Source organism: Uloborus diversus, chromosome 1 (assembly GCF_026930045.1).
Source record: "Uloborus diversus isolate 005 chromosome 1, Udiv.v.3.1, whole genome shotgun sequence".
In the NCBI taxonomy this organism is placed as follows: domain Eukaryota; kingdom Metazoa; phylum Arthropoda; class Arachnida; order Araneae; family Uloboridae; genus Uloborus; species Uloborus diversus.
This window is the reverse complement of record NC_072731.1, coordinates 155,091,317-155,235,495: the sequence shown is the minus strand read 5'-3', so window position 1 is coordinate 155,235,495 and position 144,179 is coordinate 155,091,317. Positions and strand designations below refer to the sequence as shown.

General features: G+C 32.3%; 1 protein-coding gene across 1 annotated transcript; it reads right to left on the bottom strand.

The window, feature by feature from the left end:
* Positions 1 to 27,613: 27,613 nt before the first annotated feature.
* LOC129222303 (transcriptional regulator ERG homolog) lies at positions 27,614 to 95,752 on the bottom strand. The gene is made up of 5 exons (XM_054856793.1): positions 95,686 to 95,752; positions 83,526 to 83,576; positions 59,207 to 59,287; positions 32,551 to 32,598; positions 27,614 to 28,155 (listed from the first exon to the last, which is right to left on the bottom strand). Exons 1-5 carry the CDS (start codon positions 95,750 to 95,752, stop codon positions 27,614 to 27,616), a joined length of 789 nt encoding a protein of 262 aa, XP_054712768.1.
* Positions 95,753 to 144,179: the final 48,427 nt, after the last annotated feature.

Here is a 144,179-nt window from a genome sequence, read left to right as displayed (position 1 = left end):
GGAATTATTTTTCATTCGAGATTATTTCCCTAAACATAAGTTAGGATACCTAGGGCTAGTATAAAAAGTAAAATTTTGTATTTTTTCACTCGGTTTTATTTTTGCTTCAAACATTCGATGTTTTAACTCTGCATCTGATGTTGAACATTTTTGGAATTGTATGTATCTAGGAGCAACGATTGCGAAAATAGAAATCTTGTAGGCTAAACCAGAACATCATGTATCACATTTAAATAGGCTCTAATAACATACGCAACAAGTAGCGGTCTGCCTAGAATAACTATATGACATAACTATATGTATAGGTTTTTGGCAATACTTGGTTGAAGGTTGTGAAGGTTTGTTGCTCCTGGAATAAAAGCGAGATCTAAGGTGATTACTGATTAGTCTACTAATGATTGTTTGCTCTTGCCAACAACATTGAAGAGACAAGACGTCTTCCAGAATAACTATATGATATAACTATATGTATAGGTTTTTTTAGAAACCGCAAATAATCAAGAATATGGCTGGTAGAAGCTTGGACAATACTTGGTTGAAGGTTGTGAAGGTTTGTTGCTCCTGGAATAAAAGCGAGATCTAAGGTGATTACTGATTAGTCTACTAATGATTGTTTGCTCTTGCCAACAACATTGAAGAGACAAGGCGTCTTCCAGAATAACTATATGATATAACTATATATATAGGTTTTTTTGGAAACCGCAAATAATCAAGAATATGGCTGGTAGAAGCTTGGACAATACTTGGTTGAAGGTTGTGAAGGTTTGTTGCTCCTGGAAAAAAAGCGAGATCTAAGGTGATTACTGATTAGTCTACTAATGATTGTTTGCTCTTGCCAACAACATTGAAGAGACAAGGCGTCTTCCATCCATGATACCACTGGTGAACAGGACGGTGCGGTCCAAGCAGTAGTTTGACAGTTTTATATTCAAAAATAATTCCAGGTGTTACCGAATTAGAGATATCTATGGACTCACTAGGTTGTTCTTTTTCCGCCAGGCATTCCCTTTATAACCTTTGAAGACTTAACCGATTAAAAATTCAAATCTCATGTTGCTATTGTGAGAAACAAAACATGACTAATTACATTAAGTTGTACTGCAAACACGAAGCACTGCAGAATTTTCTCTAGCGTCTTTGAGAAAGTGTAATTATTCTCATACCAAAAAAAAAAACAGAAAATTATGATTGTCCTGAAAAATGATTACCTTATAAAATAAGCAGTCAAGGGAGAAACAGAGTAAGAAAAAAGGTGCAATTTACGTTGAGTATTATCGTGTGACCTACTACGCGGTATTTGCATTGCAAATTTTGAAGATTGCTACATTCTTTCCTTTTATGCAACGTTCAATGTTGGGTACTTCAGTTACGAAGCAATAATTTGTAAATGCCTCTCAAACAATAAAGCTGCATTTCTTGGGTTTTTAACCGACTTCAAAAAAGGAGGTTATAATTTCGTCTGAGGCTTTTTATGTATGTTTTCGTATTTTTCGAGGAATACTGGACCGATTTGAAAAAATCTTTTTTTTTTTTTTGTTTGGAAGGGTATACTTTCCAGATGGTCCCATGTTAATTTTGTCTGGATCTGATGAGGGGCTTCGGAGAAATCTAAGAAACTTTAAATTTCATACGTTGTGGCTACATAGAACAGCTTTTGCCAGCTGCGCGACACGTCACAGGTCACGTGGTTTTGGCATGGACGGTGCTTTTTTTCGACGGAGGAATCTTGTCTTGAACAATGTTTAATTCTCACGCATCGGGATGTTTGTTTTTCACGGCGCCGCCTGTTAATTTTAGTTATATTCTTACTAATGTATTTATTACTCAAGTAGCAAATCAATAAATTTATTGTATTTTGCTACTAAAATAGTTGAATTAATTAATTTAGTATAGTTTTTTTTGCTGATAAATAACTTCATTTAATCATTAAAGTTTTTTTTAATATTTCAGTTTTGAAATATATTTAGTGTTCAATTCAAGGGGAATTGAAGCCAAAAATCCCCCTCCCCCAGGATCCTCCGACAATTAAATTTATATTCCTTAAATATATCGTAACTGGTGTCCGATTTCTGAAGTTTGACAGAATTCTAGATTTAATACTTCATGACGCCGTCAGTTTAATTTACAGTTATGACAATACTAATTAAGACTTCGTTGGAATTTTTTTATCTACTATGTTCTCCGATTACTAGAAGACGCCTGGCCGATTAGGAAAATTATTTGTATGTTAGAAACGGCATAGTTCTCCCGGTTGTCTAATGGTCTTCAGGTGCGGATATGAGGAATCGTGGAGAAATCGAGGGAACTATTCAAATTTCATACTCGCGCTTTGTTGTTTGCAAATTCATAGCGTCTCACTTAGTAAAACGATTTTAATGGTTTTTTTGCTTAATGGATAGGAGTGATCTAACTTAGATCCCAAACCTTTGTTTCACAATATGTGTTCTTTAGAAAAAAGTTATGAGCAAAAAACAATAAACTTCATTTAATTTCAATATTAAACAATTAAATATAAAATCAATTGTTAAAGAAAGTGCCATAAAATAAAGATACTTTCTTTACTCAGTGTTAAAGAAAGTACCATAAAACATTAATATTAATCAGGGGTTCCCCCTTAAGGGCGGGGGGGGCCGGTTTTTGGAGGGGTATTTTTCGTTTTTAGGGGGCTCTTGCTTTTGAGGAGTACCGCCCCCTATAAATATTTCCCCTGTATTAATCATGAGTAGTCATATTGCAAATTTTGAATAAAGAATCCTCTGAAGAAAACAGGATATTCATTTAGTATCATTGCTCTAGTAGTGTTTGATCTTCATATATACAACATCACAGTAGATACTCTGCTTCTAGTGTGATGTTGATCTATAGCGGGGCCAAGTAAAGAAAAATGTGACTTTTTTCACGAGTTACGTGACAAGTATTATTGTGAAATATAAAATAGTTCGGAAAATTATTGACATTTAAACGGTTCTAATTAAATTAGTGCACACATAAATCCTGGAGAGGAACAAAGATCAGTTTTTAGTGCCATTCGTATAAAATGTTGCGCATTAAGATTTTTTTTTTATAACCGACTTCAGAAAAGACGTTCTCAATTCGTCAGAATCTTTTTATATATGTCCCCCGTAAACTCAAACACGGATAGACCAATTTGGAAAATTCTTTTTTTTTCTCGTTTGAAAAGGTATGTACATCCCAGGTGATCCCTTAGTAATTAGGTCAGTATCTGAAGATGGGATCCTTGAAAACTCAAGAAAACTTTTCAAATTCTATGGGCAAAGTGAAAGCGATTTCTGTTGTTTTTTAGTGACTCGTGATTTTTTTCGGAAAGCATACCTTGATGAAGTCAAACTGATGATGAAAACAATTTTATTTGTAAATTATTGCACATTTGAAAAAGCCTTTATTCACAGTCTTCGGAAGTTTCCAAGACGCTGTGCTCTATTTCTTTCTCTATTTTGTTCATCTTAGCTGTTTTCAGATTCCTGTGCTCGACGTTTTCTCACTCGAGATGTACGTAAGGAGTGTTCCACATACCTACCCTACGTACTTATTTTACATTTACACCACTAAAAAGCAAAAAATAAATTATTTTCAAGTAAAAAAATAACAGACTTCAAAAAACGAAGATTGACTAAAAAGTAAAAATTAATTGGTCATACTTACATACGATTTTCTACCCAAACGTATTAATCAAATTTATTTTACAATCCCAGTACAAAAATCAACTATACTAAACACCCAATTATAAACTAAACACTGATTTTAATTACTATACGATGAATTATTTTAATACCTAACTAATTATATGCGATCTCTTACTTTTTAATAACCATTTGAAATCGGGGCCTCCTACAAATTACTAGCAAACGTAACTGACAACCCACCAAATCCTGAGCTAAACATTAATTTAACAAAACGCGAAAGTCTTTAAAACTAAACCTAGTTACGTTAGGTAGTAGTTAATAAGAGGCCCTGACTTCAAATGGTTATTACAAATTAAGAGATCGTATACAATTAGTTAGATATTAAATTTAATTCATTGTATATTGTAGTTAAAATCAGTGTTTATTTTGTAATTGGGTGTTTAGTTTAGTTAATTTTTTTACTGGAATTGTAAAATAAATTTTATTTGTACCTTTGGGTAAGAAATCGTATGTAAATATGATCAATTATTTTTTAATTTTTAGTACCTCTTTGTTTTTTGAAGTCGGTTCTTTTTTTATTTGAAAACAATTTATTTTTAGGAAAAACACCCACCAGATATGAATGTTTAACACGAAAGAGAAAGAAAAGAAGCAACGCCATCATCCCTGTTTGACAACTAATAGAAAGCGCCAAGTCTTGTGAAGTTATTCTGGCTTTCAACAGTTTGTAATTAATTTTATTAATAAATTAACATTTATTATGAACCTAAAACTCTTATTAACGTTATGTGTGCGTGTATAATTTATTACTATTAGTGCATGGGTTATTGCATTTCTTTAGCACTTTACAATTTAAGCAGTGCGCGAAAATTTATTCATTTCCATTTTTTTCACACTATAGGAGAGAGTGTTGTACCTTGGGACACTTTTCATGTTTTAATATTTAACGTCAATTACTTGCATCAAATTTAAAATCTAAAAGTCACATTAAAATATCCCAACACATTTCTATGCAATATATATATATATATATATATATATATATATATATATATATATATATATATATATATATATATATATATATATATATATATATATATATATATATATATATATATATATATATATATATATTGCAACTAATCAACTGAATTTTATTTTGTTACAAAAGAGAAGTAATTTAAATATTTTGGTTATGAGAAAATAATGATAGTGCATCTAGATTGACAACAAATTTGACTTTTCTTAAACCACGTGGTGATTCTACCTTGGGACAGTCAAACATATTTTACCTTAAGACACGTTCCAAGATACAACAAATGCATGGTTCTTAACAATTACGATATGTTTAGGAACATGGGACAATGTTCTAGTCTTATATAGTGTTTTAAACACATTTAATGTTAGATAATAATTCATAATTCATTATTCATGATTTAATTCATTACCGTGATTTTTTTTTTTTTTTGGTGCAAAATTGGTTCAATTATAGGGCTGTTTCCTGAATCATGAAGACTTTTCCATAGTACAACAGGATGTGTCCCTATGTACAAATATATATATATATATATATATATATATATATATATATATATATATATATATTTAAATTCACAGTTTGAAAATAAAATATTGCCAGCCTTTTAAAGTTAGAGTTCCAAACCGTCCCAAGGGACAACATCCTGTTGTACATAGGGACACATCCTGTTGTACTATGGAAAAGTCTTCATGATTCAGGAAACAGCCCTATAATTGAACCAATTTTGCACCAAAAAAAAAAAAAAAAAAATCACGGTAATGAATTAAATAATGAATAATGAATTATGAATTATTATCTAACATTAAATGTGTTTAAAACACTATATAAGACTAGAACATTGTCCCATGTTCCTAAACATATCGTAATTGCTAAGAACCATGCATTTGTTGTATCTTGGAACGTGTCTTAAGGTAAAATATGTTTGGCTGTCCCAAGGTAGAATCACCACGTGGTTTAAGAAAAGTCAAATTTGTTGTCAATTTAGATGCACTATCATTATTTTCTCATAACCAAAATATTTAAATTACTTCTCTTTTGTAACAAAATAAAATTCAGTTGATTACTTTTACAAATACAAGACAGAAAATAAAATGAAAATGAATAACATATTTACTTTGGAGTCATGAAATTTTCTTTTTCTCTCAAAATCGTCATTTTCACTCATTTTTGCTGATTTTGCACCATTTAGTGGTGAAGGTTTGTATTAGACATTACAAAAACATGGCTGCTAAAAATAGGTTCTTAGAAATTACCAGTGTCCCAAGGTACAACCCTCTCCCCTCTTACTGTGATTTTCTGATTTACTGAGGTAGAAAAACAATTTACCATAGATACACGTTTAGCTCAGAGTGATAAGCCAATTTAGCAAGATCGTGCTAAAAAAAAAAAAATGCAGCTTGATTTTAGAGAATAGTATTGACTTTTAACCAGCACTATTTAGAAATGGTAAAACATTTACCAGGACGAAATGCACTCAGCGTCCTTTGAAAACGATATTTTGTACCGTGAGACTTTATTGGCGATATTGTTACCAGACATAACATTGAAAATGAAAACGCATATTTCTAAAACTGTTTCCCCAATATTAGCATATAACAGTTGGAATTGAAAATAATAACATCGTCATATTTTCAACCAAGTAATTTTGTAACAACGGCACAGCGAAACAGAGGGACGCGGGGAGGGCAATCGGTCGGAACTCTTCCTTTCAGCATATATTGGCACTCCCAATACGACAGCTCATATGCATACAAAACTGTTATGATCAACCTTCCCCCAACCCTCTCAAAGTTAATCTAACTGCTCCAGTGCCTTGAACTAGAGTACAAGATAATTTTTTTTTTCGGATAGCTTTTGCCACTATTCATCATCCTCATAGCTTTCTTTTTGAAAAGAATTTACGCGTGAAATAGTCTTCGAAACCTACATAAAGACACAAGGAATACATCTTTTCTCTTTTCAAAAGGGCTATAACTACTAAGCAAAAGACCAAATCCATTTTTTACATTACCATATGCTTTTTCTCTTATACTGATTCAAAGAAATGTAAAATAAAATAATCATCTAATGAGCAGCAAAAAATTCTTTCAAAATAGAGAAAAAGTTTAAGAGAAATTATAACTGCGAAGACACTATGAATTATAAATTTTGTGTTATTCCAGCGTGAAATGTTACAGTATTTGAATAAAAGAGCATTTTGGTTTTAAAAAGGCAAAAAGCGAAAACCTTTTGAATTCATCTGTAACTTACAGGCAATGATTGTTCTATTTGAACATTTTAATCACAGAATATTTTCTTCTTTTCCTTTAAGAACCTTACTTGCAGTTTACTTTCTTTCCCCCTTAGTGGTTCAAAACAATTTTCCTCATATTTAAGCAAATTTTAGAGAGCGTACTTATAAAAAAACATTCTTTAGTTCCTCCCACTATTTTTGCTTATTAACCTTCATATCATCATTTCAGAAATTTAACATGTTACGGTTACATGTTTTTCGTAATTATTTTGGAAAAGAACGCTGGAAGAAAACGACGCAAAAAGCTCGTTTTGATTTCGAATGAAAAAAAAATAAAAAGACTACGACTGTAACTTCAAAGACTTTCGTTTCTTTAAAATGGAAATATCAGTTACTTTTAATTTTCTCTCAAAAAACGCCTCTTCTATTTACTTCAGAGCAAAGAGACTTTTCATTCGCATATTTTTTTTTATACTTCATTCCCAAGTTTTTCTTGCTCTATTTCCGCATTAAAATTCAGTAAAAAGACTTAAACGTAGCTGTGATATGGCAAAATAAAATAAAATAAAAAAAATGGCGGACAAAATAAAAATGCTCCAAAAGGAGCAGGGATGAGAAAAAAAAATTAAGAAAATGAAGAATACGGCAAGTCTGTTGAAAATGAAAAATGTTTTGTGTGTAAAACAGTTTTTTATTAAAGTTGGATGAAAGAGCAGCTTAGAATAAATAACAAAGAAAAAGGCAAAGAAGATTATAAAAAAATAAGAGCGACAGGAATAGGAGATAATTTTCTGTTCGAAAGAAACAAACGTACTTACGTAGAGTGAAAAAAAAAGAGGCGAAAACCAAATAAAAAACAAAGTGAAAAGATGGCAGAGAAAAAAGATCAAAGCCGTTTTTTAAAGCATTAGCAATGCTTCAGTCATTTATATCTATTGAAGTGTTGAAGAAGGGGAGAAAATCTAGGATTCTGGAGAACATATGAACTGAGAGGGGCGGGACTGAGATGACGTCATAGATGACGGAACAAAGAAAGACGTAAAGAATTAACTGTTTCAAAACGAAGAGTACAGACTTCGCCATCTTGGTGTTCGCACTCATTGGTTGGTTTTAAGTAGATGTAATTTAACATAATATTTAATAAAAGTCAAATGTTTAGACAGTTTCTTCATTTCAGTAGCTCTATTTGTTATCTTCTTAAAGGTAATTCAGAACACAGCTCACTTCAAACCAATCAGACGTCTCATACGATTATTTATTCTGATTCTGTGCAGGAAAATATATATTTTTACGGTAACTTGATGTAACGACTTGTTTCAAAACAATAAAGGAAAATTGTTACAACATATTATTAGCTGTTTTTGGGTTGAAATGACATTGCAAAGAAGCAGTTAACTACAAATAAATAAACACAACTTTTGCATGCCTTCAAAAATACAAACTGACCTTTAAATGGTTGCAAACTACTGGAGACAACATAGTTTCGCTGGCCTAAGAATTGTAGCGCAAGGGGGAACTCAGTTTTTAAAGTTACAGAAGAGATGGTAAAATCTCCAGAGGAGCAATTGTTTGCAAAGACGGAAATGAATATAGAAGTTAAAATGATCTTAATTCGTTATAGACAAATTTGTGAAGCGAATATTGTGCACAAGTACCAAAAAACAAAACGAAAGCAAGAAAGAAAAAGGAGGGAAAAAAGGGCGAAGTGTAAGCATAACAATCACTTATTGGCATGAAAGAGACGTTGCTTTTCAAGCTGGGGTAATCATATCAGGTAGTTGACCAGAGAGATCTACACTTAAGAAAATATAAAACAAGTAACACGTTGCAACATGTACATGTACGAATCGATATTAAAAAAAGAAATAGCAGTATGTGTTGAAAGCAAGTCTCAAGAAAAGTAGACGATACTTGGACGAATAACTTCATATGCGGAAGGACCAGTGGCCTTGTGCGACATTCTCAGACAGCTTAGTAGTCTCAGATGAGAGAAAATATTGGTGCCTCAGATCCGATCGATTGGCAGGACATTAGGAGGGAAGAGGAAGTCTTCTTCATAAAGCATCAAGGTGGTAGCTCCTTAGCAGTATGGACAGTCTTCGACTGTGGTGATAAACTTAACCTGGTTTTTCCTTTTATCCGAGCAAAAATATCTGATTACAAGAAATGATCGACACCTTTTAAATTTCATCCTCAGAGCTAAGTCGTTGTAGGAGCTGAATTTTCAGCATATCAATGCCCCATTCACATTGCAAAATAAGCCGGGGTGTGGGGTTTGAATAAAGAACAGTATGTCAAAAACCAAGTTGCCATTTTCTCCCAGTTTAAACCCTAGAAAACTATGTTGGGAATCAGGAAACCTAATAGTGTATACCAAAGGTCAACAGTGTCAGTTTATGGCATTAATGAATGTTGCCTTCGTTGAGGACCGCACACTTTACATGAAACATACCGGAAAGTATACTATTCATACTTTCCAGAATGTTATTTATAGTGAAGGTAAAGTTCGTTTCTTTGTTCTTTATGGCTTCTGAGGCTGATGTGGAATCAGAGACGATGACTAATCCTGCTGGCGAATCCGTAGCTTAGGAGTTAGTCTGGTATAAAATGAGGGCTTCCGTGATAACCAAATCTTCGCTAGTTAGTTTAAGACAATCAGTCCTGTGTTGAGTTTGTAAATAGAATTTTCTCTTTCTGGAAGAAAGAAAAGGATTCCTGCACTACTTTTGTTGAGAGATTTGTTTGAGGAACCTTCGGTGACGCTTTTTCCCATCCTCTTTCGCACGAACATTTTTTTTAAAAATTCTTTAACATTTTTTTTAAATACACTGGCTGGCCAGAACTGAGTAATTCCTTATAAACAGGCGTATGTATATAAGAAATCGTTACATTGTTTCATTGGTTTATTTAGTGTCCAGCTATGGCACATAATCAAATCGGACTTACTTCGGTGAGACGTGTCTTAAGCACAACGCGCGGCAATATAACAATACTCTTATGCCATTTCTTGAGCGTCGCTCTGAATAACTTTTACTAGACGAAGAAAAAGAAAAGGTAGCTAGGCATTTCAACGCAGTGTTTTAGCTTTATTTATTCGTCACCTAATAAACTCTTCAATTGAATTTCAGTGAATTAGGATTTATAAGATTGAAGAAACTAATAATACACCACTTTTCATCAACGTGCTTAATGAAATTGCCATTTTTATTTCAAATATGATAAAAAAATACAATGGGTTAAATACTGTATGCGCTCTCTTAAAGGTTGTTATTTATTTAATTTTAAAGACTATTATTTAAAATTTTAAAAGCAGCAACTATAGTTAATATTTAAATCTAGTTTTCAATAACTAAACTGAACGAAATTAATGTATAAACAAGAACTCATATGACTTTTCGTAATTTTGCTGGATATTCTCTTTAATGCATGAACATAAATAGATAAGAGTTTAAAACACTAACCCATGTTTCGTTCTATTTCACTCTAGAATTGATTTTTGTATTATGACCTCAGATTCAGAATACAATAAAGTTTTACAATTATTGTTAGTTGAGTAGAATAAAATAGGGAAATCACTTATCAGGAAACGCAAGGACAGTTGGAAAACATGCATAATAACAAAATCACATCATCGTTCCTCGATACAACACTGAAATCACAAAAACTGGTTTTAAACAAACAAATGAAATAAAATAAATAAATAAGTAACCCATTATTTTCATAACACAAGTTTTTTTTTTGAAGTGATAACTCTTTGAAGTGATAAATTCTTATGGGAGGCTAAACCGATTTGTGACATGACGTGTAACGGCGCAACTCTCGTCTGGCACTCCTTTCGTTCGCGCATACGACAGAAGCGCGCATACTCGGGGAAATTCTGTTTCTTTATTCTTTGGGTCAGCTTTAAGCGTTGATAGTAGAAAAAGTAATGAAACTAACAGAAGATGGATGATCGTCGCAACATAACGCAATATCCTACCGAAAGGTGAGTTTAGCAATACAATATAATGCCAATAAGCGTTGTGAACAATATATATTCGAAACAGCCTTAAATCTTTAAATTTATTTTCAAAACAAAAACATTTTTGCAATTAGTTTTTCTAAAAATGTCTCGCTTCATTTAGGGTTTTGAACTGTGATAAGGTGTACGCATTTTAAACGAACTTCATCCGCGCAGACTCTGCAATGCGAGGGTTGGGGACGACCGATAAAACAAAAAATAATAAATAAACATTCAATTCGTGCATCACACAATAAAATCTAAACTGACCTTAACTTTAAAACAATCACCCGTTAAAATGTTGGTTATTTTTTTTTTGGGGGGGGGGGATCCAATAAAGTGTGCGGTTAGGGTTCCTGATGATTTTTGCAGGGGATAGGGGCAAAATATAGATCCTAGCCTGGTCTTAATAATACACCAATTTTATCGTTTCAGATTTAAGCTTAACCTTGTGGTTCGTTTATGGTGATAACATTTATTTACAATTAACATTTTAAAACAGTATTAAATCTTTAAATTTATTTTCAAAACAAAAACAGTTTTACGATTAGTTATACTAAAAATTTCTCCCTTCATTTAGGGTTTTAAACTGTGATAAGCTGTGCATATTTCAAACGAACTTCATCCCTGCAGACTGCAACGCGGGGGTTAGGGATGGCCGAGAAAACAAAAACAATAAATAAATATTTAATTTGTTCATCACAGGAATAAAATCTAAAATGTTTTGTAAGTTTGAGTGTTTTTTCTGATAAACGAAATATTTAGAAACGACGCGTCATTTAATCTATTGTTTTTGCGCCGACATCAAAACTTATGTTTAAAAGTAGTCTGAATGGTGATCAAAGAATTAAATTACTTTTCATTTAGAGCAATTTTGAAGTCGTCTCAATAAAGCAAAGCAAAAAATTATTATTGCCAACATATATGCATCTCCAAACTAAAGTATTTCAAGTATTATTCAATTTATTCATAAACAGCTTTTAAATTATACACAAGAAGGTTCTGCTTTAGCTAATGAAGATTATTATGCAATTCCTTTAATTTTAACTGGAGATTTTAATGTTAATTTTGCTTCTGATCGAGCTAAAAATTTAGTATCGTTTCTACAATCCAAATTACAATTACAAATGATTAATAAGCCAGAAGAAGCCACTACAAGTCACGGAACTGAACTTGATGCAGTCTTTGCAAGATTTTTAGATAACATACAAGGCAAAAATTTCGTTGCTTATTATAGCTACCATAAGCCAATTGTTACTTTCATAGGATTAAAAAATGAGGATAATTTAATCCTATGAAAGTTATTACTTCTGCCAAACGTCCCGTGACACTCATTTTTCTTTAAATTTTTTACAAAGTGATTCAGAACACAATAAAGTAGAAATTATTATTAGTTGAGTAGAATAAAATAGGAAAATCATTTATGAGGAAACACAAGGACGGTTGGAAAATACGCATAACAACAAAACCACATCATCGTTTCTCGATACAACCCTGAAATCACTAAAACTAATTTTAAAAAAAACTGGAGATAAATAAATAAATAAGAAAATAACCCACACTGAGTGCCGCAGCATCTCATATATAGATGAATCACGTGGGCTAGAAGAAAAATAAAATGTAAACATATTTAATTTATTTCTAAATAAAATGGGAAAACATGGAAAAGGAAAGATATTACTTTTGCTTGTTGCAAAGGAAGAATCAAGAGAAAAGTTGAAAACCTTTTAAAAACTTAGGTACAAAAATCAACGAATAGAGACTAAAGTCAATTGCAAATATTTTTTTTTTCTTAGCAAATACAAAATGAAAACTGTCAATATTTTCAATAATGAATAATGTCAATAATGAATTATGACCAATCAAGTGAGAGTTTTAAAAATTTACTTAAAATTTACTAAAAAGTTTATAATTCCAGCTATAAATAATTCGGAAGTTCCAAACAAATTATATCAAACGGAGAAAAATTAGAACTTTTGACTGGTACGTTTATTTCAAATGTACAACTAAATTTTTACAAAAGAAGGCCGAAAGAAGGCTAATTCACTTTTTCGGCAATCTAAGTATTAAAAAAATGAGATTAGCTAAAAATCTCGATCAAGTCACCTTTCAAACAAAAATAAATAAATTTGCTTGAAATAAATATTTATTTATAGATTAAAAAAAAGTACGAAAAAACGTTGTTAAGAAAAAAAAAATAAGAAGGGGAAAGATAAAATAAAGTCAAATAAAATAACAACGCTGAACTGGGTAAATGGAGTTTCTGAAATGTACTCATTTCTAATAAATTAAGACCTCATTCAATAAGAACTCATCATCTTCGACAGAAGTGTTTCAATCAGAAAACACGTGTGTAGAAGAAAAGACAACCATAAAAAAAGACCCTCTCGACTTTACACAATCCTCTTTCGGGGGGGGGGGGGGAATCAGCATCCAGCTCACAACAGCCAGCATCCTGCAAACAACGTCCAGCATCCAGCACACAACATCCAGCATCCAGCTCTAACAATCCGATCCTTGGCAGTAATTTGAATGTTGATGTCTTGAATTCAAGTTACGTTTTCGTCAATAACAAACTGCAACAGTACCCTCCTCGTTGGGTTTCTTGGTGATGGGCGGTTGAATGAACAAATGGTTCCTATCGCAATCATAATGGAAAATATAAATTAAGTACAAAGTGTCAAAATTCAAATTAGTGCCGAGGGCTGGATGCTAGGTGTTGTGAATGCTGAATGTACTGTGCTGGATGCTAAGTGTTGTGGATGCTGAACATTGTGTGCTGAATGCTGGATGTCGTGTGCTAGATGCTGTTTCTGTCTAAACAGGACTGTGTTAAGTCAAGAAGGTGGGGTGTAAGCAAAGTGGATTCCGGGGGACATGGGAGAGGAAGAGGAGCCGGAGGAAGAAAAGGAGTCGGATGAGTAATCGTCGCGGGTCTCGCCACCTCCCAGGAGGAAACCTGTTAACCTCAAAACCTCAAAAAATATAGGAGATCAACTACAGTTAAGTGAAAACAAAAAAGAATCATGATTGCTCAATAATAAGTAATTCACGATTGCTCAAAAAACAAAGGAAAAATTTTAAAAATTGGTATATCCGTTTAAGAGTTATAATGCCATAGACTGACTCACAAATACGAAGATGCGCCCAGTAAATTTATTATCCCTTTCGTTTTTGCGTCGGGGGTTAAATATACGACGCTTTATGTTACGAAGGAAAATTCGTTTCACTTTGGTTCCGAATATAACGAATCTGAGCTACCTGTTGTCGCCTGTTTAAACGGAATAAAAATCCATAAGGAAGTCTCTGGTTTAATCTCTGATGCCGTTTTTCTATTATGATCCCTCAGACTCTCATTTTAATTTCCGTTTCCTGTTCAGTAGATTCTCACTTTTCATGCATAGATTAATACATTACGAGAAATCAAAATGTAAATCTTGCATAAAACCCATTTATACCTTTCGTAAACTGGAAATGAGTAAAACAAAACAGTAAATTGAATATTTAATTGAATTACGCACAAAATGTTTATTTGAGAAATTAAAACTTGTTATGTGTTCTCTTGATTAAACAGCAATATGCAACACACTATATTTCCTCATAAATAATTTCAAGTAAAAAAGCAAATGAACTTGAACTGCTCTTTATCCTTTGAGCATCATGAACAAAACTCATGTTATTTGCATTTTGATTCCAAAGTAGTGATCCAAGTGGGCAAAAATGTGTTCTACTTGAGACCGACTTATCTACTATAAGTCTTAAGCCAGATACGACTTCAGTTCTTACCTTCATAGCTGAGTGGCTACCAGTCCGGTTGGTGGCATCTTTTGAACTTAGTTTTCTAACAAATTAAAGCTCAAAGTCAAAGTCGAGTATCACGAGCACAAGAAGAAAGTTTAACATCTACGTTATACTTTTGTTTTCAGAACGTTTAATAACTATAATTATGAATATTTTTTAGTAAAAAAATTCTAAATTCTACGTGGGTAAGAAAACTGGGAAGAAATATACATACTACTGTTTTACTGTTAGCGAATTAGCTAAACAAATGGTCGAAGAGAGAGTTAAATCTTAAAAGTATATCTTTATACTTAGTGGCATAAGAATATTTAAATATTATCTTAAAAATTTACATTTCATTGGTCGCAAATAATTGGTAACAAAATGGGCAGTAAAATTTTGTTTTCATGTCAAAAAGCATTTTCAGATTCATTTTTGATGTTTGTAAATTTTTCTCAAAGAGATAAAAAAATCCTTGCTTTGTAATAAATGACATACGTTGTGCAAAGCATTTGCTTTTTATTTGGACAGTTATCATGAGAAAATCAAGAAAGAAAAAATTGGTACTAGGAGTTTAAAAAATATTTTATTTTGTGCCCAAAAATGTCTGATATATCCATTAAGCACATTCATTGAGAATCGATCTCTCTCCCACCCTCTTTCACCTTTTTTATAAAAAAATTTCAAACTTTTTACTTTGCATTAGCAATTCAAAGTACTGCTCTAGAAGAATTCATGCAAAGTAAATACAACCGGAAATCAATAAACGTACCCAAAGCTTTCTAGACAAATCTTTAGAAATGAGAAAAAAATAAAAACGAAATTGAACCTTTTATCTTTAGCAGATTTTAAAGCAACTCAAAATGATCGAAATTTAGGGGACGTAAAAGAATTTTCTTCTCCTTATAATGTTTTCATTTTTGCGTATTCCGGTAGCTTCTTCTGTAGATTTCGCATGCAAATACGTTACAATTCTTTCTCTTTTTTCACAAAGAGTATGACATTGCAAAGGTAAATATATTGCATTTTTTTGAAGATGTAAAAATTTTCTCATAAAATATTTATCTTTCAAAATTTACATTAAATGTATCTTTATTATCAATCATTATAAATCAAGAACAATTGAAAGCAACTCAAATGAGTGAGTATTTTACTCATTTGCATAAAGCAAATTGGAATAACTCAGCACATTTTATTACTCTGATAAAAATCTCCCTTGAGCAGGCAATGATACAACTAGTCATGAATTTAGGTGTTAGTTTATCAAATTTTATTTCGAGAAAACTTCAGTGAGATGCAACTGAGAATTTTAATAATTTGAAAGAAATTCTAATTCAAATAACTCGGAATATTTATTAGGCTTAGAGACGATATTTGCTTGAGAGAGCAATCAAACAAGTTAAAATATGAATCTTTTAGTATGAGTTAATTACATTACTTAATTTGTCACAATTGACTTCCGAAAAATATTAGCCGGGTGCAACATATAATCGTTAAGGATTGATATAAAATGATTTTAGAAAATTTACATTTTCCGAACCTGTTGCAAATCCCGGGAACATAATTGCTCTCAGCTGTTTGTGACGGAGATCAAGCAATTCAAAAGTAGTCTTCAAGGTAGACCAGCAACAGATAAGTCGTAATACTTACTATGAGCCGGAAAAAAGGCATGCTTGAAAATAAAATTCTAAATTTAAAAAAATTCGAAACGAAGGCTAAAAAAGCTTCAAAATAAAATTGAAAACTGAGGCACAGGTAGCTGGTGGAGCTATTGCTTTTGACCTCTTAGCCACTGAGAACTCTTACCTTAATATAAGCCTTTTTTTGTTTTGTTTTTCCTTGTTTTTTATATTTAACTTTGAACTCTATTTTTCTCTTTTAAATTTGAGAAGTTCGTGAAGAAAGAAAAAAAAAAAATCCAACTCAGAGTAGTCTGAAGACTTTCTTAAAATCTGCTACGGGCGTCACAGTGGCATGCTGTTTCTGTTACTGGAGCTGTGATCCTCAAAAATTCAATATATTTCTTAAGTTAATGATTTATCAAACGCTAATATTTACAAAACTATAAATTTTCTATATATACATATAATAAAATAAGATGTTTGTGTGTGTGTGTGTGTGGCGCGCATCCCGGGAAAACGGTAAGGCCTAGAAAGATGAAATTTGGTATACTGGTGCAGTTTTTGCTGAAGGTGTGCACCTCGGGCTTCGATTTTTGATATTTTAATTAGAAAAAAAGTTATTTAATGTTTTATGCGTTTTCTTGCACTTTTTAGTACTTTTTACCTCACAGACCCCGAACCAATCGCACCACATAAATATTTTTTGTACTATAGTGTAGAAAATTTAATTTTAAATAGGATGAAGGAAAAAATTTTGAAGATAGAGCAATTTTTGTATTTTTTATAAGTTTTTGAAAAAACCTTTATTTCGCATTTTTTTCTGGGTTTAGTTTTTTTTGAAACTCATCCTGCAAAAAGTATTGAGCCCTCAATTCCAAAATTTTAGTTGGTAATAGTAAAAACATTCCGCCCCCTTCAGAAGAAAAAAGTTTTTAAAAATACGCAAAAGTTTTTAAAAATACGCAAAAGTTTTTTTTAATGCAGAACACGACGCGACTTGTAAGCATTGCCGGCTGAGTTCCGCACTTCCTCATCACGTGACCTAACTGAAATCGTTTGCTTTCTCTTCACTTTTTTTTTTTTTTTTTTTTTTTTTTTTTTTTTTTAACGTTCAGAGATTTCTTAGATCTTTATTTTTCCACCTTTCTTTTTCTCTGGACTGTTTGCTATATTTATTTTTGATCAAATATTTTTGCGCATTTTAATTCAATAAAAGCGGTGATTTTTTTTAACTTTTGCAAGTGCTGCTTTTTGGACACTACAGGCAACATAGAGCCTTTTTTTACGTGTAATTTTAAGTAAATAAATAAAGCCCGCGGTTTTTTTGCATGATTTTTGTAGGGATTGGTGGTTATGTTTGGTAGATAGAGAGATGATATTAAGTGGGCAAAAAATGTTTTTTTTTTTTACATATAAAGGATTGTAAATTACTATCAGAGGTAGATATGCTTGGATCATATAGATAGATAGATAGAGAGAAAGAAAGGTGGACAAATATAGAGGTGGATACAGTAGATGGACAGTAAGAAATAGAGGAACTTCAACGGGGGATCAATAGCCCCCCCCCCCACACACACACACCATGGCTTTGAAAAAACAATGCTTTCACATAAAAGTGGAAATGCTTTTTGTTATTTTCCGACAAAATTTGCATGAAGAGTATGCCTTTTGTGCCTCCCCTCCCCTTCCCTGAAAAATATTCCAAAGGACATAACGGGAGATAGATCTAGAAAATACTTTATTCAACACAAATTTTTTTTAAGCAGCCGCCGATGGTGGCAACCTTGGCGTAAAAAGGCAAATGTTAATATTGATGTATAGAGAAAAAGATTGATTAAAACCATCGACAATTTTTTTTTAAGCAGCTGTCGAAGAAGTCAACATTGGCGTAAAAAGGCGAATGATAATATTGTTATATAGAGAAAAACATTGCTTAATACCGTCGCTAAATTGTCTAAGCAGCCGCCAAAGGCGGCAACCCTGGCGCAGAAAAGCGAATTGCGTAAAAAGGCGGACCAGCTGGTCGCCGCAGGCGGCTAGTCCATAATAAGATAATTGTTGGGTGAAAATCACAATTTTCATGAACAAATGAAATTAGCGTGGCGTCTATTCATGATTTAAAAAAAAAAGAAAAGAAAAAGAAGCGTGGTAAAAGCTTTGACAAAATATCTTCTCTGCAACAAACTCGTAAGAGTGCTCTGCTCCTAACGGGACTTAGTAAAATCCCATTTTTATAAATTACTAGTTGAAAGTTAAAACTATTTAAAATAACTTTTCAACTTTTCAAGTGGCAGTTCACTTACCTCGTAAAAACTTTTCTGCAGTTACTGCCGTTTACCTGTCTACGGCAGTATAACACTGGTAAACTACATTTTCAGTTTCATTTGCATAAGCTTTACAGTAATTTCTTTTCACTGTTAACATAGGCAGCTTATTTAGCTTAATATTGCATTACAATAAAACATACAACATGGATGCAATACTAAAAAATATAGATTAATATATTGCACATGCAATCCTTCTCAAAGCAAAAAATATTTTTTTTTAATATTTATTTTTCGAAAGCATAAAAATAAATAGCTATTAATTTTTTATTAAGAAGTATTTAAACGAACTTATTATAATGTTAAATAAATTGTTTTTTTAGTTTTTTAATTGTCTAATGAATTTTGTTTTGAAGCGAGTATATCAATTAATAAAAATTAAGCATAATAATGTCTTTATACAAATTTGTCAAAGTATTTTTCACATAATGCAGTTTATAAACTACTTTTAATAACTATGTGTTTCAGAAAATAAAAACAATTTATGTTAAAAACAGAAGCAAATGTTTTTTCATTGTGTTTTTAAGCAAATTAACCCTAATTTACCATTTTAACAGCCAATATGATACAATAGCCACAAAAGGTTTTATACGCTAATAAATTTTTACTAAATATGGTCGTAGATTTTCAGCTAAATTCTCTAATTTGGAAATTACTCTGAATGTCTAAGCAGAAACGAATAACATTCTACCGCAATTATGGTAGTTTTAAGACAGAACAAAGACTTTTGTAACTCTTGTTGTTAACTGGCCAGAAAAACAAGGAGAAAGAGAAAGAAAAAGCGCTAAGAAAGTGTTTCATTAATTATTTTCAAAACATTAAGTTCTGGAAACTTTATGGGGATCCTTAATGACCATTCCAAGAAATGGTAGACAATTAGCGTTGTGAGAAAGAGCATTATTTTTCTTTTACCTGTGTTGTAAACATAAACTAAATGTGTCTCAAATTACAAAACCGAAAATGAACTTTTCAAGCAAAGAATTCATGTTAGCCATGTGCTGTGTAAAAACGGTAACTAACAAACGATAATTAAGTCGTGGTGTTTCCTAATAATTCAGGGATACCTTTCCTTTTTGCACACTGCCCAGCTGAGGTTATTGAGTTTCAAGATTTATTTATTTACAACATGCGAATTAGCTAAGCTATACCGGAAAGTGCTTTTAAAAAGTGCAATTAAATTAATGTTTATGCTGAATACAGAGTAATAACAGGAACATGGTGTTAATTGGATAATAAAGAAAATACAAATACTTACTTCTCAATGCGTTCTTCTAAACACAGCATAAGATGGGTATGTCAAATAAGGCGATGTTGACAAATATGGCCAACACCATTTTTCTAGGTACTATAGCAAAAATGAGCTAGATCGTGATTTTATCATTATCAGAAGACCTAACTGATGCATTATCAACTATCAGTTTATTATCAACACTTAAAAGTGCAGCCACCGTTATTACAAAGAGAGTCTTCTCAAAATTGTCATGTCAAAATTGATCTTGTCACAAAAAAAAAATCTGATCTTACTTTACAGTAAGTTTTGTTTCTTCATGGTTCAATGTATTTTACCAGCATACAAAATGTTGTTTGTTCTACTAGAAAGCCTAATTTATGTAATTGACGAACTCAAAAAGAAAATGTCGCTGCGTACCGTCATTTTTTCCAGTGATTTGATAACCCTCAAAAAAGTAGAATGCAGCCTAATAAGGTCATGCTTGGCCTTATTAGAACTCTGGTGTCTTTTTTAAGATACTGAAGGATCGGGTGGAGATATGACCCTGTGCTACATATGTACGAACCAAAAAACAGAAAATAGCGACTTGTGAGTGCCCAAAATGGGACGATTGATTTTTCTCCTTTCCGTTGAAGTAAATATGGAATTTATGAAACTTTTCGGTTTAATATGTTATTATACTGACAATAAAGACTTTTTCGACTTTTTTAGTTTGTAGTGCTTTTTGGTGATTTTACAGAGTTGCTCTCATTGGGTACCCGTATCTCTAATAAGCTCAATTCGCAATTTTCTTAAATTGCCTCTAACGTAACTTAAACTTAAATTTTCCCATGGAATGATTTTTTTCTTAATTTTTGGAAAGCATTTGATGAATGTACAAGTATTGGAGTCAGTTGGTTCATAAATGAGCGAGATATTAGGTCTTGAACTGTAGATATGTTTTATTTGGTCAATTACCTTATCATTTATCTGCCTTCACGTAAATATATTTTGAAAAATCAACTAAAATTACAAAAAGGAATGAAAAGTTTTATTGATGAATAAATATTCACATGGACAGTAAAACATAAATCATCCAGCTTTTAATTTTTAAGTTATTATTAATGTTTTTATTATTGAACTTTAACAGAAAACATTTTCTTGATTATTAGCACCACATTCTTTCCAAAAAAGTAAAAAAAAAAAAAAAGCTTTGTGTTTTTATCTCTAAATTTCGTGTAAATTTTGTAGCAACGTTTAAAAAAATCTATACAGTACTATTGTTTATATTTTTATTTTTGGGGACTACTGAGTCGTGAAAGAAAAACAAGAGCAAAATACAAAACAAAAAAATATCTATTTACTCAACATTGACTCTACATTTGTGACCAAATTGCAAAATTTCAAATGCATCATATGTTTTGAAAACGATGATAAACGCAAAAAGTTGTTATAGAACAATGAATGGCTTATAATTTTAATGAGTGTAATCATCCTCAGGGAACGACCCTTTTTTTAGAGAGTGACGCTCAAAATGAATTTTAAGATCTCAAGAGAAACGTATGCCAAAATTTTCAAAAACAATTCCCTAATTCAGCTACTTTGAAAGGGTAATTAAAACAATTATTCCGTACTCATAACTAGTGGTACCCGCACGGCTTTGCCCATAGTAGAAAAATTAAAAAGTGATTTGATTCGCCTGTATATTTACAAATACTGGATGATGAATTTCTCGCCAATTTGCTATGTTCAGTTGCTTGCCCCTATTACGGTTCCACATTATGATAATTTGGTAATTTACTCGTTCACGTTGCGATGATTTGCTCGGTAAAATGTTCTTAAAATTATAATAGAAAAAGAACAAAATTGAATTTTTAAAAAATCGCTTCGAGATGCCCACCCCCATGCTGTAAACTAATTCTGTGAAAAATTTCATGAAAATCGGCAGAACGGTTTATTTTTATGATCACAAAGATCCTGACATATATCCAGACAGAGATCCAGAGAGACTTTCAGCTTTATTATTAGTAAACAAAAATGTTTGAATTAAATCATTTCTCAGATTAACAGCGACATTATTCTGTCATCTATTGAAACTTTACCCAAAATTAAGTGATTTTTAAGCGATTTGATCTGAAAGGATCATCATTTGAATTGACGTAAATGATATTTATACGCTTGTCATTCATTCAACTGACAAAGTGCTGCATCGAGAGTTACGCTCCCTGTAAATGAGCAGCATGTGCGTATAGCTTTGTTCACACCAATGAAAGAGATTTTACTAACAGAAGATTTTTAAGAGGTACATTTTTCATTTGGAGCCTATGCTTGTTGTCAACAAATTTGTATTTCCTTCTCAAGTGCGAGTAATTTGATGGATTGGTGAGAAGCATACTGATTATAGATCAGAGTATTATTGGTTACAGAAAAAGGAAAAAGAAGCAGTTAAAGGTTTAAGAAGCAGTGTACGAGCATTTTTATTTCCAATGGCAAAGTGCGTGATATGGAAGCTATATAAAATAAAAAAGCTACAGAAATTTGTGATAAAATGATGTCTTCGACGCATGCGCATTCTTGCAAACAAATATCCCTCTGTCTCAGATTTTTCCCGCATTGTAATGCTCCATCCAAAATGTTCTATGATGCTAGTGATGCAGTAACAGTTAAGTTGGTCGTGGCAGAACACCAATTCGAAACAGGTGCGAAGGCAAGCAATCATGTCCAGTAATTAGGCACAATGCCACCACGGCTGTGGATGAGGTCAGTCATGGACATTGACTTAAATAGTTTTATAAACAACTCTTTATGGAGGATTCATTACTACACATTAGGCCTTGATGGCGGTTCTAGTGTAAGTAATGATTAGCATGAGGATACATTTGAAAATTGAAAGATAAATTTAGTTTTGAAACCATAGAACCATGTATCCTCTCCAGCAAATCTACTTGTTAGCTGCTATTAACACCACAGGTTGTTTGAAATCCGTTTGAGGGTACCATAGATTTATTTCCTCTTGAACTGTTTCAGATAAGTTCGATAATGTATCCAAGCATGTTACAGGAAAATCAGAAGCTGTGTTATTTAAACAGCTATCTTCGAGTCAGGTATATTACAATCCCAATAAAAGTTAAGGCCCTTAAACAATTCTGCATTTCCAACGGCTGTTTGTACAGTTTTAATTGTTTGTAAATTTAGGATCGCATATTTTTTAGAATATTTTGAAACCGAATATGATAGTCTGACTACTCTTATTTTGAATCTTCCTGTTATTCTACTTACCTTTAATTCGTTCTATGAAAATTGAAAAAAATATTTATATTATTATAACTATGACTATTAACTAATATTAAAATTGCTACGCTAAGAAGACGGCGTTCTACACACTTGAAATTCACTCGACAAGAAAATGATGGTGTGATATGTAAATGATTAGATTTACAACGCAATCATGTAAAATTAGCTCAAATAGCACCCCCTACAATGTCTTTGTTTGAAAGAATTGAGTAGCAGAATTCTCACATTTAAACAGCATTTGGGCAATGTTTATGTGGAGAAAAGTTGCTGCAATACTTCGTGTATAAAGGACAAATGCTTACCAGTATTTTTTTGGCTTTGGTAGAGGTTTAATTATAGTTCACTGGGATTGAGATTTATTGCATCGCAGTATTGCTGCTGACATCGGTTTAGATCTTTTGACTGTCTGCAGAATATGAAATCGGTAGGTTCAGGAGGGTCATAAAAACACCGTGCTGTACCTCAGAGGGCTGAGATTACTAATCGTCATCGTGCCCGTGGAGTCTAAATGAATCATACAGCCACGTCACGAACCCCGCGTTAAGAGGCGGGGTGATTTGCAAGAAGCAAAAGTATGCACAAACATTTTTATCACATTTGAAGCAGCATGTTATGCCATATATGACGCAGCATGGTATGTCAAGAAATGGTATCAACTGCTATGGCTTCGGCCATCTTTGGCTCTCTTCCCGGCAAACAATGCTGTCAAACACGAGAGTGACAATCATGATGTTGCAAGCAAAGATGGTATTCGCCTGGAAACATGACGTCACGCCATTCCTGCTTCCAGGTTTGTCATGGATAACACCAGTAAAAGCGTTTCTGTCTGTGACGTAGCGTTAGACGTAGTCTAAGACATAGCCGTAAAGCTGACGTATCATGCTAATGCAAGTGGTGTAAAAATGTTAATAGAGACTCTTGTTGTCTTGTTGCAAATGGCTCCATTTCTTAACTCAGGCTCGCGGCGTGGCTGTATACAATCTATTTAGGTCCAACGGGAAAGATGTCCGTTATCTGCGTTATTAGTAACACCGGACCTCTGAGACTTTCAAACAACTTTTTAATGGTTCTCCTGAACCCGGCGGACATAGGATTTCAACTGATGCCAGCAGCAAAACTGCGTTACAACAAACTGCAATCCCAGTAGATCACGATTCAACTGCTATCAAAGTCAAAAACGTAGTGATAAGCATAAGTTTTAACAATTGCTCAAACCTTTTTTAAAAACTGAAATGCTGCTTAAAATTGTCTTTGTGTAACAAATTTGTGACCTGCAGCTGCATCCATCAATTTCTGGTTTTGCGTGCATGTAGTGAGTCAGCATTGCGACTCTATGTGCCACATGATTCTTGCTTCTTATCGCCCTATCTTTTAAGTTTTTCCCAAAAATTTAGACTCACCCTGTATATACCTGCTAATTTGAGCAAATTTTAAAAACGTTTATACCACTAAGTGGATTAACTGTTAAAATTTTCATGTTTTCGGTACTAACTAAAATATTTTAGACTTAATTGACTAACTGTTAAAATTTTGAAGATAACATTTAAAATTGACCAACTGTAAAAATGTTTCAGACTATTGGACCTTTTGTTAAAACTTTCAGTCTATTGGCCTGCATGACCAACATACTGGCATGGGACTGAAATTCTCAATATGCTACTTAAAACTGGAGACAGCAAAATTAATATTGTTAAAATTTAAAATTAGACATTTAATTTTTAAGTAAAGCTATACATTCAAAAGACTAATAGAAACACAGAAAGACGAAAAAAAAATTCCCTCTAAAAAAAAATAATTAACTATGACTTTAAATGTATAAACTTCAGTTGTGTCAGAAGGTCTATGTAACTGTTTGATCTCTTTTAGCCTTGATGTGCTTTTGATCATTTCTCTTTGTTTATTTAGATTTTAAATTCATTCCCTAATATATTAATACTATTATTTTTATTATAAATACTATTTTTGATGAACTGTTAGATCTGCTCTGACTTGCAATTTCAGGAAGGTGTTCGCAATAAATAGGTTCATAAGGTTCGCAAGCCTTATGAACTAAGATTAACCACATAAGAATTTAGGGAAAAGAAGAGCAACAAAATAAACATTTTCATTAAGATTTATTGGACAATATTTTACATATGTTGTCCCGTTGTTGACTAGATATAAATTTGACTAGAATATAAAAATTTTCATTGACTAGATTTTGTTAGGAACAATAAAAAACTGAATTATTTTGAAAACAATCATAAAATAAATGCATTAACAACAAATACATGTATCAACTAAAAAATCTCAAAACTCTTACAAATGGAAGGTAAATGCTAATAATAAATAAATTGGGTTTTCCGTAATACATATTTCATGCATTAACATTTTAATGGTCAATAACATGATGACAATCTTCACAATTTATGTAAAAACTCCATGAATATTATACCACATCTTTAAAGCTCTGTAAAAGAGGTTAATAAACATGACACAATTTTATTCAGAATCTATATCAAAGATTTAACGTGATATTACTCCCCTTTAAAATTTGAATAAAAATGATGAGCTTGATGTTATCCTTTTTTGCAAAACATGCACCAAATTTCAAAACTGTGTATCACACTTACGTTTATTGTACCAAAAAGAATCTTAATGTTTTTTGTTAAATGCATACCAATCGAATATGGAAGGGACATAGCCTTTATCATAACAAATGTTGCGTTTTTCAAAATGAAAAGACCGAGAACGCCATATCAAGTTTTTTAAAGTATGCCTAACAAAAACTTGAACTTGATTTTGAGTTTTTGAAATCAGTGCCGACAAAATTATGAGCATGATATATACAAGTAATATCACAATTACAATGAGTTAAAGTAGACTTTAAATGGCTGGTTTGACGTTCTAGTATCTCTTTCAGATGCGATTTAAATATATTATGAAGAATGTGTTCTCATGTTAACGTCAATAAAAGCGCAAAATTAAAAAATCACTGTTCAATGTTAATGCATAAAACAATATTGATACATGGCATTTAATTCGTTACTTAGTTGGGTTTAGTTTCTAGTGATTGCTAACGTATAATTAAGACGAAAAAAACGTATCTTATCTTTTAACACAAAAAGTAAACACTTGAATAGGTTATTTATTAAAAAAAAATTTCATGTTTTTATACTGTAATGTTTAAAAGCAGCACAGCATAACACTACGTTTCAGTAAATCATTTAAATGCTAATGAACTTTATGAGCAAAAGCAAAAAAAAAAAAAAAAATTGTAAGACAAAATTGTAAAATCTTTCCAATTTTATTATAATAGTTTCCCACTTTCTTAAAAGTTTAACTTAGTTCAAAATGTCTCGATATTGTTTTCAATGATTTGAAGTTTCATTATTTATTAAAAACTGTATAAGAATTAAAAAGCAGATATTACACTATAAAAAGATTATTTGTTTTTTAATTTAAAATTCAAAACTTTGTAAAATATTTTTGAAAATGTATTATCTTATTTTGCTCACGAGCTAATATTATGTTTCTCTTATTTTAATTTCCTGAGGTGCATTATTCTGAGTGAAATCACATGATTTATGTTCATGTATAGAAATTTTGAAACAAATAACTTATTTGTGTAAATAACTATAACATAAATTGCAATTTTTTTTGTGTCTTAAGAGAATCTTTAAAAAATATAAATGTATTTGTAAACATTCACAAATAAGGTTTTTTTGTTTGTAAACGAAATAAAAAAAGGAGTAATGATAACATAAATAACGAATGATAGCTATAATTTGACAATTAACGAATGATAAACCAGTTTTAGACTCCACTTTCAAAACAAAAACAAACAGAAGTATCAATACTATTTTGTCAAAACTATTTAAAAAAACCTTACACAACAACTGACCAGATTTAAATTTCAAGGGACATTTATCACAGAAAAAGTTATTTCTGTTTAAGTAAGTTAGTGTGAGAAATTTACATTTCGAAAAGCTCAGTAAAAGTACCTATCCTTCAAAATTCTCCTGATGTATAAAGTTTTCAATTCGTCAAAAGCACAGGAATAATTTGTTTGATAAAATCCATCTATCTCTGTCTTTATTGACACTTGAGTTTCTGATTCTTTTTTCAATCATGAGCTGCATTTCTTTTAGATTTCAAGTTTAAATGTTCGAAACGTACATTTTGTGAAATTCTTGCCATGATGAAGTCTCTCCTAAGTTGAAGAAGTTCCACCTTATGCTGTTGACAAAAGTCTGAAAAGGATTTTTCTTCGTCGTTCTGTTGGACAATGCCTTTATCAAATGGCTTCATCGTCCTTGAATACAATATCTTGAAGCACTGCCAACCTTTGGACAGAATTTTAGATGCAATTAGACTTCATATGGCATCTGCAGTGAACAAATCACTTTTGGTCATCGAAGGACCAATGGTAGAAAATAGCCAATCTGTAGACCATTCGGTCGACATGTGGCTCGGATGATGTTGTCATGCATAATGCGGATACGATCCGATGTGTGACGTCACATGACCTGGATGATGCGGCATCGTGTGAGTCGATGCAGCTGCAATGTTCGAATACAGATTGGCACTGGGATTTGTCCAGTAAGATGTCGGGGCTGGGAAAATGCTACCCGTCGTGGAAGGTATTCCCGTATGAGCCCCGACGAAGTTCAGTTTGGGACTGTGATGGTAGCCTGACATGAAAAGGTCCGACTGGTACTTGTAAGTAGGGTCTGCCGCAGTGGGCTGTGTTGCTTGTGCCAGACCCTGGAAATCAAATTTGTAGGCATAGCGTTTGCCGTGCACTTTGGTCATAATGTTCTTGTCGTAGTAGTATCGGAGGGCCCGACTCAGTTTATCGTAGTTCATGTTGGGCTTGCTTTTTCTCTCGCCCCACCTCCTGGCGACTTCGTCTGGATCTGTTAATTTGAATTCACCGTTGGTCCCTTCCCACGTAATGCAGTTCGCGTTGCTGCTGTCTGACAGGAGCTCCAAAAGGAACTGCCACAACTGAATTTGTCCACTTCCTAGAAGGGAAATAAAATAGAATTATTATGATAGAAAACCAATTTAAAATTCAGACAGCAAGAGGTATTGCAAAAGATAATAACACGACACATGTATGCAAACTTTCCTGTACATATATAAAATCAAGGATTTCTTGATTTGAAGAAGTTTTAAACGAGCAGTTTAAATATTAACAAGCAGTTTGAAACTGCTCGTAATGATTTTATGATTTGGCTAGAGTGATAGAACATAACGTTATAAAGTAGAAATACTGTATGACAAAGTAAAAATAAAGCTTACGAATTTAACATTGATTATGGTTTTTCTAACTTGCACACATTTGTACTAAAACGTGACTTTTAGCTAGTAATAATGCTGTTAATCACATTTTCTGGTACTTAGTTCTCCTCTATTTACCTCTGATGCGTTAATCTTAGATCGAGAAAGAAAGGCAGTGGAAGTATGTAAGAAGCTGTTGGAAGAATTGGTGTAACCAACTGTGGTAAAGGAATGAAGTTGATGAAAGGGAATGGGCCAAAATCGTGAAGGGAGGCGAATGTTTCTCAACAGTTATAGTGCTAGTGATGATATGAAAACACATTAACCAAATAGCGAAAGATAATTTTTGGCATTGATACTTTTTTTTCTTTATTTTTTTAGCAATATTTTGGGACATGCTGCTTTCAAAAGAACAGGGTTTTGTTTTATTTCTTTCTCGTTAGAATTCATAAAAAAGTTAATGAAAGAAATAAAATGCATTTTGAACTAAATGATTGAAGTATGCTGAACTTGGAAATTTTTGGGCATTGATTAATATCTCATGGTCCGTCATAGAATCCTCCCGTCATTAAAAACTAAATATCACCTTTTTTTTTGTTATTTTTTAAAAATTTATTTCTAGATTTTTTTTTTTTTTTTGCTAAATTTGATTTATTGACAGACCTGATATCATTAGTGGCTGACAAAGCTGCTGATTTCTTTATTATATGCCTTATTATCACCTGGTTAAGTTCCGGAATGAGAAATTTCATTCAGGTTCTTAGTAGTTGATAACGGTTTTACACTGCTAATTCCAGGTTCTACATGCTGTAGGTTGGTTTGAGAGTGGATATGATTAGTAGGTACTTCTTTTGATTTATTTGCCTCCTCTTGTGTTGTGTTTTTAATACCAGCCCTTACCTGTCCGCCAATACATAAACAAATGATCACGAAGAACATTGTTGTTAAGAAAAAATATCATAGCATTAACTAAACCGTAAAAACTTTTCCAGTAATATAAAAGTCAGTAACATGGTAGAATAAGACATTTTTAGATAAAGTTCAGTTTTAGTAATAGCGGTATCCCTCAAAGAAAACTGCAGGTATCACATATCATACGGCTCAGAAGCCACACAACATGGTTGCCTGTCCTTGTAATGTTGAATGGTGTATTCATTCATATAGTACTCTATGCAAAACTTTGCACTTAGTTCTGACCTCAAAATCATGTATGGATACGATACTTGAAGAAGACATTTTTTTTTTAGTCTAAGCTAATAAAAGTTTCGATAGGAAAATTATGCACTTAATTCAAAATAAAGATTGCACAGCAAAAGATAACCATTAGTACCTATTTACTTGTTAAAAAAATCTCGTTTTTCACCTGTACTGTGCGTCTGACAGCATTCCATCAATAATTACAAGAAATGCAAGTGACACGGCGATTACCCCCCTGGTTTATCGGACTCAAAGAATACTCAAAAGTTCTAACATGTTTTCGATGAATTAAAACTTTACTCTGCAAAGAGCCATCAACTTTCTCAAAATGAGTGGAGGCATTAATAAATATCATTTTTCAAAAATTTCACAGAAAAGAACTTACAAATAATGAAATAAAAACGGATGATCTAGGAGGAATAAACGACATTAGACCATTAAAAACCAACAAATAAAAGTTGGCATAAATGTCCTCTCCGGAACTAACACTTTTCAAATTAAAAACAAGAAGTTCTTTAAAAAGAAAAATGCGCATTGACGAATGACCGAATCAGAGATTATGAACTAAAAAGGGTTACTATCATTTATATAAAAATATTTAAATACGTACTTTTTTCATTTGTTCAAAATTTGTACATTATGTTATTAATTCTTCTATGTGCAAAATATAATTTTTGTTCAAATCATTCTGATAAACATTATTCATTTTATGAGATCATTGAGAAACTTTGATAAAAATAAACTTTCTTGGTTATCTTGAAACGACAATCTGAAATTATTTATGCATTTTGAATCAAGAAATATTTTTTTACAAAATTATGTATCAAATATATTAGTTTAAACATCGTAAGCTTACAGCTTCTGTTGCAACGGAAAAAATTTAAACTTTCAATCAAAATGTATTTTCCAAATTTTTTTTAGTCCCCGCATGGCAGGAGTAGATATCGGCTCTTATTTTATAAATCATACAACGTTTTACTTGGAATGGTGAACAGAGACCACTAAAATAGTCTTCCAAAATCTTTTGTTATTCCAATCTCGGTTTCAAACACAAACAAATATGCTATTGCAACCAATTTTATATGAAGCGCTAGATTTTCGTTCAAGATATTCTAGTAGCTGAGCGGGACCCGGTTTCAGTCCTTCGCACTTACAGCATGGCCCCTTGACCTTTTAATGCGAACAGAAAACATCTCAACCACCCTCCCTAACTTCATCTCAAAGAGAGGGAGCTGGAGATACTCAGTGGTGGTGGGCAAAGAGGCCTTAAGCCTAATGACACCGAGCAGAGCGAAAATTGCGGCGACATCACGAAGGCAGGACACGTGACGACATGTAGAGACAATTAGCGGCCATCAGGCACCCCTGTCTGCACCCCCAGAGAGTCCTCCAAGGGAGATAAGACAAAGGACTCCCGGCGAAAGAAGGGATCTTTTCATTTTGTGGATCTTTTCAGGCTTAGCTGAGGGAAGTAGTCACTAAGAAGCATTAGAGATGTGTGACTTACTTAATAGGAGGTTGAGCGACTTGGCGACCGTCTGGTTTTGGGTTGGAAGTTTGACCATTGTTCTGAATGCCTTTTAATTCGAATTGTTTTGGTGGTTTAATTGACTATTCTAGCTCTTTGAAGTCAAAGACGTGCTTGACTATACTTAAGCATTTCCTCTCGGCTAACGAGTAAATTTTTGCAAAATGGATGAAAATTTGACCCCTTTTCCACACCTCATGTAATGCTACGTTGTAAAATCTAAATAAAAAAAATTTAAATGCGATCCAAAAAGTGCACCAGTGTGCAAGTTTCGATCTTAGTTTATTGTTACATTATTAACATAAAGAGCAATTGTTTGATAATACATTGCTAAAAGATAAATATATTTTTTAATTCTCTCTTTTTCTCTTATACTACAATAGTCACTTCACAATAATTTCGTGTTACCATTCATAACGAACTGAAATCAGTTCACAACTGATTACTTTGTTTTTCGCCCCCCCCCCCAGTCTTATAATTCCATCTTTATCCTAATATTGAATCCAGCATCTTGGCCCCAACTCAATAATGTAAACATTTTATCATCCTACTACAACAAATATAAAAAGAGGACTACTTCATATGACGTAAACTTCTCAATTTTTTGTTTCATTAACGGCATCGACCTTCTGATTTTAGGCGATAATTGCAGGAAAAGGTCAGGACAATGTCTATTTGTTAACATTTTGTGGAAGTTTTGAATCTCCAGAAATGTTAGAAGACCTTATTGTAAAGAGCTTTAATTTCTTAAGTATACAAAACTACGAATTAACACAATATTTCTTTGAGTAAATGCCTGTTTTTTGCTATAAATTTTTTTGAGATTTCAAAGCAAGTTTGTTATTAATTTAATAACTGATAAATACATGTATCAGATACTAAAGCGAAAGGAAAACTAAAAGAAGTAAATAATTTTAATTATTTTTTTTCGGTATTTTTCCTCATCATTTAATTTTATATTGAATTTTAAAGCTCCCCCCCCCTGCACCTGGGAAGAAAAAGTAACGGAAAGCTAAAATTGAGTTTAATAGTGTATGTTACTCATCCCTGAATAATTTAACATTAACGTGTTACAAATTAAGTAAAAAAGCCAATTTTATTTTCTTTCTCAATGATTTCGGTAAAATATCAGAAAAACAATTCATATTTATTGCTCTGTAATATGCAAGATACATATTCGTTAAGTAAATAATAATAATAATAATAATAATCATTGTTATTATTATTATTATTTCTATTATTACTATTATTTACATTTAATAATAATAATAATAATAATAATAATAATAATAATAATAATAATTGCTATTATTCTTATTGTTTTTGTTGTCATTTATTATCACTATTATTATTATTATTATTAATATTATTAATAGAAATGGGGAAATATTTTTAGATAGCAAACATTTACCTGAAGTAGCTAGCCTACTGCTGGTGGGTCCAAACATTTGATAGGGATCTGTAATAAAAAAAGGAAAAAATTACTTTAGGACTGTACATATGTTTTTTTCTGAAAGCTGCTAAGAAAAGGAGAAAACAGCATTACGCTTCAGCTCAATTCGTATATCCCTCCATCTACGCAAGATACGCGAAAGAGAAATATACAACTAGCACTTCTTTCCTTTAAATGCATTGTAGTAATGAGATCTCTCGGATGAACTATCTACGTCTACACAGTATTAAAGCATTAAATTTCAAAAACAACAGCATTCTCACATAGTTCATATTTTTCTTGTTATGCTACTCATTCTTCTCATCATACTGAAGTAGCAAGGACAGCTACAAGACAGCAATCGACTCTAGTAACTGCCTTTGGAGTTTGGTAATAGAAGATTAAATACGTTTTGTACTTGAAAGTTATTTTTGATATATTGAATGTATTAAAAATAATGCACTTGTGCACTATTAAAAGTAGGTATTGGAAACCAGCATTAGGAACAAGCACTATAATATTTTATACTCTGTATAAACCTGCGTTAGAATCAACTTTTTTTTCTATTTACTAAACAGGTACAACAAAGTAATATTCTCAAATATAGGAAACCGACGCTGTAAAACTGAACCTGTTTTTAATGGAATTATATTTTCTAAAACAGCATTATAGGGGAAAACATTTTTAATATAATAAAATGATGGATAACTCGGAAAAACAAACTTTTTACTGAAGTCATCAAAATGTCGTGTGTACTGTGAGCTTTCGTGACCAGAAATAATTTTTTGGGCATTAATTTTCTGATCAACATTTCAGAGTTCAAATTTACATCGCGAATTCAAAAAAATCGTTACTTTTTGATTTTTGCCACTCGAGAATGTTCACTATTATAGCTTATTTAAAAACAGGTTGAAAATGAGCATTTATCGAATTGGAAGTATAAAAGAAGAAAATGAAAAAACTTTTTTTTTAGAAATATTTTGGCCGTGTGGTGTCTTGCTACAGAAAAAAAAGAAACTTTCCGCCCTTGTTCACGGAAATTAATTCCTGAAATCATACATTGGAGTAGTATTTCTGAAAAAGAAATATAGTTTTTAATTTTTAATTAAACCTTTGGAAGCATTAATCTTAAAAAACCTCATACAATGATTTTAAAAAAAAGTTATTTATAACAAAGTTTATAATAACTTGGTATCACTTGCATAATGAATAATTAATCATTGAAGTTAGGTAATAAGACTTTTATTGATTCGTCATTTTAAAATATTTTTTAAATAAATAGTTATACATGATACTTATACGTATTGATAATTATTTTTCGATATTTGTGAAACATTATTTTTTATTTCATTTTAATATACTATTACTAATTTTATCTTTGTAATTACTATTTTTGTATTTAAAAAAAATATTTTTTTTACTCCGTAATGAATAAATAATCACTATATTTGTATAGTAAGAGTTTTATTATTTGTTAAATTTGCAGTTTTAACTACAGTTTAATGTAGTTTTATTTATTCATTTCGTTGTTTGACTCAACGTTTTTTTTTTTTTTTTTTTTCAGTTTCATCATTTACAAAATAAATTACCCATCGCTTAAAAACACTACAACAGTAACTAAAAATCATAACTATTAATAAAAAAGTACTTTCAAATCATTTCAACCGCAATGAAATTACCATAAATATGTATACTTTTTCCATTGACCTAAACCCACATTTCACCTCCAATCCAATAACCCACTTGCTCTCTCCCCTCGTTTAATATATATCTATATTTTCCAGAGTCTGGATTTGCAAGCATAGCCCGCGGGCTTGACTGACATTTGAGCGGCGCAGAGCATACGGTAACCGTCATGGTAGAATATTAATACTCATATGCGGCATAAGAGTGTAACATCAATATTAGCCATACGCTCCATGTCGGCTTAGCATAACGACTTGTCGTGTTTATTTGGCCGTAACGCCCTCTATTCCATGATCTAAGAGATGCCATTCGTGACGTTGAAATAAATACATGGAAGCAGACGAGAGCTATTTTGGGATTGAAGTTGGATACCTTTTTACAGACGATGCGTATACGAAAGAATAGGGTGGGCTTTTTTGGAAGTATTTAAAGTTATTGATTCCGCTCGTTTGTGTGTGTGTTTCGAAGTAAAGTGACTGCAGAATTGTATTTTCAACCAAATATAAATTAGAAAATACGTCATGATACATGGCTAGAAATTGTAACATTTTGAGATATTTAAAATATAAAGAAAACAGTAAGAGTACTCGAAACTGAATTCTTCAAAAAAAATTAATTTAGTTTCAAAATATTTTTGTTTGATTTTAGTGTCATTTAATTTTCTACAGTATTGGGATCATCAGACAAAAAGCTTTTCGGGTTCTGCCGTTGATGAAATAAAAAAAAAAAAGATGATGGAGATTGCCAAACTTTAGATTTAAAATTAAAGAAAAGAAGCAGAAAAAAAAAGAAAATGCTCATACCATACCGTAAAAAAACGTGATAATAATGGGATTATTAAAAGTAGAGTAAAAAGAAAGAAATAAAAAAAACAGAAGAGTGTTAATTGTGTTCAGAATTTAAAGATAATGAGAAATGGTGAACGAAACGGATAAACCAATGTAGAATTTTACTTCGTTACAGTCGATTAAAAATATCTCGATTTCTTTCCGTAAAGGACGTTATTTTGGTTATCTGAAACAAATGAAATTTGTAAGGTAACAATTTCTAAGTTGAGTGCTTGTAGAATGCTGATGTGAATATATAGAAGAGTTTTTTGACGTTCTGTAAACCCTTGCAAAGTGCTTTTTTTTCTCGGTCAGCTCATGGCTGTCCAATATATATAAAGAATAAATATTGAAACCCATATCACATGAAATACATAAGGGTAAAACGCATGAGACGTAAAATATAATGTTAAAAATAGAATTCAAGAAATATATTTAATTTGCTCCAGTTGATTGAAATTTAATAGTTATGTTTGAAAAATATTATACATTGCTTAAAAATTTTAAAAAGAAATAGAAAAGGCAGTGCATAAGTAATCAGGTATTAAGTACAAATATTAAGTAAATTACTTTTTAGTACGTAAAATAAGGTAAATACTCTCAACTGTAGTAAGAATTTTGCAAAAATAATGCAAATGCAATCGATAGCCAATTTACCATATGAATACAAAGTCAGCAATTTTGTTTTTACTCGATGAATGCAAATGAATAAAAGTAAAAATGTCGCCAAATCAATATGTCATTCATAGTTCACAGCAAATTCGGTTTTATTTTGATAGAATGTATGTTTGAATTCAGAAGAATTCACTCCTTATAATAACAAAATAATAATAATATTAATACTATTTATAAAATAAAAGGTAAATTTTAAACTGATTTTAGAAAGAATAAAACAACAGCACAACCATTTGCAATTCTTGAAATTGTATCCGCTAACTTACGGTTAATTTTAAAATTAACCAAAGAAGTAAAACAGTTCGTTTTATGCAGACAAAGTAGATGTCTCATTGGACAAGTAACGTTAAGTCCTACTTAAGTGGGTCGGTCCTGGTTTTACCTCTTTCAGCAGCCATTAGCTGGAGACTGCAGCGCCTCCTACAATTTGTTTGAAGTGAGAATTTAAATTTGCACGCGAGAATTGAAATTCATAATAAATTTATCCGAATTGCACAGAGAAAAAAATAAAACATTTGAATAACATTTTTAGAATTACTTTAAATAAGGTAGAGGAGTTTACTCACTAAAAGAATTCATTCAAATGGGATTAAAAGGCACAATCGAACGACGCTCTTTTTCTTTTCTTTCTTTCTTTTTTTTTTTTTTTGTTTACTTCTCGCTATACCAAATACGACAAATATATTTCTTGGTCCTTATAAATACTGAAATCGTTCTTCTATTAGGCTTAGAGCTTATTGAGATCTAAGCCTAATTTGTATCTTGTGTAACAGATACAAATATCCTAAAGCAATTTGTATCTTGCGTAACAAATTGTGATTTCAGTTTGAAGGAAGTAAAAGACTACCTGTTGATAGATTAACTTTTGCACAAAATAATTTTTTATGGAAAACTCTTCATAATCAAATGTTGTTAATGTAAAATGTCATCGAATGCGTCAAATTTACTAAATATACGAATCAATGTGATAAAAACATCACCTTCACAAAGGTCATAGCATAAGCATAGATATTTAAAGTTTTGCTAATCACATGTATTACATATAATGCTTCATAATGGCACTTAAACATGGCTGTGTTATTCATAAACTCCCTTTATGCACCCGTATTTAGCTCTTCCCGAAACAAAACCTTGCTTTTGTGCCGCGGAGGGAAAAAATGCAAGCTTATCAATACCAACTCCAACAACTAAATATGTACTTCCGCAGTGTTTACGAGGAGACTCGGCAATTTCAATGCAAGAAAGTGAACAATGGAAGAATTGAGAAGAAAAATAGCCGCCCTCGCAAACAAATGTCTTCGTTCGACGCACATTAACAGAGGAAAAATTTGACTAATGATTGCTGTTTCAAGCAGTTCCGAAATCTTAGCATAAGGACGATTGAAGCATTCTATTAAGGCTCATAACTCATGCCGAGGCTCAGGGGGTGCATTCACAAACCGTGGAGAAATCATTTTGTCTAATTAGATAAACGGAAGCTTGATGCTGAATTTTTTAAATTCCTCTTGAAGAATTTTAGAGTCCCTTTAGTTAAGTATCTTCAAAATTCATTTTGTTCTTCGTTTTGCTATGTTGTTCAATATCGCGTATAATAATGAATATTGCATGTATCCCCAATCCTGATTGGCAATAATTAGCTCTGGTTCGTTTATCATGCAATTTATGTAGTATAAACATTCAGAATATTTACACTATGATACATACTTATGCAATTGAAAGTTTTTATTTATTTATGAACAGCAACAACATTATTACTATATTCGTATAATAAGTTAAGTTTTTTGACAAAATTTCTTGGATGGTCATTTGGAAAGCTATATCCAGAAATATATCCAATGAGGATGAGGGATGAGGAATTAAGTTAAAGAAAACTTAGTTTAGACTTTTGAACTTTTAACAATATTATGTATAGGTATTGCTTCAAGATTTAGTTATTAAAGTATCTTTAGTGATTAATTGAGTAACAGTACTGCTGCTGTTTTAAAATTTCCTGATAGGGTAGTCCAATCAGTAAATGATCATTTACCAGGGAATGAACACTTCGAATTTTTAGCCAACTTTATTGTAACATTGATAACAAGATAATGTAAATATTGTTCCAAGATTTAGTTATATTAAGTGGTAACAACCAAATGAGCACCAGAGTTAATTTCAAAAAACACGTAATAGAGTAGTCCAACCTGTGACTGAATGCCACTCCCTCCCTAAATAAATGAACATTTCGTAATTTTCCGTCATATTTATTGTATTTTTGTTAACAATGTTACACAAATATTGCTCCAAGATTTAGTTATTTTATTCAAGTAGGTTTAACATCTAAATGAGCACCAGTGATAATTTAAAAGCTAATTATAGGGTAGTCCGACCAGTGTACGAAAACCTATCAGTGAATGAACAATTCGTTTTTTCTTTTAAAAAATAAGGTTTTTTTTTCTTACTTGAATTGGCAAAAGTAACTACCTTCTATACAATTCCAAAAAGAAAATGACGGGAAAATTTGTGTTTGTCCAATAATTTGGCTTTTTCATTCACTGGGATGTTGGAATTTTTTACTCTAAACCCCTTAAAAATCATGAAGCAGTTCCGTGGAAAGTTTTATCTTAATAATTATACATCTTGATAAAAATGTTTTTAATGTCGTGCACCCAATGCTTCAGATTTTAACGATATTTAATCCTAAAACGTAAAATCTTGCTTAAGGGTTTAATCACTGGTCAAACTACTTTATTGAAACATAAAAATATCAGCTAAGACCAGAATTAAACGAGCTTACATCCACATCAGTTTAAAAAAAAAAAAAAAATTACGACTTATTTTTTTACTTTTATCTTGGACTCCATTTTAAAGGTTCATTTTTTCCCACCAAACAAACTGTAACTCTTTTATGCAATAAGAAAACCAGTAGTGATAAAGAATAAAATTTAAAGCGATTCTCTCGAGCTTTTTGATATTAAATAACTTTAGCAGTTTAAGCATTAGGCTTTAAAGGTATTCAGTAAATTTCAGCTATAAATTTTTTTTTTACAGAATCAATGTTTAACTACTAGAGTAATTTAAATTCAATGATTCATTTTAGATGCACAATCCTTATTTTGAGGTTAGCTCTTGATTTCACTACGCAATCGTTTAAGCACCTAAGGCTAAAACAGTTTTTTCCCTTTAATATTGTAATCATGCATGATTTCGAAGTCAAAACGAATTTAGGGCGTGTATGACGTGATGTTTGTTTGGATACGTCATTTTTCTTTGCGATGGCAGGTATGTATGGTGTGCTACTTTTGCATAGTACAAGATACAGCACTGCGCTCAATATACAATATAATGCCTCTGTTAGTAAAATTTAAATTTATTTAGCCGTCTCTTATTTTACTGGGTTATTGAACATTTGAAGGATCTGATTAATATATTGAACTTCCGCTTCTTTTTCTTAACTACAACCAGCTTCCGGCCATTCGCTTTAGGCATTGTGGACAATGAAGTACTCACACAAGGCACAATAGGAGACCAATTCATAAAGTGAAATACCAATCAACCAAATTTAAAGAAGGTAAAAAAAATAATTTAAAAATAACAAAGAAGATACAATCTAATTTTGAATTAGGTAAAAAATCTCATGACGTTTCACCGGATCTTGATGAATGTTTAAATAGTATCAAAAATACCACGCCAAAAGCAACAAAAAGAGGAGGGAGAGAACAATGTGAGAAGGCGAAGACGATGCAAGCAATGATAACAATGAGCCGTTTGTGCAAGCAAAGTGACATACATAACTTTGCAGGAAAAAATCAGAGAACTACTATAAAAAGAGAAAGTTGCATCATGTGTCGAATGCAGCTACATGAAGACCAACTGTCCACAACCCAATTGAACATACATAATTTTGCTTGAAAACTTTGCAGATGAATCCTTGCTTGAATCGATGCTTTGCTTGAATACTTCGGCTATTTCTGTATGTATGTTTCCCAAGTTTTAGTTACCAAACTTTTTATTTACTTTTTGCAGATGGAGCTAAAATTGTAGCTGGTCGTTTTCACAAATCTGTACCTCAAAACCAGAAAGCCGTGAGTCACACTATGGTGATTTTACAGGAGAGTAGAAAATTTTTTTCTGGTGCATCTAAAGGATGGGACGCGGATTTGTTTTTAAGAATTACATTCACATGGCTCGATGCGGATTAGGTTTCTACATACAGTGTTCTAATAAACAAAAAATCGCAATTTCTGGACTTGCCTAAGTCTGGCTATAAGGTACATATATGTAACTAATCTCTTTTTACAGTGATTTTTTCTTTTAAACTTAGCATACAAGCATATACCCCTTCACGTTTGTATTGGGAAGTTCCATATATCTTATACTTGGATCAGAAAAGAAAGTAATCGATTACAACCTAGAAGTAACAAAACTAACGAAAAAATTGAAGTAAATTTTTGCTGAACTCTGATCGTGCATTGAATTCCCGGAATCGGTGTCAGAAGGTCTTCAAACATTAAGATTCCAACAAAGTACAACCCCCTTCTCTGGAAAACAGCGCCAGCTAACGAAGTGGAAAACACATCGAGGTCCCATCGCAGACTGTCTCCATGTGTTGACTTTTTTGTGTATTTCCTGGCATCCCCCAATATGTCGTCAAGAAGCCGGATACAATCCATGAATCATTCCCAGCTCTTTGCGCTCGGGATACCTCTTGCCTTGTTGCGAGCGAGATATATTAATGGCGGCGGAGGCAGCTTTTGTCTTCTCTTGCCCTTCAGCCACGACGTGGAATGTTTTAAGGTGAACTGAGCGGAGAACGAGGTTTTTCCGTTTGTTGTTATTTTCTAGGGATTTCTAAGGAGGGCCTTTTCTTTCGAAAATATCAAATGCTAGAAAGTGAAAAAAAGAAACCAAAGAATACTCAGGGATTTTTTTTAAAAAAGCTATTAAAATTCCCTTCGCTGGAGGTTTTCTGTGAAAAATTTTACATTGCCGTATTCTGAATATTCCATCAGCGTTAAGCGTTCAAATCGTGAGTTTAAGATAAATTGTATTGAAAAATTCAAATACCGTTTGCACAAAACGTGACATAAAACATTACCAACAGTTTCAGAAAAAAAATCTTAAGAGAAAGGGATTGCATTAATCATTTTATCTGAATTATATTTATGTTCACTGGGTTTTAATTTAACTTTTTTACGCACTTTAAAAAAATTATTGCGTAGAAATCAAGTTGAAGAAATTTTATGTAGTTCAGTCTTCATTTAAGAGAGTGTATGCATGTCGAATTCATACTCAGCTTAAATATATATACTTTTTGGGTGCAAACGTAATAGAAATATATTCAAGCAGCATTACTAAATCAAACAGCACTTCAATCATTGAAAATTTTAGCACTTTCAGAATAGACAATTGCAAACTATTGCTACTGAAAAATTTCGTCATTTCCGTGGCTCTTTCTAATAGAGTCTAGAGTAGACATGCAAAATTATTTATAAGTCTCAACACCTAACTATTCCATTTAAAAAGTATACGCACACATCCCCCAAAATAGTAAATTCTTATCTTCAGTTCCGATTCAATTGGTTCTCTATTATTCTTTTCCCATTTCTCGATAGTTTAATTTAATTCGCTATGTCAAAATTTTTTCCGTCTGCACTGTTAAAAATCATCTGCTTAGAAATGAAAACATTTATCTTCTTATATTTTTCGAGGCTGTTTCGTCTTTGAAACAAGTAAATGACAAGTTTAAATTCAAGTAAGCAGACCATCCCAAAAATACTGCAATCACAGAAAAGACAGCGGGAGTTGAATTTATCAGTTTTTCACTGCAGACTTCTATATGTTGTGAAAAATATTTTTTGCTCCCAGTTAAAAGATTAACTGAACATATTTCTAAAGTGCATCGGATTCAGTTCGATTGCGGCCTGTCCAGACTGTTTAAGCTCCCAACGGGAGCGAATAAGTCCATGGACTACTTAGCTTTGCAAGAATTACAGGCGAGCAAAATACCATACTCACGAATGGTACAAGTGCTTATTTTTGAGACATTCGTATTCTCACACCAATTCGATATGATCTTTTTTTTTTTTTTTTTTTGAAGCATCCCTATTCTCAGAAATGATACCATCTGTAATTATTTCTGAGTAGAGCGGTTTTTCAAAAATGAGAAAATGGTGAATCGTTTTTGAGAAGAGTATTTTTCAAAAGTAAGAACTCTTGCTTTTTAATTCTAAGTCAAATTGTCTCGGAGCCATTTTGAGTAAGTGCTGTTCTCAAAAATAAGCGATTTTGTCTCAGTTTTAAGAAATCTGTTTTAACAGTGTGTTTAGCAAAATATTTTAGTTACGTAAAAAATTATGCCCCCCGCCCCTAATTTACTTCTCATTTAATGTATTTCATAATATTTTTTCACCTAAAAATACAAAAACCGAGATATTTCTTTAATCTCTTTCTTCAAAAAATCCTTAAATATGAACAAAGCAAGACCAATTTAAGTCAGACATAAAGGAGACTTTATGCATCAAATTCAATGTCTGTCCTTCATCTTCATTTCATTTTCAAAGTAAAGAGTCGTTTTGACCCATAACAGCTCTTGTGTGTTTTTATCGAGAGGATATTTAATTTGCACATTGCTGAAGTTGATTTTGCTTTTTACTTGGTGCTTACACAAAGTGCTAAAGTTCTTTAAGGTTTACTTTGTGCGACGTGCAGTACGTATACCTCAAAACACTGATTTTTAACAGATCATTTTGCACAGCATTATTTTCAAAATTACAGAATTTAATCCGAACTGCAAAGTTAAAATTAATCCAAATCTACAATTCCGGACAGAATTTAGTTTCAATGCTTGAATTCGAAGTTTAAAACATACTTAATTACCGTATCATATTCTTTTCATAACATATCGTATCTTTTTTGGTCCATTCAATGCAATAAACTGTGTAACTTTGTGAATCAAGACAATTATTTAAAAGCAGAACATGATTTACTGTTGATAGTTTTGAAGAACAACAAATGCTTAGAAAAGATACGGGCCCAATGAACTTTTAAAGCAAAACTAAAGTTGGGTAAAACCTAATAATGCAGCATTGTGAATCTAATCACAGCATTACGACTCTAACAGGTTTGGTTTTCCCCCAACTATAGTTTCTGTTCCAACAATTTCTGGTTCTAGTTGCAAGGTAAAAAAATCATTTACTTTGGATGCTTATTTTGTTTGTTTTTAGTTTGTAATATCACAAACTAAAATAGCTTCACAAAGTACTTATACAAGTGTTCAATAGCACATACTTTAAAGTACATATTTGTTAAAAACAAAGTATAACTAGCACACCCAACATGTCAAGGTTATTTTTTATCATTTTTTTTTACTTTAAAAAAATAAACACGTCGTAGTAATAGGGTGAGTAAAATATTGATTTTTAAACAGAAACACTATACAATCCTACATATAACTAATTATGAACATTATATATTAAAATCAATCAACTTAATTTTTATTGCATACTACTTTCGTTCCATTCAAGTTAATTTAACTTACTAAATTATTAAGTTATTTTTTTTCTTCTTTTTTTTATTTATGAATTGGGCTTTTAAGCACGTAAGTAACAAAAAAAATGCTTGAAATTTGTGTTTTTAAACATTCGATTCTACCAAAAAATACTCGTATAAAAGTAAAATACTTAATTTTATCCTACTTCACATGCAATAAATAAATTCAAAGTAATCTTAGCCGGAAAAGAACAAAAAGGGAAAGTCAAAAAAAAAAAGAAAAGAAAAGAAAAAAAAAAGAAAAAAAAAACAGAATCGGGATCGATCTTTCATCTCCCTCGTTCCCGTCACCAATAATTACAGACGAATCGAATTCTGCAATTACTGCAATAATAATTCGCGCCACTAATTTTTCAAGTCTGTAAAAAAATAAAAAAAAGGCGAAAAATATGGAGGTCTTCTCTCGCAACCCCATTTATCATCTATTGGCTGACAAGTTAGAAAGGGATGAGGGGGGGGGGATTGGAGAAAGGAGGTTTGGCTTGCCTTTGCTGCCATAAATGCAATAATAAGAGCAGAGGTTTCAAAGTGAAGCAAGTCAGTCATTTCTTTTCGATTGAGTTCGAAGAAATTTCATTTCGAATTCGTGTAAAACAAGTAGAATTGAGCGATACAGAATGATGATTAAATCAGTGTATGATTAACTCAGTGTTAGATTTAAAACGTGTTGTGTGTTGTTTTGAAAACGAAGACCATGTAGGTTAGTTTATAAAACACTTGGAATGTTTAGATGCATAAAATAAAGTTTAAAACTTTTGCGTTGAGAGGTTTTTCAAGAACATATGTTAATACAATGCCAACAATGACATAAGCATAGGGAACATGTTATAAGATATTTGAAAAAAAAAATGTTTCATTGACTAAAGTTCTCACAAGCTTCTGGAACATAGTAATAAGATCAAAAATAAACTTTCAGATTTAGATACCTTTTTTTTTTTTTTTGGTTAATGGTATTTATTCTTTTGGGGCAAAGATTCACAGCTAATTGTCTCACTGTCTTAAGATTATTCAACAACGGGAAGATTTTTAAAACAATTGCTCAAGGGTTAAATATTTACTTCAAATATATAAATGTTGAGGTTAAATAGCTAATCTTTAATTGTACTTTATGGATGTTCTGATAACAATATACTTTTTATCATAAATACTATGATGTACTATTTTAAATAAAAGTTGTTTTATGTTTCAAACATAATCCTAATTTTATTTCTTTTAATTTCCTCCCTTTCCTTTATTTGGAGTCGTAGTGTATTGTCCTGATGTTACTTTAATCAAGAAAAATATAATTACATTTTATATATGTTATAGTTACAACTTATGTTTTTACATTTTTTTAAATGTTTTCATAAAATATATTCTTCCACCTTGACTTCAAGAAATAAATGACTTTTTTTTTGAATTAGAACGCAGGAATAAAAAAAAATCAAAAATTTACCAGTGGTGGTGCAAACAAGAAAACCAAGCATCAATTAATTAAATAAGGCTGTTAAATATTTCAAATTCAAGCTCTAATTTAGTAAATTTGCAAATTTCCGGTAAACTGAATGTCATTTAAAATGAGATTAGTATTTTCAGATGTGAAATAAAACAGATTCACAGATGTTTCGTTCAACAATTTAAATTATAGTTAGTAGTACATGATTTCATCCCAAATGATTTCATTAAAAATAAAACTTTACTTTCAGCATGTCACTTAATAGGCAAAGTACGATAGTCCACTTGAACTAAAAACTAGCTAGTCAAGAGGGAAAGTGCAACATGCTCTCAAGTAAACACATGATATTTTCTCAAGTAAGAAATTTCACATAAACCATAATCAAATTTTGGGAAAGGCTGTTACCTTTTACATAATTCTTTGTGAAAAGCCTTACTTGAAAGAATCGTGTTAAATTTTATCAAGACATATAAAAAAAAAAATCCGTAATCCTCTTATGTGAAAGAACTTGAGAAACTGTAATACGGTATCTTGTTAAACAATTTAAGCGACCATATACAGTATGTGGTTTCAGCACAATTACCTTCAATTTGAAACGAAAATGAACTTTAGTTTCAGAATGTCCCTAAATTTACGAAGTATATATTATTTGTTCAATAAAAACTGGTGGAATGAACTGTAAACAACTGACACAAATGGGCAAAACAAAAAAAGATTAACGGCTACAGTGTTAATATTAAAACATACTTCATATATAATAATACAACACAGTGGATACTAAACAAAGAAGCGCAAAACAGTTAAATTCAAAGTAAAAATTTTGAGGGTAACTTAAGAACGTCGAGGTGAAGGTGTTCGCCTCGACTGTGTTTTAGTCGGGTTGAACCTGTCTTCGTTTTTAATTGCACTGATGATGGCACTTGTATTTTAGAGTGCCGAAACAGCTGTTTGCTGGTTTCTTAACCTTTTTTCATTCTGAATTTGTACTTTATATACGTTGTCATATTTTATTCACAGTTATTAAAGGAGTTCATGCATTATTAAATGCAATACGCACAGATGGGATAGGTTAGTGGGAAAATGGAAACGGAAACATAGCGTAAATGGAAACAAACTGTATTATAATATTTGCGGTGATTTTGGAACAATTCGAATTGGTGCTATTAGACAAGCTAATATGGTAATGGTTTCTGTTGGTAATGGTATCTAGTAAATGGTTTCAACATTTTTTTAAAGTTTAATTTACAAATTTACTAAAAACTTTAGTTGTGAATTTCCGCTTCCCTACTATTTTTGATGTGCAATTTATGCTCCATTAAAATCATGCAAACTGTACTTTGAGACAATTGGAAGCAGCCGAAATTGTCATTCATCTTATTTTTTCCCATGGGTAATTTTTGCTGCAAATTGAACTTTTAGTGGTATTTTCCATCATCAAAAATGAATAAATAAATAAATAAATTATTCATTTCAAAGGTAATGATTTTTCTTGAATAACTTTCTTCTTATTTGATGTCTAACTACATTTGGAGGATTTAGAGGGTCTCAAGCAACTATGGGCCACACATTAAGTGTAGCTGCTGTAGGATTTTAAGCCACTTTTCTGATTGTGTATCTCGTTTATCTGCCTACTGCAACCTCATGGGGAAGGAAATCACTCTTTCCATTTATTCTCTAGTATCTAGCGAAAATAGAAATTCGTTGGGAGTAAAGGAAATAGTATTTCATTCCTTAACATCTAGCCATAAAGTCAAATTCTTCGTACGTAGTTGCTCTCAAGGAGTGCTGTCTTAGATACAACGTGCCAAAAGATTTTCCCACAATTCATCCAAAAAGGAAGGAAAGTAACCCGGACTGACTCCATATAGCATTTGTGTTCGGTATAAACTTATATTTTCAATATCATTACACGCAATTTAATCATATCAGAGCTGCCTAAATATGAAAGTTAAGTAACTTATGGTATTATTTAAAATTTTTATTACTTTTCCTCAAAGAAATTCAGAAAGAAAAACAGACCTTGTAAATTAGAAGCCAATCTAACCTGATAAGTATTAACTTTTACTGCAAGAAATGTTTTTAATTGTGCCTGCTTCTAGAACATCTGTTTATGTTTTGTGAAGAAGGTGGATAATAAATAGGCTCAGTTCAATAGTTTCTTGAACTTAGAATTATTCACTCGACATGGCCGTACAAGAAGCTTGTTTAACTTTCAAGAGTTAGAAAACCTGTGATATTTTGAAACTTCCCTTTAATCTAACATCTCTGATCTTCAGGAATATTAAGTCCCGGACTTAGACCTTTAGAGCTTTCGCCGCACCTGAACAAACGCGAAATCTCTCGTAAATTGATTTTCATTCTGAATACCCAAAAGCATTTAGGCCCCGAAAAGGCCAGGGCGAAATCTCATAATTAAGTGAATGATGATTTTTGCGTAAAGCCCTCCTCTCTTGGAAAAGCCCAAGGAAAAGGAATACGGCAGGTGTGCAGGAGGGGGTTCAAGGAGAAGGGGGAGAGGAACTCCCGGAAATTGCTTCAGTCGGGCTTCTATTTTGTGTCCCGTGGAAATCGGCTGTGTATGCGCGCGGAGAAAAGGCCCTTTTCGCTAAAAGAGTTTGTTAGGTGGAATAATATTATCAATCTCTCTTTTAGAAGAGTGGGAGGGGCGAGGACGCAATTTCGGGTTCTCCTCAGCAGAAACGTAGTGTTCGGAGACACGTTCAAAAGATGATGATTTTTAGCTTTGGGGAAGCAGATGGCAAATGAGTAAAGCGTTCTAGGTCGAGACAAATTGGAATGTTCCCATCGTTTTCATTTAGAAATTACTCCTTTCACCGAATTTTCAATTAAAATCAGCGCAATTAAAACGTTATCACTTTGTTTAAAAAGCTGGATTTTATACCAGTTGCTATGGTTTTCAGAGTGCTAAGTGTTTGAAATGTACTTACAAATGATAAAAATGCACTTCTGTCATTCATTTTGTTCAAGTTTGTTAACACACTAAATTTTCTACCAATTAAGAATTTTTTGTTTAAATTAATGACCGTTATATCATTGTTTTTGCTTTTAAATAGCAAGTAACAAACAAAGACTATATATATTCCTAGTCGGTAAAAGCACTCACAACTCAGCAAGAACGAAAGAGGCTAACCATGTCTGAGATAGATTCTGTAATTAGTACAGTACTACCTTTCATCTACATCTTTACGGGAAGTAATTGACTTAAGCTGTAATAAGTAAATAAATTTATCATCAAGAAAGAAATCAAGATTAAATAAAGTTGAATGAATGGGTGGTAAAGCGAAGTTATTAAAAGCTCGGATACTATTTTATGCATGGTTTTTCGGAAAATATTGATTGGCGCCTTTAATGAGACATAGGAAAAGAACATATCAAAAGTGACATTGAGTTATAGTAATCACATTTACAATGCCCGAAAGATTTGTTTTTTGAACAACCTGTGTTTTTATCTGGAACTAAAACAACCTATCGCATGAGCAATGTAACTGTATTGAAAATTTATTTAAAATTATATGTACACTATTAAAAATTCAGGAAAAGGTTTTGGTAAATATTACTGTAAGGTGGAGAGTTTGTGGTGCAGAAAAAAATACCGTAAATTGTACTGGAAAAAATAAACGATTGCAGCGCCAATTAATACACCACGTGACTTACGGTGCGAAGCAATTAAAACCGTATTTCCCCTTCAATCGATGTGTCTCAGCTCGAATGGTGTTCAGCAAAGCCCCCTGCCAATACGAAGGTCTCCAGATCGAATCTACTGCCCACGTTTTTATGATTTTTTACTCTCGTTTATTCTACCGCAAAATTTTAAAGTAAAAAAAAAGGATTTTGCAGTAAAAGTTACTGGCAACATGGATGCCAGTAACTATTATCGTAAAATTTCAAGATTTTTTTTAACAGTGCATATTCTAAATGCAGCACGAGACAATAGTCTCTTGAAGTGTTCAAATTTCAGCTGGGTTCAAGCGCGAAAGTTAAATAGAAGACACTGAACAAACTTTATGTTCTCTAATATTTTTGACATTATGTGCTGATATTCTCAATTACAGATATGTATATTAAATAGCGTCAGTGGCATGAAAATAAGCGAAACTTAGAAGTTGAAAATTAAAGTTAAAATTAAGTGTCAAGGGATGTATTAAAAGCTATTTTTAAGAAATGTTCCCAATTTTTTTTCTACAAACAAATCAGTGATTAAGATAATTAACAATAAAAATATTATTTCTAAAATTTGAATACGAAGGACGTGCAGTAAAAATTAATTTTCCTCGTTCTTGGTTTGCCCAATTTGACCATAAGATTAAATGTCACTTTGGTGAGTACGGTACACTGCAGGTTTGTAGAATAGGATCTTTTATGCTTTATTGATGACTGAAACGGGAAAAAAATTTTACTTCATTTTAAAAAACCTCAAAATAGGGTTAATGAAGCAGAAATACAGTAGCTCGTTTAAAACGAGCTGATGTGTGCATCACATGACTTCCTTTTACGCCAATTTAATGATAATAGCGTCTTGGTGTAAGCAAGGAAACACTAAATATTTTCACCCCTAGTTCGTTGCGAACCGAAGCAAATATTTCCCAATATTGGCCATTTTAATGTGATTCAGTGGTTAACTCTTTAAGTATCACCATTATTGGCCAAATTAAAACCAGATTTAAAAATTAAAAAAAAAAATCGCCAAATTTGTCTTCAAGTTGGCGACAAAACTTGGCGGCCAAAAGCTTGGCGATATATTGCCAAGTGTTTGACGAATTATAACACCACTTGAGTTGGCATTGAAATTAACAATGATTTATCCCCCATAAAGGTGTAAAAGACCCGCTTAGGAACATCCAAATGCAACCAAAAGGGAAGATGCACAACTAGACCCCACTAGGAGTCTACGTACCAAATTTCAACTTTCTAGGACATACCGTTTTTGAGTTATGCGAGATGCATACGCACATATGCACATAGACACATACACACATACACACATTCATACGTACATACGGACGTGACGAGAAAACTCGTTGTAATTAAGTCGGGGATCGTCAAAATGGATATTTCGGTTGTCTGTACGTTCCTAGGCATGTATTCACATATGGTCAGGTCGTAAAAAAAACTCAACATTCATTCGGGGGTGAGCAAAATGGAAATTAATGCCGATTTTTGAGTGAAAATTTTTTCGCAATTACAATACTTCCTTTTTTGTAAAAGGAAGTAAAAAGTTAAGTCTTTTATTTTCACTAAGCATGTTTCCTCATTTAAATAAATTTTATTTTGATTTTTTCACAATTAAATTCGGATAATAACCATTAATTATTACTAAACTGGAGAGGTAAGTTAAGGTGTGGTGAACAGTCAATGAAAGGTGGAGCAAAATTCATTTCAGTGTTCCCGGAGAAACTTAAAAGTTTCCCATGAATGGGTCTCAAAATTAGGTGACCTTAGTGGCGGTGAAATATAAATAAGGACAGAGAGTTCTGACAAACAATCACAGCTTTAACTAAAATCACAAAATATTTCTATTCACGAACCAAAAGTGTGATCGCAAAAAAGATCTTTTCCTTGGGGATATAAATAAAATGGAAGTTGCCTTCCGGCATGGGACGATATTCTGCACGTACGGTGGCAAAGAACTGCGGAAGAGCCGAGAAGTGCGGATTAGGCATCCTGCGGAAATTGCGGAAAAGCTGCTGCGATGCCACCGACAGATCTAATAGCAGAGGACTTCCGATACTAGATCCGCGATTCTACTTTTTGCCAGAGAGATTTTTCCCATTTTCTCTTTCGTGTAGGTGCCCCAAGTATTACCCCAGAGGATGAGAAATTTCTTTTCCTTTTGCTATCGTTTCGCACTTTAATAGGAGCACATTTTTTCTCTTCTGTTTTAGGCTGGTTATCCTCTTGAATATCGGAGAACGATTCAGAATGCAGCAAACAAGTCATATGTAATTTTTGCTTTTGGTGGTCACGCTATTTTAGATGCTAATGGGAATAAACTAAATTAATAACTTTTTTGTTTGGTCATCTAATGGATGAGACAGATAAAAATAGATCGGTATAAGGTTAAAATTGATGATAGATGAAAGGTAAGACGATTGTGAGCATTTAAATGGAACTCTATTGTTGCGATAATTTATATTTTCCTACTTTAGGAAAGTTTTCTTATCAATAATTAGAAACGTATGCCGCTTTTTCAGCGAGAAATAGTCACTTTCAAATGGTTCCACTAACGATTAATGTCCAGTAACTTCATCTCTTCTCGAAATTTTAACCAAAAAATACAGTTAAAGGATACAGGCTGTAAGATGTTCTACAAAAACGCATCATAAATAGCCAAAAATTAATAATATCTTTTAAAAACAGATAAAAAATTAATTAGAGCCACCATGGATAAAATATTTAAATGGAACGATTTTTCTTCCCAACCTCCAGAACTCTTGTTTTAAGCATATTGCTAATCCTAGTATAGTAATATTGTCACAACGATTCATCCACACCCCCATGATTGTGTTGTTTCTAGCGTCTGTCTCGTACACTTTAGATTGCTAAGAATCCCGATGTGGTAGGATTGCGAAACAATAATAGATTGCTCCATTCTTTGTCTCTGGAATTTTCCAGAACATTCCGTTAGCTAATTTACTTGATTCTATATTTTTTTTCTTTTGTAAATATACATACTCAATCACCAGGTGGGAGGGAGTCCTTGGTTTCAACCATACTGGGTTAAAGTTAAGACTTTGATCGGTGCATTTCTTCCTGACAATATTTCTAGAGTGGTACGAAAACGGGCGCACTCCCCTTTTATTTTCAACATTATGTTACCTATGAATGAATTTTTAATATACACAGTTACTTTGAAGCCTTAAGAGTCATTAACATCGGTAGAACCCCATCCATATCGCAACACAGATAAAATCTGCGCCATTTTCTCGCAGATTTTTAGCGGCAAAATATCTTTGAGTCCCCGAAGTTCTGCATTATATTAACCATTTAGTTTGCATATTATCAACCGTGTATATTAAAAAATCAACACTGGCTGACATAATGTTGAAAATAAAGAGGGTGCACACCCCCTTTCGAACCCTTCTGTACATTTAAATACATGACTGAAACCCAAGGAACAAAAGAAAATTCTGGATTGAAAATTCCCTGCTTCATGGTAATAAAAAATACATGTTTGCCACAGTTTTTGCTTGTAGAACGACTAACAAGCGCATTAATTTAACAATTGTTATTATTTCATAAATCCTAACTCTGCGTCTTTGAACAAACGTATAGATGTATAATTAAAAAATGAAAATGCGAGTAATGTTTGAAATATTCTTTTCTAATGTTTGTCCATTGGTATTTAACAAATGATGGCAATCATTACGTTTTCCAACCTTATTGCAACTTACATTTTTCAAATTTTATCAACTGAGCTAAAACCAAGGTCCACGTTTTTTGGCGTCTGAAATTTACTTCCTAACATGAATATCTATTTGAAAAAAAAAGGGGGGGGGAGGGAGGCCCAAAGCGGGTAGGTTTTCGAAGATCTCTCTAAAATTGTAGTTTTTGGATTTTTATCGCAACAATTTCGGTTTTATATCCTAGCAGGACTCTTGAACTTTTAAATAAAAATAGATTTTTGTGTTATTTCAAACCCAATATTTATTTATTATCAAACTTTACAAACATTTGAAAAAGCCGCTTTGTCCTACCAGTGAGCCCAAAGCGGGTTAGCTTATCTAATCGTGATTTGGTACATTTTCCAATCAAATAAGAAGTCATAAATGATTAAAATAATTGACTAGCTACCTGCCGTTAGAAAAAATATTTATAAAAAGTTGTACTTATCCAATTTAAAGACAGTACATTTGTTTATAAAACATAAAGAAATAACTGATTAAATTAATAGACTAATTAATTGTCCATCCTGAAAAATAACTTTTTATAGTTATACTTATCCTATTGAAATAGAAAATCTAAGTCAGCACACGAGTCAAGAAATTATAAATAAATGTACAATTAAATCCTATACCATCTTTGACAAACCCGCTTTGCCCAAAGGCACTTTTTTTATTTCAATAATTATAAACTTAAATTTAAAACTGAAACAAACGAAATGTAGGCGGATGGTGTCAGAATAACTTAATATTATAGACAATCTAAAAACTAAGCTGGTCTTCGACTAATCACAAGTTACAAAGCTTCATTTTTTTAGAAATGTATCATTTTTTCATTTTAAGCCTGGTTGCGCCATGCCGCTTCACTGCTGCTTCGAAAGGACTGATTAAAACACGAGGGTGCTCATGTAGACATGACATACGTGTGCATCGCCGCTTACACACTATGGGGGGGGGGCATACGAATCTCTTCCTGCTTTGTGCCGCCCTCCCCTATCTCATAGCAGTTACGAAAACAATCTCGTTTTGTGTAATTCATTTTAAATAATTTTCATTGAGCATATCAATTGTGATTCTAGTAATTCAACGTAGACATCGACAAAAATGTAAAAACAAAAATACTCATGCAGCATGGCAAATGGCAATTATTATTCTAAAAATATAGAAAACCATTTACAGCATTATAGTAAGAAATATTCATAAATAATAGGTACTCGTTTTTTACTTGTGTACGCATTGAACTTTTCAGTTGATTGAGTAATAAGTTCTAGGAGTTTTGTTACGAGTTGTTTGAAAATTCGAAAAAATAAGATTTTCAGAACTGTTCATAAATCTATTCTTAAAAAAAAGTAATACTTTCAATTTTTACTTGTGTTTCATAAAAGGTTAAGTAAGGTTTTTTTACAGATCATAACTTTACAATTATCGAGCTATAAAATTCTTTAAAGCCAGGAAGAAACTTCGACATCAAAGGAATATGCTTGCCTATATTTATAAGAAAGAAAAACGTACACCAATACATCTTGATTATTCTCCACAAGGTGCTTCAGCAGTTCTTTCATGAGCCTCTTTCCTCAAAGAACAAAACACGAAAGTAACATCAGATTCTCGTACCGAGATTGACGTAGAAAAGGAAATAAATTTTTTGTCTGGAGGAACATAAATTTTATTCCAGTGAACATCCAAGAATATTTTTCCACAAAAAGCGTAGAATTGAAAAGTTCAAAATGAGTTAAAGCATTGTTAGGTGCGCTGAATTCTTCGGCAAGTTGAGTCACAAAAGTGCTATACCGCAGGGAAATTTCGAAAGAACTTGGAATGACTATCTTGGAAGAACTGCAGTGTGGATCTTTTTGTATCTCCGTCACGTTTTTGGAAGGAGAAGATAGTATTTACAAGGGGGAAAAGCTTATTTTTCGAGAAAAAAATGAATTTATCTTAAAAGAAATAAATAACTCAGAAATCATTTCAAACCCACTTTATAAGTCTAAAATGTACTTCAAGAAATAATTTTTATGATGAGATAGCGTTTCAGAATTCATCGTGCTGAAAACTTAATTCAGTGACTGTTGAATTTAGTTTCAACTGCTGTAATTTTAGCTGACATTGAATGATGGTACAGAAAAACTTCAGCTATCCTAATCGGTTTTGACCGCAACCCATGCGGGTAATCAAAAAGTCGGATTACTATACATTTTTTATGTCAACCCCACTTTATAAGCCTAAAAGATACTTTAAAAAATAATTTTATGATGAGATAGCGTTTCAGAATTCATCGTGCTGAAAACTTAATTCTGTGACTGTTGAATTCAGTTTCAACTGCTGTGTTTTAAGCTGACATTGGTACAGAAGAACTTCAGCTATCCTAATCGGTTGGGACCGCACCCCATACGGGTAATCAGAAAGCCGGATTACTATATATTTTTTATTTCAAATCCACTTTATAAGCCTAAAAAATAATTTTATGATGAGATAGCCTTTCAGAATTCATCGTGCTGAAAACTGAATTCTGTGATTTTTGAATTTAGTGTCAACTGCTGTGATTTAAGCTGACATTGGTACAGAAGAACTTCAGCTATCCTAATCGGTTGGGACCACCCCAAACGAATCATTAAAAAATCGGATAACTCCATTTTTTCTGAAAACAATTTGCGTGTTGAAAATAGGAGAAAAAACTGTTTTTAAAGAAAGCGTGCTTTCAGTTAAACAAATGAAAAGGCAATACTTATACATGCAATACTGTTACAAGTGCTGTATATATGTATTAGTACAGTATGTACGCTTCGTACTCTCAATGAGAGGCATTTCTTGTTCAATATCTCAATCAAAGTAAATTTCTTGAATAGCTTCGCTTATAGACAGAAGCATTAATTTTGTGAATCGTTTTAAGTTTCCGCTTTATTTTTGTTTTCTAAAATTCTGAAAGCGAATCGGATAGTAGAACTTTGGATAGTTGGAGTTGTACTGTACAAGTATTTGACTGTATTAACGTCATTTGTCGCTTTCAAAACGCATTTTAAGTTTTAAAACATCGCAGAGTATCTGAAGTTATTAAATCACTTAGAAAAACTTTAACCAAGCTGCTGTCTCGGTGTAGGCGTTTTGGAAGCGTGTAAGCCAAATATTTAAGACATGCTAATCTAATTGAGACCTATCTTCAACCATTTTTTAAGCGTTAACGTTTTCTCTATCGTCATAATGAATTACTGACTTTTGCGAAATATCATCTCACGTTTGCGAGTTATCCGAGAAGATCTTTCGCTATCAGCTGAGAATTATATGTCGAATGATATCGAAAAAAATATTACACATTTCTAAAAAGGCTCTACAATTTGTTACAAAATACTTTCTTCCTCTTCAGTGAACGATATAAGAAATCAATCAGATGATTTTTTTAAAACTTAGACATGCTCTCAGATCCAAAACGTAGAGCTTACTTGGGGTTCTGTGAAAAGCAGTGGTCGATAGAAGATTAGAAGTGGTCAACCAACAGCCAATTTTAAGCATGAACAGCCACCTCAGATGTAGAGCTTTTCCTTGTTTCGGTAGGACATTTTGCTGAGTGTCTATTCGAAATTTGTTGATGCATTAAAGAGAGTGAAAGTCTTGTGCACCACTTTTGAATACTTAGCGCTAAATTTGGCCGCTTACGGCCTTTATCTTTATTAAAGAAGTAAACTCTGTAATTTAATTACATTTATGCCTTTTCTAGATAAATACCGAAATTAGCAGTTCAATAAATCACTATTTACTCCGAGAACTTCTTTAATTAAGCTTAGTAAAACTTTTCTTGAAAAAGCCTATATTAGCTTAAGTAAGGCTAGTGGGTTTAAAGTACTTGAAAAAGCATAAAAATAAAATTTTCAATAATCATATTAAACTAATCTGTTAATAGAAAAGGAGAATATAAAAACTTCAAAGTAGCTATTGTTTATTAAAAGCATGTCTGTTAAAAAACTTCTTGATATTCTTGTATGAGAAATCTAAACAGCAGTGGGACTTTTTAAGAAACTTCAAGTAGTCGTATAAAAGATTCTACAAATTTATCCAAAACTGCGAAAATTTGATGCTAAGATAGTATTTCTTCTATCCAAAAGTATATTTTGGTTGGGAATTTCCTATGCTATCCTTATAATACTTGAGATTCAATAGTTTTGAATAACGTTGTATTTAGCATTTTACTCCAAAACATGCGTCTTCAACACATGTCAAGAAAGGCCCAGCACTTGGTAGATCGGGGAAGGGGGTCATTTGCGCCCCTAGACTTTATTTAGCCGTACACACTTTTAAAATTATACTTTTATTGTTTTTTTCCAGTAAATTGTATTGAGTACAAACCCTTAGCCGTAAAATTAGACCAATCTTGTTGTCTTGAATTATAGCATTAAAAAAGTCTACTTAGACAGTTTGTGAAGTGCGCTTTAAATAGTTTTAATTCTATTTAAAAAAAGTACTTTAGTATCATCTCAAAAAAGTAAATTTCCTTAAATTTGCCAGCGTGTGAATTGTTTGCGTACATTATTTGTTTTAAATGTTTGTTGCACAGAAATATTTTCAACGTCTCTATAAGCAAATTTCACGCATTGGAAATATTAAATACGCCTGAAAATATTAATCGATTTCATTTTTTATTTTAAATAAATGTAGCCTCGTGGAAAGTGAAAAAAAAAAAGAAAAATAACTGGGTTTTTAAAGTATTACATTTGAATGAGTTGTTACTTTTTACGCGAAAGATGTCAGATAAATAATAACAAATTTTATACACACACACAGCTTTCGTTTCCCTGCCATCTTCCATTTCATCCTCAGAAAATTAGTTATGTCTATTACAGAGACTATTACTGAGTCTTCACTGTATGCTTAAATACTTCACTCCTTCAAAATTAATTTCGCTTTTCTTAAAAATAGCAAGGATTATTTTCATACTCCATAGCATTAACCCTGAATACTCTCATGAGAAGGTAAAGAGCAGTATCAGTAAAATTGTCATTTCTCTCTCTTTTTTTTTTTTTTAATACTTTGCTTTTTGCATTTTTGTCATCCGTTGCACTTTAGCTCCCAAATATTTCAAAAATTTAATTCTTCATATACTGCGCTTTGCCTTCCCCCGGAAGTATGTATAAAAGTGTGTGTTTCTGAGTGAAACTGCATTCTGCAGACAAAAATCTTAATAACATGCTGCCGACACTGACGTACCATAGACGTATCAGGCTGTCCACAACTGGGGAGAGCAACCCTAAAGGGGAGAGTATCGGATTATATCGGGGTCCCAGTACTTAATTCCAGATTCTTTTCCCAAACAAAAATAATCATTGAGGGATCATGACCTGCTGGGATTTGGAAAACGTGATGGACACAATGATAGCGTTTGAATTTTTATTTATACAAGCGAAAGTAAAAGTGATTCTTACATTGAAATTTTTCGTTATTTCTGTACATGATTTAAAGACGGTATTAAAAATAATTAGATTTTAATACTTTTTGAAGCATGAAAGATAATTATTTCAAATTCAAGGGAAATGTATGGTAACAGAATCATGCTGTGTAACAGAACCTATAAGTGCTACTAGTACTATTTCTTGCCCCCAAGACAGAGGAAAAGTTTACCTGCCACTTGTAATGGTTATCTCCAAATTTATAATTTTTGCCACTTACATCCCTTTGCTTCTTGCTGACCTCATATGCTGAGTAAAGAAATATATATAAATATAGTTTCATACTGGAGTTTGCCGATTCTGGTTTTATTGGAGGGTTACAAAATCATCAGTGCTTCTTATATGGTTATTCTTTGTTTCTGCACTGGGAAGGTGATTAGCAGTATCTACAAATGTTTCTTTTTATTTATTTATTTATTTACTTTTAATTATTTATCAATTCATTTATTTATTTCATTTTATTTTATTTTTTCCGTCATTTACTTAACATTATTTTTACTTTTGAAACATGTTTAGTTAGTTTTCGCCGAAAATAAAGCAAGGAAATAACTTAAAATTTCAATATTTTACTAGCGTTTGCGGGAAATCAAAAACGCTTTTCTTAAAATAACTCTCAAACTGACATTTGTAAATTTTTCCATTGACATGTCCAGAATTTCAAATCTAAATTAACCTAGTTTTTTACGAGTTAAAATATAGATGAGCAGATATTCTTGCTCCGAAGATCAGTCTTATGTTTAAAGCATTTAGCTGTTCAATAAAGAACAAGGGTTCCCAAACTTTTCCAAGTCGAAGCACCCTTAGAACGATTTAAATTTTGTCACGATACCCCAATTATATATCTATATATATACACACACACATATATATATATATATATATATATATATATATATATATATATATATATATATATTACTTATTTATTTATTTATTTGCGCATAGTACCATACCTATGTACGTAGAGATATATTGTTAATCATATGTGTATATATATATGATTTGACAGAAAAAAAAACAGAAATTATGTAGAAACAAGGTTTCCATTTATTATTTGTGTATTGAAATAAGAACTTTTTTTATGGAATGTTGTGCATTTTATTAAATTAAAGTAAAATATAGGAAATCAGGTGTGATTTTGATGAGCAACCATTACAATGTTTCGTACAATTGACAAAGCAGATTTGATACCGCAGACGCTTTGCGGCACCTCTCCCCTATTCCAGCGGCACCCAATTTGGGAACTCTTGATATAGAATGTTTCAAACAGGACATGTGCTGTTGAACTAACATCGAAGTTAAAGTTGTTTTATCAAATATGAGATTGTTCAAAAATCGTAATTGCATATTTTAGGATCAGTATTGATAAAATAAGTTATATATTGATAAAAAGGTGATTTTTTTAAAAAATAGTTGCATAGAGAAACTTATTTTTAATCTACCTGTATCAAAACAAAAGGCTTTTGGTCTTAATCGGTCATAGGAACTATGACGTCAAACTCGCCAACGCTTTTAAACGACGCCAAATATACAGATCTCTCAATCAACTCATAAAATAAGCAGATGGTATTAGTTTTCTAATATTATCAAATTATTTAAGGCGAGCAAATGTGGTTGGAAAAGTTTTAATCATTTGTGAGTAATTCTTACCTTGCATATTGCGTATATGAGGATGCGTGTGCGCATCTAGCGACGTCTTCGTCATTCCTCCTATTGTGTTATGAGGGTACCCTGGAAAAAAAAAAGATAAATATGTTATTTCCATAAAAATACTCTGATATTAACAAGATCACGGGAAAAAAGAAAAAACTCCTGTTTTAGAACACTTTTAACGGCACTTATGCAACACCCTTTTAATTACATCAATAACTTTTGCTGTTTATTTTTCAGAAATCTCGCGGAAAGCTGTCAACCACTGTTGAGCAATTAACGGCCGTCCTTTTTGTCGGCATTCGTGAAACCAGCCGGCAGTAATTCATTGCACAACAAATTTTCTAGTAGCATACTATTGCAAGAATCTTTTGTATGGTAATTAAAGAAAGCTGTTGAAGTTATATTTGTACATAAGAAAGCGAGGATTACACGAGTGCGCAAAATGTTTTCACACTCTGTTCTCAAATGTGTCTCCAATATATTCCCAAATGTGTTTCCATGTTTAAATTCAACAAATATCCTGAGCGAGACATATCCGGGTTCGGTATTCTTTACGGAGCACATTTTAGTGCACATTCAGGCAATTGGAACACATTTTCTGCATTGAAGTGTTCCGTTCAACATACATATTTTTTAAGAACATTTTTTTACCACAGATTCAACAGTTACTATTCAAGTTGTTTTTTTTTTTTTGTCTGTTTGGTGGAAAAAAATGTTCTTACGTCTAAGATTTCTTGTTCTGTTATTGAACGTCGCGATGAGTTTACGTTAAAGACTTCGTATCACTTAGCGTTCGGAATGATATTTTTACTGAAATTATGTAGATTTTCATTAAAATTACATCAATGACATAGAGGAAACATGTAAAACTTAGTTAGCGATAACTTTCTTTAGAAAATACTTTTTAAATGGGAAATGACCAATTATAGACGGTTTTCCGTAAAGAAGCGAAGAAAATGTTTCAAAATTTGAGCCAGTTGTCGCAGAGTTTCCAGAACAATAAATCACATTTCTTCGTACTTCGTGCTTTATCCGTCACAATATCAGTCGAGCCCTTCCTATCAACTACCTCTGCCATTACCCGCCCCATCCTCATGCTGCCACCGATCGCTCTTTTCAGAAGTTTGCTCCCAAACGATTCGAGCGGAAAAAAAGAGTTAAGTACGCCCAGCTTTGTGCACACGGTGGGCCTATCGCGCGCATGCTCGATTAGGCCCGGGCTATAAGCTACTCGCTTGATGATGGTCTCATTACTCATACAAAGGCTTAATATTGGGTTCTATTAACCCGGCTACTAAAAGGCTACTGCGACGACAGGTCACGTGTGCTTCTCATTCACTTGTTTGCGGTTCACTGGATGGGGTGAGCGGATTTCGGATGAGATTAGCAGGGTATTTAAAACGGGGTGATATAGGTAAGTAGTATTATGCGAGGGTCATCAGAGAACTTCTGTCAACACAGATGGAATTGTTTAGCTTCACATTTTTCTGGACGAAGCTTTAGCTTACAGTTATCAACCCTCCTTCTTGATTTTTTCGACTTACCCAGTTCTACCGTGGACAGGTTAAACGGCAGTATCTGCAGAATTACGTTTTCAAGATGTTTGAAGAAACGCGTTTTGGATTCAATACTAACAGTAGGGAAAGGTTGCATTTAGACATTTTTCTTCAACGAGTTTGTACAGTAAAACTAACGTACATTAGATGATAAAAATGCAAAAAAGTGAAAATACTCCAAATACTGATCTTTACTTGCCCACCGCCAGTAATTCTCTTTGACTAATCCAGAAGTTTTAGTGTTCTTTGTATAATAATCAAGAAGCTTGAACTTTTATCAATCAAAACATCGTGGCATTTCTGACGATGGGGAATAGCAGCATTAAAAGTATACATTTCGTTCTGATTAGAATAACTTATAAATTATAAATCAGAAGGCAGGAACTTATTAGATAGAGGAATTATTAACTTTTAATAGGGGTCTATTAATATTAAGCTTGAAATAATTTAAACTGCTATGGTAATTGTCAGTAAGTCACCGCCCTATATCCAGGGCTAAGGCAGAAAAGCCTTAGCCCTGGCTATAGGGCAGTAAATTACTGAATATACCATGCCTTTGCCTACAATCTTCGAGTTGAACCAAGCCATTGCTTTGGTCAGTCGTCTGGTCAGTGCTAATTCTGTATTAGTTACCAGTTTGTTTGACACTCTTGGCTTCCTTAAGAGGTTTTCCACCTCCAGCTCAGTCACTTCCTATGTCGGGCTGATGAGTGCTAATAAGCACAAAACTGCAGTCCTCGGCTGGAATGACTGAGCTGGTGGTGTATTTCATATGGTAATAGTGTAACAGCGACATCTTGGATGGAAAAGAGTTCAAGAAATTTCTTAGACCTTACTTTTACTAGCAGTTGACAGCTGAGTATTTCAGAAATTTCGTCTAAATATTATAAATGCTCTAAATTTTACAATTTAAAATTTTCACCGCTTTTCACGAATTCCTTCTGAAAGAAATGTTGGACGAATATAAAACGACAATTCGAAAAGAAAAGCGAATGAAGTCTTAACCATATTTACTCATTGTGTTTCTAAAAAAATAAAAGCACGTCGCAGCACATTAAATGATTTTTGTGTCATTGGAATTTCAAGCATTAAAATTCAGCAAATATTTTTGAATATTTAACTACTTCATCATTTTTTATATTTTATTCGTATATTAATTCTTTATTTAGCCAAATCAACTGCCTTGAATTAATTTGTGCTGTTCTTGAAAGAAGTAATCAATTTTCTTACTTTAAATTAAAAACATACGTAGAATCCGGAAGAGGTGCCGCATCCTTTGTATGTATTGTAATTACAGATAGATGGCCATCAGACTCGCAATATAAGTGCATCATAAAAGTTCTTGAACGGGTGTACAATGTGAAACCCAATTCGATGATTACTTTTAACTGTACAATCGTACTTTATGGTGAGCGCATAATTTCATTACCGAAACTTTGTAATACCTTACGCTAAAACAGTTTTTGCACCATAAATATCAATCATAGCCATGCATGATTTCAGACTCGAAACTAGGTGTAGGGATTGGATGCTATAGAGTACTGAGTGTATTAATAAGCCATTTTTTAAGAAGGCTTGCGATCATGGTGTGTAATTCCCGTACCATGCAAAACGGGATACATGCCGCACCGCGTTCCGGTATACATGACACCTTTTTTTTCTTCTTACCACACGCTGCTATTACTAAATTTTAACTTTATTTGTATCTTATTTTAGTATGTTATTGACTTTTGTATTGCGGAAGTATAATTTAAGGGTTTGATCAACTTTGTGAACATTTTTTTCCTTTTCGTAACAATGTCGATTAGGCCTATATTAATGGAAAATTCCTCACCTCCGTGACAGATCTTATCAATGGCATTATTTCTGAGGAGAAAATAAATGATGGAAGGGAAATGCATCAATATAAGGCATTCTACCAAAATTATAAATTGCCAGATATATTCTCAAATTTACTAAAAACTAGTTTTTAACACACATTTGAACTAAAAGGATACCTATCTACGCACTTTATACCGATAGACACCTACAGAACCTGGAACTGGTAGTGTAACATCGAAATCGAAATGAAAAAAATGTGTCTTCATATCCCCTATTACAAACAATCAGCACGTTTTTATTTTGGGTAAACACCAAAATCAACTTAGAATACTAAGGTAATCTTATTCACTTCTTAATTATGTGTCTTCTAAATCGTTTTTTTTTTTTTTTTTTTTTTTTTTTGAATTGACTGCACATGCTACAAAAATTAAATAATGAAACTTTTAGGTTTAGTTGCCTCATTCCTTATAATATACAATTGGCAAACCGGATTCTTGCCGGCTAGTGTTAAAGTAAAATAGGTATTGTAAAGTACTTTAGTCAATTCTTACGAAATATTTCTTATGCTTTCACACCACATGTTATTGATTACGTGTTTCAATACCAAGTACTATTTATACGAAAATATTTCTACTAAAAATATTTTTTGATGTTAGTTCTCCGTATGTTTCTGGAGTAGAATAATTATCGAGCGTAAGTGCGATGCATCAGCAAGTACGAGCCTGTAAAATAGTTTTCATTACAACGAGACTCAGCTGGCAGAAAAGCAACCTGCACGTCTGGTAGTAATGGAAGGCGCGGCATGTCTGACTCCGGATGTTACGCTTGTTCGACTACCTCGTGTTTTACTTGGAAAACACTCGCTGGTGGTTTTAGCTTCATTTTTTCATTGGAAATGATTACGCTTGCGTCGATTAAATATACTGAAAAATCCATCATTTCTTGGCCCAAACGTGCAAAGAAAATTGCATGCACATGTTTAAGCGTTTAGAGGAACCCCTTGTGCAGTACAAAGAAATAGACAGGGATAATCAAAATAGCAAATTAATTATTTAAAGTAACTCCTTGTGCAGTACAAAGAAGTAGACAAGGATCATTAAAACAGTAAATCCATTATGCAGAAATATAATGCAATTATAGACAAAAACGAATAGTTTAAAAAATGTTGGGCCAAAAAAAAAAGTTGCAACTATCTGCAAAATAGATATTTCTTAAGCTTTTGAAGAGACGTTATTTCCCTAAAAACATGAAATAAAATACATCAGTTAAAAAAATAACTCCAAATGCGAAGTGGGACGAAAAGTTAATTTTAATAGTAAGTTAAGCAATTTTTTTCAAAAATGTATAACTCTTTCTAAAAATTAAAATTCAGATGAGATGATCATGCTTTTTCCTGAATTAAAGTTAAATAAGTTCATCTGCACTAAAGTTAAATAAATTCAAAAAAAATAATAATAATGCTCAACTTTTTTTAAACTCTTCCATCTTTACATAATTTTCATGTTAGTCCATAAATTTTGAGCGCTCAGTTTGATTGGCAACAGGGCTTCATGTCTAAGAAAAAGAAATCCAGGAACTCTATGTTCTTCAGAACTTATAACGTAAAAAGTCATAACTCTAGGATAGTAAAGTTTAGCACTGAGAAAAATATATATATATATGTCTAATGAATAAGTGCGATGGATGCAAAACGTTTTTTAATGCAAATGCTGATAAGGACCTTTGAGATGGTAAATAGACAGAAAAATGTTTGTAACAAACAGCTGTTTTAAAGTCAGAATCTTTGCGGATTACAAGGATTGAAAAAAAAAATTTTTAACCTTGTAGGGAAATGAGAAAATTGAAATGGTGAAGTACTTTCGCTATTTTTACATAGTTTTCAGTTCTTCCACCTGCCTAACAATATTTTAATTAATTTCTTAAACACTGATTCCAGTCGAAAAATAAATAGCTCTAAACATCAAGGAAAATAATAATATTAGTCATTTTCAAATTTTGATACCCATGTTGTAATATTTTGTGGTTTATCAAGAAAGAGTTTTTGTTGTTCAGAGTTTTTTAACTATCATTTTAAGAACTAATTGAATTCTACTGACGTTCAGTGAAGTACTTAGCTATTACTAGGCATGTTTCGATTTCAAATGTTAACAACAATCAAGTGGACGCGGAGCAAAGTGAAGAGGACAAAATGAAATAGTTCATTTCGTTTACTTATTTATTCATTTATTAAATCATTCACGCTGTCATTCACTAAATAGTTCATTTACATTTCTAAATCCATTTATTTATTCATTTGTTCCCTTATTTTCTTATTTATTTACTATTTTATTTACTCATTACATTATTCCTAATATATTAATTAATTTATTTATTAATTTGTTTATTGTTTCAGTATTACTCACTCATTCGTTTATTTATTCATTCATATGATGAAAAATGAACGAATATCAAATAAAAAGTAATAAATAAAAATAATCAAATACAACGTATTCCATTAGAAACGCAATTTATTTTTTCACATTACTCCTTGCAAAAATAAGTGAAAATTTTCCCTTTTCCTTGTTTTGAAGGTACAAATTTACTGCTAAAAATAAGAAAATTTCGATGCTCGTTTTGTTTTGTCGCCCGTTTAATTTCTTTCTTTATGTACTATAATTTTCAAAACGAATTTCCAATTTTTTAATTTTTAAAAAGTTTTGCGTACTATTTCCTACCCTTCTCTATTTCTGCCCAAGAACGCTACTTGCAAGAATGTCTGAATTCATTGGTAATAAAATGCAATCAAAGTTTGACTATTTTTTGTTTACTAAAATAAAGTACTCATCCAGTGTGTTACAGTTATCATGTATCTTTTCAATTTAAACACAGCAGTAGATATCAGAGCATTTATTTATAACATTCGTACCAATTATAATTATGTAGTCATAAGCTAATACCGGAACAGTAATTTTCTCCAGAGAACTAACTGGTAGCAACTTAGTTTTTTTTTTTTTAATAGCTCATTGTATATTTAAAAGCTAACTTGGGTATTAATGTGAGTAACATTAGCATCTTATTCTCAGATAGTTATTTTAGTATTCTGGTACCATCTTTTTATGCATGAAAGATTGATTTCATGCCAGGTAAGCATAATTTTCTGTAGGATTAATTTTTGCTTCACTTCCATACTTTAAAGCTTAGAAATAAAATAAATTGCGTCTCATTTTTACTTTCTTCTATATCTAATATATAGAAGAAAGTATTGGATTCGTGCAAATTTTCGAATTTCGAATTTTGACGGATTCGAACGTTTTGAGGTGTGCTGAGTCCATTTCGACCATTTTTGGAAAATGTCTGTCTGTCTGTGTGTGTGTATGTATGTGTGTGTGTATGTATGTGTGTATGTGTGTGTGTCACGTCTGTGTGTGACCAGTTTTTTGTGGCCGCTCTACAACAAAAACTACCGCATGAAATCGAACGAAATTTAGTACACATATGTGCCCCTATGTGAACTTGTGCCCATTAGTTTTTGGCGCGAATTCCTCCAAGGGGGGTGGAGCAATGGGACGTTTTTCGAGTTACGCGTGCTTGCTATTCCTCAGGAAGTTACTGGCGGAATCAAACAAAATTTGGTCCATATGTTGGTATTAACAGGAACAGATGCTGATTCAATTTTGGTGTCAATAACTCAAACGGGGGTTGAGCTATAGAACGTTTTTTGTCGTCAATTGTGACTGCTGTATCTGAAGAAATAATGAACGGAATGAAAGAAAAATTTATCGGCAAGTAGCCCTTAGTGGGTATAAGAACTGATTTTATTTTTGTGTCAACAGCTAAAAAGGGGGTAGCGCAATCACCCGTTCTTTTTTTCCATTTTGAGTGCCCTATCTCAAGAAGTAATGCTACGTTCTGGTTGAAATTTGGAATATATGTGAATCCATATGTAAACAGGCTTTGGTTCTATTTTGACGCCGATCGCTCCAAGAGGTGTTGATTTTCTTTTTTTTTTTTTTTTGCGAATAAAAATATTTTTATTAATGCAACAATAAGAAAGATAAATCGTAATAGATTGTCGTCTGCGTATTTCTCGTGATTTTAATTGTATGGAAATGATAGGAAATATTATCTCAATGATTTAAAATTTTTAACTGTTGCCATCTTATGTTTGTTAACAAATAAAATATTTGTAATTCATTCAAGCAAGGCTTTTAAAATAACTTTCAATTTTCGCTCTTTTCTTTGCTTTTGCAATAATTCAGACATTGGGTCAAGTTTTTGCATGTGTAATTTTGTTTTTGTTGGGAATATTGCTTCCTCGTCAAGCATGGGGAGGGATCAGAAAAAAAAAAGAAAAAGAAAAATATAGAAGAAAGTTTCGTGATGGCCACAACATACTAGTTGATATTTCACTCTACTTTGAGAAATTTTCTTTCGGTATACACATTAAATAATATACTTTTATAGCACTTAAATTTCAACAATAGTGAGCCGAAAAATTATTTTAAATGTAACATTAAGCACTTAAGCTTAAGTTCAAGCCTCATTATTATTTTTTTTATTTTAGCATAATTTTCACTAATATTGCGAGAGGAAAAACACTACGTACTTAGATTGTTTCTCTGTGTTTTTAATATATAATTTTTAATGTTATTATTGGCAAAAATTCATTATGCGCACATGAAAACAGTGGTAAAAATAAAAAATACAAACTTTTTTTAAAAGTTTATAAGAATTCAAAAATAGTTTTCAAAACTTACGCTTTTTGCACAATTGGCGAAACAGTTTCTCGCCGCAGACGGCTAGAGTTGAAAGAATATCTAGTAAAATATTGTATGTAGTAAATTTCTACTCGTTTTTTGATTTCTTTGTCCTCAAACCACATGTCACTGAATACGAGATCCAATGCTGAGCATTATTTATACGGAAATATTTCAACAAAACACTATTTCTTGACGCGTTTTATTTAAGAAAAATTTTATAATATCTTATTAAGTGAAATTGTGATGAATCATCCAATGTAGAGCCTGGAAATTGGTTTTCATTACTGAAAGAGTTAACTGGCAGGAAAGCAACTTAACAAACTCTTTCCTGTAATGGAATGCGCGGATGTCAGATCCCGGATGTTATGCTTGTTTGGCTTATTCATACGTTAAAGTGCACGTTTATAAAATTTTCATAGTATTATGTTTTCATCTACTTAATATTTTTTAATGGATTTAAAGTACATAAACATCAACTCCATAGGACACATTTGATATAATCGAAAAATAGTTCAATTCTTGGACACGTAATGACATGAAAATGGAATAGTCATCCTTTATACGTAATTTGCAAAGTATGGTAAATGTTTCAGGTCCCAAAGTAAGACAAAGAAATTGCTTAATGAGTAAGAGCAATAGTTACGGAAAAACGCAACTATTGCTGTATGTAGTATCAAAATAAATATTAAACTGCCAATTTCTTTTTACAATTTTTCTTCATCTTCCCTTTCTTAAGAGCAAAATGTTTCATTCAAAGAAGCACCGCTGAAGAGAATTCTAGTACAACCTCGCAAGCATAATCTTCGGTGTTGCCGCACAATGGAGGTGTGTAAAATAAAAAGTGATAGATCCGGTGTGATGTATAGGTACGTAAATAAATTCATAATCGCCTCTTCGCTCTTTGAAGCTTCGAAAATTTGGTGTTCAGGAGTGCTACATTATGCCCTCATTGTTCGCGAAACAGTGATTCCATTTCCTCCCTTCCCATTATTTTCGAACATGAGCAAAATGGCCGACCATAACCGGTCAGTGCCACAGAAAAGTCCCCATTGGCTTCAATTCCTTATCGCGATCACCAGTTTCCCCCTATATATTTACGCGAATTGTCGGAAACATTCGCCAAGTCTTCATCGCTTTTGAAGCGGCCACCACAAATTGAATTGCTCGCCACATCCGGAATCATCGCCGGACTCTTTTATTACGCCGGTTTGCATCTGTTTTAACGAGCGCGCAATGATATTCCTCTGTGATTAGACAATCCTCGTCGGGGGGCAGTAGTAACTTAATGATGATTCTCTTCGGACTAATTTGGTTAAACTTTTCCCAACAAACTCTTTTAGGCATTCGTTTGGCAAATTTTCCGAATATCCTCTTACAAATTATTCGAATGCAGTTCATTAAGACGTTTATTTGAATAATATGATTAGGGACTTCGGCTGGGGCTCGAAGCGTTGCCAACGCAGGTTTGTTAATTATGAGGATTTGCTTAATTTGCCACGTCTTTCTAGGAATTCTTAATTAGCAATGTTTCGCTACTTTACGTTCGAAATGTTAATCATATTAGTTGGAATTCCGAGAATAGGTGTGTGCGCTTCATCAGAGTAAATATGGTGATGAACTTTTAATTATTATCTGGAAACAAATGTATAACCGTCAGTAGGTTCATTACTTGAAAATTAAGAGTTCAGTGCATATCCGCACTTCTAATTATAAATGTATTTACCTTTCTAGAATCAGTTCAATCAGAAGCACTCCTTAGAAAAATCACATGGTTTTGAAGAAATAAACTAATTGTATTAATTGCATTTCAAGAAAAGTTGAAAGAACAAATCAAACTTTTGAGCTTGGTTTTACTTAGGTGAATATGAATTTAAAATTTCTAAAACTTTATATATGACTGCATAAGTATTAAAACGAAAACGAAGAAACGCGTTTACATTTTTGAAAAATAAATTTTAAATAGAAAACATAACATTTTAAGCAATTGATGTTCAAAATTTATCAATAAAACACTAAAGTCTGTATATTAAAATGAGTTTTAAATTAACAAATTTATTTTGTTCAATTGTAAAGTATAATTACTTACGAATGTCTAATGAATTTAATATTCAGAATTACATAAGATGTAAGCAATTTTAAAAAATGCGTAAACAGTATGAATCCACAATGAAAACGCCTATTAAATAGATTATGAGATTCTTTTCTCAGTTTTGTTTTGTTAGCATATGATAATTTTTAAAGAAGGGCTGTCTATAAATGATGTCACTATTCTTTCAACAAATTTGATACATTCTTATGTCACAGAGTGTCAAACTTTGATTAAACCCTCTCGCCCTTGTCATCTGTACCTCAGAGTCAGAACAATGTAAGTCACATGATCGCGACTTTACATGAGAGAGCAAAAAAGATTGTCTGGTCATGCAAAAGATGAGACGCGCGCTCTTTCAACGCAGGTAAATAGTTACGAAGGATTTTTTTTCTAGAATTACGATCACATATAACGATGCGGAACAGGATTCTACATACAATACACTAAAAAACTGAAAATCACAATTTTCGGACTTGGTAGTCAGTCGGGCTCTGAGGTACAGGTATGTCACAGTGCTTTTCATGAGAATAATGTTATAAAAAATGCTTGGTGTCACACTTATTGTTACCACCTTACTCCCCCTTGTCACAATTTCACAACTCCCTCCCTTCCTCAAAGTGAGCAAAACATCATTCATAATTGCCCCTTACATATATTAAATTCATACGGCTAAGTTGCATAGATTGTATCGAATGATTGAAAAATCTACCAGCTAATCATTTGCGAAAAAGTTCCTAGAAAATCTTTAGAATGAGGGATTTTCATGATCTTGGGTGGAAAAAACTGTTCCTGATAACTAGGAAAAACTAATGTGTATCTTCAATGACAATTTGTTCTTATTAGAGTAATGTTCTCTTATTTTCGTATTTGACGCTGAGGTTTATACTTGTTGCATTTACAAGTTAGATTTTATCTTTGCTGAAATTTTGCTATTTTTATTTAAAAAAGAAAAAAAAGAATTTTACTACGTTAAGAAAGCAGAACTAACTTTCTCAATGCTATCTTAAGTTGTAACACATGTCTGAAACTATTTCTATGTCTTAGCTACACTGTAAAAAAATTCCAAAACGTTACTGGGTATTTCCGTGTCACGTTTCGGGATTTTAATGGTTTTTATCCACTTCCTGGAAAAATTAAGTATTCTTGACAAAAAGTTTCCTGAATTGCTACAAGTCGCAAGAATGCAGACTTTTCACTGTTGTGAAAAATATTTTTAGCTCCCAGTTTAAAGATTAATTGAGCATATTTATAAAGTTTATCGGCTTTACTACAAGTACAGCCCGTCCATGCTAGTTAAACTCCCAAAGGGAGAGAAAAAGTGTGGACTGCATTGCTTTGCAAGATTTGCAGGGAAGTAATATTCTCGTTACTTACTTGCAATTCTGGCATAGCTCTGGCCATGTTTGCAATAATGCTCTTTTAACTTCCTTGATAAATCAGAATGATGCCAAGATATTACTTCTACGGACACGACTGGTTTTCAACGGGAAGATTTCTGAATTTTTCAGGAGGCTTCCAGGATAATATCAGGAAGGTTACTGAATTTTAGCGGAAAAAGTTCCTGGAATTTGCAAGATATGTTACTGGCAGATATTGGGCACATCAGCTGCCCATTATTTTCCAGGAACGTTTCTGAATCGTTTTTACAGTGTATTACTTCGAATGCTCACATTAAATGTTCTAAGTTCCTTAGACTACGACGTGCCATGTTTTTTTTTTTTTTTTTTTTTTTTTTTTTTTTTTTTTTTTTACCCAAGCAGGGTTTTTTGTGGGGTATAGCAATGGAACGGCAAACAGTGATCGTTAATGACTCAGTAAATAATGTACTACGGAGCGACCTCCTGCGTCAATATGTCGCAGTCAACCTCCCCGTTCATGTGGGTTGTTGAGGGATTCGTTTTCTCTTTCATTTTTACTGTTGCTCATCACTCCATGCATAAATCTACCGAGTTTTTAAATAGATGCATAGTATATAAATTTGAAAAATATTTCAATTTATTATGCACATGTTACAAAAAATTAAAATTCCTTAAATAAATAAAATGAATTGTGCAAATTGAAAGTGTTCGAAGAATTTGCACCGTTCGTTTGTACTCTCCTTTAGTTTTATCTCTGTATCACAATCTATGTTGTTCTTTGTTCGATACAAGTACGAAGCAGCATAATCTGATATTTAGCCTCCTTTAATATAAAAATGTGCAATGATTTAAGTTTTCTCAATTTACATCAAAAGCTTAATAATCGTTTTGTATAGTTTTTCTTTCTTGAAATGTTAGTCTTAAATACATAATATAAATAGTTAACGTAGTATAAAGTTAGTATAAATAGTTCTGCATACCTTCTAAATTTTTACTGCTATTTCTAAACTTTTTTGCTTTATTTTATCCAATTAATTCTGAAGCCAAGCGTTTTGTTGGATTTGGATGCCGCGAGTATTCTCTTTCAATGTTTATCTTTCTATGCACTTTTTTAAGGAAAGTCATTCGTGCAAAATATATTTAAAACACAAGCATGGTGGCTTTTTTAAGAAAATCGAATAAAATAAAGGAATTTTTTTATTTATTTATTACTTTTATCATTAAGATTATAAAATGAACCATATTGTGCCATCTATTTCTGACAATTCAGTAAGAACATTTGCTTCTCCTCTATTTGAAAATGATAAAATAGCAGATTTACAAGCTACTATCACAACTCTTGCATTGAATAAAACTATTTAAACAACAACAACAAAAAAAATACCCTGCTAGTTCAGTCCAGATTTTGTTATTTGTGCGATTAAGAATGCGTAGTTTATTCTAGATAGTACAGTTTTTTTTTAATCACAAATCTCTGATAAGCTACAACTAGATTGAAAAAAAAAGCGTAAATGAAGCACTAACTGTTTTGTAAATGCTGAAAATAGTTACTTCAAGGCTACAATGGAGCCCCTTCGTCAGTGCTAAAAGTGCTCAACACACAACGAGAAAGTCCTGCGTGGATACATATAAAACAAAAACAAACCAATATAATTGTTCGTAAAATTTGAAAATTTTATTTTCTATACAAAATATCTTGATATTTGTCCATCAGAGCTATCGATGCTATTTTTCTTCGCGTTTTTTGAGATCTCATTACGTTACATCCTTATCAATGTCCCAGCAAACTTATAATTAATAAGAAAAACAGAAGGTAGACTATTTTTAAAAAATCTTCCCCTTAGTATGTTGTCAAAATTCACCAGGAAAAGCTTTTCAGAAACATTTGTAACGTAATTCTCAGAAACTAAACATATTTTTCGGCGTCTCGCCATTGAAACTTAAACGAAAGCAAACCTCGTAAGCGATCCCCTGCCCAGAACAAACACAACTCTCCTCCATTTCCTCCACTCTCCCCCCGAGTCCACAGTGGACGCGTGCCTGGGTAATAGCGCGTCTCAAAGGTGCTTTTTAAACAGACGACACCCCGTTCCATCCTCCCTCTTCGCTCTTCCGCATCCCTCACGACATCCCCCTATGCAGACGACGGAGCGCCTTTTCGCCTGCAGCCATGCGCCACACACACTGAAAGAGAGATCACACCTTTTGTGCGAGTGTGGACAAGATGGTAAGGCTCGAAATGATCAATGGCTGCCGCTCCAATGACATCCAAGCACCGGCCCTACCATGTTGCCCACACCAGCGTCTTACGTGGAGTCGGGTGCTTTGTAAATATAGTTAGAAGTTATTGCATTGATGACTTACTGGCATTTGCTTTTCAGTAGTTTCACTCGAGTGCGAGTTGAGAAATACTCAAAATAAATTAATAAATAGAAATTAAATAATTCATGGCCAAGTATTAATTTTAACTCGAAATGTGAGATTTTGTGCATTGTTTTTCAACAATTATGTTCGGTAACATTTTATTTTACTTTATTTATGTACTAGTGGTACCCGCACGGCTTTGCCCGTAATAGAAAATTAAAAGATATTTTGGTTCGCCTGTATATTTACAAATAATGTATGGTGAATTTTCTCGCCAATCGGCTTGTACCTATGTTACGGTTCCACGTTATGATAATTTCGTAATTTACTCGTCCATCTTATGATAATTTTGTTCTTAAAATTGGAATAGAAAAAGAACCACATAGAATTTTCGAAAAATCGCTTCGAGGTGCTCACCAACATGCTACAAACTAACTTTGTGCCAAATTTCATGAAAATCGGCCGCTAGGTCTAAGCGCTATGCTCGTCACAGAGATCCTGACAGACAGAGATGCGGACAGAGAGAGATCCTGACAGACAGAGATCCGGACAGAGAGACTTTTAGCTTTATTATTAGTAAAGATTTATATTTTTGGAGAAACAATAATTGTTTTTTCTTGAAGATCTGGCGAAATTAATGATCATTTTTGAGCAAGCTTTTATAAACAATTGTTATTACAAGAGCGAACAGTAAACTAAAAATTAAAAACAAATTCCTGAATCTAAATGAACTCGATTAATTTACTTTACCAATAAACAAAAAAAATGATAAAAATCGATTTATCCGTTTAGGTCTACGATGTCACAGACAGACTAGGTGTTCATGTTAAACTTATAATCTCCTTATTTTTGCATCGAGGGTTAAAAATAGATACTTTTGAATTAATTATTATTGTATTTTCTTTCCGTTATGCTTCAGTACATGTGACTAGTCCTTCCTACGTAAGATTTTAAACTAGTAAAGCTTTTGACTCTCAATAACAATTATCCTTATTAAAATCTGTTCCAGAATTAATGTCTTTTTCGTGTTTTCTTTGAGTTATTTTTATTCAGTACTTGCAAGCATCGTGCTCTTTTGAAAAGGGGTTTTAAACTAATAAAATGTCTGAACCTAGCTAAAAACGTTTACTATAATCGATACAATACTTTTTGACTTATTAAATTTTTTTTCTGGTTTTTCCCCCAGTACACGCCAGCATCATAAGGTATAATCTCATAGGTCTAATTTTAAACAAGTAAATGCATACGCTTCAGACACAATTCTTATAAAACCGGATATGACAAGTGACTTATTTTTTAGTAGTTTTTACTTATTCTTTAGTAGCAGATTTAGTAGTTCTGATTAAATGTTAATACGAAACACATGTTCTAACTAATTATGATAAATATATAGCAAAATAACTTGCTTCATAATTATAGCTACAAACCTCACGATGAACTAGGGTCAGGTGGGGTAAAATTAATAGGTGGGATAAAAATGATGTCCACAAAATAATAATAATAATAAATAAATAAAAATAAAAACATGCAATGAAAATTGATGGTTTTATTGGCATGTGTGAAATATTTACTGGTTATTAAGGTTATGTGTGGTCATAAAGAACATTTTTAACATACCTTTTTAATAAGCAAGATTATTTTAATATAAAGTTCGTAATAGCATTTCAGATTTTATGTTTGATTCAACCTATGAAACTATGAAGTTTGCTTCACGTTTCTCGTTCATAACTTCAGCTAAATTCATTATGTCTAATCTTTTCTTATTCGAAAAAATTGTTTATTACTATATCTAGATGCGACGTACTCATTTTCTTTTTTGTTCTAGAATAGTTTGAGCAAAGTGAGGTAAAGCGATCAGTATTAGGCTTAATTACTTGTGCATTCCAAAACTCTATTTACCATTTCAGACTTCTTTTTTTTTTTTTTTGAAGAAATAGACAAAAAAGAAATTTTTTGCAGCCTTTATATATTGGTACGTTTTTGCCAATGAAGAAAACATGGAAGGAAATTTTAAAGAAATGGTTTCAAGAAAACAGTTGATCCAGTCACTTCCTCTCTAACTGCAGTAGAGGGTCTACAAGGATGGTGGGCCGGTATTTTACTGGATATAACCCCTCTACCAGTTGCTTAAGAAGAAAAACAAGCTGTAAGACACCTAACAAAATATTGTGAGACACATTTTTTAATTGTAAAGGAGCAATAAAAACTCCATTAGTACGATTTTTGTTGTTTCAAAATATTGTTTCTTATTGTTTACAGACTTGAAGTTAGCTCACTTCAAAAATGTTACCTTTAGCCTCTAGCATCTTGTGAATCAAATTGCTTCGAAAAGTTTGAACACAAAACGAGCATCTATAATGGCAAGTACAAGTGGTGCTAATGGAAGCTATGATAGATGTATGTCTTCAAAAAAAGTTTCAATATGGAAAATAGAAAAAGTTTGCTATTCTTAGATGACTGCGGCAGGGAAAAATGTTGCAATTCAGAAAACATTCCAATGAAGAATTAAAACTGGAAATAGAATGACACGTCCTTCAAGAAAATTATCTGCTAGTTATTGTATGAGGGCAAAGCACAATAAAAGAAAGTTGATTAAAACTTTCATCCGTCAAGTTTTGACAACAGACAGTGACCTTTTTACCTTTAAGTATCCGAAAATCTCATTAAATAAACATTGGTAGAGAAATAAGTTCCCAGAATATCTAGTTAAAGTTGAAAGTATAGTCGTGCAACTACTGAGTGAGCCATTATTCAATCGTATAGGGCATAACAGATTGCTGATTTTCAATTTAGTTTTTTTAATTACACATAAAAGTGTTAATAATGTGCATGTTATTTGTCTTCTAGTTGATCACATTAACTTTAAAGCCATTTCACTTTCTTAATCTACGTTAGTTTTACCACACATTATGAGTTAAAATGATCAAAGTAACCTAAAAGAAAAGAAATACAAGTTGCAAGTACAAAATTGTAGCTTCTATAAAATAACATAATGTTAGATGTCTGCTAAAAATTATCTGCGAATATTTTAAGTAGTTTTAAAAGTGTAGTTTAGCAAAATTGAAAATAGCTGAATTTATGGATATTATACTCCACCTGATCCTACCGAATGTTAAGCATATGAATTATCATTAAATCCTCTAGACTTCACACAAAAGTTAATAATTCGAACTATAAATGTTGTTTTGTATGCAAATAGAAAATTATAAAAATCATAAGAAACTTTAAAATGTTTCAGAAACTTATGAAGGAACTACATTTTTGTACGTAAAGTGATCAGTGACCCTTCAACGACTCAGCGAGGTTTTGCTGTAAATATGTTTTCACATACATAACTAGATCTTGAAACAAAATGGCATTACAGGGGTTTCGACGCAACATTTCGCAATAATGTTCTGTTCAAATCTTCTGGAGTATCCTTTTATAGGAGTAAATGTTTCGTAACATTTTTATTTTTTTATTTTTTTTTTTTTTTTCATTTTTTAAGCTTAAACGAATTCTGGCGCAGTATAGCCCTCGAGGGCTCTTGCGCCATAAAAATCAAATAAACTAAAACTTAAACAAATTCTGTTTACTCCATATGTGCTCAGATGAAAAAATTACTTGTGTGTTTTTCTTATTACATTCGTTGAAAAGTCCGCCCTGAGAAAAATCTATTACGTGTATTCTGGATATTTGTCAAACTACTTCGCATAAAAATCCCACAATATCATAACAGTTACCTATTTAATAATGTTTTTCATGCTAAAAATTCAAAAAACTTCGCAGTTTTTTCTAAAAAATAGTTTTTAACAAGTAAAAGCATTAAGTGATGTATCATTTCCAAAATCCTAATAGCGATGAACGGAGCGAAATCGAGTAAGCGTGTTAGTCATCGAAGTTTTTTTCCCTTTTGTATAGCTTAAAATGATACTTAAAAAATGGATTGCCCCCTACCCCCCCCCCCCCCTTTCTTGTCTGAGTACGACATTTTCTTGGTTCCTCTCGGCGTTTCCGATTAGTACTCTCATCACAGAAATCTGTTCTATCATTTCTTATTGGCTGATTTGTCCGATCGACCAACTGTCGTCTCCTTTCACGGAACAACATGTTTTTAGGATTTTACAAATAGCAATAAAAATACCTAATGAATTAAATAGTTTTGTACTCTAGAAATTGTTTGAACTATTATATTTAATGTGTAATAAAATTCCTTGCAACGCATTGAAATGGATAACAGTTGAATCAAAACCTTAAAGGAATTTTGAAAAAAACATATAATTATACTTCATGGCGTTGGTTCCCAAATTAGGTGCAGCGGCAAAGTAGTGTGCCGCTTGGGTAGACGATGGGTGCCGCGAAGTGTGTACGGTTTTAATATAAACACATATAATAGATATAGACTAGGTTGGCGTGAAAGAACTATATATCTTCAAAGAGTGGCGTAAATTGGAAAGTTTGGGAACCCCTGCTTTTAGGAGTCTTTAATACTCATAGTTTGGACATTTACTGCTTTAATAAATAGCATTAAATGATGTTTTCCTACTAAACAATAATTTGTGAGTTGAAAAAAAGAAAAAATATATTCCTTTTTCAGGCCACAATACCACAACTATTAATTTCAAATTTCATCGGTAGTTGTAATTATTGTTAACATTTATTTCTTAAGGACTTATGTTCTTCGTTACAAAAGTGTTCTCCTTCGCGCGGTTCAACTCCAAAACTCCAAAATTCCATCCCAGAAAATTATAATTGTTCGGAACCGGAATGCCTCGAAATCAGCGTCCCCGATTGTTAAGCCAATTTCTCTTTGAACTCATGAGCCATGCGATGACTCGGTTTTCACAGAACGTACACCCCTAAAAGCAAAAGTGATTAAAATCAAGCGTTGAAAATAGGATTTGAGGGTCGGAGAGTACGCTAAGCAATTGATCTATTCAGAGATTCGGAACACCATCGGGTATCAATGGAAAACGAGTGTAATGTCCGTGTTCTCTTTATTAGCAGAAGGCACTTCGATGGAAGGGCTGACAAATTTCATTTTGCATTCAAAGCGTGTACTGGCAACACTCCCATTTCTTATCTTGTGCTTTAAATGGAACTGTGTGAATCATGTGCACAAAATATTTAGAAAAATACTAGTAGCATTGCTCATGTATTTCATTTTGAAAGTTTTGATGACCCTCACACTCACATATTAGTTTAGTGTTGCTCTCAACTGGTGATTTTTCAGGCGCAAGGTTATATTTCTGTACTAAAATATATGTAGAAATCTTTTGAAACAAACCGTATTAGTTTGGTGTTGGTAATTTTAAAAGAAAAATCATTTCGCTATTTAAAGGTACTGCATTAGTAAAGGTTTAGGTATTGGACTAATACACTGCCATTAGATTAAAAAAAAAGTCTGCTATTAAATATAATTTAGAAAGAAAGATACTTTTAATTCTTTTAATCCTTTCCTTTGGTTCAGATGTTTAAATCATAATCTATAGAGAACTACGTAAATTATTTTTATGGAGCATTACAAATAAATTATAAAATTACTTATTTTATTTTGACAATTATGAAATGGATTACATTCTGTTGAAATGGACAACAATTTTGGATATATTTTTCACGTATTAGCTTTATTTCCTTTTCGATGAATTGCTTCATTTGTGTGAATAATAGTTCTTCAGAACCTCTCATCAAAAGTTGGCCATATAAGAAAGGGGACAAATAAAATTTATGGAAAAAATATTTCAACAAAATATCATTTTTTTTTTAATCTAGAAAAAATAAATTTTTGTTAAATTTCAAAATTTTCATATTCAAATGAACATTTCTAAAAGTAAAAAATAGAAGTTTCAAGAAAAGTTTTTTTTCCCCTTATGTTTAACTTTCTCTCTCTCACTAATAATTTCTCTGCTATCTCTCCACTATTTTACTTCTCTACATTGACAATTACTCTTATTTGAAAATTGTGAAATATAAATTGAATGAATTGCTTTGAAAATATAAATAAAAATTCAAATTGTCCACTTTCAAAAACTTAGAAAATATTTCAGGAGGATTTTTGCTTATAAATTAACATTGGACGGTTGGCTATTCTATAAATCATAGCAATTAAGCTTCATTTAGTTTTAATTATTATTTTAAACACTATATCTTTGATGTTTTTTTTTTCTTTTTTTTTATCCAGAAAAAAGAAGTTTCTGTTAATTTGCTCAGAACGTAATTTCTGCTAATGTATGTGCTTAATGATTTTTAAACGCTTTAAAAATCAAATTCAAACTTTGGATATATTTTTAAGATTTTTCCATTAATATTGATGTAATGAAACGTGAAATCACGCCTTATTTAGATATTTATTTCCAGTGTCATTACTGCTCCAGTTAATCGGACCTTTTTCAATAGATTTATTTATAATCGGAGTCATATTTGATGCTATTAAACATTATTGGTTGAGGATTGGATACGAACCACATCTATGTAGAGACATTGTTTGCAGCGAAATTTTATTCCTTTCTTTCAATCCGTTACAGGGTGAAACTGAATTGTGCGGCACCGTAGAGGTTGCTACCAGACAATAGTATACCCAAACTGAATTTTCGGCTTGAGCATCAAACGCACCTGCGGCTTCATCGAGACTCGCACTCTCTCTTCACGTGTGTATATGTGCACTTTCACTGAGGTTTTGCAAAAGCACGATCGATGATCATGTGATCGGCACTATCAGTTGGTGTAGCGAGCTGTAAAAGGGTGTATGTAGCAAGTTCGTAAAATGGGTACTAATTTCGAGTCACGTGGTATTTCTTTCTAAATTGCGCTCGATAGCTACACCCCTTGGGTCAGCCACCGCTTGTCTTGCCATAATTTAGAGCGATGTTTCTCGACAAATTTTTACCAGATATATGATATCCTAACTTTCTTTTTTTTTTCTTGCACTTTCGTGACTTTGTTTCAAAAAATGCCTCTCAACTCTCACGTTGCTTTTGCCAAGACGCTTATAGAAAAAAAAGAAAAAAAAAAAACCTCATAGACTCTTAAGCAAATGTTATACGAATGAATTGGATTTGCAAAAATTTAATATTAAGCTAGATGAAGCGTAATATTCCTTACAATTAGGCTTTAAGAACAGGAAAAAAATGAATACTGAAATATTTTAAACATTCACATTTATAGTAATATATACCTTATTTATGATTTTTATTGAAGTAGTATCAGCCTATACCAGTGGTCGGAAATAGCGCGCTACAAGTAGCAACGCTACTGTAGTAGGTATATTTTTTAGGTATTTACAGTGTAGCGCACTACAAAAAAAAAGTAGAATAGCGAGTAGTTCGATGCAAATAGTTAGTTTGTAACGATTTCTGGAAACTACTTTTAAATTAAGATAAAAATATTAAACTACATTTTATCAGTAGCATAAGATAGGGGATGGTACGGAAAATTAAAGCTTTTTTCCTCTGTTTAAAAGATGTTTTCCTCATCTAATCATTTTTATGTCTATGTATGCCGATGTAAAATGTAAATCAAATTATGACTGCTTCTATTTTCATTTTCCAAATAGTAGCCGAATAGTAAATATTTGAATCTTTAAAGTTTTAAAATCTTTTCTTTCAGCGAATATTTGTAAAAATAGTTTTAAAAAGAAAATAAAGAAAAAAAATTATAATTCAAAGTAATATTTAATGTTTAAATGAGATTTATCTGAATTGATTAATTTATTAATCTGAGCAACTTTTCGAATTTCTTCTTTCAATCAACAGTATGTGTGTATGCTTTTTATTTTTTTTTTAAATGTGGCGAAGTAGCGACTCCATTTCAAAAGTAGTTTATAGTCGCCACATTTAAAAAAAGTAGTTGTAGTTGTTGTTAACAACGTTTGTAAGAATGTAGTTGCAGTTGTAGTTCGCTACAAAAAAAAATGTAGTTTTTCCAACTGCTGGTCTGTGCGCCATAGTGAGAAGTTTATGGACGATTAAAAGCTAACAATTGGGAGTGGGTAGTACATAAAATCATTCGTTCTAAAAATTAAATTATTATCAGTAACAATATGGAGCAAGTACATTAATATTTTCACAGTAGGAATGTTTTTACATTGGTTTTTCTTATCTCTTTATATTTAAAAAAAAGTAAGGTCAAAGACAATTTTGAAAGGAAGTCTGGGGCGGGCCTGCGTCTAGGAGACCCCATAACGCCTACAGCCTTGAAATTTTGTAAAAATTTCTTCCCGGTGGTTTGCACCTGGGGTTTTATTTTTAAAATTCGAATTTGTTTTTTTTTTGTAATTAATATTTAAAGCTCATATTTCGCGTAAATTGCCTATTAAAGGGGTGAAAAATACTTGCACATAATAATATTACATATTGTTAGAAAGGGTACAAATTTCTGCGTTCTACGCAATTTGTTTCAATGCTCTAAGTTAAATATTGCGGGAGTTATTTGCGTTTTTAGCTCGAACTTTTTTAGGCTTAGCTGAAATTTAGGTACTACTTTCTTTATTAAATATATCCGTAAATAGTGAAGGACTTGTCCCACAGTTTTTTTTTTTTTTTTTTTTTTTTTTTTTTTTTTGACACCACTGGAAAGAGCGGCATTTTTACTCCAGATCTAACTCGATCTATGGTAGAAAAGCTCAGCTTCAATTGCCAAAGAAAAAAAAATTACAAGCAGTTTTAATCAAGTTCGAAAAATCTCCTTTCCATTCAAATTACTGATGTTTTATTTGACGTTGCCATAGCTAAGTCGTTTTGATTCGTTTCAATTCAAGCTCCGAGCTAAAAAGCAAAAAATATTACTTGAGATCACGAATATAAAAGCGACTTTTCAAACGTACACAACTGCAGTTTTGCAATGCTTAGGAGCCTCCGAGCCCTTATAGCTCTGCAAGTTGGTACAAATTATTTTGAAACCCGTGAAGGGAAGCTTTTTGTTCCAAAGGGAGATCTTAATGCGTTTTTAATCTGTTTCTTTCTAATGGACAATTTAAATGTTTGCGAATCAAATAAGATTACGAAGCAATCTTCGGGGGGTTAATGAAAAAAATCTAGTAGATCAAAAGAAGTCTATAGTTTTGCACACGAAAAGCACATTCCAACGACTTATATAAAACATTTATCCAGTATCCTTTCCCCGTAAACGTCAAGGGTCTTTTATGTCAATTGAATTCATTTCAAGAGATTTAGCACTCTGTTAAAACGTGAACAAATACAGTTATCAGTAAGCGATAAATTCTTTTGTGCTAACCAGTAAAGTAACATTAAATAAATTTATTAATGTACGAATTGGCGGAAAAAGATGCAGACACACGTTTTGGGTTTACTAGGAATTCCCTTTTTTCCTGCATTGAAAAAGGGTTCATTGTGACCCCAAAACACGAATATACAATTTTTCAAATTTGAGCTCTAATAATGGTGTCTAATTTTCAGTTTAGACTGCAAATCTTCCGACACTTTTTGAATGCAGACACTTGTTCCCTTATTTAAAACACTTTGTAGTACAGTTTTTTTTAATCAAAAATTCAAAACACATCTGAGAACACTTGTTTGGTTTAGTTCACTTTTTTAACACCATTGAGAACACATATCCCTTAGAACCCCTACTTTGTAGCACAGTTTTTGATTACTCGTGTAGTTATTCTTTCAATTTTACAGCTATCCCGTGAGGCAGCTGTCAACCACTTCCGTTCAATGGACGGTCTTAGATAAGAGACATATTTTTTAACGTCATTCGTGACACCAATCAACAGCTATTCATTGCAACAAACTTTCCAGCGGACGGTAAAACCTGAGCTGTTCGCTAATTGGCGGGGTGACGCGGAGGCATCGTATTGTGCGATTTTATAGACAGGTAGTTGAAGAAAGCTGCTGAAATTACATTTTAACAAAATAAAGCGATGAATCCTAATGTGTTGCAAATGGTGTTTCCAATCTGTTTTCAAGTATATTCTTAAGTTCGAATTTAACGAATATCCTGAGCGGGACACATTCAGAATAGATTCAGAGCCTATTTCAGTAAACTTTATTTTTAACGGAGCACATTTGAAACACATTTTAGTGCACATTTAGGCAACTAGAGTACTTTTTCTGAATTAAAGTATTCCAGCCAATGTCCAATTTGTTCTGGAATTTTGCAGCGTAACGCTGTTTAACTTTGTTTGAGCTTACATTATTATTCGATCTTTAAATCAATCATACAAAACTAATGCTAGAGAGAAAGCAAAAACATCTGTCTAGAAGTAGTAAATACATATAATACTTCATAGGGACAAGACATTTTTATTCCTGTTTAATAACTGCTGCATTTACCAAGTTTATATACTAGTTCCTAGTAAAAATTCAAGCCTATATTACAATTAGAAGAATATATTGCGTGTAGTTTTGCAATACATTACAGAAATGGATAGAGGTAATGTTAAAATCGTACCTTGAGCTTGTGTAGGTGAGGGTGATCCCCAAGCACCTTTGTAAGCAGGTTCTGTAACAGTCGAAAAAGAAACACATTTAGTTATAGCACAATATAATGCATAAACTGAAGAAATAGATTCTTTTGATGCACAATAAGAAAAGTTGCATATTGATTTAGAAACTTCTAAAAGAGCATTTTAACTTGATTTGTCATACATTAGAAAATATAAAAAATGCATTTTAAATCATTGAAAATGTGTATTAATTTGCTTAACTCTCATTATTTCTGGATCATAGAAGGGGGTACAATAAAATAGCTCTATACAGGTCAAAGATAAAATAAATGCAGAATGCAACTGTGCTGTTTCAAACTATTTTGAAAATATCTCACAATAAATATTTACTTATACAAGAACAGCTGCATTGCACCCGTTAAAATCATCTGCAATATGACGTTTTGGTTTGGAGTAGAACTCTTATTTTTTAAAACTAACATTCACATTTTGATAAAAATATATTTCAGTTTTAAATTGAAGAGCATTTCTGATAACAATTTAAAAGATAAAGTTATAACAATTTTTTTCAAAACTATGCTCTAAAATAAAATAAATAACTTAAAGTAAATAATAAATTCCAGAAAAAAGTTCTCATTCTTTACTATTATTATTTTTAAAACATTTGAAGAAATACAAGAAATATTTTTTTTTTTAAATATTTTTTTTAAAGGCTGATACAAAAAAAAAAAAATTCTCAAACAGTTTTGAAGTCCCTTTTATGGAAGTAAAACCTCGTGTCTCATAATTCTTCCTGTTCATCAACCCCTTCTAAGTAAAACACCATTCCGTTATTCAGGCAAAGACTTATAAAGCTTTTTCGCCAGAAAAACAATCAGTTAAAATAGTTATATCTTAAATAAGATAAAATGATGTGATAACTATGCAATACGATGCACAACTTTGACTACACGTATTAATCATTAAAAACTGCTTCTTTTATTGTTGTGTAATTTCAAAATATTAACTCTGAGTACATATCATATAATTCATATAATTATTTCAAACATGGTAATCAATTTTCATAAAGCATTCCCAAATACAAGAAATAGTTATATCATGTAAAATTTTATTAAAAATTCCAAATGTCAATCTCCCTAAAAAGGACTTTAAATATTTTTTTAACACCTTGGGCGTGTTTGAATAGAGAAGTCGGTTAACTGGAGATCACCGGTTACTAACCAAAAGCGTTTTATGAGTAGCCGGTCAGCCGATCGTATATGAAAATATATTATGGACATCCAACGCATTAACCACTGACAACATCGAACGTCATGAAATCAACAGTCCCGGTCAACCTGTAACTCTGTTCGAGCACATCTATTTTTAAAATAAGAAATAACAGCGGAAACAAGCACAAAATTGTATATTACTGCAGACACGTGAGGTTACAAGGAACTCCTTTTTCGATGAAAATAAGTGAAATTATGAATGAAAAGACATCATCCATAAGCTCAATTACTTTGCATTGAAAAAAGAGATTCTTTGTAACCCCGAAACACGTGTCTGCAGTAATCAGCAATTTTGTGCTGTTATACATTGTTATTTCCTATTTTGCTTTTTAAGTATAAAGGTATATGTTTAACATTATAGCTATTGTTCGTCTCTAAGGCATTTTACAAATTTAATTTACTGAAATTTTTTGCATTATATCAATTAGAATAAAGGGTAAAAACGAAAAAGAATTTTCAAAGTTTTTCTTCCAAAATGTCTGTAAAAGTTTAAACTAAATTACTAACGTCAAGCTTGAGCACTTTCTGCGCTTCTTTTTTTCACAACATAAAACTTTCAACTCCTTATTGGTTAGTAAGGTTATTACTTCTTTTCGACATCATTTCAGCACTTAAAAAATAAATTTCCTTCACGTAAGACTAAATCACACGCGTTATAAAGAAGCACACTTCTGAAATCTTCTTTGAAATGAAAAATCGTCTGGCAGTAAACAAATACAGTGTTCCAAAGTTCATTCATAAAAGAATAACATCAAAACTTTTCTTCACAATATGGGTGCACGTGAGGAACAATTCTACTCGAATGATCAAACATTAATTGTGCATCCTTGGCAACAGCAAATAACTTTGGGAAGACATAAAAACTGGAGCCGTAATCGAAGGCGAAACTACTTTTCAGCCCATACTTTGCGAAAAATAAAAAGGAAGTGAAGAAATTTTGCTGTAGAAAGCATGGTTTTTGAAAATATTGTAGTTCCTTTTTCTACACTTTATTGAGAATTTCCTGTATGTTCAATCTTTTGGGTTCTGTTGAAGAGCGCATATTAAAGTTGAGGCGAAAACATCGATTTTATTTTTATTCTTTTTTGCTTAATATACATAGAAATGAAAATCCGTCCCAAGCTGCGTTACAAAAAGATATTCTCTTCTAAGTGTTTTGATATCACTCCCTGACTGTTACCTAGCAATTTAGGAAATGTTCGACAGTCGTGGGATTGGAATGCGTTTTAGGGGTGGATTTTTTATTCGTTTCGAAAAAGATGAGTATTTTTCGAATACTTTTTTTTTTTTTTTTTTTGCCAGTTTGGCATCGTGCCCTAGTACAACCACTCGTCGAAGATTCAAGTAGCTTATTTTCAATAAAAAGACCGATGTTAGTAGTTAGGACATTATGCAAAATATCTCTGGCAAAATTGCAAAAAAGCCCATATCGTATAGAAGTATATTTAAGTTACTTTTAGAATTACTTTTTATTGCTTTATTCATTTAATCAATTGAAATTGCGGGTAGCTCTCCCCATTAACTTCTATTTTTGAAAACTCAACTTTGAACATTACTTTGGTTGACTTACTTTTTTGGTGAGTTTGATACAAACGTCTGTCAAAATTTAAAATTTATTCATGCAAAAAAGAGAAGAAAAAAACAAAGAATAAAAAAAACTTTAAATAGCAACACGTGATCATCAACTTTGACTTTTTAATTGGAAATCCGTACGAGGGAATAGTAGTAGAACATTTATTCTTTACTATTATTATTAGTATTATTATTATTACTGTTATAATTATTATTATTATTATTATTATTATTGTTATTATTATTTTCATAATATTTTTACGATGTGAAACTTGGCACTGATTTTACTGATAATAATATCTGGATTGCAGTTAGGATTCTTGTTTATACTGATCTTGTTTGTAATAATGATCATTACAATAATAATAAGCGAAATTATATCCTTTACTATTATTACTGCTACTGATATCTTTCATTGTTCTTCTTCTTTTCCTTCTTTTTTATCTACAATATCGATACTTCCAATGCTTTTACAGAAGAACTCATTGTCATTACTCTCTCAAATACTTGAATCTATCTCTTGCGATTTTAAGCTATTAATATGCAATTGGGAAAACTATAAAAAATCTTTTTTTTTTTAATTTTAGTTCAGAAATTATTGTGTAAGATTGCACTGTCTTACAAGTCTTAACATTCACAGTAGCCCATATGTCCGTATTGCTCATAAAAAAAGGATCGTATTTTTTGCATTTTAAAATGCGCTGTATTGCAACCTCACTATGTTATTTAAAAAATTTAATGAACTTTCGTACTGAAATTATATGTGGTTTTGACTTCATTAAAAGAAGCGTGTTATGACAAAACATACCTGATTTTAGGACAGAAACTCGACAATGATAGAATAAATTACCTTCCACAAATTTTCTATTTATAAAGTGTTGCGGAGAAAAATTCTCTTCCAAACTTCCATGGTTCTCAAACTCAGAAAATTTGACATATGTAACGATATAGCTTTAAGTAAAAATGACCACAGTTTTGATAAAATGACTAATGATACGTTGTAATACTTAAGCACACAATCAAAATTAATTCAGGACAAAGCATTCTAACATTGTACTAAAAACCACCGGTTTCCCTACTGAGGAGGAAGAAACAACTAAGGCTAATTAATTGAAAGGAGGCATGTGTGGGAGTTTTGTGTCAGAAACCTTCTTCTTGCAATCGTTTCAGATACTTTTTCTTAATACTTAGGTACATAGTGAAGATTATTGCAGCATACTTGCTGTTCATGAAGTCGATTCAAGTGTGTAGTCACATTTCTTTATTTAAGTTTGAAATTTTACACAGACATATGTACCTACAGGCATACATACGTACACACACATACACATGTGTGCACGTATGTACTATAACGTGTAGTACGTGCATACTATGAACGAGACTGAATTGTACTAGTTACACACACACACACACGCACGCACGCGCATACACATATATGCGTGTGTGTGCATGTACCTAATATAGTTAAGCCTTGTTAATTCGTCTCTCGTTTATACATTTTTTGCATTTATATGCCGTTTTCATTAATTCACATATAAGTTCTGATCCATTCCTATACATTTTAACGCAAAAATTAATCTTATATACTTCGCGAAATCACCGTTATACGTTCTTTTACCCTCTGCAATTCACAAAATTTCTACTTGGATATATTTCTTGGTTTCTATTGAAGGAGGAATTATCTTAGATGGATATGGAAGATCAAATAAAGGGAGGGGGTGGGAGCTCATTTCATTTGTAATGCAGACACATTTTTTTTTATTAACTTGATTCAATTAATAACGCTGTAATCATTGTGCAAAACGCAATCATCATGTCGGATAACCGTAAAATAATTTTTTAATCAAAATCAATTACCTGCATGTACTTTTATGGGTATTCGAGACATAATTACATTAATGAATGGCGATATTAAACAGTAAGTTACCGCCCTTAGGTCAGGGCAAAGGCAAAACTACATGTACCAACAGGTATACTGAATTGTAAGTGGAAACATGTTTAGTACAATAAGTATTTACGAAGTACAGTAAATGTATGGATATTAATTATTTCACAGAAAAGTTTTATTTAAAATTAAGTTCATGCCTTCAGTAAAAAACTATTACACATCGATTTATCTTAGTTACAAAGAAATATTTGGTAGAACCTTGCTAATACCATACATATTTGCAGAAATTTACATTATTAGTGTGGTTAAATGTAAAAATTAAAGTGATCTGTCAATGGTTCGATTGTACATCATTTTCATTTATACGTCGTTTCACGTCAGTCCTCTGAGAAGACGTATAAAAGATGTTTTACTGTACAACATATGAACAAAGACTGGCCAAAATTATAAAATCTTAGGCGACATTTAAATTTTTAAGTTTATAGGAAAATTGAGTATAACATGGCTTCTGAAAAGATCTTGTCCTGGCATGATAGTACTTTCCAGTCGCTCTTGTATCCTGGAGCCCGACTCATGCCGGATCCTATGTATAAATATAAAAATTCAAGATCGAAAATGAAAACATTTGTGTCATGCATCGCTTTATAAACTAAAACCAGTCTGTCTCGATTCTAGTGTATACACAACAGATTCAGGTTGAAATAGCTTTTAAGATGTTATTTTAATTACTTTTATTTTATTTAATTCTTTATTTTTTCAATTCTTTGACATAATTTCATGACTGTCATCAATAGCTGTAACGTACATTTAGATGCATTCTTAGAAGATTCAACTAATTTTTTTCCCAACCTATATTTCAGGAAACTAACAATATTCTATATCCTTTTCACACCTGCTGGGGTGTAAAAATCTTTTGGAAACCGCACACACACACACACACACACACACACACACACACACACACACCACACAAACACACACAATAATTATTTCATTATCTCTCTTCTCCCCCTTTTTTTTTCTTTTTTTTGAGACATGGGATAACCGATTCCATTTTATGCTTTGTATAACAAAAACTTTATAAAATAAAAAAAGAGAAGGGACCTCTCATAGATAGTGGCTTAAGGGGCACCTTGGTGGTGGGGGCACTGTCACTTCAATAATGCAGGGAAGAGTAAACAATCATTGATATTCTTAGATCTGTTCCTTATTCCAACGGCATCAAAACCTTATCAATCTGCACCAAATGTTGAACTAGCTATACCCCTGCTTGCTCCCCTAGATTGCTTGGGGTTCTCCAAACAAGACCTGTGTTCTGTGGTTTTGTAGGACGTTATTAGAGCACACTCAAATACAATAAATTTAATCTAGCACTTCTGTTACAGAAAATTTGCTACTATAAAAAAAATTGTTTGCTGGATTTTTCATAAACTCAAGGTTTTTTTTAGTCGCTAGTTGCAATAAAAGATAATACTAATTTTCCGAATACAACAAACGATTGAGCATAACTTCAACCATTCACTAAAACTTGTATATTATGCACCAATATACAGCGTGTTAATTCTAGATGCATTTGAAGCAAAAATGAAATTCAGTTAAAAATACGAAATCTAACTTTTTATATGGTCCCCGAGTGTTCTACATTGCATTTAAGAAATCACAAGCACGGAAAAACAATTCGATCCTAAAATTAAATTAACCTTTCGTACAACCAATATTCGCCTTGATATGAAAAATTTGATTTTGTGACTTACACCACTTGACACTCGCAGTCAAATGCACCTTTTGATGAGAAATACCAAGATAGACATTGAAAAATAGTATTCGTTCGTAAATTTCAAAAGCTAGTCTTGATGTTAGAAGATTTTAAAGACACCGCATAGAAAATTATGCTTTTGGGGTACAGTGCACTTTGCCTCCAAGTGTGGAAGTAAATAATTAAAAAAACAAGATTACTACTTAATTTCACCCATGAACAGACGTAGGGGTTTGTGACAAAGTAAAGGGAATTATGGTTCCAGGGGTATATCTTTAAGCATTAAAAAAATAACATAGAATAAAGCAAATAATAAGAACTTTTTGAATAATAAGGGAAACGGAACTTTTTTCTTGGAAGTATTTAAACATTCAAAAAACAAACAAAAAAAAAATGCAGAAAACATTTCAAAATTTTGCTGTAGAACATTCTGATGTTCCTCTAAAAAAACTCTTGAATAACACTCATGAAATGTCGAGCCTGAGAGTAAAAACCTTGAAAACGACTTTAAAAATATATAAATATTTATTGTTGATAATCAACTGGAGAAAGCAAGCAAAAAAACACCATATTTTTCTTAATTCTCAGAATTTTTTTTCTGGATTTCTTTTTTTTCCCCCTTTTTGTAAATATTGAATTTAAGTAAAAACTGTAATGCATTGAACTTTTTATACTCAAATGATATTCAATGTTGTCCATGTCGACAAAAGACACTTTGTCCAAAGTTTATCCATGATTGAGGAGATACCTACGTAAAGGCATGGAATAAAATTATCTAATTTTCTTCTCACATTGGTATTTACTTAAAAAAGACCCTTTAATAAAGGAAAATTTTCCTTTTAAGTAAACAAATGTATTTTTTACATTGTTTCTGACATTGTTGCAGTATACCTGCGTGTAGACCAATATTCACGATGTCTAACTATTAACTAAATATTTTCCAGTTCGTAAATGTATTAGTTCATAACAATATAACATGTTATGATATTTATACAAGTTATGCCAGCTTCTGTAGCGTATGTCAGAGCAGTAATGGTCAAATTACATTTCCTAAAATATTACTTTTTGAGTTTGGAAACTTTCTAAGATTTCAACCATTTTATTCCGATAACATTGCAGTTAAATTGATGCAGTCGAATCCAGTTTTAACGAAAGGCGTTAAAACAGTAATTCTGATGTGATAAAGACTTCTATTATCCTCAAAATTTACTAACATAAAGTGATTGTGATTTTCGTACAGTGAAATTTCGCTTCAAGAGAGGGTTTCCCTGGTTCCTTCAACTTTGTTAAAACGGAGTTTTGCTGCTAACTAGTTATGACAGAATCCTATGCTTACAAAATAAACTGTTGACAACACAAAAATAAATATATGCTTAGGACTTAGAGCAATACTATTCAAATGCTATGGTATTTAGGAAATTTTACGACATGAAGTTCCTTTTGCGAAAAATATTACACAACTAGAAAATTATACACATAAAAATTAAAGTATATATAGAAAAGATCTAACTTTTAAACCTTGAAGAATGTATGAACATTGTATCAATTTAAGTATCTAAATAACACTGATTTTTCAACCAAACTTTATGTTTTCTCAGGAAAGTGAATAATTAAAATTAATTTCTATTTTTTTTTACAAAGTTACTTCAAAAGTACAATGATATATAAAATATAATTCAAATTTTGCGTGAATTTTAATTATTTCCAAATTGAACAAATGCATCCAAAAAAAAAAAAAAAAAAGATTTTGACGCTTAGCATAATATAGTACTATTAACACAGTATAAAATGAACATTCTTTCACAGATTTTTTGTTAATTGATTCTTCAAACTATTCAAATTAGTGGAAGAAAAAGCAAAGTTATGTGAAAGAATGTTTGATATTTTACCATGTCAAAGTAAAAACAGAAATCATAGAACAAAAAATATGCTTATTTTTGAGAACGAATAGTAATCATAATATCTATATAAATGTTACAAAATAAAAAAAATGACAAAAAAATATTTAACTTAAATTATGTTTTTCAAAAATTTCAAAACTTTTGTGCATAAAAAATCTGATAACTATTAAACCTTCTGTGCTACATGATATTCAGATTAATTTTAAATTATTTTGAAGTTAGCTAAAGCCAAAAATATAATTGCGATCAGATATATTTTGTCACCTAACTTCATTTTTAAAGACAGAAAGTAACAAGATTTTTATACTACAGAGTCAATTCAATTCAATGAAAACTTGCTGCACTAGAAAATTATAAAATTGAACATTTGTAGTGCATTATAGATTTACAGGCTAAAAAATCAATTGAATTACACCAAGGGTCCTGTTTTAAACGTATACGGATATTTTAGTACTGAAGAGCACTGTGGAAGATTTACATGTTATAAAATATATTTCTAACTCACTAGCGTAGCCAAAACTTTCTCTTTTAGAATGGGGGGGGGGGGAATTGTCAAAATAAGACAAAAATTTTCACTGGGATAGGGTCAAAGCAATCCTTACACTTTGTGCGTATCTTCGCCTCAGAGCAACAGTAAGATATCTAATCCCAAAAATAGCATTAAGATACTGTTGCTCTGAGGCGACAATATATCAAACTATTAAAATTTCAATCCGGCTTATTACCAATATCTCTGGGGAGAGTTTTAACCCCCAATCCCATCACTACGCCCCTGATTCCTCTAAATGTGACGTCCAAAACTAGTGAAATTGTGACTCAGAAAACTTCCGTGTTACGAAATAAATTTAATTAAGCACAGCCAGTGATGGTTTGCTGTTCCACGAAGACTTTTCAAGCTACGAAATCAATGCATGCAAACTAAACCCAAAAATAAATAACGGAAGTCCAGTAAAGCAGTTGGATATGAGTAGCAGGGCTTGACTTCTCACGCAAGAAGTACAGGAGTTCTAAAGTTTTTATAGCCTGTTTTCCAAAAAAAATAATACAGTGAAACCTGTGTAAGTTGACCACTTGCGGTGCAGTACTTTGGTGGTCAACTTAGACAGGTGGTCAACTTATAAAGGGGGTAATGATTTTTTTTTTTTTTTTTTTTTGTCATTTCTTGCAACATGTATTCATTTTTTGACTAATTGACAATTACTCTTTCCGTTCAACTCACTTTCATTGTTTAACATTACTTTGAAACAATAATTTAAAATGTTATTCAAATATTTTTAGAGGTTATTTTCTCAGAATGACGTATAATGTGTCATGTAAATTTAAAATTTTAGTAAATTGACCAAAAAAGAAAATCATTGTTTATAAAAAGTTATTTGACATTAATAGTTCCTAAAAATTCATAGCTAATCAAAAATAACAAATTTTTTGCTTTTTTTTCCCTCATATACATTTAATACATTTATAACCATGATGATTTACTTTTCAACAAAATAACTCCTTATTGAAGTTTGGCGCACTTATTAGACACTAGTTTTGGAAATTCCATATGTGTCAGCTAATTTTCTTTGGATTTCTCCCTTTTCAATTAATTTAAATATTTTATACTTTTTATCAATCTAAAGTTCAACGAACTTTCTTTTTGAAGCCATTTTATATAAAACTATGACACAAAGAGCAACAAGTTGGACTCTCATAGTTCTAAAAGGCAGTTGAAAATGAAAATGGCCTATTTCTTAATCCCTTGCACCAAAAATACTGCAGTGCAAGTAACTTTTACTTTAGCACAATTCCAGTGTTGCCACAAAATATTGCAACTGGAAAAAAATACTTTGTACTTTTCTACTGACATGTTTTCATTGAACAGAGAGTATTAAAGGTAATCTCAAATAGAACAACAAAAGAAAAACAAGTTTGGAGAATAAAATGGTTCTTAGTAGTTTTCAAATGTGGGTTAAACTTACAAGAAGGTTTAGTTATGCCGCTGTTTTATTTAGTTGGTAAAGTGCTGGTCTGGCACCAAAAATATTCTTGGAAGTTATAAAAAAAAATAATAAAATAAAATAATTTGCTAAATTAAGTTTTAAAAAATAAACCAAGTGGTCAACTTACAAAGGTTTTTTTACAATACTCCAAACCAAATTTAGGGTACATTAGTGGTCAAGGTAGACAGGTGGTCAAGATAGAAAGGTGGTCAAGTTGGAGAGGTTTTCCTTCATTATACAAGATAGGACTAATTCCGTTCCTGACAAAAGCGGTCAACATAGACAGGTGGTCAACTTTACAGGTTTTACTGTACCTGGATTTCTGTCTAGTATGGGAAAACTCACGTAAAATTCAAAACAACTGGAAGATACGGTTCTCAGATAAAGAAAGCCCAAAATACGTGTCATAGCACACTCCAAATGATCCATATAAGAAAATCCGATCTTAAAATTAACTCTTTCTGACCTGAAATTCATTTTGGAAGTAAAAGTATATACCTTTCTTCAACTAATTTCGCCTTTAAACATAAAATATTAATAATAAAATAAAATAATTATGCGGATAACATAGTTTTATTTCTAATACAGGGTAGTTGTGAATAAAGTACCATGTTTGAACCTAACATTGAGCTCATTATAACAGACGTGACTCTTTGAATGTCAGTATATATAATTATATGAGAAAAAGAAATGTGTACATAATTAATAAATATTAGTTTAAATTTTTAGTACCAAGTCAGAAAAGGGCGTAGGAAGAAGAAATCAGTTCTATAAGAACAAGAAACTTAATAGAATTTGCTCTTTGCCTTTCAACATGTTTCATGTTCAAAGTGTGTTATAGCATGTTCTACAGGTGCGTCAAAGCTTTCGCTATCAATCGCAAAAGCTTGGTTTTGGAAATTGCAATTGATGAAAAGGTAACAAAGACCTAACCCTCACCTGAAAGTAAATATTTTGAAATAATGTTTTTCATAGCATATTTCTTTTTCTCATGGTCCAAATAAAGTACGTATAAAGTTTAAAGATATACGTTAGTTTAAAAAAATGGTCTACTTATGAATGAAAGAAAATATAACAAGGTTAAATCACACAAATTTGCGGAGAACTGCAGACCCGTGTTTCGGACTTGCAAAGAACCCCCACTTCAATGCAAAAGATTCGCGAGTTCGTGAGGAAAAGACCCTAAAACACGTGTCTGCCAATTCTCTACAAATTTGTGAGTTTATGTTGTAATATTTTTTTACTATTCTGCATGAAGATATTTCTTGATTTGTTGAGGTCTACATATGTGAAACTTAAATTATAGTTAAAATTACAGGATTACCGACCCCTTGGTAACTTTGATTTTGGCTGCAGGTGGCGCAGGAGTTAACTGCTATTTATTGTCTATTAGTTTAATTTTAACAATCTTGAGTTTGACTTCAGTTAGTCTAGTTCTATTGGATATTGACTCTAAACACCTTAAAGTAAGAATATGAAACATATTTTCTTTACTATTATTTGTCACTTCCTATTTAAGTTGTCTGATATGTGAAGTGACGAATTGAATGCACATTTGGGGATTTTGTGTGAATTGGATTAAATTTACTTGAACAGTGAAAACATCACATAAACTTATGTTACTCTGATTACTAAATAGACAAACAGCAAACTGCATTTCAGAACATTAATTCCGGAGTTACTCGTTTGGTATTGATAGAATGTAGAGAATCCCTTTCAAGGATGCACATGTAGTGGTTCCAACTGAAATAGCAGGGTCATAGAGGGGTAATAATTCATGAAAGATGTGGTTTACCTGTGAACAACATGGGTAGGTTTGCTACGGGCGAAGCGCTGCCGTAGAAATCGGGCTTCCCTTGCATCCACAGTCGGTAGACGTCTGCGGTCGTGGCCCCGTAGCGGCACGGCAGCTGGTGGGGGCAGTCCCCGTCCCGAGCCACGTTGCTGCTCTCCCGCTCTTTGCCGCCGCCGCCGCCGCAACGCAACTTCGCCTCCCCTTCAATGATGACCGGAAGCCAATCACGCCCCGCTCACCGGACCCGAGATCGTCTGCAGATGCCCGGTCATGGTCGTGTCCGCGGATTGCTTACTTCGTAGGTCTTGGAAAATATCAGTTCATATGCTGGCGTTGAATTTTTCTCTTCAAAAATGATCAACAAGTTTCTGCCTGTTCTAGGTTTCCTAAATTTAGTCTTCAAAACAGATGGAGATGCTTGTTGGGACTTTGAAAATATTACTTTATGGAACTTAAGCGCAAGTACATGCCTTGCAACCTTTAATTTCACTTGCAAAGAAATTGTTTGTTTTCATCCTTGTAAAAGATGCTCTCTTAAATATAATATTTCAGCTGTCACATTTCAGGAAAAATATTTCAATGTCATTCTGAATTGCATTGGATATTTTTTATTTTCTGTAGTTTTAAACAATCAGAATATTTTTAGCACACTAAACTAGTCAAGCTATTGGTAGTTTTCAACTGCTTAAAGTGGAAAATGAAGAGATTTAATATCGCTCATAACCATATATTGTAATAGCTCAGTTTGAACTGCCAAATGACATTCAATTAACAACAGACGCCAGTTGCAAAAAGTAAATAACTCATTTTTTCAGTAACTCGAGCTTTCGAGAATTCAAATTGTTGTTTCGGAAAGAATCAATATCTGGATATATTTCGTGAGATAAAGAAGCAATTTTTCACAACATGTGTAAGAAAAGCAAGGAAGCAACTGCAGGTTATGAGTTAATAAAGAGCATCAAGAACAGTTACTATATTTTTGTTGACTTTAGTCTCTTCAATCTTGAAATAGTCTTAAATTGATTTTTTTAAATAATGTCCACTGTCAGTTGATGACATTGTGTGCAATTTTCTGGACATAAGATAAACTGGTGCTTTTAGCACTGTATCAGCATATGCTTATGAGGATTACTTTTAACATAAAACTTCGCTTAGTTGACAATGTTTATCAGTTTGGCAGGAAAAACAGTACATTGTATACATTTTTAAGATATTGAATAAATACCTTTCAGGATATCTCAAATTAGTTTTCAGAAGTCTTCGTCAAGTGCGTGCAATTTTTGCATATCGAGCATGAAAGCAATGCAACATAGAAAATACTTTTCAACTGTTGCCAATTCCGGAAAACAAAATGCCACAAGGAAATTTCGAATTGGACCACGAGAAAACAAGCGGGTCGTTTAAATGTCCATGCTGGTCGTGAGAGCCCGAGAGTCAATCGATCCAGCCCCCGCTCACTTTCAGTTCTAAATGCCCTACTAATCGGAAAGTCCCTGCGACCGTAGCCGAACGCTCTGGCACCGACCAATGGGAGCCCGGAACGTCCAACACGCGTGTCAAGTATGTGTTCTCCCCCTGTACCCCCTTCCGCCAATCAGAAAGCCGGGATTTTTCGGTGGCGAGGGTTTCGAGCCAAGAAATGCTAATGAATTATGCTCGCTTCCTTCCCTTCGGGAAAAGAGGGTTTTCCTAGTCCGGGAAAAAGGAACAGGATCCCGGATACCCCTGGATTTCCTCAATCAAATGTCTCCCCAAAGCTTCCCCACCTTTTGTGTTTGCGTGGGAGTTTTTTCTTTCCACTCCTGTCTTCATCTGCTTCTTGCCTGTTAGGCACCAAAGTGTTCATTCTGACTGCCTACAAAAGCGCTCTCGGAATAGTCACAATGTATATGTCTACCTACTGGTAAACACATTTCAACCAGTACCTCCAAGTTTGCGCTTGGGTTTACACTTGGGATAAAGGCTATCTAGGGGGGTAATAACCCCTCCCATGAAGAAATAAAATTTATAACAGTAAAACGCCTGTACGCACTTACTTTTCGAAAATATAATTTCTATTCGTGGCTAATCGTTCGACCTATGCATCTACCAATCAATCTATCGAAGTATCTGCATTCACCTATACATAAATATCTATCGATTATTGGCACAGATGAGGATAAAATCCTCAGAAAGCAATGATAGTGGATTAATATCATGCTTACTCCTGAGAAGCCTGTATTCAAAAATTTTATTATGATTGCTATTAATATTGCTGCTGTAAAGCATCAAAATTTGTAACAATGGGTTTTACATTGAATCATTTAATGGGGAAATTACATGAAATTTGCTGTTTTCCATCCTAACCGAAATAATAGTTTTTTTTTTTTTTTAGAATTTTAATTTTTCAGCTTTAAGTTGTACCTTATTAAGCAAATCATTTAGTGAAATCCCGAAGTCTCTAAGTGGTGTAGTTGCTGAGATATAAGCAAAAGCAGGCCTTAGATTTTTACGTGACAATCAAGCCAAGTACAGTAGGTGCCGCTTAATGTGATCACGGTTAATGTTATCATTCGCTTAATGTTATCAGAATCACGAAGTTCCGGACCAATTGTATGTTAACACACGTTCAAAAAGTCGGATATTGTAATCAGCGTCTTCGTTTATTGTTATTACTTTTTCATGAACTTTCAATTTTTTCCCTGTTTTGGTTCCTCAATTAACAGAAATACATAGGCAAACCCTGACGAGACTAACTTTGTGTGTAGCATTTTGTGGTTTTCAATTGCAGTTCAAACTTTTTCTAGGAATGAAGCTACAGAAAGTTCGCCCCCAGTGACCAGAGACTCCTCCTAAGAAAACTTTCTTTTGCACCTAAAAAAATTCAGTCGCTGGATATGTTGCAGGCATTGATGTAGGACTTCCATTGTCGCCATTACTTTGTAAACTATCAAAGAATTGTGTCGAGATTGAAAACAAAGCGAAGTTAAATTAAAATTTAAACAGCAAGCAAAACCATGCTGGAGAAGATAGAAAAGCTGAATGTGCTTTGAAACTGGTTTACGAATGTCAGGGAAAACGGTCATATTTTACTTCACCTATTACTATGTGATTAAAAATTGCATAATTTAGCTCTAACTTTTTATAATTCAGGTATTTCCATTTTGTTAATTTAATAATTTATAATTGAAAACTGCATTCAGTTGAGTCATTGTGATTTCAATTTTAGGTTGCTAAAATGAATGCACCTTAATAGGAAAAAAATCATTATTTTGTGTCTCCTGGATTCTTTTCGGTTATTTTTATCAGTCGGTTATTGTTATCAAATTGTATTTGCCCAAAGTGATCAAATTAAGCGGCGAATACTGTATAATAAAAGTGCTTAATAAAAAGGTCAAAAGTGTTATGTGGTTCATTGACAGCAACCTACCCATATATTGCGGAGAGGATATGGGAAAAGAAGAACTAATTTTACAAAATAAATAATTCTCAATTTAATTTAAAAAATTAAACATTGTCTAAAATTTACTTCTTGAATGTTCATATAATGATTTGCAATAATTAATTTTAGCTTATTAGTTAGTATAAAATATGTTTTTACGTGTAAAACAGAGTGATAAAATTGCATCAGCATCTGCTAGCAACAAAGAAGCTGTAATAACAGGAACATAAATTGGGTCATTGTTCTAAAAGTTTTACCAAGAAGTAGGACTAATACAGCTATTATTTGATGATTTTTCAAGATTTTTTGCTTGAAGTCATCCTAGTAAAACATACCATGCTCACATGTGTCCCCTTTTCCCGTACATAAACGAGCTCATGTGTGCATCAAATGACTTCCTTTTACGCCAATTTAATGATAATAGGTCCTTGGAGTAAGCAAGGAAACACTAAATATTTTCACCCCTAGTTTGCTGCGAACCGAAGCAAAAAAGTTTTACACAGACTTATTTCCCCATTATTGGCAGTTTTAATATGATTCAATGATTTACTCTCTAAATATCGTTAATAGTGGCCGAGTTAAAACCAGATTTAAAAAATACAAGAAGAGTCGCCAAATTTGTCGCCAAGCTGGCGACCAAAAGCCTGGTGATATATCGCCAGGTTTTCGCCAAATTATAACACTATTTAAATTTGCATTTAAATTAACAATTATTCCCCCCCCCCTCAAAAAAGGGGTAAAATATCCCTTTTAAAACATTCGAATGCAACCAAAAGGGAAGTTGCAAAACTAGACTCCACTAGGAGACTACTTACCAAATTTCAACTTTCTACGACATACCGTTTTTGAGTTATGCAAGATACATACGCACATAAACACATACGCACATAAGGACGTCACGAGAAAACTCGTTGTAATTAACTCGGGAATCGTCAAAATGCATATTTCGGGCGTCTATACGTCCTTAAGTATATGTGCACGAGTGGTCGGGTCAAAAAAACTCAACATTCATTCAGGGGTGAGCAAAACGGAAATTAAGGCCAATTTTTGAGTGAAATTTTTTTCGCGAATATAATACTTCCTGTTTTGTGAAAGGAAGTAAAAATAGATGTAATACATCATTTTGAAGCTGAAAATCTCGTCTTTTGAAATTCGCAAGCATAATTCTTGTATCCTGGAGCAAATAAAAAGTTCAGCATTTTGTTTGACGTTATATAGAAAAAATTGGGGAGCCGACAGACGTTGTTCTGTTCAAACTTTGTAAATTGAAAAGTTAAAAAATTTCAATAAACCATCAAGTATTTGAACCATTTTGTTAAAAAAATAAGTAAAAAGAAAATGTTTTATGCTGCTTGGTGTCAGAATGCGTATAGTATTTATTACAACTTGATTTATCTAATGCCCGCTGAGCAGTTGTTTTATTAACTATTTTTTCTCCCGTACTTGAAGGTTTGTCCCTTCAGCCATACTCAAAGGATAAAAAGCGTCCTCAGATATTAAGTGCAAAAAACTAACTACCCATCTAGAACAAACGGGAAATCCCGCTGCAACGTTAGCCATATGAAAAAGAACAAAACAATCGAAAGGATATCGGTTTAAAAAAATGATAAAAGTAAAAACAGTTCTCTGAATAAGCGAAGCCCCCCTACCGATGTAAAATAAACACATTCTTCAACTAAAATGACTAAACACTCTTTAAAAACGAAAAACAATTCTTTGCAATTTGAAATATTTCGCCAAACAAACAAAAAATACAATACACTACATTAACAGTTAGCTTTAAAATGTAAACAAATGATCACGCAACTCTATTGTTTGTATCCAAAGTCGCCAAGCCACCACGTTGCTGTAATCCAGCCGATCAGTGAGCGAAGCTAACTCCGACCGATTAGCGGTCCGATCTTTTGAACGAAAACTTTTTAAACTTCATATGTTGTCTAATTTGTTCTTTCCATCAAAGATAAAGATCTTCCACTGCACTGATCTTTTGTGTACATAAATACCCTGCTGTAATTTATTTGGACGAAAATAAAATTTGCATCGTCTTTAAATTCCATCATCTTTTCCTTTAATAATGTACTGATTAGTTTGATAATCCATAAAGTATTCTTGACATTGGTGCCAAAATTCAGATGGATTTGAGCCGAGAAACAAATGTTACTTAGATACGGTACTTTCTGATCATTTGCTTAGGAAAACCTAAAGACCGATCCGGTCATATGGTTCAACTACGACGACGGAACACAGGTTTTGCGTGAACCTTCCAGTACTCTGATTTAAAATATATCACGGGACCTAAAATCGTTGCTTTTAAGAAATGAAGGCTTCACTCTCTCTCTCTCTCTCTCTCTACGTTTTATCTATTCTCAACTGACATATCACAGTAGGAAATTTCATTACAAAAAGCAGAGCTGACTTTCTTATTGTCCTTTGGCAACGGGTTAAATATTTATTTCAGTTCTCGCTCAACCTTAGGCTAAAATAAATATTAATCAGTTGAGAGATATAACCGTCCAATGTTTAAATTAATTAATTAATTAAGAAAAACGTTTCCGATTCGATCCATCGGACATTTCTAAACCATGCTTGCCGCAACTTAATTACACAAAAAATGAAAAAAAAAATGATCAAAATCGGTCCAGCCGTTTAAAAGCCTTATGGTGACAAACGACCGCACAGAAGATTTTTATATATTACTAGTGGTACCCACACGGCTTTGTGCGAAGTAGAAAATTAAAAGGTCATTTGGTTCGCCTGTGCATTTACAAATAATGGATGATGAATTTCTCTCCAATTGGCTACATTCATTCGCTCTCCCATTCCACGTCATCATAATTTCGTAATTTACTCGTCTATCTTATGATAATTTTGCTCCGAAAAAATCACTTCGAGGTGCACACCCGTATGCTACAACCTAACTTTGTGCCAAATTTCATGAAAATCGGTCGAACGGTCTAGGCGTTATGCGCGTCACTGACATCCAGACATCCAGATATAGAGACTTTCAGCTTTATTAATAGTAAAGAAGATTTGTTTCGCATTGAACATTACATTTTTAACTACAATTCTAAAAGTAATGTATGCCCCCCCCTCCCCCAAGGATTTCATGTTTGATGAAACCTTTTGCAAAAGTAGAATAGTAAAAAATGAAAAAGAAAACATTTGAAAAATACTTCTACTAAATGTTCAATGAATATTTTCTTTCTTTCCCGTACGAGGCAATTTCAAAATTTTGATACCAAAAATACCACTGAAGGCAAAACAATCTTTTGTTTTCTCATCAATTGGTAAGTAGGCTTCCTAAATTATTCATTTAACACTTGAAAGATGGCGTTTTGCGTATACCTCAGCGGTCACTTTGACCGCCATACTTAAAAGATTGGAAATTTCCTAATTTCGGGGATTTTTAACCATATAAAAGATTTGTTTCAACATGTCAGAGTTTAATTTACAATTTTAATCGTAATATAGTCTGCAAATAAGTTTCAGATAGATTTTTTTACGTTTTATGTTCGATCAAGTGAAATAAACATGCTTTACACAATTGACATTGAGAAAGAGCAAATTTTACAAAAAAAGAGGAAATTTTCTTAGAATGTAATAACTAACAAGTACTATAATCAACCATGCATGGGTTTGGTTTAAAAAGTATCTAAATATCGCAAAATACCGTACATTACTATCTTTTACAGTATTTCGAAATACTTATGTTATCACGTCACCTGTATATTAGCCCTTATTTTATTTTATTTTCTTTCGCAATCAGAACAAATGCTCGTATGTTTATTTCCGCTTAGTTTAATTTCACACTATTTTAGTCTTTTTCCTGAGGTAGATACTTATCTATATGCAGCAAAATTAATAAGTGGTGGTGACTTGGAGGAAATTGGAGGAATAAGAGTTCTGTTTTTGGAATTTTTCCGTTTTTTTTTTTCGGTTTCGGACCCTTTTCCCTTTTTCTTTCTCTGCTATTTATATTTTGAGCATCAGTTTTCATTAGCGAGGTTTCATCTAATTCTAACTCAGAAGAACAATCCTTGTCTGCAAATCTAGGCTCCGAAAAATATTTGCAATAATCTCATGAAAGCAAACTAGTCTCATCGCTAGGAATATATTTCTCTTTAGATAAGTCAGACTGTTCATTCGAACCATAATCTGTTTTAAATAAATTTGCAACAGTTTCAGGAATCAATGTTCCGATAAGTTATGCTTGTCGACGGTTCTTCTCGACATCATGAAAATAATTATGTTACTGAGAACTTCGTTATCATCGAAGAAAATAAACGTCAATGCTTCAAGCAAGCACATGTTTTGGTGCACAAAAGAATTCCAGCAAACATTTTTGGAATTTACCTCTTTATATTTACTTTTTTTCAGACCCAAAGTAATTTCACGTGTGCAGTCACATGCTTTTCAAATTTACCTTTATCAACTTTGCCCCCTGTGCAGGTAGCAGAAAACTGAAACCATGCAACCAGCAGGTGTTTTGCATTTTTCTAACAGTTCAAGGAATTAAATCTGACCAGCAGGTACTACTCAAGCTCAAAAGAACATTACTCACCCTGACAGCTAACAATAGTCCACACAACTGATAAGAGAAAAAAGAAGAAAACGGATGCATAAAGAAAGGTTTACTTAGCGGTCAAAATGACGGTAGTCAGTCTTTCTAGGCATAAACATTTATAGCGACTGTAATTATAATCCTAAAGAAAAAAAAAATACTGTTGTAAGATCTGAATACATAGTTAGGAAAAGTCAATGAAGGAAAAAGAATTTTAAAATTAAACGCAGCAAATATGAGCATTTGAAAATCGTTTGCGGTCAAAATGACCGCTTCCGTCTTTCTAGTGTTAAAATATTGTATATTTATTTCATTTTGAAGTTTGGTACGACAAGTAAAACACCAGAGTTGCGGAATCCTAGAGATGTTTGGGGAACAGTAGTCGGAGTTGGGAATCGAAAGCCAAGTCGGTCATTTTTCCCTCCGAGTCTTCATTTCTGCTACAGTTGCGGAGTCATAGTCGGAATAATTTTGGGGTTCAGAATCCGAAGTCTGAGTCGAAGGTCCTAAAATTCTAGTAGTCGGGGTCAAGATTTGGTAAATTTTCCTCCGACTCCGCAGCCTTGGTAAAAACATTTGCGTTTTCTGCTCACTTCATTTTTTATTCATATTTATGTTTGACTTCGTCGTAATTTGATTTTTATTTATACATTTTCCCCCTATTTTCTGAAACCAAAAATTTAGAACGTATTCAGAATTTGCACAATTTTTTCAATATTTTATTATTTAAAAATATTTATTTTTATTATTGATTGTTAGTCTCTTATATAAAAAGGTTTGAAATTCCTCTATAACATTTAATTGTTCAAAAATCATTCTTAAAATATCTGAATCAAAGAGAGGGGGGAATGTTCTGTACATGCTTCAAAATAAAAGATACTGTTAATAAGTTATTGACATTTAAGATATATTAAAATATATATATATATAACAAAGCAGACAAAATGAAAGGGAAAAACACTCAAAATGTCTGAATGAAATTCTCATGTCAAATGTTTAAAAATAAATATTTCGCATGGGAAATTCCTAGTCGCAAATTTTCTAGTACCGGAACGTACAAAAATATATTCGTAATTCAAGTTTGTTTCACCAGATTTTAGTGGCTAAAGCTAATAAATAAATTTTTCTAAAATAATATGTTACAAATATTTTTCAGGAAACGCATTATTTTAACATCCTTCTGTCTTTTCTTTATTTTTTTACCATTTGTTTCTGCGCAACAAAAAATGTATTTTTGTTCTTTCTTCGAACACCAAGCATGTTAAGAATTAATCTACCAAGAATTAATCGCTCTCGAATGTAGCAATTTAACAATGCTCTGTAAAGAGCAAAATATAAAACAGAACTCGAATATTGATTAAAACGTATACAAAGAAAAAAAGACCTCTGACGGCAGTTTGTCAGCACTAGCATCAATCGCAAATTTTCGTTTTTATCTTGAAAATAAAAGAAATACCGCGATTTACTTTTCTAACAGCCTTGTGTAATTATATCCTTTTCTTTTCTCTAACTCACTCCATCAGCTGCATGCACTCTTTAGGCACTGCTTTCTAGCCACAATGTCAACAGAGCAAGGGAACTGGAGAAAGTTCTTTGTTCTGTCAAACGCCATCTCAAACAGGTGGTCTCCAAAACAAACAAGCCATTAAAGCACTCTTGAGCTTGTTTCAAATCAACAGATAAAGTATCCCCCGCATGGTAAATAGATGAAATTTCATTCTTTCCATCGATTCTTGGAAAAATGCATAACTAACAAAAAACCGGGGGGGGGGGGGGAATTGGACAACTAAGATAACGTGATAAAAAGAAAACAAGGACAGTTCTCAATTTATAAATTTATAGGCAAAATTTGTTTATAAATTTACTTTAAAGCTTTTGCAGTTTTATTTAATTTATAAAAAGAAGGGTAAGAGCGAGTGTTGTAAAAGTTCTTAAATTGATATCACCTGATATTTTGATTTATATTCAAAGCAGAAGTTAAATTTTTACTTTCTATTTATCTTTCTTTTATGAATTTCTTGAAAAATTTGTTACGAAAAATATTGTTAAAAGAAAAAACTTTTTGCTTGAATTTTGCATACAGAATCAAGTCAATATTCATGAACCTTATGACATCAATTATTTTTTAAAGTTTAAGCTGTATTGTGTAAATTTCTCCTGTTTTGCAATATCTTTTGTTAACACAGTGGAATTTGCTGGATTGGACCAACGGTTAATGGGACCAGTAGCTTATTCGGACCAAATATTAGAGAATCAAAACAAATCCCTTTACACATGCCTAATATTATTCTCTTATTGGGATCGAAAATATGTTTAATCGGACCCAGGAACACGAGAAAAAAATTGGAGGGAGGTGGGGGGGGGGGGGGGGGGGGGGGGGGGGGGGGGGGGTTGAGAAAAAAAATAGAAATCACTCACTTGAAGCAAATTTCAAGTGGGTCAACAAACTTAAAAGTTAGTGCAATAAAAGTTAATTATGGTTGCGGCAACTTTATATTAAACCCAGCAATATTGACAGGGAAGAAATGCACAAAAAAACTTCCACCGCCATAAAAGCGGAAAAATTATAGCAGTTATCAAAAAAAATATATATATATATATATATATATATATATATATATATATATATATATATATATATATATATATATATATATATATATATATATATATATATATATATATATATATATATAATACATTTCGTTGGACATTTCAATAGCTGATTAGAGATTTGTACTTATTTGAATTTATTTTACTCTTATATTTTTACTAGATTTGGCTTATTGATTTGAATCGATACTGACTGGAAAGAATAAGTAAAGGCGTGTCGGTCTGAACTCGTTGTTAAACTACAGTGCAAAAAAAAGTCTTTACTTTATCTGAATTTATTTTTCAATGAAAAAATTTCGTAAACAGCAATATTTCTTCTTTTTATACTCAACATACACTTGGGCTTATACTTTAGGCCTAACAATAATCATAATAGCTTTTAAACGTTTTATATATAGCATGTTCATTCATGATATACAGATCTTGTTTGGATAATCGGATCAGCCGGTTATTAGAACCAAAACGATTCCGTCCCAATGTGGTCCAATTAACAGGAATCGACTGTAATTGTCAATGGCGCACACATAAATTTTGCAAGGAGAAGGTCCAATGTCGAAAGTCCCATTCCTATATCATACCCCAATACGCCATGAAACATATTGATTTGATTTTCTTGTTTCCCGAGAACAAAAAACAATAAAAAAAAACTATTGTATAAATAATTAGCATTATTCAATGAAATATACTTAAATAAATAACTAGAAAGCAAAATAATTTACGCTTTAATTTTCTGATAATTAAGAAATGGATTCAAGTTCATAGAATTTCATTTTAAACTGTAATTAAAAAACTAAAAAATGGTTTTATTACAGTGTATTCATTTCCTATCACCATTATGCTTCTTATAGGCAATTCGTTATAGGAAAAGTGCGTAATATTTAGAAAAATCTTTTATCACGAGGATTTTATTTCTTCACTTATTAGAACTGAACTTATTGTTACCTTTATTTGAAATTCTTTTACGTACAAAATACAAAGAATCGTAATTAATCGGGGGGAAAAGCAAGACCTATGAGAGGGGTCCAGACCCCCCAGACCCCTCCTTTGTGTGCGCCACTGGTATTAGTGATTTTAGAAAGTTTTGTGCAATGTTACCGAGCCGGCTGTCAAGCTGTGAAATAGTAGGTATTTAAAAAAATATATTGATGAAGCGAATTATTATTATTTACTGACAACCATGAAATGCAGTTTCAAATCAAAAAATATTTTCGGGTTCCTGTTTAGTTTGTTCATTGCTCTGAAAAAGCTTTTTCTTTCAGTGAAAAATATTGACTTGACTCAAATCGTCGGAAATTTTAAAAAATTCAACTTTCAAACAGTTCTGTAAATTCAAAAAAAAGAAAAAAAAATGTGCCAGATAAGGTTTGATGTTTTTGCCGGATATCTTTTCCTCCTCAAGCTGAGATCTTATGAATTGAATAAAGAGTTCTTCGTAAACCCGAAACTCGAATCAAATACTTAATCTGCATGTTTGTGAGTTAGAACGTTGCTGTCAATACATAAAGTATGCATTACTTTTATAACAACTTTTAAAAACACAGCAAGTTATAAAAATCTAAAGATATGGAGGATGATGATCGGGTAACTTTTAAGGAAAGTTGAACTCATGAGAGCAACTCAAAAGAGGTTATTCCTGTCTCTTACTTCTTATAACGACTTGCTAGGATTGCACATGTAACAGTACCACGATCGAATGAAATGTAATCTATATTAAATAAATGAACAGTCCTATAGAGGAAGTAACTACAAAACCTCCATTAATCGACCCTTCCCAAAACCAATCGATGGCTACCCTTCCTTACGCCGAAAGTCAACGTCCATAAAGGACCTCTTTCTTCTATTTCGTCCACCCCTCGCTCCATCCTCTCCTGTCAGCCGAGTAGTTAAAATATTTGTTCTATCTCTTCGGGAACTGGACGGATACAGAGCATTAGTTTTCTCCACAAAAGCGGCCATGCGGGCGCCTTGGACCCCTTGACCGATGGTCAGTGACTTCCGCGCAATGACCCTATTGAATTTCCGGACCTTGTTCCCCCCTTTGATTCCGCAACTTCATTTCCATGTGTATGGGATGAGTGACCCATTAGTGAGTGGACAGCGTCCATGGGAGGAGACCAAAAAGGGGGAAGCAGCTAATGATGGGGAAATTTTCGGAGATTCAGATTTTAGCTGCTGTATATATGATGTTCGATGAAGATCGGATGTATATCACAAGGCATTAAATCATACCGCGGAATTATTTAACTTAGTTGTAAGAGAAGGATATCTCGCCATTAAGTGACTGAATGACGGTTCACTTCGGGTTCGTTGTTGATTTTGATTTGAACCTTTAATGGAAGCTTCAACGTGCGTATGAGTTTAACGTTCCCTTTTGTTGATTGCACGAAAAGTTTAGCCTTCCATCTAGGCCGTAGTCAGAAGTTTTTTTTTTTTTTCTTCAGGAAAGATTGCTTTATTTCTTTTCCACCTTAATGCTACGAAATAATAGGCGTCAGAATGAAAATCAAATGGAAAGGCAACGTAAAATCTTTTGTTTAAACACTTATAATATTTTCCTAAGTTAACTGAAAAAAATCAATGAAATCCATAAAGTGCAACTCCTTTGATTTAACGAGCTACGAAATTCCCCCCCCCCCCGCCCCTATTTTTTTTTTTTTTTTTCAATTTTAAGGCAAAGTCCAATCCTTTGTTTAATCACCTATAATATTTTCCTAAGTTAACTGAAAAAAAAATCAACGAAGTAAAATGGAATGAGCACATTAAACACTATATTAGAGAACTATAACTCCTGAAATGTGCAACATCTTTTTTAAATGAATTCTATTTCCCTTAAAATGTTTAGAAGACTGAGATGAAGTAGATTCTCGCTTATGTATATCGAAGGAAGAAGAACAAAATTAAGTTTGGTATGAGTTGGTTTTGGCTAATTTTCTTATGCTATTTTTATATTTAAGAAGCATAAATCACCTACTAGACTAAAACATCAGAGAAAAAAATCTATTTTCCTTTTTTGGGGATAGTGGGGGTTTTGGCGCTGTTATACTATCAATTGCTGAAAATTCAAAATAAAAACGATAATCGTGAAGTATTGGTGCACGGTGCACTCATTCGTAAAGTCTTGCTATTTCTTTCTTTCTTTCTTTTTTTTTAAAGATACTTAGAAATTGATTTGTGAAATGAAGTTAATATAGTTTGGGGGACGGATTCGTGAAGTTTGAGAACTACTTTATTTTCCTCACCTTTATGAAAGTATATTTAATTTAAATTAAACTGAATGTTTTCTCTGGTCCTTTCAAGATCAAGATTTCGCTTTCAACAACTAGTACAACTTTACAAATTAATAAGTTGTTAGTTGTAAAAAATTTAAATTTGGTTTGGTCAATGTTGATTTAAAAAAAGCATCGACTTTGGGATATGATAGTGACAAGTATTTTTTATGCTTGTTCAGATTTTTACTAGTGATGTACCACATGTTCGATATTCAATCCATCTTCAAGCTTATTCCTCTTTACTATCCCATACAAATTGATTATTATCACCGTTATAAAAGTATTCATTTCCGATACATCCATCGACACTGCCCTCTCCCCTGTCTCCGTCCTCTACGAAGACAACCGGGATTAGCTCTTTTGCATCAAAATCTCATCCCCCTCGATAGCTGGCACAAACAGTTTCAAACGGGTACACCGCACAGATCCTTCAACCCTCCTTCCTATTTAAGCAGAACCTCATTTCGCTCGTTAACTCCCATTCAGCTGCCGAGACAAAAGGTTTGACTTTTTTTCGTCCCCCCTTTTTCCTCTCTGTTGCTCGCCGCTTTATTTTTGCGCATTTCATTTCACTGGGAATGCTTCAATCGAGGAGGAGGGGGGCTTCCGATTTTGAGGGGGTGTGGAATGTCGCGTGCAGGACGAGCGTTGTATTGCGAATGGCCTCGTGGCTTGCCTGGTGCGCATTGTTCGCTCAGTTACGAGGTAGGGCAAAAATGAAGAGGCACGTTGGTAAGTTGGAGTAAATAACTTTTAAGTCTCCTCTCGTAGAACTTGAGAGACGGAATAATGAATGTAAATGTCATGCATAGGATATATCAAACTTAACATTTGAAGACCGTCGTTTCGTCGTGGTTTAACGTGAGTGGCATTGAGTTTTTTAGGACTGAATCACTTTTTTTTTTCGCTGAATATTTTAAAGTTTCCTAAGGAATATCTTCCGCAATTTTCACAAGGTTTTAATTCAACTTGAGAGGAATATTCTCACTGCTACGAATGATCTCTGAAGCAAAACAGCAAAACACCAAGTTATACATGGTGTTCAAAAAGTCCTTGACACACTTTAAAAATTCATTAAACAGCAACAAATTGTCGTATGAATATGCGATTTGCGCAGTAATGCTTCAGAGGCTCAAGAATTTTTATGACATCGTATAAACAGGAAAAAAAAAGAAAAAGAAAACATTATAGCCATAAGTAATCATTGTATCTTCAGAATAAGAATTTGTTTTTCTTACTGTGATGATACAGCCGTCAATGTAAGTTATTTATTATTGCACTGTTTCTTTTTCTTTTTACCTTTTTTTTTACAATTTCATAAACAATTCTTGAACCTGTGAAGCTTTATGGCGAAACCCGCACATTGATACGACAATTTATTGTTTTTCTATGAATTTTTAAAATGGGTCAAGGTGTCAAGGACTGCACGTAAACTTTATGTTTTGAAATTTTCAAAATTTTCCAAGTAATGTTGCAAAATTAAAATAAATCCCATCAGATAAATAAAAAAAAATTTAACTGAAACAAAAGGAACTGGCATTACAGTTTTTTTGGCAGAATATTTATAGCGCAAAAACTGATTGTTTTTCAGAAAATAAGATCAATTTTTAAATAATATTGGTGTGAAATCTTGACTAAGTCCAAAATAATGGTATGGTTAACATAGTAATGTTAATAGTAGTATTTTTCGGAGAAAAAGCAGAAATGTTTTAAATGTGGGATAACCTAATTGTAGCCGAAGAAGAAAGCGAGCTCTTTAAGAATAAATAAAGTACTAATCCCAACTCTAAGGCCAGGCTTTACCGAAAGCAATCCGAAAATGTTTCGAAGGTGCGTGAAAATGACAGTGGGGAATAAGAAACGTCATGGCAGCATTAGTGCAAACACGAAAAAACGTTCTTTGCTTTCTCTTTTTTTTTTCCTGCTTCAATGAAATACGTTGAGTTTCAATCAATGAAGAGTAAATATTTTATTATGTCGTTATATAGTCTTGCTTACTACAAAACGGTTATTGGTGCAGTAGAGCCTACTAAGGCTTTTGCACCAAAAAAACCCAATCAAACCAACTAACAAACAAAACGGCTTGTCGTTAGACATCATCGGTTAAATTTTAATCCCACTAATAACATTGAAATATTTTTTTTTTTTATGTAGCATCAAACGTTCATAATTTATGGCACTAGCCGTTGCCTAACATGCTGAAGAATCTCATATTAGGTAAAAATGCTCCATAACTTTGTGAAATGTTGTCATCCATTACGAAATATTGCTCTTTTGAACTATTTAAAAATGGAATAGATTTAACATAGAATTTTTACATGTTTTGATACTATCCTGGCACTCTCCTCTTTTAGGACACTTTTTCTTGAGTTTGAAGATTTTTCAGCATTTTTTTTTTCTGAGATCACATTGCAGTGCTTTTAAGTTTTCCAAATTAGTCCGAGCCTTAGTGATTTACCCAGATCTTATTTACTACATTAGACATAATAACAACGATAAATATAAAAGATTATTACTTTTGTTCTTAATGTTAAAAAAAGTCTCATAGTAAGAACCCTACACTTTAAACTAGATATTAACGACTTCTATTTTTCAAAAAGTTTCTTAAGAATAAACGGCAAAATTCATATGAACTGCAGATAAAAATTTTAAAATCCTAATTTGAAAAAAGATTTTATCGTAAGAACCCTACACAATAAACCAAACATTGATGACTTTTATTATTCAAAACGTTTCCTAAGAACAAACGGCAAAATTCATATAAACAGAAAATAAAAGATACATATTTAGAAACGGAGTGCTCCCAACTAGTTTCTGTTGGATTGATTTGGCGATGCTAACGAAATACAACCAAATTTGGTTGAAAATTGAGAACAAAAATGAATACTTCAGGTATTATTATTATTATTTAAAAATATCTAGCACGATTACACCCTAAAGGTTTTCAGATAATATTTAAAATCACTAGAAGTCCAGAAAACATCGATCTGACAGTCTCAATAAGCAAACAGTGTAAGCTGAATCCATGAGCTGGGAATCTAGCAGCCGGGAGCTCGTCCAGAAGCTGATCTCGGGCAGATAAAAGCCACTCATCCGACGCAATATCACCCAGAAGATTGAAAGTGAAAATCTGCTGATCCTCCCCGCAGCAGCAAGGGAAAAAAGAGACAAGCCTCCTCAATGGAAATCGCAGAAACCCGCAGCAGCGGTTTGACAAAACGCCCTATCTACCGGTTCATAGATTCTGACCAGAATACACCATCTCCTATTTTATCCCTCTCTCTCTCTGTTGAGCCCGCCCGTCTAAAAGGACATGATGTCCTTCTTTTTTATCCTCGTCAGTGCCCCGGAGCTCTGTCCTTCCCACCCTACGTCCGTCTGTCCGCCTCATATCCTGATGCACTTCCTGGCAATGCCTTCTCTTCTTATATGTACTACTTTCGCCGATGCTCCTCCGGATTCCTTTCTCTCTTTTCCTGCCTCCGAGAATCCTCCTTTTTTTCCTTGCCATCGCGCCTCTTTCGCTCGTTCGTTTTCTTCTCCGTACCTCAATCCCGACATGGACCTTTTTTTTTATCATCCCCCCTTTGCATCACTTTTTCACCAGCGTGTTTTTTTGACTGGGATTTGGAGCAAATCGCGCCAGTTAGTATGCCAGGTTGTGTTTCAAATGTTGCAAATGACATCATGTAAAACAATCAATGTAGTTGGATGGGGTGTTACAAAATTCCAACTGTAACATATAGTTCTTGAGTACTATGTATCTTTAACATCTTGTACTGGGGTTCGGAGAAAATCTCACCAGTTTATGCCGAATTGTGTTTCAAAAACTGCCAATGACATCATGTCAAATAATCCTTGCAGTGGGATGGGGTATTGTTAAATTCTACATATAACAAATACTCATAGTTCCTAAATACTGTGCATCTTTAGCATGTTATATTGGGTGTTGGAGAAAATCACACCAGTTGGCATGCCAGGTTGTGTTTCAAATGTTGCGAATGACATCATGTAAAACAATCAACGTAGTTGAAAGGTGTGTTTTAAGATTCCACGCATGAAAAAATAGTTCTTGAATACACTATCTATCTTGAAAATAGAAAATGGACTGAGATTTGGAGCAAATCGTACCATTTAACCAGGTTGAATTGCAGATGTACGAATGACATTATGTAAAACAATCAGTTGAATAGCGTGCTATAAAATTGAGAGTAAGAAATATTTCTTGAATGACATTTATCTTGAAGTTTCTGTCAGTAAATTCAGAACACCCGAACATTTTTTTTTAGTCTTGATATTAAGTGTTAGATAAATTTACTTCTTTACAGGATTTTTTTCCTGACGTGATTCCTGCGAACCAGATTTTTTTGCTATTTTAACTTATTTAAGAAGTTTCTCCAAAATAGCAAGAGTTTCTTTAGCAATAAAAACATTTTGTGTTTCAGCTATGTCACACTACAAATAACCGTTATTGGACATTACAACTCAAGATGGACCGTTCTTTCTTTAGAAATTTTTTCCAATATTTTTTCATCAACATTTTGTTTTTCCAATTTCAAATTTAAGAAACTTTTAATTTGTTTCCAACATCGTCAAAATATATTACTCTGTCATTCATAATATTTTTCCTCCTGACCTAAGACATTTTAGCTGATATTACTTTTTTCCAAAAGCCCATTTTAGTAATAACTCTATTCACTGAACTTACTGTACGGCAATAAGTCTGTTTCGTATAAATTCTTTCGTTTCACCACTGTTCAAATTTTACTACATCTACGAAAATTAATTTGAAAGGTAATACAAAACTAGAATAATGAAGCTTTTTTTTTTTTTTTTTAAGAAATTTTACCCATAAAGGTTGAATTGAGTGTAAAACCATAAAAAGTAGCAATGAATACACTGTTAAAAATTCAGGAAGATTTTCTGGTAATTGTTACTGTAAAATTGCATCGCCGACGCATCGCTGATTTTTACGGTAATTTATACCGGAGAAATAAGCGATCCCAGCGCCAACTGGTTGCTGTGGCCTACCGAGGAAACCGTAAAATTTTACAGTAACATTTGATTTTTACGGTAATAGTTACTGGCAACATGGATGCCAGTAACAATTACCGTAAATTTTCCGGAAAATTTTTAACAGTGTATATATATACATTGTTATATGCTTAGCTTTGATCAATGTATTCAGATTAATCAAAAATGCATTACCATTTGTTTATACAAATACTAGCTAAAAGTTTTCCTCTGTTTTTGATGAATAAATAAATTAGTAAAAAGGAATTATGGTTTCAGTGAAAACAGAAAAATGTTTTAAAATATGCTCAAAATGTAACTCAAAAAATGTATAATCTTGCCTTCCTTTATCTAGGGCTAGTGGGGGAACTAGGTGTCAAACTTCTCAAATGATAATGAGATTCACCGACAGTGGTGCAGCATAAAATAAGGATTTCCTGACCCTAAGACACTAAGTCTGCAAATGGTAAGGTTAAAACACACAACCCTATTAGATACAACACTAATAAGTTTTGCACTAGAAATAAAGCACTGAAAGTACTGCGATAACTTGGTCCTTAATGACTTTACGTAAGTTTGAAACATAAAACATCTTATCGGCTTGAAAATATTCCAAAAATTAGGTTATGTGAGTCTAATCAAATATGCAAGATTAAAACCATGTTTAAAAACATGCAAGATTTTGTTTGAAAAACACATAGATAATATTCCTTCACCGATGTTCAACTCGTGTCAAAACAGTAACAAGGAAAGGAAACTTTTCCACTGCAGAATTGCCCAGTCGGAGAAAACTGACAACTGAAGGAATTTAGGTTATGAGTTACATATCAGGTTTAATTAAGCATCCCAACTATTAACCCAGAGAGATTTAGTAACTCTTGGAGTTACTCTCCACCTCTGTGAAGTTGAGCTATGGACTTGAGCAAGTCCACTTCTTTCAAGGGAGGGCTATCAGTAAGAAGAGGAATTGTTAGGCGCAGAGTTGTACTACCATTAAGCCTTTTGAACTTCAGCGGTTTTTCCTCACCCCTATTTCAACAAATGGAATCGTTTAATCGGCCAGCCAGCGATGCTCAACTTGCCAGAGGCGGACTGTATATGATTCAAGTACTAATCTAAGAACTCTGAAACATGCAAATAAATATTTCTGATTCATCTTGCGCTGGCTGTTACGTTATTTCCAGTTGCGTGAACGAAGTTGTTGAAAATGATGTTGTTCTTTCATTAAACACCGGTAACCGGTGAATGGAAGAGAAAGGATGGGACGGTTAGAGGTAGCTTATTTTAACTCATACCAGCGTAAAAGTGTGAGTTATAACTTATGAGATGAGTGGGGTAAGTACCGTAAATAAGTTTCAAGTATCAAAAGTAAGTGCCACTCACTTGCATCACTGTCATGCATTTTTGAGCTATTCTTAAAACTCTGTGGGGCAAAAAATCAAAAGAAGCAAATAAAATATAGATAAATATTGGTGTTTGATGATACATCTTTTGCATGTATTAAAAATATCATTACAGTTATTCTTTTGTAATAAATAGCTCAGTTTTCAATTTCATTAATGAATTACGTCTATATTAATGAATATAAATCATTTCAATAAATCATGGTGCAATTAGGAATGTAAGTTGTTGTCACCTACATTCAACTGTATAACATGCAAAGTTAAGATTGTTTTATCAACTGGTTCCCTTTTTAGGTGTTTATAAACAAATTGATTAGCCATGAGATTTTACTTTCAGTCTCTGCAAATATTGATTGGATTGGTGAGCACAATATCAAGTTTTTTGATAATCACTTGATAACGTTTTGGGGAGAAAATTCTGAACTCTTTTAGATCAGTAAGCCTACAGTTTAATACGACGGCATGAAGTGCGAAAAAATGCAAATTAATTTAAACTGTTTTACTCTGTCAAACCCTTTATAAAGTTTCTGTTTAAAATCCATGGAAAACTTTGATTCGTGAAGTTACCACGAAGTAATGAAAAGAAACAAAAATTCAGTTTAGTTTTAATCTGTGAAAACTAAATTTTAATCAATAATTGCTGCGCACATTTTGCCATCTTTGAGTATCTATCACTTGTAGAATGGTCGCTTATAACCAAGGTTTTAGAGGGTACGTCCATTATTTTAGTTTTTACTTTCTATATTTGAGTACCTACCCCAAGCTAAGGTTATACACAATCAGGTGAAAAATTAATTGCATTTTTTGACTTGTAAGCTTTAAATGCCTTCACTGATAAGTTAAATCAAAAACAGGGTCTAGTCCTGTTTTTTTTTTTTCCCTTTTTGAAAGCTCGCTAATGACTAAGTGACTGCTAGGAGTAGAATGAAATATCTTCTCATTGTTCAAATGTTTCATGTCTATTTGTTTAATAGTGCAGAGCAACTGTGGGACATTTCATAAACTTGCAACAGCGGAAACATTTTATAAAATTAAAACAAAATATGTTACTGAAGCAATGAACGGAATATAAATAAAGAAATAATTTCACTTGCAACATTTAATTTAATTTTTTTAAAAACTTTTTTGCTCTTAAGAATTAAAACATATAATAGCTAAATTTCATTCTACTTCTAAGTAATATTTGATTTCGTGCACAATCACCACAGATACCCATATTTCAACAATGAACTACATTTTTCGACAGAAGAATATTTTACTAATGATTTTAGTTAAGTAGAAAATCAAAGACAATTAAAAAAAGTTTATACATGAATTTAAAAAGATAATAATAATAAGCATTTACATATACGCACACAAATTTTTTTTTACTTAAGGATGAAAATTGTATTGATGTGCTTTTGTGCTCATAGTTCATTTTCAAGTATGTTTCACTATAAAATCACAAAATTTAATCGATTGGTTCAGTAGTGCTTGTCCTTCAATTTTAGTTTATTTGGTACGCAAAATATATTGAACTAATATATTGAACTATTGAACGTTGGATAAGAGAATCATTCAATACTCTTGGTGTTAAAAATTTTAATCATCCTAAACCCATGTTTTGCTTTATCTTCATCCTCAGATACATGATTCGTAGCTCGAGTCTTACTTTACGTACTCTTCTCTTTATCCAGTCTTTTTGTGAAGGAACAATTTCAAAAAGGACCTTAGCTCAGAGATATTTCTTATTAATTAATGTCTGCAATTCGAAATTTCTACATTCGATAATCTTATCTTATAGTTTCTTAGTATAATCAAGTTGTATTAATGCTCATTCAAGCAATAAAAGGTGTTTAGTTATTGACCCCCCCCCCCATTGTAGTTTAATTATTCATTACCCTAATTCTATTCCTCCTAATCGCCTACAAAATATACGTATTTTTTTTGTTAGTTTTAAATAAAGCGTTTAGTATTAAAACAAGCTCCCTCCGTGAATTTTATGAAGTTGTTTTATTTCATAATTAGCTGCGTCGCCCGGCTTTGCACGGTCAACCCCGAAAACAAAAGTTATTTCAAGTGACGCGTATTCAACAATCATTCTTGAACAAAAAAAAAATCTGTAAAATTTCGCGGCAGATCGCATATGAATAACCAAAAAGGAAAAATTCTGAATCCCCCGAATACAGGGAACAAAAGCAAGGATTTTATTTGTTCAGAGTCGAGAAAAAAATGTCAACAGATTTTTCTTTTCAATGATTTTATTCACGCTAAATAAAATTGAGCTCGTGGCAGACAATAAATTTCTGATTTAATATTGATGGTACATTACTTAAAAATGCTTTTTTTCCAGGTGATTTTACAGCCTTAGTTGTTTTGAAATCGGAAATTTTACTTGGGGAAATCTTACAGGTTTTCGAATGAGACTGAAATCACGAGAATCTTATAATTATTTCGGGTAGAAAGAGTCATTTAACGCCATTTTCGTTTCCTAAAATTAAAATTCGAGCGGTTCGATACCTTTTGGAAAAACCCCTACGTTCCTTCTGGAGTGCCCAAGTACCTCCCTGTCAAACTTGGTCGAGATCCGACGTAATCAGGATTTGTATAGGGAACAAATGTACCGTAAACATGGGCAAGTTTGGCCATAGGGTCCTTCTTTTACCAGGATGGAGAAAAAGATACAACGTCCTCTGTCAACCTTCAGGGCGCAATTTTTTTCAACATATTTTGACAGATTCCATTAGAGAGCATCCCCAAGCACTCAATTATCTATACCAAGAAACTCGTTAGCTCTGCGCAATAAGCAGCCCTAGTGGTTCTAAGTTCTTAGTGCTAACATAACCTCTGAAAATTTCTCCCTGCAGAAGAAGTTTTAGATCAGCTAAGATTTTTTTAAGCACCTATTTATTAGCACTATTTGATACTCTATGCTGTAGCACAGTAGTACTTCTCATTTCTCTTTAGGTTTTTTTTTAATTTGTTTATTTTTTTTAATTGTGGCAATGACAACATATTGAAACGGATCCGGTACGGCTTCAAACTTTCTTGAAAGGACGACACAGTTCTTGATGAAAAATACAGGAAATTTATTTACACTGTACAGGAAAGATCGTCAACAACTGCTTAATTATTCATCAGCAATTTAGCAATTATCACACAACACCGTAAACTCAACGTTTACACACGTATTTACTTCCAAATACGAAAACAACACAGCGAAATGCCTCGTATGTTGAGAGCATGGAGTGCACTAAACAGTTTTGGAAGTGACCGAAAATTCAGGATCCTTTTGCTTTAAGAATAGTGTTATCTTAATAAAAATATTCAACCTCCAAAACTGATGAAAATATGACTGTTCTCCGTCGGGGTAATTTCTGAAACAATAACTAAGTATGCACACACATTTAAAGAAAAAAATAATTTTCCTTAAAGCATATATGTGACTCAAACTTCTCGTAAAATGTATTTTTCTTTGAAATAAATTTAGGAGCACACTTCTTTCTTCGGCTCTAGTTAGTTCTACAATGATTTTAAATAGGGAAAACCACTTTGGGCCAAAGTAACCCAAACGCAAGGGTAACAGCGGCCCAAATAAAAAACAATAATAAAAGGCAAAAATACTTGGAAATAAACTGATCGCTATTCAAAAATTAAATTGAGAGATCTCTAGATGCGTAAAAAAGCTTCCTCGGCTTGGAAATATGAATAGTTACAAAATTATTGAGAAAAGAATGTGAAATGTTCCAAAATCTCGGCCGAAGTAGCCCGCGTTTACGGTACACACATACATATTCTTTGTTTTATTTACGTAGATTTCAGACTTTTGGTGGAAACTATCATACCACAAGGCGACTTGAAACGCATCCAGTTCAATCAGGTCTAAACCTGCTGTCGAAAACTGGTTTTCATTGAAAACCATCCAATCCGTGAGTTTTTTTTCCCTGTGAAATTTTTAAAATGGATTTAGCTGGTTTGATACGAAATGTCTGAAATAACATTTTGGTACAAAAGTATTAAGTTTGTTTTTAAACCTTTTGTTCAATTTTTTAGGAATCTGCTCATGCAATCCCAAGGCCTGCTAAGTTTCAATGAACTTGGATTTTTAACAGAAAAATATTTGTTACGGATGTGTTAAAAGAGGAAGAACCTCTCTCGATTTGGTTATAGCCCCTTTACTTGCCAGAAAATGAGGCGCATTGAGATAGGCCGTATCGCCCGAAGTCCTGGACCAGAGGAAGGTCTATCAAAAGTGGGAGAGCTTCTAATCGTCTACCCGGGCATATCTGGACACTGGTATCTGCCCGCCCACCCCATCCATGAGAGAAACGGATCAAAAAATGGCTCCCTACTCTTCCTTTTTTTGTGACTTTTGCTTCTTTTTTTTTCCATCCCCATCTTCTTCAGAGCTGGATTTTTATATACGTTAGAACTCGATCTGCAGCTCTCATAGATTCAAATTTATGACTGATTTTTTTCCTTTTCAGTGACTCTTCGTGGACTGTTCATGATAGCCTGTTAGTACTAGATTTGGATAGTCGTCGAGCAGTAGCAAAAAAATTTGGCAGATATTCTTCGCAGATGAAATAGCTTCATTTGTGTTTTCATGTCCTCTCACGCAGACTTTGCTGTAAGTGTCGTTCCGTATACTAATTAAAAAATTATAGGATACGTTTGTCAGCATTTTCAACGTACATTAAAATAATTTAGGTCTGAGAATTTCAGTCAACCAAAAATTTAAAACTTCCATTTTTCTACAAGTGAAGGATATTGCATTTTGTTTTGATTGAAATATTTCAGTATGGTTTTTTGTGACTGTGGTTAGCAGAAATAAAGGGTGGGGGGCGGGGGATATTATCGTATTTTCATTTGTATACAAACAAATACACGTAAGATATCCGTATAGTAAGCCTTGTAATATTCTCATTTGCTCTGAAATTCAACCTAATGTAACTTATTAGTTGGCATCGTAGGCAAAATGATTGTTATCACAGAGATTGAGAAATTACTATTAAAAATAATTAATCTCAGTACCTAGGCAGTTAACTATGCATTTGTGTACTAACACATTAAAATGAAACTCTTATTGATACTAACACAAGAAAATCTGCCTAAGTGTCACTCACCGATCTGAACAAAACTTTGCACATCGATAGAACACTTAAAAAAAAGGAACTCGTGTTTTTTTTTTTAAATTGGCAATAAACCCTTTTAATCCGTTAAAATTGTTTATTGCCGATTGAAAACAAAAACAGAAGTTCAAGGTTTTTAAGTGCTCTATCGATGCGCAATGCCTAGTTCGATCGGTGAGAGACACTTAGGTAGGTTTACTTGTCAGCATTTTTTGTTACATTCGGTGTATTCATGGTTAAATTTCTCGTTGCAAGGAAAAGTTTATTAGAAACATTGCACTAACAGGTAGTTCATGGAAGAGAAACAGAAAAAACGAAGAGAAAAAAATAAACTCAAAAGTTTGATGGTTTTAAGGAAAACAGCATTTTTTAATTTTAATTACATGGGTACAATTTTTTTGTTAAGTAATTAAAATTATGATGTTAAGAAGGTAGCGATAAAATTGCAAAGGGGTGACATTTTACTAATATGTGCGAAACAATTGTTAGGCAAATCCAATCTGACAGAGCCATAATGTTGTGTTTAAGATATGAATGGCCTTCTCGATGCTGCCAGGCTAGGTATGCCCAACTATTGTTTTACCTTTAAAATGTCATTTCCAATAATATAATTAGCTTAGCAACTAAATAGACAGCAATCATTTACACTTTCTCTTTTTCTTCTTCTCTTTTCATTAATTTACAAGTTTTCTTATTACCTTTTTGATTTCTTCATTTTTGAATTTTATTTTCTTCCTTGGTTCCTTTTAGAATATCGGATTGTATTTTGTTATAACAAAAGTAAGAAATTATGGGACAAAAAAATAAGTATTTATCAACAGAATTCGCTTGTTTTATTTTGACCTAACCAATTTTTTCAAATTTAATACCTTTCAACCAACTCCACCATGTCACAGATACTTTTTAACTCTTGAACATAAAGGTGTAAGAATCGAAAAAAAAAATGATGAAAAAAGTAAAAATAGGGTACAAAATGCGGACCTCATTTCGGAAAAAAATATACTGCAGTAAAAAGAACTTCTTTCTTTTATCTACTCCCGTATTCCTTAACGCCATTTTCCTTTCGAAGAAAACATCATCACAGAGAACAAAGTAAAACCTGAAGACTAATGTAGCGATACATAAAATGACTTATATTTTTTCGAAAAGATTTGATCTGTGCGTTAATAAAAGATTTCTGTAAGAATTTCTTCCCTGTTTACTTCATCCTGATAGACTGGTATCATTTTACAAAATGCTACATCATGTCGAAAGACAGCGCTATACTTTTAGATCAAAAAATTACTGATGCTTTAACAGCATTCTACAAAAACGGAAAAGGTTTTTAAAGCATTCTTTTTTTATACTTTTGCTTAAAGTAACCATTTCCTTCTTTTTCAAAAAGACTCTTACTTGTCGCTGATAGCCCTTAGTACAGATAAATGTACAAAGGAAAAGAATTGGAAGATTGAACTAGAGGGAGCGTGGTGTATTTCTGCTTCAATGTTTGACTATTTAGATTGAAATTGATGTTTTAACATCCAGATATTGACAGATGCGATCGATATCGTTAACTTTCACACTTCATTTGAGAGAAACATGAAAATATCTAATTTAAATCAAAATTTATCATTTAAAGAAAAAAAACAATAAAAATAGTTTACTTATATAATAAAGTATTTTTAAAACAAGTACTCAAATAAAAGTAACGTATGAAAAAAAGACGTTAATAAATTCAATATAACTAAGATAGCAATTTCAGCTTTTGCGTTGAGTTTAACCAGAGTTTGAAAAACATCGTGTAGTAATTACATTAGCTAACAACGTCATTATTATTATTATTATTATTATTATTATTATTATTATTATTATTATTATTATTATTATATTTTTGTCATTTATTTTGCATTATCTTCATTGTTCAAGCTTGCTTATTTGTTTAGGCTGAAAAAAGCACGAAAAAAAAGGTCTGATTCCAACGTTTTTCTATTGTTAGTATTGAATTCCAAACACGTTTCTGCAACTATATCGAAAACTCATTTCTGCGGATACTGCCGTTTACCTGCACTTTTTAGAGTAAGCTCTAAGCTTTGCAAAACATCTTGCATTATAACAGCAATAACATAGATTGATAATGAAATATATTGCGATTCTAATGCTGTAGATGCCGCAATTTTTCGTAAGCTTGTTATACGAATATCCTTCTATGAATGCAAAATACTGATTCCCTCGTCACACACCAGAATTTCCTTTGTGTCTCTTTTGAAGACTTATAATTTTACAGCTCATTTTACACATTTTACGTCACTTGTGTATTTTTCAAAGAGCAATAAATGTAGATTAGATTTTAAATTTTTAAAAAATATAATTGTTACATTTCATCAACTTGCAAGGCAGAAATTCCGTGGATTAAATCAACTACTAAGCATAGATTGCTTAATACACTCTCACACGTAAATGTCACAAGCAAAATGCTTAAAGACTTTACAAAATTTTACAAATCATCCTGCACATTTAACGTCGCTTGTGTATTTTTCAAAGACTAAAAAATTTAGATTAGATTTATTATTATTATTATTATTGTTACATTTCAACAATTTGCGTGGTAGATATTCCGTGGATTAAATCAACTCTTAAACATAGATCGCTTAATATACTTTCACACTTAAATGTCACAAGCAAAATATTTAAAGACTTTGCAAAATTTTACAAATAATTTTGCACATTTTACGCAGTTTGTGTATTTTTCCTCGACTAGTAAATTTAGATTAGATTTTTATAAATTTTTCCTTAAATATTTTATACATTCAATCGAATTGCGAGGCAGAAATTCCGTGGATTAAATCAACTATTAAACATAGATCACTTTATATACTCTCACACGTAAATGTCCCAAACAAAATGTTTCAAGAATTTACAAAATTTTACAAATCATCCCGCTCATTTTACGTCGCTTGTGTATTTTTAAAGGATTAAAAAATGATGATTAGATTTTTAACTCTCTTTTTCCCCCCTTTTCTGTAGAGTTGTTATATTTTATCAATTTGCTAGGAAGAAATTCCGTTTACTAAATCAAATACTAACACAGATCGCTTAATACTCTTACACTTAAATGAGCCGCTCAGAAGCCAATGCGGTTAAGTCCAAAACACAAAAATTGAGAAAATTAAGGTTTTTTGATACATTAGTTTTTAAAATTCTTGGTTTATTAATTTAATTAGAAAAGTGGATAAAATATTTTTTCGAGGTGTAAACTCTGCAAAAAAACAAGATATGTACAGGATGTGTAAATAAAAACGTAAGTATTTATTGAAATACTGAGAGCATCTTAAAAATTTTAGGACTTATACCTTTTGGCAGCTGAAAAAGATAAGAAATTTATGTAAAAATAATAAAATAACATTTATTGTCATAAGTTTTATGTTTATTTATCATAACAAACACCATCTTCTTTTGAGTTATTTAAATGTAAATCTTGATCTCCATGTGTTGTCCTTAATGTCTTGTAAAAGTCGTGTTTAATTGAAGGTATATACTTTAATAAACAGTCTATTTTTGTTTCTCTTGAAATTGTTCTGCCATTAGGATATAATACAGGGTAGTTATATTTTTTAAATTTACCGGCCTACCTATTTTTTTAATTTTTTTTTTTTTTTGTATATCAATTACATGAAAGGTATCATCCTCGTCAAAATCATGCTTGAACTTAAGGCTGCTTGGATTTGACCTTTCCAATTTTATCCATCTCATATTAAGCCAATTGACTTAGTCCACTTGTTGTTTTTTTTCTGTTGGTAAGAACTTCTTCCAATGGTTTTGTGGAAAGAAATTCTTGTGGATTCATTTCGATAACTCTGGAAGGGTTCTTTCTTTTACTATTTTGTATTATATGATACCAGTCACTTGAGTTATAAACATACGGAATTTTTTTTGCATAAGCTTCTATAACTGCAAAATCAGCATCATTAGGCAAATAACTGAGCCCACTTAATAAAAATTTAAGCTCAATTGATTTATCTTTTATATCTTCACTCTGAACCAATTTCAGTAAACGTAACACAGTTTTTATATTTCGATTCTGTCCTGAACATAAATCTGAATACATTATAATTTTTTGAAAATTCTTTGCGTACAATTTAATGTGTTTAGTTAAACACGATGACACTTCTTGTGAACCCCGCGATGCTTGGATTATAGGCCAAACATACATGTAGCCCTCGTTAGTCTTTAAATCATGGCAACCAAGTTTGTACACATATAAATTTCTCTTGTAATAAGCCACTGATGTGGATAGTTTCAGAAATGGTAATGCTTTTTCTTAATCAAAACTAAACACATATGTTTCGTCTGAAGCTCTTAGTCGATCATTAGCCATACTATTACGGGCAATTTCTGCATTTCGCAAGTGTTCGTCATGTTCAACTTCAGCTGCATTTTTTTTCTTCATCTATTGTAGATTGTTTCTTTCTTGCCAAATAATCATATTTTGCACAAGTATCTTTTGAAGGTTGCTTAAAATGTAAGTTAAATTTTGTCGAAAATATATGGTACTAAAACTTTTCCTTTACTGGTACAATTTGCTCTTCATTACATTGTTCGACATACAGGTTATACATTTTTGCAATAGAAAGATCTGAATTTAAGTATCTGCGTCTGATATTATGACTTCTTGTACTACGAATTTCTTGTTTTTAAGTGTTGCCAACAAATGTCCCGAAAGAAGAAGAATAATTTTCATTTCAAAGTTTATGTAAAAAATATTGATAAAAGATGGACTTATTCACAATGGCTTCTGAAATTATTATACAGTATATTCAGAAGCCATTAAAAAAGGGCTGTCTAACCTAGAAAAAAGTAACCAACGAGTAAATCATTTAATAACTAAGAAGATTATTATTTATTTCATCAAAATTTCCAAAAATCAGAAAATATCAAAAAATGGACTTAACCGCATTGGCTTCTGAGCGGCTCAAATGTCACATGCAAAATGTTTTAAGACTTTGCAAAACTTTTCAAATCATTCTTCCCATTTTATGTCGCTTGTGTGTTTTCCAAATGAATGTAGAGTAGATTTATAATTATTTTTTGCAAGATTATTACACTGCATCAATTTGCGAGGCAGAAATTCCGTGGATAAAATAAACTGCTAAACATAGATCGTTAATATACCCTCACTCGTAAATATAACATACCCTACCACGCAGCCCGTTCGCATACCTACTGCACCATTACCCGTGAGGCAATTTAAAAGATTGAGCTTCCCTTAGACCATTTTTTAACGCTGCTGGTGCTACATTTATCTCTCTACAACTAAGTATAAAAGTAGAATTTTAGTGACGGGATGGTTTACTTGAAATAAGCGTGCGTAGAGTGAAGTTTTTGTGTTTTATTTTGTTCAACCATAACCAGTTATGAACTCTTAGAATCGTTTCTATTTAAAATTTAGCTCAATGAATTCCCATAACAACGAACTTATATGGACTGCAAACTTTATTCATTGTAACGGGAATTTCGTTGCAATGGAATATAAACAAGGCAATGCAAATTAAATCAGGACTAAAAATTTATTTCACTGGAACGGAAATTAATTTCGTTGTTTTGGTATTCGTTGTAACGGGATTTCACGGCATTAACTTCTATTTCACCATTTGATTTCTACTTCACATAAATTTTCAGCTTAAAAACAGTTTTATTGCTCCTTTAGAGGATTTTGTTTTTTTTACCTCTATTGCTTAAATTCTATTCCAATGACGCAGGAGTAAAAAAGACCTTATCAGAGAAATAAAGCTTGAAGTACAACACGAATAGAGAACACAAATCTCATGAAATACCGACTGCTAATGTTTGGAAATAGCACTTCAAAGTTTTTCCTTCTGTTTTTGAAGATGCATGTTTCTCATGCTCTACAAATTCAGAATATTCCTACAAAAACTCCGACCCCTATGGAAATTCTGCTTGTTATTGGACGCACTGTTGTGTATCTTCTGTTGATTGCAGCATTATCTTTCTTTGTCTGTTTTAAAATCCGACAAATAGGAAAGGCGTACGGAAAAAGAGAGGAATCTCAGTTGTCATGACGCCCTGATGAAAAATTTGAATTTGTGAATGTTTGTGTAAAGTGCAGATACTTATTTTTTTTTTGAAATGCCTTGGCATATTTCTTTGGGCTTTTTTTTTCCTTTTTCTTTTTTTCATTCTGTGTCTTTGTTACATTTTTTTCCCATTAAATTTAATTATTATTCTCTTAAAATGAATTTTAAAGTAAATCATGTATGTAGAGTAGACCGGGGCACGTTTACCTGGTTTTTTTCAATGAATTTTCTAAATTTTATTTTTTAACTTAGGAAATTTTAAACTTTTACGGGTTTATGAAGCAGTTAATGGAGTCAAAATTGTTGCTCAGTTTGTGTTTTTAACCGTTAAAAAAAATTATTTTTGAGTTCAAGTCGGTTCCGGAAACTTGCCACGGACACGGGGCACGTTTAGGCATATTTATTTTGACTCTTAACGTGGTTCTGTTAGTGTTTTGAACATAATATCTTACCATCGGTAAAATAAAACAAATTCATTACAAATTGAACCTATACTAATATTATGAAGAGAGAAAACGGATTTTTGAGTGTTTATATGTTCGAGGTAATCTCTAGAACCAATGCAACGATTTGAAAAATTCGTTCGCTATATTAAAAGTGCATTCTTACTGAGTGACATAGGCTATAATTTATGCACATATATAGTCATACTATTTTTTTTAAATCGATCGTTTGTCTTCGCCAGCAGTTCCTGTTTCGCACTATTTTGTTCTTATATACGTAAAAACAAACCCCGGTTGCCTTGCATCGGCAATGACCGAATAACTGACCGTTCTCTTTGAACTGAATGCTGAAGGATGGGAACACGTGAAAGAAATAGAATTTTGTGATGGCAGCATGCGAACCGCCAAAAGCTTTACATGCATTTGAGGCTGCAGAAGATGTATATAGCAATAGCGTTCTATTAGCCTAGAACATTAAAAACCATTTAGAGTCACACAATATTTACGCTTCAAAATTTAATTGAATGTAAAATAGCTAAGATTCGATTCGGGCAAATTAGTTTTTGAGTTCAAGTAGTGTAGGTAGACGATAATAATCCGTGTTTCGAAAAGTTGTAATTTCGTGTAATTCCGTGTTTCTAAAAGTTGCCTTAAACATGCATTTAGGGCTATCAATTAAAATTTTTGATTCATAGTAAAACTGAAATGAGAAACATCTGCTAATGAATTCCATTAGGTTCATTTAGTTTAGAAAATTCTCAACTGAAAGAGTAATTGCACACAATTACCGTACTTTCAAAGTTAAGAGTTAAAACAACAACGAACAAAAAACATTGGATAGGAAAGAATTTGATAAAGAAGAGGAAACAATTTAAAAAAAACTATTTGCAGAACTATTCTTCATGATGGCCGTATTTAAGCATTTAAAAATGACTTAATAAACTAATATAGCTGATAAATATCCTATCAGAATGAAATTGCCAAAAAAAAAAAAAAAATGGAGGCATGTGAAAGAAGCCTGAGGAAAATGAGCTTCCGGGGATAGAAAAGACTCACATCTTAGTAGAATCCTAACAGCTGAATTTTGCCACATAAGAATTCATATGGAACATTTCCGTGGTCCTACATATTTCCAAATTTGCTTAACAATCCTGCCAGACTATCAAGCAGCATATAAAGAACTTGGTCTTTTAGACGATGACAAACCTTGGAAACTAACCTTAGTTGATACACGTAGCTTTCTGAGTTCGGTCCTAAACTAAGAGAGTTTTTATACCTTTTTTAACTTTTATGTCAACTTTTAGATCCTATTGCTTTATGGCAAACATTAAAAAAAGATCACTGTGGCGATATATTTCAAAGAGAGCGCAGAAATATATGATTGTCATTCAATGTCAAGCGATAAAAAAGTTAAAGGCAAAATTTGTGAATGAAGTGCACACTCAATAGGAGACTTTAGTGGCGAAAAAAAAAGTATCAAAACATGATTGGTACATGAAAATCAGGAACGTAAATTAATGTTGATCGGCATACTCGGTGGAACTGGAAAAAAATAATAAATTCAACACTATCCAGAAATTAATCAACAGGCTTTTGAGATGTTTTTTGTACGAAACTGCCGGGAATTTACTTAGAGGTATAAAAACTGACCATTCCACATTTGAACTACTTTGAATATCTCCTTCGAAAAGACTACGTATGTTTAACAGGAAAAAAAAACAGGCAATTGGGAGAATTTCTTCAATAGGGTACTCATCAGGACTTCTCTTCAAGCTTTTTAAACTAAAGGCGATATCCCAATAATTTTATTGCACAACTTTAATTTGTCTAATCTATTCAATGAAGTTCAACCCCAATTAAATTCACTACGGAATAGTATGATTTCGAGTATTGTTCTTACAGCACCAGCAGCAAATCAACTGTCTCATAATCTTTGCATTCCCATGGTCCCTGTACATTTATTTCATTTTCCAATTTCAGCGGTTATAATATCCAATGAAACTTTCTTTTGCCATCACCATCATCAAACGTACAACTATACGATACGTAGTGCAACGTTACATACAGGAAGATTGTATAGTTTAGTGGGAATTATATGTTGGTCTCTCTTGATCTGGAAATGAGATAAATCATTTTGTTTCAAACCTCATTAAAGCGAAATAAAAATATTGCGTACTATTAATTTTCAAATTAAATAGTACCTTTATGAAATTTATTTAAGATAGATGTTTTTTTTAACCCGAACTAGGTCGGGTCGGACCTCTAGTAGTGTATAAAGTAAAAGCTGAACGGGCATGAAGACAGCACCATATGATTGTAAGCTATAAGATACGAATTTGTAACTCAATTTTAAAATTTAATGGTGATTTTAAAAAACTAAAAAGCCTGAAAATACTAAAAAGTTTTGAGACAGTTCGGAGCGAAAAAAGCGTCAGGGCACGTTTAGAAGTAAGACACAGTAGGAACGTGCGTAAAGGTGCTCAGACGTCAACGCGTAATCATGCCCCGTCGCCAAGTCAGGATTTATTTTTAACGTGCAAAAAAATTTAATAACATTTCAGTTCATACAAATACAATTCTCAAAGAAGGATAAAATCCTGCTAATTTTTATATATTTGTTCTTTCTTAACTTAGTATTATTTATTCACAATAAGCCAATAAGCTTCAAAACGTTCTACTCAAAATTTATTCGACTTGGTAGAAAACAGATTATTATTTCTGCATACTGGGCCGAAGTTCGACTGATGCTCAAAAACTTGGGAGGATATTTGCTAGGGAGAAGCATCAATATGTTATGACTGTTAGCTCTACAGTTATTATTCTTTTTGAAAAAAGGGCCCTGCGTATACCCTACTTTCTTAGACATTTTACTTAAGAATTACGAAGCAATAGCTCATTTCAACTTACGAAAGAAAATTGAAACTCATCTCGTCAGAGAAGCCTTTCTGTGTAAAATACAAAATAGCAACGTGAAAGCCAACATGTCATAATAAACATACATGGGCGTCATCGCAATTCACTATAGTCGCCGTCACAAAGTAACAAAAGTGACGTCGAACATACATTTGTAACATGTTTCATGTGAGTTTACACTGCAACAATTTTGTGACTGGTCACTTTATCCCGATGTAATGTTGGCACTGCAACGTCACTTTAGACGTCACAACGGACGACATTCGTAAGTTGTTGAAAACTGATAACGACATTGCAGTGAAGTTTCGTGACTGTGACACGATATTAACATTAAGCTAACAATTTAGTCACTCGACTATTAGGGCAAATCTTTTTACGGCGAAATGGAAAAACCGAGGTCAATGAAATTAATTTTAATGTGCTAAAATATTTCATTTTAGATATAAGCTAAAAAACTTGACAACATTAAAATTATTTCATTTCTTTACTAATTACCCATCAAATTAATTCGGTTTTAATGTCAGTCACTACATTTTTTTCTTCTTTGGTTTTCCTCCTTTTCAATACGATTAAGATTCTTATTGAGAAATTTCTTATTTTGCTGAAGAACGCGAAGAAAGAGAAGAAATGTGAGAATTCAGATGTAAAAAAAATTTTATTGCAGAGAATTTTGTCAAATCAAGTGATCTAAAAAGTGGTAGATGAAATTTATGCATAATATTAGGCATCAGACGGAAATCAAAAAGCCTAGATTTCGAAAATTTTCAATAAGCCAGTTTTTCATGATAAAGCATAACTGCATGCAAAAATTCCCTAAATACTGATGTGAACATTCTTTCTACGTTCGTTTTCTCCCTAACCATCTTCTACCTAAAACAATTTACAATTTTATAAAAATGTTGATATCCATTGGTGCCTTGCAAGCGAATTCCACTGGATTGCAGCAACTACAATTTATGTTCGAACAAGGAATAAACCTGGAATACTGACAAACATATTTCTTTTATCTTAAAGCATTTGTTTTTATCTTAAAACAAAGTTTATTATAAAAAAATTCTCATTGTTTTGAAATTATCGATATACAAATCACATGTTCGCCAATTTAGGCGTTCCTGGGAGTATCTGTAAATGTATCTTTACGGCGCTATTAACCGGATTACAGAGAAGCTACACTACTTTGCATATTAAAGCTGTTCGTTACTGTAGGTATAGGTGTTCGTCAGGGCTTCTGTAAATGTGTTTTTGCGGCGCTAACAGTTGAACTATAGAGAAGCTACTATACTCAGCATATCAATGATGTTCGCTATTATAGGTGTTCCTAAGAGTTTAATAAATAAGGTTTTGAGGCGCTGACAGTCGAATTACTGAGAATCTACTCAACTTTTCATATTAAAGTTTTTCGCTATATTAGTCCCAAAAGTATGACTTCACGGCGTTAACAATCGGATTTTTGAGCAGCTACACAACTTTGTGTATTACACGTTAATATTTCGTCTCTTTGCAACTCGAGTTTTTTTTTTTTCTTTTTTTCTTTTTTTAATGTTCGTTCGGGTATAGTTTTTGCTTCTTTCGATAATAAAGGTTAAATTATTTGTCCCAATGATGGTATTAAAAACTCTTCTCAAAAAACAATGTACATATTTATTGAAACATTTTCTATCTTCTTTCAGATAAACAATGCTTAAGCTGCGCGAACTGTTACTCAAAAAAGTAAAACATTTTGAAATTAGGAATTTATGTATCAGTCAATGTTTATGACAATTTTCAGTAATTAAGTATTTTCGTATGCACAAAGATTTTCACCAATACGCTTTAGATAGGTTGCTTCAGCCGTAAATTTAGGTACAATTGTTAAAAATATTTGACAACATTTTTGACATTGCTCACTCAAAGTGCCTGGGAAAATTTATTAATTTGCAATTTTTCTAAAGAATTACATAACCCCCTTCCTTGAAAAAATGAAAAATAGCTGAAAAAAATGAAACATAACACAAAACTACCGTAAAAAAGGAAACAAAAAATAATATAAAGTCAAAAATTAACTATAGTAATTATTCAAAATTAAAACATTAATATGGTAATAAATAAATGGGGAAATGAGTGCCGGTTGGTCATTCTGTCAGTCAATCAGTCTTTTCCACCCCTTATTAACTTTTGAGGAACGACTTTGATCCGAAGGGAACATTTTTGTGCGAAAGATCTCTCAGAGGACACCACACTCTCGTGCTTCATTTTTTTATTTGAACAATTATAATTCCATTGAAATACTTCAAAAGCTTAACAGCATCCGACTCTGTGGAGAAACCTGAGTAACATAAATTTCGATGCAACAGATGACTTTACTTCGAACAAATTTAATCAGAAACGGTTTATGACTTAAAAGATGTGCCGAAAAGGAATTTTATTAAATTTTATTTCTTTAACGATAAATGTACAATTAAAATGTTTTTAACATTAACGTGGAAGGGGGAGTTTCGAAGCTTTTCAGTTAACCATCTTTTCCAAAGCTTTTCTATTAACATCAGAACTGAAGACTTTTTTTTGAACCAAAACGTAGCGGAAAATTAGAGAAATGTTGAACATATTTTTAGTTCTTTGTTCCAAGAAACAGAAGAAAATACACTATTTTAAATTGAAGCAAACATATCCTTAGACAGCAGTAACAAAGGCAAAGGATTGATAGTTTTATTAGATTTCGTTTTTGGTATAAAAGTTTTTCTTTCTCTCTCTAGATCTTATCTTTGTACCTATCTATCTTCTTTTTCCTTTTTTTTTTTTTTTCGGCAAACGATTAAAATGGTTAAAACAATTTTCTCAAAACAGCTGCCATCACAGAGAATTAAAATATATACATACATGTTTATACTAATTGTTTGTTTTTAAATGTATATGAACTCATTTGTTCAGATTCTAGATTTTATATTGGGAAAATAGTGGTTTTTATGCTTAAATTCGATTTCATAATTTGTTCCTCCAACGTTTGTATGCTAAAAATGTTTGGAAAATTGCTACAATTAAAATTTTCCGAATAAAAATTTCATTAATAGTTGTTATTTACTGAAACAGAATTCCTAAAAGTTTAAGAGGTTAAATACCTTGTATTTTAGCTTAGTATTTTTTTTTTCATTTAAAAGATACAAATCTTAATTTTGAGAAATATTTTTTAGCATTAAAATTGTTACACATTGGAAATAACTTGCGTTTGACAGAGAGATTTAACCTATGTTAGAATATTGATGCTGATATACAAGAAAGTAGACTCATTTATTTCTGGTCGAACATTCAGTTACATTTTTAAAGAAAAGCGATATATCTCTCTCCTTACAGCGAAAACAATAAAATATTCTATTTGTAATTGTAAGAGTCTATGTAATTCAGATATTTTGCTTTTCTGATTACTTATAATTACACTTTTTCCTTTTTCCCCACTCTTTTTTCAGGTGTCATAACAAGAATTATTCATCGTGTGAAGTTTAATGGTTTAAACCGCATATTCATAATACAATTTGTTGTTTTTCTATGATTTTTTAAAATGTGTCAAAGATTTAATCTGAAAAACGTAGTTGCTCACACTGCGAACACTACAATATCTGCACTTGTTCAGTAATTTTTACAAATAAATGATTTGTAGAAAAATTGCCAAAGTTTTAACTAAAAGGCTTAAAAGTTAAAATTTTGAATTAAACTTAATGCTTAAAAAAATGTTTTAAGTAATACTTCAAATTCACCTTTACTCCGAGTGTCTGGCGTTAAGTTGATACGGCTGCAAAAATTATTTTTATTTATAATGGAACGCTTCTTTTTATCATTCATTTTTAACTTTAAGTTTGACCAAAGTTTCAAAATGTATTTTTCAAATTAGCAAACCTCGAGAATTACACGCAAATTTCATTCTGACTCAAATAAAGGGACTAACAAAGAATATTTTTAATAGTACACACATCTCTAACTAATTTCGCATATTCATTACTAAAAAAATAAAATGATGCATGGTTACAAAATAAAATTAAAATTAAGGCTTTTTTTGTCGGTGCACTTTTATAAAACCACAAGTCCAAGCAATTGGGAAAAGATAGAGTGACTTTTCTTGAAGAATAAAAACGCTGGGGAGAAAAACGTGAAAAACAAAATTGAACCGGCCTTTCACCGAAACGCTTTGTCAATTTGCGACGTAGTACGACGCCAAATTGGAAGCAAATTGAACTGGGATTTCCTTCCCTGTCGAACATGATTATTTACTTTACCTCCCGCGGATCCACCCTTCTGTTGCCCAATTCACGATGTGCCCTTGCATCGGCTGTAAAAAAAAGATTAGTGGATTTCGACTTTTAGTCATGTTAACAAGAACAGAATTTTTGCGCTATGCAACGGAAAAATATCATTGAATAAGTGTTTAAGAACAAAAATTTAAATGTTTTTTTTTTTTAAATAGTTGAAAAATATTTTTCTTACTGTTTCATAATTTTATTAACATTGTAATTTAAATGATAGATCTTTCTTAGTTTGCCCTTTAAATTTGTCATTTAATTTTACTTTTTAATGAAATATTCAATACATATATTTGTATGGAACTATTTATACTATTACATAATTGTATGAAAATTGTTTTTCACGATATATATTTTGCATCGTTAAGAATCTATTATTAACAATATATATTCTGGTTTTGCTGTGCTGTTTATATTTTTTAATTCTCCGTGTCATGTTTTCCATTATTTAAATGTCAAAATTTCTTATTTTGTACTACATTTACCAATGTTAGAGAACAATAACGTTTTTCAGTCTTTTCAACCTCTGTTGGGCCGAATTTCAAAATGAAGTTTTAAAACGTTTTCTTTGACACTGCCCTTACCCAGCGTGTCAAACAAAACTATTTTTCAGGCATTTGTAGCTTGATATGTTTAGTCAAACTAAAAGACGAATATTTTGTAAACAAATTAAGCACCTCTCCCCTAATCTATATTATTTTTAAAAAATCTTTTCTTATACTCTCTGTTCCCAACAAAACCTGAAGACAATTTTCAATAAATGGTTTTCAATGGTTTTCTACCTTACGTGCTATCAATGAAGGCAAATCAAATAGAATCTTTCAAAACCTTTCTTTTTAGCCTATTTCACCAGTATGTACGGTTCAATGCTCAAGGTGAAAAAACCTTTATTTTATAACTTATTTGAGATATCTTTTCAAAACTAATTTTACACAGTATTTCCTTTACAATGCACAAATAAATCACAAGTACAGTATGCTTTCCTATTTCTGTAATACAGCCAAACGTGAATAAAAATATGACCAGAATTTTCTCATATTTTCATATTATCGTTTTTTTTACAAAGTCCGCAGAAAAAGATTCCATCGTTATTTTCTATGCCTCCACTTTTGTGTGCAACAGAATTCAATTCGAATGTTTTTCGATTTCTCGTATTTTAAGTGTTATGAACTAAACAATTCAAAGTTAATATTTTTCGAACATTTCTTCTCTTGTATGTCATTGACATCAAAAAAAAAAAAAAAAAGAGAAGAAGAAGAAGAAGAAAATGAAGACATCTCTTTGATCCGAGCGAACATATGTTTTAACTCTGATGATCAATCGTACTAAGGGCAAGACCTGATTACTACAAAAGGCAATTAGGCTGTGGCCTAGATCCCCCGATTTTTAGGAGCTCCCAAATGGTTAAAATTTACTAATGCCAGTGGCTAAAGTTTAACGGTTTGATTACAAGGGAGCCCCGAAAAAGTATTTGACCTAGGGCCATCTGATATCTTAATCGGTCCCTGACTTAGAGTGAATATTTTTTTCATTTCTCATCTTGTTTTGTGTGCCACAAATTTCTCAAGTCGAACAATTTTACATGTTCAATCAACTAAGCAACTTAGAACGAACACATTTCTGATGTTTCTTTTATCCAATACTACAAATAAAAATCTGGCGCTTCCGTCGTTCTGATGCAGAAGCTTCGCTTTGTCTACCGGAGGTGATGGGTTCGATTCTCACCGGAGCACTGGACATTATTGCTTCTATTTGTGGTGTAAATCTTTCTTGTGTAGTCTTAAATGTCAACACAGAAGTCCAACCTCTCTAGACAATGGTACCCCATATCTTCGTAGAAAATATTAACTACGACACGAAAACAGCAAAAAGTAAAAATCTCTCAGAAAGAATATTTTTTATCTTACAAATGAATATTTTTCAACGCTTTTCAACCACCGCGAACAAAATCTAAAGAAAATATACTTTACAATGCTTCGTATAAAGTACGCCATCAAAGAGAATAATTCAAAATTCAAGACAAAAATATTTCAATTTTTGCCCGTTTGATCAAACTGACAATATTTTCTATCGTCTGTGCCACAAAATCTGCAGTCGAACATTTTTCAGCCTTCCGCGTCTTGTGTGCCAGCGACCAAAAGCCACTCCCCACAAAACCTCAGCAACCTCGACTTCTCTTTCTCCCGTTACTAGCGCGCGGCCATCAATCCAATCATGTCACATTTCCTATCTTCCTGTATCGCTGAGGGCTTCACGATGAGCAACAAAAACACAAAGGCGCTGCCTTTTTGACACCCCGGTTTCTCTACAACCCTCGGCGCTTCTTTTTCCACCCTCTCTTCCAGCAGGAAAAAAAATAAATAAAAAGATCCAATTCGATATTGGGTAGGAATTGAGGGGAGGCAGGAATTTTTGTGCTTATCATGAAGGATAACTTCGTTTAGTTGCAGGTCGCTTGCTTTGGCAGGCGCCCACTCACTCCCCAACAAAGCGGGAAATTTCATTGGTTTGTAATACACAGGGAAGGCCAAAAATGAAGCAAATGTGATGTAACTTCGTACACTGATTGAGCTGCTTCAGCGGTAGATAACTCGAAATTTTCTTTCAACATTTATGCATTTTCGAACATTCATTTGTTCGGGGAAACACGAAATAAATCTTCGAAAAGAATTTTTGCAATAGTAATAAATCTATTTCCATTCTGTGTTGCTTCTAAATTATTAAAAGAAATTATTTTTGAAAAGAATCTTGGCTCTCAGAAATATAGTTATTGAAATTTCAAAAAAGTTATTTTAGTTGTCATAATAAAGAATAGAAAAAATGATGAAATTAACAGACTGTGTTGGGGTAGCAACTTTTATCTTCCTCGTTTCAACTTTTCGTGAACTTCGTGTCAAATATTCTCGAATACAGCTCTATTTCAAATAAACACAAAAATTATTACACAAACGAAGACTTCGGTGATTATGGAACAATTTCTATTAGAAATTAATTAAAGTTCTTTGAATGATTTATTAAAATTAATGATTTGTCTGTAATATTTCCTTAACCATTCAGTAAAACAAGGTCCAGGGTTGAATCTTTAGAAAAATATTTTATAAATCGCAGTAGTTCAATGAGACTTTGAAATAGTATGAGCTAACGGTTTAATCATTACTTTTTCCTCTTAAAAAACAATCAAAACTATTTCTAACTCAAACTCGATCAATTTTTAGTAATAGTCTGTGAAGTAAATGTCTAACTCCCAAGTTCTCATTACAAACAAAAACGGAATGGTAACTAAACGGCGCATTATGAAAAAAAAATTCATAAACTGAATTATATATTGAGTAAGGTTGTAGTAAACTTTGCAATCAAATTTTATAGGAAAGTCATGTTTTGTAACAAATAAGAGAAACATTTCTCTTAGACTACATATTGAGGAGGAATATTAAATTTTGTCGACAAGTTTTGGAGGAAAGGTATATGATTTTAGATGGAAACACTACACATTTAACCATAATACTCGTGCGCTACATAAATATGATATTGCGCAGTTTCATGAAAACATAGGAGCCTATGAATATATTTGTCAAGAATGGGAATGATAACAGTGCTGTATATGAAGTATGATTGGGTAAGGACTGAGACCAGTGACGAAAATCACCAGTTAATAAAAAGCTCGTTTTTTTTTTAATAAGGTTTTAATTTTTTTTCTGAAATGAACTGGTGATTGTGGCTATTTATAATTTGAATTCCTTCAGTACAATTTTATTTCTTAGACCTCTATAAAATTTAAAAAAAAAATGCATTTCGAAATTTTTCGTTGTCTCGCATGATGATAAAACCAGAATTAAATGATATTTCTAGTTTTCATTATACGCCTTAACTCAGTTTGAAATTTTGAAAAGGTATTCAAAAACACAATGCAAATGTTTTATATATTTATTTACTGCACATTAAATAACTTCTTTACCATAAATATCTTGAAAGAAACTGAGCTTTGGAATTTATTTTTTAGCTTTTATTGCATTTGATGATTTTTTTATTCTATCACATAATTTTAATAAATCAATTAAACTCTAAGTGACCTCTTGATTTGTCTTGACAAATTCCTTAATAATTATTGAAAAACAAAACATATGCGGACACTACATAATTTCTTTATATACCATTTGATGTATATACGTTTTAAGAACTAAAAAAAGCGGGTGTTGTACTTATTCATACACCACAAAAGTTATACTTTTAAGAGTCAAATTTTGGAGATGAGTTTTTAGATTTTTTTTTACAAAATCATAACATATCCAAAACTTGTAACTATACAGAACAGCACTCTCAAACTTAAAGATTTCTTTTTCCTTTTCTTTTTCTTTTTCTTCTTTTTTTTTTGTCTCTCGCTGAACTCTATACTTACGGTAACAATAACTATATAAGTGGGGAGTGTAAGAGAAACAAAAATAAAACATAAAAATCCCTTAGCGCGTAGAGAGGTTTACATTAAACATTAACACCCTCTTGTTTCCTGCGAGCCAATGTAGGATAGACGGTTTTACAAAGATTGCCGGTCAAAATGTTGACAATGGGTCGAAATGTTGATATTCGACAACATGGAAATCCTGCCAAATATCATCAAACTGACCAGATTTGACTTATAATTTTTGTCACCATTTGTAGTCAACTTGGCAACGCATCGCTATGAGGTCAAACTCCACAGTTACGACGTCACTTCAGCTTGCTTTCTGTTTCGGTACTTTCGCTTCATGTTGAAATTTTTAACTTAATCAAAGTATCATTTAAAAAATGATTTCCCTTGAAATCTGAAAATCAAAATTCTTAACGTAAAAGAAAGTATAATTGCGTACAGTTATGTGATGAAAAGATATTGAAGTATCTATGTCGGAAACACTCACCACATGCAGAGCGAGCCATTGGGGTGTGTGAGGGGGCATCTATGCACGGGGATCCCGCGATTGAGAAGGTCCTAGCATTTTCAAGAACTAAAATAATGTATATTCTTGCTCTTAAGCGCTGTTTTAAGTATAACTAGAATTAATGTTCACGAGGAAATTATTTATTCAACAAATTGCTGGGAATAAGATGTTTTGGTATTTAGTGCACAGCTCAAAACTGCTTAAATAAACATGATTTTTACAAAACTTGGCTTTATTACACTGTAAAACCCACTTTTCCCTTGCCATAGTTGCCTTAAGTGAAACTAAGTTATATCATGCCGGAGGGCTAAGTTTCATCAGTTTAAATGCGCCGTTCAAAAGAAATGAATTTACAAGACCTGCATAAATGTCACAAATCGCTGTTCTAAATAAATAAAATTGTAATTGTTAATATGAAAATTCATTGATTAAATGAGAATTTTTATTCAACAAATTGCTGAGAATAAGATATTTCGACATTAAGAGTGTTACTGCAAAACTGCCTAAATACAGGATGATTTTTTATAAACTTTAATAGAAATTCTCTGCAAAAGACGCTTTTCCTTTGACATAGTTGCCTTAAGTAGAACAAAGTTATATTACGACATGCCGAATTGTTAAATTCCATCAGTTAAAATGCTCCGTTCAAAAGGAAATAATTCAAGAACATCTACATAAATGTCCCAACTTGCTGTTCAAAATAACTAAAACAATTGTAAACGTGAAATTCTTTGAATATGTAATAGTTTTTATTCAACATATTGTTGATAGTGGTGAGATATTTCCGCATTTATTGTGAATGCTGAAATTTTTATTGTATTCACTTTACATGCATTATATCATTTAAAATATTCCAAGCATTGTAAGTGTAAATGAAATTAAACTCTATAATAAATACTATTATTGCAGATGTCTCTCATTTTCGACAATCTTCAAATTCACTTTTGATGATACGAGTTTTTGGTTTTTGTTATTTGATTCGGGGAATTTACGAGGATCTCCACCGCCTAAACGGGATCATTGTTGTACGAATGGAAGATATATCTAAACGTATTCCAAATATTATTTATGATTTCAAATTAATCACTCATAAAAATTTAGATAAAAATGACTGAGAAAAAATTTCCCCAAAACAAGTTTTACAACAAAGATGTAGCTGAAAACCTAATGGAGCAAATCGGATTACTTTGGGGTTTTAATCTGAGTGAAATGAAAGGGGTGTTAAAAACGCACCAGACATACTGCAATACGTACTAAGTAGTAATAAATATACTGAGTTGTTTCTTAATGTATTAACTGTGTAAAGACTTTTCTTATCCTTACCAGATACTATGGCAAGTGCCGAGCTCTCTTTTCAGCAAATTAAAATTAATAAGGAATTATCTCCAGTAAATTATGAGCGCAGAACGTTTAAATAACTGATAAAGTTAAAATAATTGATTTTTTTTTTTGAAGTGGTTAATGTTCCTGCAAAAAGAATATCACGCATTTTATGAACATGCATTAGTAATATGTGTCAGCGTAAGTAACTTTCTTTACTTCAGAAAGAAGTTAGGTCTCCGAACGGTTTCTTACACCCATAAACCTTTATATAGAAAAGGCTGACTTTGACCACACGAAAGGTTAACTTAACTAAGGAGATGGATTAAAAGATGTCTTGGAAAAAATATTCTGATAAGAAAAACAACTTGAAATTAACATTGATTAGCCGCAGAAACCAAATGACGATCCCCTTTGAACGTCTAATTTTAACCAAAAAGAAAGATACTTTATTAAACGCTTTGCTGGTTCTACATACGGAATGCAAACCTTCTATGGCTAAAAATTTTTCAGTTTTCAAGGTACATACATATGCACATGCTCACACACGTGTGCAGACATAACGACAAAACATTTCGAAATGAAGTCCGGGATGGTAAAAATGGATATTTTGGTTGCGCATCATATGTTCGTCGGCACGCACGGACGTGACAAAAAAAAAAAAAAAAAAATCAAACCAATTCAGTGTTGATTGAATTCAAATTTATGTTAGTTTTAGGTGGAAAATTATTCGTCAGAGTTAAGTTTCAAACTAATTTACTTGGTTGTTTATGGTCCAACAGCTCTGCCGGTAATGAAAATCCAACAATATACTAGGGTTTTTTTCTTTCTTTTTAGCTTACTAGAAATTAATAATTTAATCTTTCAGTTCCTGTAAGTATAAACATGTGGCTAAAACTTTTAAGTTCATAGATACTAGACGAAAATACCAGCCTTATAAATTATCAGACTTACAAATAAAACTCAACAATGTATATGCAGTCCCCCCTTCGCTCGAAGTATTGGATGAATAGCCTGTTTGGAAATGGGAATCAAGGAAAACATCGATTTCAATGATTGTGATGAGGACGATTCGCTCTCGTTCCTCTCTTGGCCCAACTTGATTATTTGTCTCCTCTTGTTTCTTGCCAGCCACCGCCAAGAGATCCCCACTTCAAAGGGATGGGTACACAAGATGAATAATTTATCGCTTCCTTTACTCTGCCAATCACTGCAATTCTACCACAACGAAAATTCTTATTTACAGTTCTATATGCGCGACTTACACAATCTAAAGACAGAACACGAATGCAGCTTTTTTTTTTCTTCAAAGTATTTGCATATACATTGCATGAGTAGCTTATAAGGCTGGCAGTGAAAAAAATATTTGCTAAAAGTACTTTGTGAAACCCTTATTTTAGCAAATATTCAGTGAATATGCGCATCACATACAGTCCAATGTTAGACTTTGTCCTTTCACTTGAAATACACGCTTTTTTACATATAATGTGCACCTATAATGCAGAAATTCTCTTTGTGAGTATACATTTATATGCTTGTTTTGAAACATGATAGGCAAATTAACTAGTTGATTTTTTTAACAGTGCGAAAAAAAAACTTTAAAATGCTTCTTATAGCATTCTTACTGATTCTTTTGTAAAATAACCACCTGAATCCAAATAGAACCACCGTTTTCTTCCATCACGTCCAGCCTTTTAGAAATGACCCTCTTTCCCGTCTATTTTTTTTTTTCAGATTTTGCCATTTTTATAGTCATTACTTGTATTTGGAGAGAAAGGGTGCATCATATTAATCCTTAACATTCTTCTGAGAGGCTAGAGAGGTGAAGTTCAAAAGCATGAACGTTTGGAGCAAGTTGAGAGACTCGTGGAGGCATTCCTCCTCGAATAATTTTTTAATCATCCGTACCGATCTTTTTTTCTAGAGGTTTGCTTTACAATAGGGAAGTTGCAACCTATTAAATGTTCATATTTTGACTATTGAATATTGTTAATTGACCCTCAAAACTAAAAAATTCACCATCGCCGAATTTTAAAACACCGTGATTAATTTTTAATGATTTTTTTAAAAATCCACGCGCAAAAGTGCGCTCTTCTGAAACGTCACGAGCTTAAGTCACAGGGCACTAATGGGCAGCCTTCCGTCGAAGATCGCTTGTTTTCGCTACGGACATTTTGAGCGCGCTGATATTTTTATTTTTTAGAAATTTAATAATGTTTTTGAACACACTATGGAGGCCGGGATTCGTTAAAGCACAATCTAATAATCTTCTTCAAGTAACATCAATGATGGTATTCGAATATTTCCGAGAGGATGAGAGGTTTAATGTTCCAGAAACACGAGGAGTTAAATGCGAGGAGATAAGCCTTACGTTTCGTCTTCGAAGTCAACTGCATGTCCTTTCGCTTCTCCCACGGCGGAAGAGCGCATGACGTCACTTCCTGTGTCATTTGACGCCACAAGCGCTTGAACTTTAAAAATTAATTAAAAAAAAAAAACTACTTATCGTATCACAAAAATTTTTTCACCTATGATGTTCATACATGTTACTCTAACATATAAAAATAAAATTGAAAAATCGAAAACTTCCCTATTATTTCACTTAGTTTCGGCATAACACCGTACCAGACTCATTCCTATTAAATTGTCTAAACATTTCAAATGTATATTTGTTCAAAAATTTTCTTTTCTTTAAAATTCTGTCAAAATATTGTAAACAAAAGAATATTTTTAGCGCAATTTTGTTCTCCTGTAACAAATGATTGAATGACTTAAACCGAGGTTGAACTGTCTCCAAGGCCCTACTCAACCGGTAAATCGCATCTGTGGTAGGTACGGGGAACCCTGGGGTGTAATGTAATGTATTACCCCAATGTCTGAAAAAAACTGTTGTGACGTTGTAAAAAAACATTTATAAAAATATTGGAAGTATCGTACGTTGCATAGTCAGAGTCGCATCGCAGATCTTCAGTAAAGAACCTTCTTCCATTATTCAACTAACAATGATATAGTTAAGTTTAGACAGAAACTTACGTATGCTTAAAATGTAGCATTAATAAACACGTATTAATTAGCCACAATAAAGCATCTAAATTAATGTATTATTAATTATAACATTAATGTATAATATATTGTTTATCACTTTTCATAGTGAAAAAAAATTGGGGCGGTGCAT

Excerpts from the sequence above, each read along its gene's own strand:
- LOC129222303 (XM_054856793.1), bottom strand. The coding sequence starts at position 95,752 with ATGCAAGGGAAGCCCGATTTCTACGGCAGCGCTTCGCCCGTAGCAAAC. Across the intron at positions 59,288-83,525 it reads CTCACCTACACAAGCTCAAG|GGTACCCTCATAACACAATA; the intron begins GTACGATTTTAA and ends TTTTTTTTCCAG. Across the intron at positions 32,599-59,206 it reads TCATATACGCAATATGCAAG|ATCCCTATCAAATGTTTGGA; the intron begins GTAAGAATTACT and ends TTTTTATTACAG.